A 144,179-nucleotide genomic window follows, 5' to 3' on the forward strand; every position below is an offset into this window, starting at 1 on the left:
AGGTGACAGTGAGAGGACGTTTCTTTTTTTGCTGAGTTTATGTGATGAAAGTTCAAAAGTAACAGAGATTAACATGCACAAATCCTAATCTAGAACCGGAATGGTAGATGGCAGAGTGAACAAAAAAAAACAGGTAGAATTCATTAGCAGATCAATTAAACCCACTCATCTAATTAGTATTCAACCCCTTTGATATTGTAAACATATTAAGTCCATAAACAATCAGTATACTTTAGCTGTCAGATCACAGGGTGTGAGATTATATTATATCCACAGATCTGTTAAGAAATACAGATTTATTTGCTGAAAAAAATAGCTATGTCTATTTTTTTTTTTTTAAATGGATCACGTGTTGATTGTTTTGTATTGCTAGGTATTACTGCACTGTTGCTGCTAGAAACAGAAGCATTTCGCTGCACCTGCGATAACATCTTAAAATCTGTGCATGTGACCAATAAACTTTGCTTTGATTTGAAATACTGATTGATGCACAATCTTATCCAGACCAATTTGTTACAGTATTATCCAAATTACAGTCAATATGTAACATCCTCAGAAAAGTTTGTTTTTTTTAAGAAAGAAAATAATTATGGGGTATTGTGTGTAGATTGAGGAGGGAAAAAATGATTTAATCCATTTTAGAATAAGGCTGTAACGTAACAAAATGTTGAAAAAGTCAAGGGGTCTGAACGCTTTCCGAATGCACCATTTACCGTGTCGGATCATATCCAGCCCATGCTCTTCTGGCACAAACTTCTCTCCCATCTTTCCTGTATAACTCCACCCCTGTCACGACTTCTACCGAAGTCGTTGCCTCTCCTTGTTCGGGCGGTGCTCGGCGGTCGACGTCACCGGTCTTCTAGCCATCATTGATCCATTTTTCATTTTCCATCGGTTTTGTTTTGTCTTCCCACACACCTGGTTTCAATCCCATTCATTACCTGTTGTGTATTTAACCCTCTGTTTCCCCTCATGTCTTTGTCAGAGATTGTTTTATGTCAGTGTTGTTTTATGGCTGTATAGGTGCGCGACAGGTCCTCGTACCAATGTTTATTTATGTATGTACATATTAGTGTTTGGAGCATGTTTTAAGTGGGCATTTATTAAAGGACTCCATTTCCACTCCGTTTGACTCTCCTGCGCCTGACTTCCCTGCCACCTATACACACGACTCTGACAACCCCCAAGAGATGACAGATTATTGCATGCCAGACTCTATCTTCACACTGTGCCCAACAGCCTGAGGGTGAGGTTTGGACCAAAATAGTGGGCTGCACAGCTCTAGGTCTCGTGGCAACCACGCTCCTGCTGATTTTAATTGGATAACTATTTTGATCCTGAGGCTCAGATCAATCCTCTTCTCTAATTGGGTGTTAATAAGAGAGGAAGAAATATTGTGTCACGCAATATTGATACAATGACTATTCATTTCCTCGATTGCTTCATATTACGTCAGAACACATCTAATTAACAACCCAATCCTCATCACCCAGACTTCTCCCGTCGGTCTGCAGGTTACAAAAGGTGTTCCCACCCCATATCATCCTCTCTTTGTCCCCCCTCATTGAATATTTGTCCTGATCCTGATCTCCCATTGCCATTGTGGTTCACCAATAGATCTAGGACTGAATCTTTCAGATACTACAGTGCCTTGCGAAAGTATTCGGCCCCCTTGAACTTTGCGACCTTTTGCCACATTTCAGGCTTCAAACATAAAGATATAAATCTGTATTTTTTTGTGAAGAATCAACAACAAGTGGGACACAATCATGAAGTGGAACGACATTTATTGGATATTTCAAACTTTTTTAACAAATCAAAAACTGAAAAATTGGGCGTGCAAAATTATTCAGCCCCCTTAAGTTAATACTTTGTGGCGCCACCTTTTGCTGCGATTACAGCTGTAAGTCGCTTGGGGTATGTCTCTATCAGTTTTGCACATCGAGAGACTGACATTTTTTCCCATTCCTCCTTGCAAAACAGCTCGAGCTCAGTGAGGTTGGATGGAGAGCATTTGTGAACAGCAGTTTTCAGTTCTTTCCACAGATTCTCGATTGGATTCAGGTCTGGACTTTGACTTGGCCATTCTAACACCTGGATATGTTTATTTTTGAACCATTCCATTGTAGATTTTGCTCTATGTTTTGGATCATTGTCTTGTTGGAAGACAAATCTCCGTCCCAGTCTCAGGTCTTTTGCAGACTCCATCAGGTTTTCTTCCAGAATGGTCCTGTATTTGGCTCCATCCATCTTCCCATCAATTTTAACCATCTTCCCTGTCCCTGCTGAAGAAAAGCAGGCCCAAACCATGATGCTGCCACCACCATGTTTGACAGTGGGGATGGTGTGTTCAGCTGTGTTGCTTTTACGCCAAACATAACGTTTTGCATTGTTGCCAAAAAGTTCAATTTTGGTTTCATCTGACCAGAGCACCTTCTTCCACATGTTTGGTGTGTCTCCCAGGTGGCTTGTGGCAAACTTTAAACGACACTTTTTATGGATATCTTTAAGAAATGGCTTTCTTCTTGCCACTCTTCCATAAAGGCCAGATTTGTGCAATATACGACTGATTGTTGTCCTATGGACAGAGTCTCCCACCTCAGCTGTAGATCTCTGCAGTTCATCCAGAGTGATCATGGGCCTCTTGGCGGCATCTCTGATCAGTCTTCTCCTTGTATGAGCTGAAAGTTTAGAGGGATGGCCAGGTCTTGGTAGATTTGCAGTGGTCTGATACTCCTTCCATTTCAATATGATCACTTGCACAGTGCTCCTTGGGATGTTTAAAGCTTGGGAAGTCTTTTTGTATACAAATCCGGCTTTAAACTTCTTCACAACAGTATCTCGGACCTGCCTGGTGTGTTCCTTGTTCTTCATGATGCTCTCTGCGCTTTTAACGGACCTCTGAGACTATCACAGTGCAGGTGCATTTATACAGAGATTTGATTACACACAGGTGGATTGTATTTATCATCATTAGTAATTTAGGTCAACATTGGATCATTCAGAGATCCTCACTGAACTTCTGGAGAGAGTTTGCTGCACTGAAAGTAAAGGGGCTGAATAATTTTGCACGCCCAATTTTTCAGTTTTTGATTTGTTAAAAAGTTTGAAATATCCAATAAATGTTGTTCCACTTCATGATTGTGTCCCACTTGTTGTTGATTCTTCACAAAAAAATACAGTTTTATATCTTTATGTTTGAAGCCTGAAATGTGGCAAAAGGTCGCAAAGTTCAAGGGGGCCGAATACTTTCGCAAGGCACTGTATATACCGTTCTTCTAGCAGTAGAGATATTACATTCTTGCACCTTTCCTCAGTCTATTGTTAATTATCTGGACTCATACACAAAGAGCTATTTAGGAAAAAGCCACCCATTCATACTCAAGTGAATATATATTGAAAAATATGATGTGACTCTCCGCCAATAATTACATATAGAGGATTGGAGGATTCTAAATGAAAACCAAAAGCCGCCTCATGGGACTCCCGGTGGCTGCTGGCACAGGTATCGAAGCTGCGTCTGTAGCAACGCATTTTGTACTGCGCCACTCGGAGGCCCCATCCACAAAGTATCAAAATAAAGAGAGGTGTTGGTAAAGGTATATTGTCCTGCTAATAAACCATAATGGGCTATTATAATACTGTACATGGTGTCCAGGTCAGGATAACCAAAACATTTCTTTATTAAATATTATCAAAAATAACATTGGTACTTATTTATTTGATCCAAAGCCATGAATGAGTGAATCACTAAGCTTTATGTAGGTGCCGGGCTATATGACTGTGCCATCGGCATGGTTATATAACAATATTTTGGAGGTTATTTTGTTTAATCTGAATAAAGGCCAAAACATGTATTTCTGTTTTTAGAGGGAGAGAAACGCTGGGCCAATTGTGCGCCGCCCTATGGGACTCCCAATCACGGTCGGATGTGATACATAGTAACAATAATTATGATACTTTTTGTCGTATTATTTGTTTTGTATTTTCTGGTGGATTAAACTGAAGTTGCAACCAATCACGGCCGGTTGTGATACAGCCAACCTAACTAAGAAATACATTTGATGATAGAATTATCCCTCTACCCTCCTTCTAGGCAAGTCTATTGTTCAGCTACCTGCTAATAGCCATAATGGCACTGTACAACGTGACCGTGTGTGTTTGAAAGAGTATTTCCAGTAAGCAACAATTTTTTTACCCTTCATTAGACAACTTTGTTACAATATTTCTGTAATTCAGTGATATTTATTCTCATAGTAATTCGTTATGGATCCATAACTAAATAACATCGGAATTTTAAAAGAGTATTTTTATCATTATTGTATTAACGGAAGCATAAAGATGCTGATGAAGAAATACAGTACTGTACAGTATATGTTTATTAGGCTACTGTGCAGTCTGACAAGTAAACATAGCCTACAGTACATACTGTAGTAAACATGATAAAGTGCCTAATTCCTTACATAAGGGAGAGCAGGCCATAGCCAGACTTTCTCAGTGACCTCAAGTACTCATTCACTTGGTCTTTAATACTTTTTTGGGTTGCATCAGTCATGGACAGAGACTTCTGAGACACAGTATTAATGATGAACAACCGGAGGTTCACTGGTAAGCCACATTTGCCTCGAGATCCATCCCAGGTATGATGACTCTGCCTGTCGGAGGTGGTGTTCCAGAGCTCACAGGTGTGCCTGGCATGGATTGTGATTCCATCTCGTTCCTCGCCCTCTTCAATGCATCATTCTCCGCCTGACTCTCCGGCAGTGATATCTGGCTCTGTACCAATGCATCAGCTGTCGCTCATATCTCTGCCCTCAGATAATGTACCTGGTAGGTTCTTAAATAATTTGTATTGAGGGCATCTAGCTTAGTTTGTAGGATGGCCGGGGTGTTAAGCATATCCCAGTTTAGGTCACCTAACAGTACAAACTCTGAAGATAGATGGGGGGCAATCTATTCACACTTGGTGTCCAGTGCATAGCTGGGAGCTAAAGGGGGCCTATAACAAGCGACTTATTTCTGGAAAGGTGGAATTTTAAAAGTAGAAGCTCGAATTGATTGGGCACAGAGCTGAATAGTATGACAGAACTCTGCAGGCTATCTGTGCAGTAAATTGCAACTCTGCCCCCTTTGGCAGTTCTATCTTGTCGGAACATTTTTGGTGGCCTTCCAAAGCCAGGATGAAGAGGCTTCTGATGTTAACATGCGTGAAACCAAGGCTTTTAGGGTTACAGAAGTCAACAAATGAGAGCACCTTGGGAATAGGAGTAGTGCTGGGGGCTACAGGGCCTGGGTAAACCTTTACATCACCAGAGGAACAGAGGAGAAGTAGGATAAGGGTACAGCTAAAGGCTATAAGAACTTGTCGTCTAGTGCATTGGGGACAGAGAATAAAAGGATCAGATTTCTGGGCGTGGTAGAAAAGATTTAGGACATAATGTACAGAAAAGGCTATAGTAGGATGTGAGTACAGTGGAGGTAAACCTAGGCATTGAGTGACGATGAGAGCGGTTGCGTCTCTGGAGGCACCAGTTAAACTAGGTGAGGTCTCCGCATGTGTGGAAGATGTGACAAAAGAGCTATATAAGGCATTTAGGGCAGGGCTGGGGGCTCTATAGTGAAATAAAACAAATATAAATGACCTAAACAGCAGTAGACAAGGCATATTGACATTAGGGAGAGACATGAGTAGCCGAGTGATCATAGGGTCCAATGAGCAGCAATAGGTGAGTCATGGGGCCGTTGGGGAGTCGCTACTACGCTAGGCGAGCTAGAGACACGACAATTCAGAAAGCTAGCGGGCTGTGGCCAGCAGATGGATCTTCGGTGACGTCGCAACAGAAAAGCCTGTTGAAACCACCTCTGACGATTACGTGGGCCTAGCTCGAGGCTAGCTCAAGGCTAACTGGTGCTTGCTTTAGGACAGAGACATTAGCCAGGAGTAGCCACTCAGATTGCAGCTAGCTAGCTGTGATGATCCGGTGTAAAGGTCCAGAGCTTGCGGTAGGAATCCGGAGATGTGGTAGAGAAAAAGCAGTCCGATATGCTCTGGTTTGATATTGCGCTGTGCAGACTGGCAGGTATTGACCGAGCTGAGGCTGGCTGGTGTCCGAGTTAATGATGAATACCGGTAGCAGTGGCTAACTGACTACTAGCTAGTAGCTAGTTAGCTGGCTACTAGCTAACTAGCTAGTGGGGGTTCCGGTTCTAAAGTATAAAAATAGCAGATCCATACCACATTGTGTGAGGCGGGTTGCAGGAGAGTATATTCAGTCCATAGCTGGAAAGTGAGATTAAAATATATCCAAAATATATATTTTAGGAAAAAAGTAGGAAAATTATTATTTACACGGGACAAGACAAAACACACGTCCGACTGCTACGCCATCTTGGATTAGAGTGGCCTATGATAGAAAATGTAGATCAAATAAGAATTAAAAGTGACTCCAACACACAAATGCTGCGTACACATTTTAAGAATCTAGCAAAACTAACCGCTTTCTTGGCCACCATGCGTTTTTTCTGTATGGCCTGTTGTCCAGCCCTTTGTCCACTGATCTCCACAGATGGTTGTCGGCATGGTTTTATTTATTTTATTTTTATTTTACCTTTATTTAACCAGGTAGGCAAGTTGAGAACAAGTTCTCATTTACAATTGCGACCTGGCCAAGATAAAGCAAAGCAGTTCGACACATACAACAACACAGAGTTACACATGGAGTAAAACAAACATACAGTCAATAATACAGTATAAACAAGTCTATATACAATGTGAGCAAATGAGGTGAGAAGGGAGGTAAAGGTAAAAAAGGCCATGGTGGCAAGGTAAATACAATATAGCAAGTAAAACACTGGAATGGTAGTTTTGCAATGGAAGAATGTGCAAAGTAGAAATAAAAATAATGGGGTGCAAAGGAGAAAAATAAATAAATAAATAAAATACAGTTGGGAAAGAGGTAGTTGTTTGGGCTAAATTATAGGTGGGCTATGTACAGGTGTAGTAATCTGTGAGCTGCTCTGACATTTGGTGCTTAAAGCTAGTGAGGGAGATAAGTGTTTCCAGTTTCAGAGATTTTTGTAGCTCGTTCCAGTCATTGGCAGCAGAGAACTGGAAAGAGAGGAAAGAAAGAAAGAATTGGTTTTGGGGGTGACTAGAGAGATATACCTGCTGGAGCGTGTGCTACAGGTGGGAGATGCTATGGTGACCAGCGAGCTGAGATAAGGGGGGACTTTACCTAGCAGGGTCTTGTAGATGACATGGAGCCAGTGGGTTTGGCGACGAGTATGAAGCGAGGGCCAGCCAACGAGAGCGTACAGGTCGCAATGGTGGGTAGTATATGGGGCTTTGGTGACAAAACGGATTGCACTGTGATAGACTGCATCCAATTTGTTGAGTAGGGTATTGGAGGCTATTTTGTAAATGACATCGCCAAAGTCGAGGATTGGTAGGATGGTCAGTTTTACAAGGGTATGGTTGTACTGTATGCTCTGCAAAAACACATTCATGTTTTTAGTACACAATTATTTTTATTTTTATTGAACCTTCATTTAATTAATCGATTTTATTACACAGTATGCCTACACATTGATAGGCTATATCGATTTTATTACACAGTATGCCTACACATTGATAGGCTATATCGATTTTATTACACAGTATGCCTACACATTGATAGGCTATATCGATTTTATTACACAGTATGCCTACACATTGATAGGCTATATCGATTTTATTACACAGTATGCCTACACATTGATAGGCTATATACATTTCTATTGGTGATCCTCTCAGCTCCGGCTTATTTTCAAGTCCTCTCGTGGTTATGGTCCTAACGCTGGAATGGGTAGCACCATAGAAAGAAGCTGGCTTGATAAAAACAATGTCCATTTTGTCTGTTCTCTTTGATCGCAATGTCATTTTTTTTTTTAGATAAACAGCTCGTTTTTGTTTAACTGCGTTAAAGGTGGTGTTTGGGGCAGGTGAGGAGTACTGGAAAGGTGTGACTTTCACACCTATGGTAGCCGGGATATAAAGAGTCTATTGTCCTGTTAATCGGGCTACAAGTGTTTGAAAACCTCTTTTCAAAATGCCCCCAGCTGTCCATCACTACTGTAAATAAAAACACAGCATCTTGTTTACATCTTGTTTACATTCTTTAATGTAACCACAATGTCACAAATAATCAGTATCTACCTTTCTAATTACTTTTAGAGTTTGGCACTTAGAAATGTGTGCTTTTTATGTAATTTTTCATTAAATCTAATTCGGATTTAAGTGTAACTTTTAAGTGACGCCTTTAGTGCGAGGTCTAATGCTTTAATATTTAATCATATCTGCCCTCTGAATTCATATCTAAAGGGCATTTTTAGCGCCATTATTAGTCACATTGTTTTAGTTTGAACGTGCAGACTGGCACTAAGAACTGCGGGAAGTTTCCTTAGTAAGCTCCATTATTTGTGCAACGCCCCTTAAAGTGTTGCTCTGTGCTACCCAGCTGGGCTGGGTGGGGGTCCACCCCCCTCCCCTTCCTCCTCCTCCCTTCCCCAGGGGCTAGGTCCATCTTCTGTGCGAGGCTCTGTGGCCCATCCCATGCCCCCTGCCCTCCTGCCTTGAACCTCACGTGCCCACTGCTATTTCAGTGGATACAGCTGGAGACCTGCAAGGCAATCCCATTGTGAGCCACTCAGGAGCCATGACCAATATGATCATTATATATTGTCCTGCTAATAACAATGTTAATAATATATATGTGTGTATATCCAAGGGGCTTTTATATCATTCTAAATTAATTATAATAATACTTGCTTTGTTTAAAAAGTAACAATATTTTGGAGATTATTTTGTTTTCAAATTAAGTAAAATGATCGAGAAAAATACCATTCTTGAACATGGGGTGAGACGTTGTTACTAATTTGTAAATTAAGCCAGTTTGTTATTTAGAATGATTTATTTCTGTTTTTGGAGGGAGAGAATCCAAAAACCTACAATCATCTCATGGGTTTCCCAGTTGAGGCTTGGCATGGATATTGAACCAGCATACAATACTACAGAGACACAGTAGTGCCTTGGGACACAAAAGGATAATCAGTGCTCTAACACCCCTTGCGCTGGTCTGGAGCAATAAAGTAGTGACTCGGGGTACTGTACTAAACCACAAATGACCTCTAAGTCTCACAGCATAATTGCAGTGGAGCAACCACTGTAGGGACACCCCATCCTCTCCTGGAAGTTTTCACTATGCTAAATCTTAATCAGCAACACAAAAGTTTTAATTACAGACAAAATAAAACATGATACATTCTGTTCACCGGGGGTCCACTGTCCACCCTCCATTCATTAATCATTTGTGTTTTAATCCATCCCGATGTCTACAGCATATTCTATTACCAATCTCCATTGGACATTCCCTATTTGCTTCACAATTCCTTAATGTCTACTATTTTAAGATGAATTTGCACTGAATCAGGACAGATCAACTTTTTTGGCCCATTGTAGTGGAAGCAGTTTTATGCAAACCCATTTATTTAGCCTGTACCACCCTCAGACACGGAGTCATTCCTCTCACCACAGAGTCTAATGATTAACTCCAGTACATGACTGGTCTCTTTTCCCCATGATTTTGTATAACCACTGCACTACAATGCCCTTCTTACTCATGAACAACATTTATTAAGGTCATTTTAGGTTTGGTAACCCCAATGCTGATGCTTGACAGAATTGATTTTTTAAACTCTACAATTACAATTGTTTCTTTAACTCTACAAACAATTCCTCACAATATTATCTCCACTCTAATTTCTCATGATTGTGTATGTGAGTGTGTGTGTGTGTGTGTGATCATGTGTGTGTGTTTTGTGAGTGTGTGTACATCACCTGGTGGACGGCTAGTGATGGCTGTTGGCCTCGTAATAGAAGCTGTTCAACAGTCTGATGGTCTGGTGATAGAAGCTGTTCAGTCTGATGGTAATAGAAGCTGTTCAACAGTCTGATGGTTTGGTAATAGAAGCTGTTCAACAGTCTGATAGTCTGCTAATAGAAGCTGTTCAACAGTCTGATGGTCTGGTGATAGAAGCTGTTCAACAGTCTGATGGTCTGGTAATAGAAGCTGTTCAACAGTCTGATGGTTTGGTAATAGAAGCTGTTCAACAGTCTGATAGTCTGCTAATAGAAGCTGTTCAACAGTCTGATAGTCTGCTAATAGAAGCTGTTCAACAGTTTGATGGTCTTGTAGTAGAAGCTGTTCAACAGCCTGATGGTCTGTTAATAGAGGCTTTTTTTTAGTCTCTCGTCTAAGCTTTGATGCACCTGTACTGTCTCCGTCTGTCGGACCATAGCCGAATGAACAGTCCGTGGCACGGATGACTGAGTTACTTAATGATCTTTTTGGCATTCCCTTGACACTGAGTGAACTATATTTCCTGGAGAGCTGGCAGCGTACCACCGGTGATGCTTTGAGCAGACAGCACCATCTTCTCGAGAGCCAAGTTGAGGGCGCAGCAGGGCACTGCAGTTGCCGTACCAGGCCACGAAGTAACCCGACCGAATGCTCTAGAAGTTTGTGAGGGTCTTAGGTGCCATGATGAATTTCTTCAACAGACTGAGATTGTAGAGCCTTTTTCACCACGTCAGTGTGGTGAGACCATTTCAGTTTCTCAGTGATGTGCAAACCGAGGAACTTAAAGCTTTTGACCCTGTCCACTGCGGCCCCATCGATGAGGATGGAGGCGTGTTCCCTCTTCTGTCTTCTGTTGTCTACGATCAGATCCTGTGTCTTGTTGATGTTGACGGAGTGGTTATTTTCCTGGCACCACTCCGCAGGGCTCTAACCTTCTTCCTGTAGGCTGTCTTGTCATTGTTGGTAATCAGGCCTACCACTGTTGTGTCGTCAGCAAACTTAATGATTGAGTTGGAGCCGTGCTAGGCCTCACAGTCATGGGTGTACAGGGACAGTAGGAGGGGGCTGAGCACACACCCCTGGTGGAACCTTGTGTTGAAGAGGTGTTGTTGCATACCTCATCAGTGCCAGCAGTATGCCGCCCTGCATCCCACTACTGGCTTGCTTCTGAAGCTAGGTAGAGTTGGTCCTGGTCAGTCTGGTCAGATGGGAGACCAGATGCTGCTGGAAGGTGTGTTGGAGGGCCAGTAGGAGGCACCCTTTCCTCTAGTCTAAAAAAATATCTCAATGCCCCAGGGCAGTGATTGGAGACATTGCCCTGTGTAGGGTGCTGTCCATTGGATGGGATCTTAAACAGGTGTTCTGACTCTCTGTGGTCACTAAAGATCCCATGGTACCTATTGTAAAAGTAGGGGTGTTAACCCTGGTGTCCTGACTAAAATCCCAATCTGACCATCATGGCCACCTAATCATCCCCAGTTTACAATTTGCTCATGCGTCTCCTCCTCTCCCCTGTAACTATTCCCCAGGTCATTGCTGTAAAAAATGAGAATGTGTTCTCAGTCAACTTAGCTGATTAAATAAATCACCTGGGGTCAGGCTGTCAGGAAATATAGGTCCCAGTTGCACAGGGAGGAGTTCAGACCCAAGGCCCTGAGCTTAGTGACAAGCTTGGAGGGCACTATGGTGTTGAAAGCTGAGATGTAGTCAATGAACAGCATTCTCACTTAGCTATTCCTCTTGTCCAGGTGGGAAAGGGTAGTGTGTAATGCAATGGCAATTGTGTCATCCATGGATCTGTTGGGGTGGTATGCAAATTGTAGTCACTGGTACATAGAATCTCTGGATAACAGTCACTGTTTGTGGCTGTGTGATTGTTATCCAATAGTCAGCCTTGGGCTCGGTCATCATCCAAGTTCGCCATGGATACAGCAGGTCAGAAGACCTAACTGCAGAGAGGAGACAAAGTGCACTGCCTTTGTGTGTGAGGGAGGGAGAAAGTATCCTCTTCCGCCACCTACTGGTCATAAAGTGTAAATGCAGGGATTAATTTGCCAACCAATAATTATGTCACATTTTAGGTCAGGGTTCCCTAACTGGCGGCTCACAGGCCAGGTGGTTTTATGAGAAAGAAAAAAAAATAACAAAGTAAAAAAATACATTTGTGTAGAATTTTCATTGTTCCAATCCAATCAAATCGCATTTTATTGGTCACATACACATATTTACACATATTTAGCAGATGCGTGTGTTCCTAGCTCCAACAGTACAGTATTATCTAAGAATTCACAAAAATACACACAAATCTCAAAGTAAAAGAATGTTGGGCATAAAAGACTGTAAAAAACTAGGAAATCAGCTCCAAGTGATTTTAATTTAAGAAATCTGATTCCAAGTATGGCCATGCATACACATTTAAGCTAGGTTTGACATTATTGTGTTTTAGTCACACATTATTTCTGTTTGGGCTTCTTGCAGTCAATTTGTAGTCTACAAATGATTTGTAATTATGTTCCGGACCCCCTAACTTCCACTCAAGAAAATATCGTCCCGCAACTGAATCTAGTTGATGATCCCTGCTTTAGGCAGTACTCCGCTGTCTGTGTCTTGCATTGTCTTATGTGTCATAGATAATTGTTTGTTATAAAAGTAAGTAGCCGCATAATGTATTGCCATAATAACTTTTTTAGAGTAACATATTTCTTGTCAAATCCATAATAACCAAGATTTTATTAGCTGATTTGATGTAATATCAGAATGAGACATCAGCTCTGCTAAACCACAGCTGCACACAATGGCGTATTGAAGCCCCCTCGGAGCTGTATTGAAGCCACCTCGGAGCTGTATTGAAGCCCCCTCGGAGCTGTATTAAAGCCCCCTCGGAGCTGTATTGAAGCCACCTCGGAGCTGTATTGAAGCCCCCTCGGAGCTGTATTGAAGCCACCTCGGAGCTGTATTGAAGCCCCCTCGGAGCTGTATTGAAGCCACCTCGGAGCTGTATTGAAGCCACCTCGGAGCTGTATTGAAGCCACCTCGGAGCTGTATTGAAGCCCCCTCGGAGCTGTATTGAAGCCACCTCGGAGCTGTATTGAAGCCCCCTCGGAGCTGTATTAAAGCCACCTCGGAGCTGTATTGAAGCCCCCTCGGAGCTGTATTGAAGCCACCTCGGAGCTGTATTGAAGCCCCCTCGGAGCTGTATTAAAGCCCCCTCGGAGCTGTATTGAAGCCACCTCGGAGCTGTATTGAAGCCCCCTCGGAGCTGTATTGAAGCCCCCTCGGAGCTGTATTGAAGCCCCCTCGGAGCTGTATTGAAGCCACCTCTGAGCTGTATTGAAGCCCCCTCGGAGCTGTATTGAAGCCCCCTCGGAGCTGTATTGAAGCCACCTCGGAGCTGTATTGAAGCCACCTCGGAGCTGTATTGAAGCCCCCTCGGAGCTGTATTGAAGCCCCCTCGGAGCTATATTGAAGCCACCTCGGAGCTGTATTGAAGCCACCTCGGAGCTGTATTGAAGCCCCCTCGGAGCTGTATTAAAGCCCCCTCGGAGCTGTATTAAAGCCACCTCGGAGCTGTATTGAAGCCACCTCGGAGCTGTATTGAAGCCCCCTCGGAGCTGTATTAAAGCCCCCTCGGAGCTGTATTAAAGCCACCTCGGAGCTGTATTGAAGCCACCTCGGAGCTGTATTGAAGCCCCCTCGGAGCTGTATTAAAGCCCCCTCGGAGCTGTATTAAAGCCACCTCGGAGCTGTATTGAAGCCACCTCGGAGCTGTATTGAAGCCCCCTCGGAGCTGTATTAAAGCCACCTCGGAGCTGTATTGAAGCCACCTCGGAGCTGTATTGAAGCCACCTCGGAGCTGTATTGAAGCCATCTCGGAGCTGTATTAAAGCCCCCTCGGAGCTGTATTAAAGCCCCCTCGGAGCTGTATTGAAGCCACCTCTGAGCTGTATTAAAGCCACCTCGGAGCTTTATTGAAGCCACCTGTGAGCTGTATTGAAGCCATCTCGGAGCTATCTTGAAACACCTCCATTGTAAATGCATTTATTAATTTCTATATTTGTACAGACACCGTAATGTATACTTTTAAATTATATTATGTGAGCTAAACATAAAATATATATATATATATATATATATATATATAACCATTTTCCTTAAAGCATTTTTTTTGAGACTCCTAATGTTACTGTCCCCACTACAACAACAAAATACTGAAATACATGTTATTTTGTCCTTGAAACATTTAATGTAAATACTGTAAAATTCCATTCATTCCTATGGAGGACTGCTCCTACGGGGGGGTGCCGATATGATCGACCGGTGGCTTCAAAGCCTCTCAATGACCAATACCAGAGAGGAAGAGGAAGAGAGAGGCCCAACCGGGCGAAAAATCTATCTCCCTCCAGCACCTGGTGTTTTTTAGTTTCGCACACCAAGCAAGGAGTATTGTATGGAGGTCAATGAAATTGTCGATTTTGGGCAACAAAAAAATGTATGGTTTCGTAATGCTTAAGTTGTTACCAGTGTACTGATATAAGTAGGACACGTGACATCCCTGCAATTTTGAGAAAAAACACATTATATCGGAGTTGTCTCGAGATGGCTATGCATATTAATGGCATGAGGCTGTTTGCTAGCATAGATTCTCTCTCCAATGAATACAGGTGGTTGACATCAACAACCCTCATCAAGTATTCAAAAAATAATTACAATAATGTGAAGTGTCCACCAATACAAAGAAAGGACAGGCTGACAACACTACTGCACAGCCAGCTGAGAGAAGGGGAGGGAGGAGATAGGGAGGGAGAGAGAGAGGGGGAGAGAGAGAGAGAGAGAGAGCGAGAGAGAGAGAGAGAGAGAGAGAGAGAGAGAGAGATATTCTCTGTGGACTCAACTCATCACAGCTGTGCCTGTCTGTATTAGATAGGGAGAGAGAGAGAGAGAGAGGCAAGAAGGGCATTCTATGCCATCAAAAGGAACATAAAACTCAACATACCAAATAGGATCAGGCTAAAAATACTTGAATCAGTCATAGAGCCCATTGCCCTTTACGGTTGTGAGGTCTGGGGTCCGCTCACCAACCAAGACTTCACAAAATGGGACAAACACCAAATTGAGACTCTGGATTCTTCAAAACTATCCTCCGTGTACAACGTAGAACACCAAATAATGCATGCAGAGCAGAATTAGGCCGATACCCACTAATTATCAAAATCCAAATAAGAGCTGTTAAATTCTACAACCACCTAAAAGGAAGCGATTCCCAAACCTTCCTTAACAAAGCCATCACCTAATCAAATCAAATGTACTAATATAGCCCTTCGTACATCATCTGATATCTCAAAGTGCTGTACAGAAACCCAGCCTAAAACCCCAAACAGCAAGCAATGCAGGTGTTGAAGCACGTTGGCTAGGAAAAACTCCCTAGAAAGGCCAAAACCTAGGAAGAAATCTAGAGAGGAACCAGGCTATGAGGGGTGGCCAGTCCTCTTCTGGCTGTGCCGGGTGGAGATTATAACAGAACATGGCCAAGATGTTCAAATGTTCATAAATGACCAGCATGGTCAAATAATAGGTCTGGGACAGGTAGCACGTCCGGTGAACAGGTCAGGATTCCATAGCCGCAGGCAGAACAGTTGAAACTGGAGCAGCAGCACGGCCAGGTGGACTGGGGACAGCAAGGAGTCATCATGCCAGGTAGTCCTGAGGCATGGTCCTAGGGCTCAGGTCCTCCGAGAGAGAGAAAGAAAGAGAGAAAGAAAGAGAATTAGAGAGAGCACACTTACATTCACACAGAACATCGGATAAGACAGGAGAAGTACTCCAGATATAATAAACTGACCCTAGCCTCCCGACACATAAACTACTGCAGCATAAATACTGGAGGCTGAGACAGGAGGGGTCAGGAGACACTGTGGCCCCATCCGATGATACCCCCGGACAGGGCCAACAGGAAGGATATAACCCCACCCACTTTGCCAAAGCACAGCCCCCTAGAGGGATATCTTCAACCACCAACTTACCATCCTGAGACAAGGCCGAGTATAGCCCACAAAGATCTCCGCCACGGCACAACCCAAGGGGGGGGGGGGGGGGGGGGGTCGCCAACCCAGACAGGAAGATCACATCAGTGACTCAACCCACTCAAGTGACGCACCCCTCCTAGGGACGGAATGAAAGAGCACCAGCAAGCCAGTGACTCAGCCCCTGTAATAGTGTTAGAGGCAGAGAATCCCAGTGGAAAGAGGGGAACCGGCCAGGCAGAGACAGCAAGGGCGGTTCGTTGCTCCAGAGCCTTTCTGTTCACCTTCACACTCCTGGGCCAGACTACACTCAATCCTATGACCCACTGAAGAGATGAGTCTTCAGTAAAGACTTAAAGGTTGAGACCGAGTTTGCGTCTCTCACATGGGTAGGCAGACCATTCCATAAAAATTGAGCTCTATAGGAGAAAGCCCTGCCTCCAGCTGTTTGCTTAGAAATTCTAGGGACAGAGATGAACCTGGAGAAGAGTCCCCTAAGCAAGCTGGTCCTGGAGCTCTTTTCACAAACACAAACAAACCCAACAGAGTCCCAGGACAGCAGCACAATTAGACCCAACCAAATCAAGAGAAAACTAAAAGATAATTACTTGGCACATTGGAAAGAATTAACAAAAAAACAGAGCAAACTAGAATGCTATTTGGCCCTAAACAGAGAGTACACAGTGGCAGAATACCTGACCACTGTGACTGACCCAAACGTAAGGAAAGCTTTGACTATGTACAGACTCAGTGAGCATAGCCTTGCTATTGAGAAAGGCCACCGTAGGCAGACATGGCTCTCAAGAGAAGACAGGGTATGCGCTCACTACCCACAAAATGAGGTGGAAACTGAGCTGCACTTCCTAATCTCCTGCCAAATGTATGACCATATTAGAGAGACATATTTCCCTCAGATTAAACAGATCCACAAAGAATTTGAAAACAAATCCAATTTTGATAAACTCCCATATCTACTGGGTGAAATTCCACAGTGTGCCATCACAGCAGCAAAATGTGTGACCTGTTCCCACAAGTGTGTTGTTACAACACTGTATATATACATAATATGACATTTGTAATGTCTTCATTGTTTTGAAACTTCTGTATGTGTAATGTTTACTGTTAATTTGTATTGTTTATTTCGCTTTTGTACATTATCTACCTCACTTACTTTGGCAATGTTAACACATGTTTCCCATGCCAATAAAGGCCATTGAAATGAATTGAATTGCGAGAGAGAGGTAGAGATTCCCTGTGGACTCATCTCATCACAGCTGTGCCTGTCTGTATTCGATTTTCATATTTCATGGAATAGTTTTATTTACATGATGCTGTAAATGTGCTCACTACAGAATACATACAATACATACATAAATATATTCAGCTCCTACTGTATAGTGTTCTCTAGTCTCCATTTGAGCACCTACTCATAACAGAGGGTGACTGGGTCATGTCATGCAAACTCCATTTTAATCCTGACTATAATACCAACTTTTTGTCACATTGCATTCAATGGCCTAAGCAACCTATTTACGAATGTTACTTGGAACTGATGAGCACAGCTAAGGCGAGTAAATGGGCTAATGGGTTCTTAAAAATACCTGCTAACTTTTTCTTTCTACGTTTGCTAAGCAACAGTCAGTGTGAATAATTTATGTGTGAGAACACAAGCAAGTCAGGCCAATAGTGTGCAACTGCATGACTGACTCCTTGCTGTCCCCAGTCCACCTGGCCGTGCTGCTGCTCCAGTTTCAACTGTTCTACCTGCGGCTAGGGAACACTGACCTGTTCACCGGACGTGCTACCTGTCCCAGACCTGCTGTTTTCAACTCTCTAGAGACAGCAGGTAGAGATACTCTGAATGTGATCGGCTATGAAAAGCCAACTGACATTTACTCCTGAGGTGCTGACCTGTTGCAGCCTCGACAACCACTGTGATTATTATTATTTGACCCTGAACATTTGAACATCTTGGCCATGCTCTGTTTTAATCTCCACCCGGCACAGCCAGAAGAGGACTGGCCACCCCTTGCTGTTTGAGGTTTTAGGCAGGGTTTCTGTACAGCACTTTGAGATATCAGCTGATCTAAGAAGGGCTTTATAAATACATTTGATTTGATTTGATTTGCAGAACGCAATTCGGGGCGTTCCTGTATGTGGACATTCCTACATCTGCACAAACGGCCCCCCCAAAGCACCCCATTGGTTCCTGCTTGAATGCCCACCCCTCGAGCACGACATCTCCATGCTTGTGACACTTTTGATTGTGGGTCAAAAGGGAAATAAAAGTATTATCTGAGTTTTTGTCGTACCTACCTCCCGTAATCCTTGTTAGCTAGTATCCTTCACTCCCGCCTGCCGAACACCTGCCCTCACCGTCGTTAACAGCCAGGGTGAGGACACTGTCTACCAGTCGACTCCCGCTAGCACAGCATGCGGGAGGCTGGGGTGACACTGTGTGCTAGCTTGCTAGTTAGCGCAAGGTGCCCCTCCCTCCTGCAGTGTACCGGACTAGCTGGCTTCCCATCATTAACAGAACTGCGGGAAAACAATGCCCTACAGGCAGCCCCCCTGTTTTTCAGCATAAGGAATGCCCACACGGGAGATAGGGGAAATGCCATGGCAGATTAGGAGACAGCAGCTGGCGATTAATTATTGGGTCAACCTAAAGGGACATGGGGTGTCTCATCCTGCAAAAGGGATTTTACAGGCATGCTGGGAACATGAGCGAAGACAACACAACCTTTGGGTGGGTTGGTAATATGCAGGCGAAGGAGATGGGACTGTATGGAATGGAGTTTAGTCCAACGGTGGCTATGCCGGTGAATCCACCATGGCTCCTCCCACCTCCACTAGTAGATCTAGAAGTGTTGGAGAGACTACAGAAAGATAGGGAGGGTGTTGATCCATCTGATTGGTTTAAGAGACGTCTGGATACTGTGTATCAGGATGTTGTGGCCATTTACACAGATGGTTCAAAAGATCCAAGGACAGGACGTACTGGGTCAGCATTTGTAGTGCAGGAATGTGACGTAAGAGTCAGGAAACGTATTACAGATCATCTGGCTGTATATACGGCGGAGATGATGGCCATACTGTTGGCCTTGCAGTGGGTGGAGGAAGTTAAACCAGACAGAGTAGTTATTTACTCTGATTCATGTGCTGTGTTAAGAAGTCTCCAGTCCTTTATATCACGTAGCAGACAAGACCTGCTTTATGATGTGCTACAAACCCATGGCAGGAGTAAACAAATGGGTATACAGATAGTATTTACATGGGTCCCAACTCACGTGGGAGTGGAGGGGAATGAGGCAGTTGATGTACTGGCTAAACAAGCACGAAGTAGTGGGGATGTTGATGTGGTAGTTTCAATGAGCAAGGCAGAGGCAAAAAGCATGATTGAACAGTGATGGAGGAGAAATGGCAGGAGCAGTGGAATAGAGATACTAAGGGCAGGAGCAGTGGAATAGAGATACTAAGGGCAGGCATTTATTTCAAGTACTGAGGACAGTTGGGGAGGGGAGAACGTCAGGAAGGTACAGAAGAGAGGAGGCTATATTTACAAGCGTATGGGTGGGACACAGGCAGTTGAATAAGACCTTACATGTGATAGGAAAGTTTCCAACAGGAAAATGTGAGTATTGCCAGGGAACAGAGACAGTGGAGCATGTACTGATACAGTGTGGACATTATTGGAGGGAAAGAGAGAAGATGAGATCTAGTATGAGGGAGAAGGGATACAGGAAATAAGTTTAAAGAGTATATTGAGTAGAACGTCATTAGATATAGTCTCAAATATGTTATATTTTTTAAGAGCAAAGGGGCTGGCAGGTAGTATTTTGTTTTTTCCCCGTCTGGCCCACACTCCAGTACAATAAGTTGCGGTAATGCATCATAACGTTGGATTAACCCCACCGAAGAAGAAGAAGAAGAAGAAGAAGAAGAAGAAGAAGAACGCATCGAATTGCCTCCCGCTATTGCACCCTTCTCAGTCAGGCAAAATAGAAACAAGCAAATAGGTTGTTGTTACATAAACTGTCCGCCAGAGGTCACGTTTCTCCAAGTGATTCTCACTTGCCGCTCCGGCCCCACACACGCGTATGAGAAGGCGATGAGCACCCGATCAGCAAAACAAAAAAAAGGCTAAATAACCGGTTTATAGTGACGAGGGGCTGGCTGGATTATCCAACAATTAGGGACGCGTGTGCGGATTTTCGCCTTTAATCACGTTAATGCGTGATATATCAACAATATCAGACACCGGAAATTGTTGGATACATTTTGGAATCAACAATATTTTTAATCAATATTTGAGCAGCCTGAAAGCAGAATAATTCGGATATTATGGCACCAGCTCGTTGGCGGCCATAAAGCTAAAGCAGGTAAGGGGGGTTTTCACCATGAATTAATAATCAATGTCCAAACATAATTTGCATGTCAGATGGAATATTGTGTTTTGTTGCATTTCAAATGAAGTTGGTGAGCAGTGAAGTTGGTAGCTCGCTCGTGTCTACTTGCAGTAAAATACCGATTGCGCTGTTGCTGGTCGCCTGAACAGAATGACGCTGTTCGGTGGCAGACCGAGGCACAGGCGGATAGCCCACGACTATTTTCTACTTTTCAAATGATCTGATAATACGAAATAAGAAATAGGCCCAGAGTGTGGGCAACAACTCACTCACTATTCAGGATAGGCTATCGCTTTATATGTGTTGTGTTACAATGTATCCTAATCAAACCTCGGTCATGCCATTTCTGACCGTTTAGATAGGCGTTACAGTGTAACCAACCATGTCGTGGTTGCACCAGTAAAGTATTTGCTGTGGCATTGTTTTGAAGTCGAAAGCTGTCAGGTTGGTAGGTTGAATTCAGTCGGCCATGTCATGAAATAGCCAACAAACCGCGACATCAAACAGCCAGGTTGCTGGGCTAATGGAGGAAATGTATAGTAGTAGGGTTTCGACTTTTAAGCAGGTGACATTCTTGCCTAGAAACCCGACGTTGAATTGCATTTAATTCTATGTCGGGCAGAAATCAGCGTTTGAATCATGACCTGTACGAGCCAATGTTGAATAAAATGATATGTTCACGTACTTTACCGGTTGTCAGTGGCCTTTTTGGCGGTAGAAATGTGAGACAATAATGTTATATCCACAGGAATGTAATAATTACATACATTTTTCAAAGCTCTGGTAGTGTTTCAGATTTATATAACCTGAAGCATGATCACAAGAACTTGCTGAGCTCTTGCATATATTTACATGGTTCTGTGCATGCTTCAGGTGATACAAATCCGAACGCACTACCAGCCCTTTGAAAGGTTTATGTAATAAGACTGGATATATTGTCTCACATTCCTACCGCCAACAGGACCAACCTCATGGACAACTGGTAAAGTACATTAAAATATACTTTTATTCAACATTCTGGCATGTACAGCCTGTGACTAAACTTTTCTGATTCAAATGCTAATTTCTGCCTGATGTAGAGCTCAATGCAATTCAATGTCGGGTTTCCAGGCAAGTGACATTTGACATTCTTGAGAAAAGGGCATGGCACATGTGACAGCATTGTGCACATGGTGGGCTTATAGCAAGCAATTAACCAAGTATAAACAATTAAATCTGCCAAGATGTCATCAAGTTGTAAATTAGAGAGACAAAGAGGGAAAGAGATTGACAACCTTCCTTTTGCTATCTCACACACCTTTATAATATTCTCCTGTCTTTAGTATACTCATGAACACATGTCCCTGACAGTCTGGCTGCCTATACTCAGAGCTATATGATCATGAACACATGTCCCTGACAGTCTGGCTGCCTATACTCAGAGCTATATGATCATGAACACATGTCCCTGGCAGTCTGGTTGCCTATACTCAGAGCTATATGATCATGAACACATGTCCCTGACAGTCTGGTTGCCTATACTCAGATCTATATGATCATGAACACATGTCCCTGACAGTCTGGTTGCCTATACTCAGAGCTATATGATCATGAACACATGTCCCTGACAGTCTGGTTGCCTATACTCAGAGCTATATGATCATGAACACATGTCCCTGACAGTCTGGTTGCCTATACTCAGAGCTATATGATCATGAACACATGTCCCTGACAGTCTGGTTGCCTATACTCAGAGCTATATGATCATGCGCTGCAGCTACTTTTGCAATAAACTTTATGTAGGCTGGTGTTTTCCTTCTATCCATACTGTAATCCATTTGTCTTTTGGAATATGGGAACCAGATTCCAGAACACACTCGCACACTCTCTCCCTGTCTCTCAATTTAAGGTGCTTTTTTTGGCATTGGCAACATATGTTAACATTACCAAAGCAAGTGAAATAGATAACATACAAATGTGAAATAAACAACAAATGTTCAGTAAATGTTACATTCACAAAACCTCCAAAAGAATAAAGACATTTCAAATGTCATTGTCTGTATACAGTATTGTAATGATGTGCAAGTGAAAATAAATTAACATAAATATAGGTTGAATTTGCAATGGTGTTTGTTATTCACTGTTTGCCCGTTTCTTGTGGCGACAGGTCACAAATCTTGAGAGTTAATCAAAATTGGATTTGTTTTCGAAGTCTGTGTAATCTGAGGGAAATATGTGTCTAATATAGTAAAACATTTGACAGGAGGTTAGGAAGTGCAGCTCAGTTTCCACCACATTCTGTGGGCAGTGTGCACATAGCCTGCCTTCTCAAGAGAGCCAGGTCTGCCTACAGTGGCCTTTCTCAATAGCAAGGCTATGCTCACTGAGTCTGTACATAGTCAAACCTTTCCTTTCAGTCACAGTGGTCTGTTTTTTGGATAATTCTTTCCAATGTGTCAAGTAATTATCTTTTTGTTTTCTCATGATTTGGTTGGGTCTAATTGTGTTGCTGTCCTGGGGCTCTGTAGGGTGTGTTTGTGAACAGAGCCTCAGGACCGGCTTGCTTAGGGGACTCTTCTCCTGGTTCATCTCTCTGTAGGTGATGGCTTTGTTATAGAAGGTTGGGCATTTCTTCCTTTTAGGTGGTTGTAGAATTTAGTGGCTCTTTTCTGGAATTTGATCATTAGCGGGTATCGGCTTAATTCTGCTCTGCATGCATTATTTGGTGTTTTACGTTGTACACAGAGGATATTTTTGCAGAATTCTGCATGCAGAGTCTCAATTTGGTGTTTGTTCCATTTTGTGAATTCTTGTTTTGTGAGCGGACCCCAGACCTCACAACCATAAAGGGCAATGGGTTCTATAACTGATTCAAGTATTTTTAGCCAGATCCTAATTGGTATGTTGAAATTGATGTTCCTTTTGATGGCATAGAAGGCCTTTATTGCCTTGTCTCTCAGATCGTGCACAGCTTTTTGGCGCTGATGTTTAGGCCGAGATATGTATACTTGTTTTGTGTGCTCTAGGGCAATGGTGTCTAGAAATAATTTGTATTTCTGGTCCTGGACACTGACTTTTTTTGGAACATTATTTTTGTCTTACTGAGATTTACTGTCAGGGCCCAGGTCTGACAAAATCTGTGGATAAGATCATCAGCAAACAGTAGGCATTCAGATTCTAGGAGGGTGAGGCCAGGTGCTGCAGACTGTTCTAGTGCCCTCGCCAATTCGTTGATATATATGTTGAAGAGGGTGGGGCTCAAGCTGCCTCCCTGTCTCACCACACGGCCCTGTGGAAATAAATGTGATTTTTTTCTAATTTTAACTGCACCCTTGTTGTTTGTGTACATGGATTTTATATTGTCGTATGTTTTTCTCCCAACACCACTTTCCATCAATTTGTATAGCAGACCTCATTCCAAATTGAGTCAAAAGCTTTTTTGAAATCCATAAAGCATGAGACTTTGCCTTTGTTTGTTTGTCAATTAGGTTGTGCATGGTGAATACATGGTCTGTCGTATGGTAATTTGGTAAAAAGACAATTTGACATTTGCTCTGTACATTGTTGTTACTGAGGAAATGTATGAGTCTGCTGTTAGTGTTAACGCAGAGGATTTTCCCAAGGTTGCTGTTGACGCATATCCCACAGTTGTTATTGGGGTCAAATTTTTCTTCACTTTTGTGGATTGGGGTGATCAGTCCTTGGTTCCAAGTAAGATGCCAGAGCTAACAATGATGATAGTTTACGCTTAGCCAATTGGAATTTTTGGTCTGTATAATTTCATCAAAATCTCCTATGGAAGAACTTTATGGCTATAAGACGATTGGAATCATTTCCCTGTTTGACCGCTAGGTTTTCCGGGTATTATGAAACCTCTACTGTAGAGAGTTTTTGACGCCCCCATCGTTGTGGTATAGAAATATGTTGTCCCCTCCCCGCCCCCACCCACTTTATTTAACCAGGTAGGCAAGTTGAGAACAAGTTCTCATTTACAACTGCGACCTGGCCAAGATAAAGCAAAGCAGTTAGACACATACAACAACACAGAGTTACACATGGAGTAAAACAAACATACAGTCAATAATACAGAGGAAAAATAAGTCTATATACAATGTGAGCAAATGAGGTGAGATAAATCAAATCAAATCAAATTTATGTATATAGCCCTTCGTACATCAGCTGATATCTCAAAGTGCTGTACAGAAACCCAGCCTAAAACCCCAAACAGCAAGCAATGCAGGTGTAGAAGCATGGTGGCTAGGAAAAACTCCCTAGAAAGGCCAAAACCTAGGAAGAAACCAGGCTATGTGGGGTGGCCAGTCCTCTTCTGGCTGTGCCGGGTGGAGATTATAACAGAACATGGCCAAGATGTTCAAATGTTCATAAATGACCAGCATGGTCGAATAATAATAAAGCAGAACAGTTGAAACTGGAGCAGCAGCACGGCCAGGTGGACTGGGGACAGCAAGGAGTCATCATGTCAGGTAGTCCTGGGGCATGGTCCTAGGGCTCAGGTCCTCCGAGAGAGAGAAAGAAAGAGAGAAGGAGAGAATTAGAGAACGCACACTTAGATTCACACAGGACACCGAATAGGACAGGAGAAGTACTCCAGATATAACAAACTGACCCTAGCCCCCCGACACATAAACTACTGCAGCATAAATACTGGAGGCTGAGACAGATAAGGGAGGTAAAGGCAAAAAAAGGCCATGGTGGTGAAGTAAATACAATATAGCGAGTAAAATGCTGGAATGGTAGATTTGCAGTGTAAGAATGTGCAAGGTAGAGAGATAATGGGGTGCAAAGGAGCTAAATAAATAAATACAGTAGGGGGAGAGGTAGTTGTTTGGGCTAAATTATAGATGGGCTATGTACAGGTGCAGTAATCTGTGAGCTGCTCTGACAGCTGGTGCTTAAAGCTAGTGAGGGAGATAAGTGTTTCCAGTTTCAGGGATTTTTGTAGTTCGTTCCAGTCATTGGCAGCAGAGAACTGGAAGGAGAGGCGGCCAAAGAAAGAATTGGTTTTGGGGGTGACCAGAGAGATATACCTGCTGGAGCGTGTGCTACAGGTGGGAGATGCTATGGTGACCAGCGAGCTGAGATAAGGGGGGACTTTACCTAGCAGGGTCTTGTAGATGACCTGGAGCCAGTGGGTTTGGCGACGAGTATGAAGCGAGGGCCAGCCAACGAGAGCGTACAGGTTGCAGTGGTGGGTAGTATATAGGGCTTTGGTGACAACGGATGGCACTGTGATAGACTGCATCCAATTTATTGAGTAGGGTATTGGAGGCTATTTTGTAAATGACATCGCCGAAGTCGAGGATTGGTAGGATGGTCAGTTTTACAAGGGTATGTTTGGCAGCATGAGTGAAGGATGCTTTGTTGCGAAATAGGAAGCCAATTCTAGATTTAACTTTGGATTGGAGATGTTTGATGTGAGTCTGGAAGGAGAGTTTACAGTCTAACCAGACACCTAGGTATTTGTAGTTGTCCACATATTCTAAGTCAGAACCGTCCAGAGTAGTGATATTGGACGGGTGGGTAGGTGCAGGCAGCGATCGGTTGAAGAGCATGCATTTAGTTTTACTTGCACTTAAGAGCAATTGGAGGCCACGGAAGGAGAGTTGTATGGCGTTGAAGCTCGTCTGGAGTAGAGGTCGACCGATTAATCGGAATGGCCGATTAATTATTGCCGATTTCAAGTTTTCATAATAATCGGAAATTTGTATTTTTGGGCGCCAATTTGCCATTTAATTTTTTTTTATTTATTTAACTAGGCAAGTCAGTTAAAGAACACATTCTTATTTTCAATGACGGCCTAGGAACGGTGGGTTAACTGCCTCGTTCAGGGGCAGAACGACAGATTTTCACCTTGTCAGCTCGGGGGATCTAATCTTGCAACCTTACAGTTAACTAGTCCTACGCAATAACGACCTGCCTCTCTCTCGTTGCACTCCACGAGGAGCCTGCCTGTTACACGAATGCAGTAAGCCAAGGTAAGTTGCTAGCTAGCATTAAACTTATTGTTTTTTATTCAATCAATCATAATCACTAGTTAACTACACATGGTTGATGATATTACTAGATATTATCTAGCGTGTCCTGCGTTGCATATAATCTGACTGAGCATACAAGTTTTGCCAGAAGCTCTTCGTTGTGCGTCAAGCATTGCGCTGTTTATGACTTCAAGCCTATCAACTCCCGAGATGAGGCTGGTGTTAGTGCACGCTAATAGCGTTTTAAACATAACTCGTTCTGAGCCTTCTAGTAGTTGTTCACCTTGCTCTGCATGGGTAACGCTGCTTCAATGGTGGCTGTTGTCGTTGTGTTGCTGGTTCGAGCCCAGGGAGGAGCGAGGAGAGAGACTGAAGCTAAATTGTTACACTGGCAATACTAAAGTGCCTATAAGAACATCCAATAGTCAAAGGTATATGAAATACAAATGGTATAGAGGGAAATAGTCCTATGATTCCTATAATAACTACAACCTAAAACTTCTTACCTGGGAATATTGATAAGACTCATGTTAAAAGGAACCACCAGCTTTCATATGTTCTCATGTTCTGAGCAAGGAACTGAAACGTTAGCTTTCTTACATAGCACATATTGCACTTTTACTTCTCCAACACTTTGTTTTTGCATTATTTAAACCAAATTGAACATGTTTCATTATTTACTTGAGGCTAAATTGATTTTATTGATGTATTATATTAAGTTAAAATAAATGTTTATTCAGTATTGTTGTAATTGTCATTATTACAACAAAAAAATAAAAATAATCGGCCGATTAATCAGTATCGGCTTTTTTGGTCCTCCAATAATCGGTATCGGCGTTGAAAAATCATAATCGGTCGACCTCTAGTCTGGAGTTTGTGTCCTGTTAACAGTGTCCAATGAAGGGCCAGAAGTATACAGAATGGTGTTGTCTGCGTAGAGGTGGATCAGAGACTCACCAGCAGCAAGAGTGGCATCATTGATGTATACAGAGAAGAGAGTCGGTCCAAGAATTGAACCCTGAGGCACCCCCATAGACTGCCAGAGGCCCGGACAACAGGCCCTCCGATTTGACACACTGAACTCTATCAGATAAGTAGTTGTGCTGTGCTTCAAGCATTGCTAAGACCTGCTGGCAAATACAGTAATGTTTGAATGAAAGGTTACGAGCCTGCTGCTGCCTAGCACCGCTCAGTCAGACTGCTCTATCAAATATCAAATCATAGACTTAATTATAATTTAGTAAACACAGAAATACGAGCCTTCGGTCATTAATATGGTAAAATCCGGAAACTATCATTTTGAAAACAAAACATTTATTCTTTCAGTGAAATACAGAATCATTCCGTATTTTATCGAACGGGTGGCAAACCTAAGTCTTAATATTGCTGTTACATTGCACATCCTTCAATGTTATGTCATAAATATGTCAAATTCTGGCAAATTAGTTTGCAAAGAGCCAGGAGGCCGGCCCAAACTGTTGCATATACCCCGAATCTGCATGCAATGAAGGCAAGAGAAGTGACAGTTAGAACCTGTTAGAGCTCTAGGGGCGCTATTTCATTTTTGGATAAAAAACGTTCCCGTTTTAAGCGCGATATTTTGTCACGAAAAGATGCTCGACTATGCATATTCTTGACAGTTTTGGAAAGAAAACACTCTGAAGTTTCAGAATCTGCAAAGATTTTGTCTGTAAGTGCCCCAGAACTCGTTCTACAGGCGAAACCAAGATGATGCATCACCCAGGAATTAGCAGAATTTCTGAAGCTCTGTTTTCCATTCTCTCCTTATATGGCTGTGATTGCGCAACGAATGAGCCTACACTTTCTGTCGTTCGCCCAAGGTCTTAGCAGCATTGTGATGTATTTGTAGGCATATCATTGGAAGATTGACCATAAGAGACTACATTTTCCAAGTGTCCGCCTGGTGTCCTGCGTCGAATTCGGTGCGCAATTGCCAGCTGCTTCTACTTTACCATTTGATTCAGGGGAGAAAGCATGTGTCCAAGAACGATGTATCAATGAAGAGATATGTGAAAAACACCTTGATGATTGATTCTAAACAACGTTTGCCATGTTTTCAGTCGATATTATGGAGTTAATTTGGAAAAAAGTTTGCGTTTTGAGGACTGAATTTATGGATTTTTTTTGGTAGCCAAATGTGATGTATAAAACGGAGCTATTTCTAATACACAAGGAATCTTTTTGGAAAAACTGAGCATCTGCTATCTAACTGAGAGTATCCTCATTGAAAACATCAGAAGTTCTTCAAAGGTAAATTATTTTATTTGAAGGCTTTTATGTTTTTGTTAATGTTGCGTGCTGGATGCTAACGCTAATGCTAACGCTAAATGCTAACGCGAAATGCTAACTCTAGCTAGCTACTTTTACACAAATTATTGTTTTCCTATGGTTGAGAAGCATATTTTGAAAATCTGAGATGACAGTGTTGTTTACAAAAGGCTAAGCTTGAGAGATGGCATATTTATTTCATTTCATTTGCGATTTTCATAAATAGTTAACGTTGTGTTATGCTAATGAGCTTGCTGATAGATTTACACAATCCTGGATACAGGGGTTTTTTCATAGCTAAACGTGACGCAGAAAACGGAGCGATTTGTCCTAAACAAATAATCTTTCAGGAAAAACTGAACATTTGCTATCTGAGAGTCTCCTCATTGAAAACATCTGAAGTTCTTCAAAGGTAAATGATTTTTTTGAATGCTTTTCTGTTTTTTTGTGTAAATGTTGCCAGCTGAATGCTAATGCTAAATGCTACGTTAGCCATCAATACTGTTACACAAATGCTTGTTTTGCAATGGTTGAGAAGCATATTTTGAAAATCTGAGATGACAGTGTTGTTAACAAAAGGCTAAGCTTGAGAGCTAGCATATTTATTTCATTTCATTTGCGATTTTCATGAATAGTTAACGTTGCGTTATGGTAATGAGCTTGAGTCTGTATTCACGAACCCGGATCCGGGATGGGGAGATCAGAAAGGTTAATTAACATTAAAGTTAATTTGTTAATATTACCTGCTAACATTAATTTATTTTAACTAAATATGCAGGTTTAAAAAAATATACTTCTGTGTATTGATTTTAAGAAAGGCATTGATGTTTATGGCTAGGTACATTTGATTGTGCTTTTGTTAAATCATCACCCGTTTGGCGATGTAGGCTGTTATTCGATGATAAATTAACAGGCATCACATTGATAATATGCAATGCAGGACAAGCTAGTTAACCTAGTAATATCATCAACCATGTGTAGTTAACTTGTGATTATGTGAAGATTGATTGTTTTTTTTTATAAGATACGTTTAATGCTAGCTAGCAACTTACTTTGGCTTCTTGCTGCACTCGCGTAACAGGTGGTCAGCCTGCCGCGTAGTTTCCTCGTGGAATGCAATGTAATCGGCCATAATCGATTCATTGGTCGACCTCTAGTTTAAAGCAAATTTCTTGCAATTCTACACATTTTGACATGCACCGAGAGAAAATATTGCAGTTTTAAAGCTAATTTCCTGCAATTCCACATGTTCTGACTTGGCTAATGCTGTGTTCTTTTGCTCAAACATAATAACAAAATCATTACTGCTAAATTCTAGGTCTATGACAATACCAGTATTGCAATATTTTAAAACATGAACCAGACTAAACTCTTTGGTTCTTTATAAACCTGCTATATGTAAAATAGAGTATTGCAACACTGGTCTCGCCCTGGCCCTAGTATACTGATCAAAAATATAAACGCAACATGTAAAGTGTTGGTTTCATGAGTTGAAATAAAAGATCCCAGAAATGATCCATATGCACAAAAAGCTTATTTTTCTCAAATTGTATGCACAAATTTGTTTACGTACCTGTTAGTGAGCATTTATTGTTTGCCAAGAAAATCTATCCACCTGACAGGTGTGGCATATCAAGAAGCTGATTAAACAGCATGATCATTACACAGGTGCACCTTGAACTGGTGACAATAAAAGGCCACTCTAAAATATGCAGTTTTGTCACACAACACCACAGGTCTCTCAAGATTTGGGGGAGCGTGCAAATAGCATGCTGACTGCCATCAGAGCTATTGTCAGAGAATTTAATGTTAATTTCTCTATAATGCATTGATTTTAGAGGGACAATAGAGCCCTAAGTACCAGGCCATTAGCAACCTGATGATCATTAGTGAGTTGGCTACTACTACTAATGCATGTCCACAGTGCATAACAGGAGATTACCGTGACTCAAAGGTCACGTAGGATTTTACTGCGGTAATAACTTGTGTGGCGGTAACACGGTCACCACAATAATCCTAGTCAAGGGTAACTATGCTACTCCTTAGTTTGGTTTTCAAAATATCAAACAAAATGAGAGCCTAAGTGTAGGGATGCACGATATATTGGTGAACATATCGGAAATATCGGTATCGGCCGATGTGTAAAACCGATGTCAAAGCTGACGTGCATACCTATATAACGTACATGACGTAATGACGCCATGTAAAATTTTGCGCTATATGTGCAACACAGCATTCCTAAACTAGCCCACAATGTCTGCTGTGTGGATCAAGTAGTCAACAAGTCAAGCAGTCATTTGAAAGAGTAACAAAATTGCAGCGAGACAACTCAAAGGCGAAATCCATTAAAGCCAAGATAATATAATTCATTGTCCTTGACAATCAACCTTTCTCTGTTGTGGGTGATGTTGGCTTTCGCCAACTTGTCGAGCACCAGTTAACACTACCAAGAGCGCTATTTTCCAATGTTTCCCTATCAGAGTTACACAGTAATAGCGTCACTGCTATTAGCTTCACGACATACATACTATTGAACTCCGTTTGGGTCTTTGCGTGTCATAAAAGAGACAGTAGCACTGTTAAAGCTGTACAAAAAAGTCTATAAACACCGGCCATGAACGATGTGTTTACAATACCACGTTGGTAATAAAGCATCATTTGTTGGACCGCAACTTCTGGGGTAGCTAGCTTTAGCTTGGTACCTAGCTAGCACCAATACAACCAGCCTGAAAACGATGACCTAGAGATACTGCTGTAATTTTCATTATTTTTAGCAATGATTTAAGAATCCTTGTAAGTATTAGCTAGGTTGCCACTTGTTTTTCGCCTATTGAAATTGAACTTCAGTTTGTGAAAATAAATAGCTAGCCAGCTACTTAACCCTGTTGCCCAAAGCTAAAGTTATAAGCAACCAGCTAGCTTCATCTGGCTAGTGAAGCTCGACTGGACCGGGTTATGTGTTGTGAAGCTAGCCACAATAAGGATTAGGCAAATAGTGGAATTTATGCCATACTTTTATTTTGAAGGCTAACCGCAAAGTCCACTATTGTGGCTATTTTCACATAGATGAGTCCGTCCACCATTACTCAAATATGAACTGTCTTATAAATTAGGGTTATTTTAGATGATGACACCTAGCTATATACATAGCTAGCTAACTATAGCTACTGAAACAGATTGTCGTTTTGCTATGTTTTTATGGAAGAACATTGTTTGCATCCATGAGCTAGCTAGCTTTTTTTATGACCAGCACTATAGGTGTGCAAGACAACTTACCAGCATCATAGCATACGTATTGATGAATCGTTGTGACATATGGAATACATGTGATAGTGTAATCAATGTGTAATAACTACATAAAACGATTGAACACATTAAATTATTAAGTGACTTGCAGTCATATTCAGGTCCTGATTGGTCAACAAACTGATTTGACACATCAAATAGTTTTATTTGACACGTCAAATAGTTTTAAATAGTATATTTTTGACATGCAAAGACCCAAACGGCGTTCCATAGAAATCCTGGTTGGTTGAGAATGAAATGACTGAACAAATGAACAACGAAACAGCACAGCAAGTAAGTGAAATAAATAGTTTTTGATTATGTTTTACTGGTAATGGGGACATATATAAATGCCAACAAAGTAATGTGTGTGTGTGTGTCCTTTATTTAACTAGGCAAGTCAGTTAAGGACAAATTCCTATTTATAATGACGGCCAAACCCGGACAAAGCTGGGCCAATTGTGCGCCGCCCTATGGGACTCCCAATCATGGCCGGATGTGATACAGCCTGGATTCGAACCAGGGACTGTAGTGACGCATCTTGTGTTGAGATGCAGTGCCCTAGACCGCTGCGTCCATGTGTGTATGTTAACTATTTAACCTGTTGGTACTAGGGGGCACAATTTTCATTTTTGGAAAAAAAACATTCCCGTTTTAAACAGGATATTTTGTCAGGACAAGATGCTAAAATATGCATATAATTGACAGTTTTGGAAAGAAAACACTCTGAAGTTTCAGAATCTGCAAAGATTTTGTCTGTAAGTGCCCCAGAACTCGTTCTACAGGCGAAACCAAGATGATGCATCACCCAGGAATTAGCAGAATTTCTGAAGCTCTGTTTTCCATTCTCTCCTTATATGGCTGTGATTGCGCAACGAATGAGCCTACACTTTCTGTCGTTCGCCCAAGGTCTTAGCAGCATTGTGATGTATTTGTAGGCATATCATTGGAAGATTGACCATAAGAGACTACATTTTCCAAGTGTCCGCCTGGTGTCCTGCGTCGAATTCGGTGCGCAATTGCCAGCTGCTTCTACTTTACCATTTGATTCAGGGGAGAAAGCATGTGTCCAAGAACGATGTATCAATGAAGAGATATGTGAAAAACACCTTGATGATTGATTCTAAACAACGTTTGCCATGTTTTCAGTCGATATTATGGAGTTAATTTGGAAAAAAGTTTGCGTTTTGAGGACTGAATTTATGGATTTTTTTTGGTAGCCAAATGTGATGTATAAAACGGAGCTATTTCTAATACACAAGGAATCTTTTTGGAAAAACTGAGCATCTGCTATCTAACTGAGAGTATCCTCATTGAAAACATCAGAAGTTCTTCAAAGGTAAATTATTTTATTTGAAGGCTTTTATGTTTTTGTTAATGTTGCGTGCTGGATGCTAACGCTAATGCTAACGCTAAATGCTAACGCGAAATGCTAACTCTAGCGAGCTACTTTTACACAAATTATTGTTTTCCTATGGTTGAGAAGCATATTTTGAAAATCTGAGATGACAGTGTTGTTTACAAAAGGCTAAGCTTGAGAGATGGCATATTTATTTCATTTCATTTGCGATTTTCATAAATAGTTAACGTTGTGTTATGCTAATGAGCTTGCTGATAGATTTACACAATCCTGGATACAGGGGTTTTTTCATAGCTAAACGTGACGCAGAAAACGGAGCGATTTGTCCTAAACAAATAATCTTTCAGGAAAAACTGAACATTTGCTATCTGAGAGTCTCCTCATTGAAAACATCTGAAGTTCTTCAAAGGTAAATGATTTTTTTGAATGCTTTTCTGTTTTTTTGTGTAAATGTTGCCAGCTGAATGCTAATGCTAAATGCTACGTTAGCCATCAATACTGTTACACAAATGCTTGTTTTGCAATGGTTGAGAAGCATATTTTGAAAATCTGAGATGACAGTGTTGTTAACAAAAGGCTAAGCTTGAGAGCTAGCATATTTATTTCATTTCATTTGCGATTTTCATGAATAGTTAACGTTGCGTTATGGTAATGAGCTTGAGTCTGTATTCACGAACCCGGATCCGGGATGGGGAGATCAGAAAGGTTAATTAACATTAAAGTTAATTTGTTAATATTACCTGCTAACATTAATTTATTTTAACTAAATATGCAGGTTTAAAAAAATATACTTCTGTGTATTGATTTTAAGAAAGGCATTGATGTTTATGGCTAGGTACATTTGATTGTGCTTTTGTTAAATCATCACCCGTTTGGCGATGTAGGCTGTTATTCGATGATAAATTAACAGGCATCACATTGATAATATGCAATGCAGGACAAGCTAGTTAACCTAGTAATATCATCAACCATGTGTAGTTAACTTGTGATTATGTGAAGATTGATTGTTTTTTTTTATAAGATACGTTTAATGCTAGCTAGCAACTTACTTTGGCTTCTTGCTGCACTCGCGTAACAGGTGGTCAGCCTGCCGCGTAGTTTCCTCGTGGAATGCAATGTAATCGGCCATAATCGATTCATTGGTCGACCTCTAGTTTAAAGCAAATTTCTTGCAATTCTACACATTTTGACATGCACCGAGAGAAAATATTGCAGTTTTAAAGCTAATTTCCTGCAATTCCACATGTTCTGACTTGGCTAATGCTGTGTTCTTTTGCTCAAACATAATAACAAAATCATTACTGCTAAATTCTAGGTCTATGACAATACCAGTATTGCAATATTTTAAAACATGAACCAGACTAAACTCTTTGGTTCTTTATAAACCTGCTATATGTAAAATAGAGTATTGCAACACTGGTCTCGCCCTGGCCCTAGTATACTGATCAAAAATATAAACGCAACATGTAAAGTGTTGGTTTCATGAGTTGAAATAAAAGATCCCAGAAATGATCCATATGCACAAAAAGCTTATTTTTCTCAAATTGTATGCACAAATTTGTTTACGTACCTGTTAGTGAGCATTTATTGTTTGCCAAGAAAATCTATCCACCTGACAGGTGTGGCATATCAAGAAGCTGATTAAACAGCATGATCATTACACAGGTGCACCTTGAACTGGTGACAATAAAAGGCCACTCTAAAATATGCAGTTTTGTCACACAACACCACAGGTCTCTCAAGATTTGGGGGAGCGTGCAAATAGCATGCTGACTGCCATCAGAGCTATTGTCAGAGAATTTAATGTTAATTTCTCTATAATGCATTGATTTTAGAGGGACAATAGAGCCCTAAGTACCAGGCCATTAGCAACCTGATGATCATTAGTGAGTTGGCTACTACTACTAATGCATGTCCACAGTGCATAACAGGAGATTACCGTGACTCAAAGGTCACGTAGGATTTTACTGCGGTAATAACTTGTGTGGCGGTAACACGGTCACCACAATAATCCTAGTCAAGGGTAACTATGCTACTCCTTAGTTTGGTTTTCAAAATATCAAACAAAATGAGAGCCTAAGTGTAGGGATGCACGATATATTGGTGAACATATCGGAAATATCGGTATCGGCCGATGTGTAAAACCGATGTCAAAGCTGACGTGCATACCTATATAACGTACATGACGTAATGACGCCATGTAAAATTTTGCGCTATATGTGCAACACAGCATTCCTAAACTAGCCCACAATGTCTGCTGTGTGGATCAAGTAGTCAACAAGTCAAGCAGTCATTTGAAAGAGTAACAAAATTGCAGCGAGACAACTCAAAGGCGAAATCCATTAAAGCCAAGATAATATAATTCATTGTCCTTGACAATCAACCTTTCTCTGTTGTGGGTGATGTTGGCTTTCGCCAACTGGTCGAGCACCAGTTAACACTACCAAGAGCGCTATTTTCCAATGTTTCCCTATCAGAGTTACACAGTAATAGCGTCACTGCTATTAGCTTCACGACATACATACTATTGAACTCCGTTTGGGTCTTTGCGTGTCATAAAAGAGACAGTAGCACTGTTAAAGCTGTACAAAAAAGTCTATAAACACCGGCCATGAACGATGTGTTTACAATACCACGTTGGTAATAAAGCATCATTTGTTGGACCGCAACTTCTGGGGTAGCTAGCTTTAGCTTGGTACCTAGCTAGCACCAATACAACCAGCCTGAAAACGATGACCTAGAGATACTGCTGTAATTTTCATTATTTTTAGCAATGATTTAAGAATCCTTGTAAGTATTAGCTAGGTTGCCACTTGTTTTTCGCCTATTGAAATTGAACTTCAGTTTGTGAAAATAAATAGCTAGCCAGCTACTTAACCCTGTTGCCCAAAGCTAAAGTTATAAGCAACCAGCTAGCTTCATCTGGCTAGTGAAGCTCGACTGGACCGGGTTATGTGTTGTGAAGCTAGCCACAATAAGGATTAGGCAAATAGTGGAATTTATGCCATACTTTTATTTTGAAGGCTAACCGCAAAGTCCACTATTGTGGCTATTTTCACATAGATGAGTCCGTCCACCATTACTCAAATATGAACTGTCTTATAAATTAGGGTTATTTTAGATGATGACACCTAGCTATATACATAGCTAGCTAACTATAGCTACTGAAACAGATTGTCGTTTTGCTATGTTTTTATGGAAGAACATTGTTTGCATCCATGAGCTAGCTAGCTTTTTTTATGACCAGCACTATAGGTGTGCAAGACAACTTACCAGCATCATAGCATACGTATTGATGAATCGTTGTGACATATGGAATACATGTGATAGTGTAATCAATGTGTAATAACTACATAAAACGATTGAACACATTAAATTATTAAGTGACTTGCAGTCATATTCAGGTCCTGATTGGTCAACAAACTGATTTGACACATCAAATAGTTTTATTTGACACGTCAAATAGTTTTAAATAGTATATTTTTGACATGCAAAGACCCAAACGGCGTTCCATAGAAATGCTGGTTGGTTGAGAATGAAATGACTGAACAAATGAACAACGAAACAGCACAGCAAGTAAGTGAAATAAATAGTTTTTGATTATGTTTTACTGGTAATGGGGACATATATAAATGCCAACAAAGTAATGTGTGTGTGTGTGTCCTTTATTTAACTAGGCAAGTCAGTTAAGGACAAATTCCTATTTATAATGACGGCCAAACCCGGACAAAGCTGGGCCAATTGTGCGCCGCCCTATGGGACTCCCAATCATGGCCGGATGTGATACAGCCTGGATTCGAACCAGGGACTGTAGTGACGCATCTTGTGTTGAGATGCAGTGCCCTAGACCGCTGCGTCCATGTGTGTATGTTAACTATTTAACCTGTTGGTACTAGGGGGCACAATTTTCATTTTTGGAAAAAAAACATTCCCGTTTTAAACAGGATATTTTGTCAGGACAAGATGCTAAAATATGCATATAATTGACAGCTTTTGATAGAAAACACTCTAACGTTTCCAAAACTGTAAAGATATTGTCTGTGAGTATAACAGAACTGATGTTGCAGGCGAAAGCCTGAGAAAAATCCAATCCGGAAGTGCCCCAGGTTTTGAAAGCGCTGCGTTCCAATGAGTCCCTATTCAGCTGTGAATGTGCCATCAACGAGCTTATTCTACGTTTTCCCCAAGGTGTCTACAGCATTGTGACGTAGTTTTACGCATTAATGTTGAAGAATAGCCGTAGGCGGCCACATTGCGTAAGTGGTCACATGGTGGCTCCGAGAGAGATTCTCGCGTAAAATACAGGTAGCCATTACTCCAATCAGTCCTACTGAAAAACGAATTGTCCCGACGGATATTTTATCGAATAGATATTAGAAAAACACCTTGAGGATTGATTATAAACAACGTTTGCCATGTTTCTGTCGATATTATGGAGCTCATTTGGAATATATTTCGCTGTTTTCGTGACTGCAATTTCCGGTCGATTTCTCAGCCAAACAGCTATTTCACCTAAAAAATAATATTTTGGGAAAAAATGAACTTTGGCTCCCTACCTGGGAGTCTCGTGAGTGAAAACATCTGAAGTTCATCAAAGGTAAACTATTTAATTTGATTGCTTTTCTGATTTGTGACAAGGTTGCCTGCTGCTAGCAAGGCATAATGCGATGCTAGGCTATCAATAAACTTACACAAATGCTTGTCTAGCGTTGGCTGTAAAGCATATTTTGATAATCTTAGATGACAGGGTGATTAACAAAAGGCTAAGCTGTGTCTCAATATATTTCATTTGTGATTTTCATGAATAGGAATATTTTCTAGGGATATTTATGTCCGTTGCGTTAGGCTAATTAGTGTCAGGCGATGATTACGCTCCCGGATCCGGGATCGGGAGTCACGAATTAACTGTACTAGAATACTTAAAAGGCAGCAAAACAATGTAATATTGGTTATTGGTATACTTTTTTGGGGGGGAATATCGGAAATCGGCCAAAAATGTAATATCGGTGCATCATTACCTAAGTGTCAAGTACACCATAATGCAAGTACTTCCTAGTTTGTTACAATGTGTAGCACAGGTTACTTCATTGCTAGATCCTCTATTATAAAGCTTATGTGGTATACCATGTGATTGACAGACATCACTGTCACTGATATTAGATCACTGAGAGCTACCCTTCCAATTAACCAAACAATTAACCAAAGAGGTTAGGACCTAACATTAGCAAACGTTGCTGTAATGTTGTTGACACATCCAGTAGGATTTAGGATCAGCTGTCAGACCAGTTAGTCTGGTTGTGGTCAGGTTGTTGTTTTATCGACTGTGGATATGGGACCATTATTTCTAATATAGGTATGCACTGCAGAGAACCAACAGAGAATAGGAAAGGTATTGTTTATGAATTGGGATGTGTGGATCATTTCAAAATTCTCTGAACAGGCTACCTCACATGACCTCTGCCAAGGATTATGTCCTGTTATGCCATTTTATGTCATGTCATGATCTGGCAGAGATCTTTTGGCCATTAACAGCCTTGGGTGATATAATGTAGGTAGAAAATATAATGGACCTATATAGTTTTTTAATAATATTATCTTTGAAAATGTACAATCACCAAAATAAAAGACAGTCAGGGAGAATTGAAAGTAAAAAAAAAAAGACTCTAAAACTGAACAAAAATGTAAACACGACATGCAACAATTTCAAAGATTTTACTGAGTTTATATAAAACACAAACTGTTTATAAGACTAGGATGTCTGTAGTCTCGTGTCTGTGTGTATTTCCATCTGTGTTAACGTTTGTGTCTATGCAAACAGAAAAGAGTGAGTGGGATGTCATGACGTTCAGTCTGTGGGAGAGGTGGAGGGAGGATGTGAGGGATGATGGGGGATGAGAGAGGGATGTGTGAATGTGTGACATCTCTGTTGTGTCATTACTCTGGAATCAGCTGGCTGTAGCAGTAAGGGGTGCTGCAACTGTTGTTGTATACTTAAGCAGTTTAGTGTGTGTGTGTGGGTTGGGTTGGTGGGGGAGGGGTGTGGGTGTGGTGATGACAGCGGCCCCTTTGTCTCTGGACTGCCAAGCTGTGTGAACAAATCTGAGTCTGACCCTCCTCACGTGACACACACACAGCCCCCCTCCCCATCCTTTGTTCTTTCAGTCTGTGAACCCCACCTCTAATTGAATGGGATTATATGCCTCTGGGGGACAGATTCCAGGGGGTTGGATCTGGCCTTGGTCCCCACATCCCCTAACCACCCCCACTTCATCCCTCTCCAACAATGTGGCCCCTCCATCTCCACTTCTTCCCTCCCCTCTCCTCGGCCCCACTCTGGGTTGCTCCCCCCGGGCTACTGGCCAGGCCCTGCCATCTCTCCTGCACTGGAGCTTCCTCTCCGTAGAAACCAAATGGCTGACACTAAAGGAGATTGACTGTTATTCAATGTATGGATAGTGTTGCCTGGTTACAGAGAGAGCCAATAGATCCGTCTTTTCTTTTGTGTGTGTGTGTGTGTGTGTGCGTGATTCTTCATCTTGTAGGCCGTCATTGTAAATAAGAATTTGTTCTTAACTGACTTGCCTAGTTAAATAAAGGTAAAATAATAATAATCTGTTGGCGTCTGGAGCTGAGCCTGTCTGGGTCTTGGCTGGCTAATTTATTAGAGGAGACACACACACAGTCTCACGTCTTGGCAGTCTTGTTCATTAAAGTTGTGATGTTCTGTCTCTCTAATGTATTCCTGACATCTCATCTCACCACAACCCAGAAGCTTAGAATGGAACAGGGTGTTGAAGTGGAAGCTGTTTGACAAAGGTGCTGATTGATGTGATCAGAATGTTTTTTTTTTTTTACAAACCTCTCTTTTCTCTTAACTTGTCCTTTTCACTCTCTTTCTCTCTCTCGCTCTCACTCACACACACACTTTGTTGAAACAGGAGGGAGGAAACACACTGTATTGTTAATTATCTGCTGGTCAAATGTCCCATAAGTGTTCTACTCTGAGTTGAGTCAGTATATTCTCTCCCTGGGCCTTGGTTTGACTGTTTGGCTGGGAAAGGGTTTGTGTAATAATCTCTTTTCCATTCCTTAGGAAATAAAAGCTGCCTGCTATAGAAGCGCCACAGAGCTACAGTAGGCCTGACATACACGTTTCCCCATCAGTTGTGTCAAGCTGTCAGCCAGGATAAAGGAGGTCAGAGTCAGGAGCACCATAAGGCTCCAACTGAACAGATGATAGAAAGCTGTCTGCTTTCCCTCTATTTTTGGGGCATTCCACCATGCACACGTGCACACACACGTATGCAAACACACACCCTGTGAGAACTTCCTGGAGGAAGGTATTCTGAGCGGGAGGTCACTCCCACTGAGACTCTGGGTCTCAGTGGGAGTGGCAGGCCTGGTCTCCATGGTAACCGGGTCAGGAGAGGTCATAACAGAGGCAGAGGGAACCAGATGTATTGTCTCAGAGACCAGACTGTATTTTATAAAACATTTTAATGGGTAGATCAGCTATAATATTGCAGTTAAATTGTAGTTTCATTCAATGTAATTTCCTATCCCCCATATATATTTTTGTAATATATATATATATATATATATATATATATATATACATATACAGTGGGGCAAAAAAGTATTTAATCAGCCACCAATTGTGCAAGTTCTCCCACTTAAAAAGATGAGAGCCTGTAATTTTCATCATAGGTTCACTTCAACTATGACAGACAAAATGAGAAAAAAAATTCCAGAAAATCACATTGTAGGATTTTTTTTATGAATTTATTTGCAAATTATGGTGGAAAATAAGTATTTGGTCAATAACAAAGTTTCTCAATACTTTGTTATATACCCTTTGTTGGCAATGACAGAGGTCAAATGATTTTCTTTTGATGTCAATCAAAGAGGCACTGAGTTTGAAGGTAGGCCTTGAAATACAACCACAGGTACACCTCCAATTGACTCAAATGATGTCAATTAGCCTATCAGAAGCTTCTAAATCCATGACATCATTTTCTGGAATTAATTTTCCAAGCTGTTTAAAGGCACAGTCAACTTAGTGTATGTAAACTTCTGACCCGCTGGAATTGTGATACAGTGAGTTGTAAGTGAAATAATCCGTCTGTAAACAATTGTTGGAAAAATTACTTGTGTCATGCACGAAGTAGATGTCCTAACCAACTTGACACAACTATAGTTTGTTAACAAGAAATTTGTGGAGTGGTTGAAAAACAAGTTTTAATGACTTCAACCTAAGTGTATGTAAACTTTAAACTGCATACATACATACATGCATACAGTCAGTCAGTCAGTCAGTCAGTCAGTCAGTCAGTCAGTCAGTCAGTACCAGTCAAAGGTTTTAAATTATTTCTACTATTTTCTACATCATACAATAATAGTGAAGACATCAAAACTATGAAATAACACATGGAATCATGTAGTAACCAAAAAAGTGTTAAACAAATCAAAATGTGTTATTTTCAATTTTTCAAAGTAGCCACCCTTTGCGTTGATGACATCTTTGCACACTCTTGGCATTCTCTCAACCCACTACAGCTGGAATGCTTTTCCAACAGTCTTGAAGGAGTTCCCACATGCTGAGGACTTGTTGACTGCTTTTCCATCACTCTGCAGTTCACCTCATCCCAAACCATTTCAATTGGTATCCTTTAGTAGTGGTTTCTTTGCAGCAAATCGACCATGAAGGCCTGATTCACACAGTCTCCAGATTCACGCAGTGATGTTGATGTGTCTGTTACTTCAACTCTGTGAAGCATTTATTTGGGCTGCAATTTCTGAGGCTGGTAATTCTAATGAACTTATCCTCTGCAGCAGAGGTAACTCTGGGTCTTCCTTTCCTGTGGCGGTCATCATGAGAGCCAGTGTCATCATAGCTTGACACACAGTGCTTGGTAGGAATGCTGTGTTGCATGTGTAGGTATGCACATCAGAGATGTTGGCATTTTTAGCTAATATCGGCTGATTCCGATATATCGTGCATCCCTATATACAGTGAGGAAAACAAGTATTTGATACACTGCCAATTTTGCAGGTTTTCCTTAATTTTTATCATAGGTACACTTCAACTGTGAGAGACGGAATCTAAAACAAAAATCCAGAAAATCACATTGTATGATTTTTAAGTAATTAATTAGCATTTTATTGCATGACATAAGTATTTGATACATCAGAAAAGCGAGTTCAAACAGGTGCAGTAAATACAGGTAATGAGTGGAGAACAGGAGGGCTTCTTAAAGAAAAACTAACAGGTCTGTGAGAGCTGGAATTCTTACTGGTTGGTAGGTGATCAAATACTTATGTCATGCAATAAAATACAAATTAATCACTTAAAATTCATACAATGTGATTTTCTGGATTTTTGTTTTAGATTCTGTCTCTCACAGTTGAAGTGTACCTATGATAAATTACAGACCTCTATATGCTTTGTAAGTAGGAAACACTGCCGATTTTGCAGGTTATCAAATACTTGTTCTCCCCACTATATAACATTATATTGGTTGAAAGAATTTTGTGTAATTTAAATTGAAAAATTTGAAGTTTTGAATACCGCTTTGTTTTGCGTATTAATTCGTAAACCATGTGCCATGGAATCAGTACATCGCATCTCATCCAAACTATTTTGCAATCCATATGGCACAGCTGTCCATTTTTTTGGGTCCTTAAATGAAACTGTTATATATTTTTATTAATCCCAATTTTCTTAAACAAATTTTAGTCTTTAATGCAGGGTCGATAGGCAAGTTCCTTACATTTGAGTGTTAGCTTGTCTGATTCAGGACCATGAAGGCTTTCCCATACACAACTCGGGCCTCTCACACAGAGAGAGAATAGTAGGGAAGAGAGCAGTCACATGACAGATAGACAACCTGTAATATACAAGGTCTGAGGTCATCTGCCTTTGGCCTAAAGAGCAGGAACCCAGACTTCATCAAATAAATTTGAAAGACAGACATTGTCATCCTATAAGAAACATGGTATAGAGGAGACGGGCCCACTGGTTGTCCTCTAGGTTACAGAGAGCTGGTAGTCCCATTCACCAAACTACCAGGTGTGAAACAGGGAAGAGACTTGGTATGCTAATTTAGTATAGAGCAGATCTAACCCACTCTATTAAATTAGTCAAAACAGGAACATTTTACAACTGGCTAGAAATTAATTAGGGAATTATCTCAACAGAGAAAAATGTCCTTGTGGGCTACCTATACCCCCCCCCCCCCCCCCCCCCCCCCCATTAGAATCCCCATACTTTAACAATGACAGCTTCTCCATCCTAGAGGGTGAGATCAACCATTTCAACAAGGCCCAGGGACATGAGCCAGTCTGTGGCAACTTACATGCCACAGAGTTTCAGCATGCTTATAGGGAAGGACACTCAACAAGCACAGCACTTACACAAATGAGAAATTGATGATAAAATGATTGTGGGGGATGTCTTGTTAGACTTTAGTGTAGCTGTTGACATTATTGATCATAGTCTGCTGCTGGAAAACATTTGTCTTATGACTTTACACCCCCTGCTATAATGTGGATAAAGAGTTACTTATCTAACAGAACACAGAGGAGAGGGTGTTATGACTTTACACCCCCTGCTATAATGTGGATAAAGAGTTACTTATCTAACAGAACACAGAGGGTGTTATGACTTTACACCCCCTGCTATAATGTGGATAAAGAGTTACTTATCTAACAGAACACAGAGGGTGTTATGACTTTACACCCCCTGCTATAATGTGGATAAAGAGTTACTTATCTAACAGAACACAGAGGGTGTTCTTTTAATTGAAGCCTATCAAATATAATCTAGTTAGAATCAGGAATTCCCCAGGGTAGCTGTTTAGACCCCTTGCTTTAATTTTTTTTTACTAACGATATGCCACTTGACTGAGTAAAGCCAGAGTTTCTATGTATGTGGATGACTCAACACTATACACGTCAGCTACTACAGCGACTGAAATGACTGTAACACTCAACAAAGAGCTGCAGTTAGTTTTAGAGTGGGTAGCAAGGAATAAGTTTGCCCTAAATATTTATAAAACTAAAAGCGTTGTATTTGGAACAAAACACTCACTAAACCCTAAGCCTCCCTCAACTATAATCTTGTAATAAATCATGTGGAAGTTGAGCAACTTGAGATGACTAAACTGCTTGGAGTAACAGTAGTTTGTAAACTGTCATGGTCAAAACATATTGATGCAGTAGTAGTTAAGATGGGGAGAAGTCTGTCAATAATAAAGCGATGCTCTGCCTTAACAACACTATCAACAAGGCAGGTCCTACAGGTCCTAGTTTTGTGGCACCTTGACTACTGTTCAAAATTGCAATTTGGTCAGAACAGGGCAGCGCGGCTGGCCCTTGGATGTACACATAGCTAATATTAATAATATGCATGTCAATCTCTCTTGGCTCAAAGTGGAGGAGAGATTGACTTCATCACCACCTTTATTTATGAGAGGTACCGTAATTTCCGGACTATAAGCCGCTACTTTTTTCCCACGCTTTGAACCTCGCGGTTTATACAATGACGCGGCTAATTTATGGATTTTTCCCGCTTTCACAAGATTCATGCCGCCAAAAAAACGAGAACCGTCACATAATGTGAATCGAGCGCGCTCAAACTTCCCATCATTCTGATTACGGTAGTCATTTTGTGACCCTCATCATGGCAAAGACACGGAGAAATGCATATGATGCAGCTTTCAAGTTGAAGGCGATCGATCTGGCTGTTGGAAAAGGAAATAGAGCTGCTGACAGCATGGAGCATTGTCAAAAAATCCACTCTCATCAACGGGTTTCGAAAAGCTGGACTGCTGCGTGTTGAAGAGGGCAGCGATCCAACATCGGATGAAGCAATTCTGAGGCTATTCAACTCCGACACCGAAGGAGATGACTTCAGTGGTTTCAGTGCACAGGAGGAGGAAGATAGTGACCAATTGTACTGTTTACTGCTATTTTTTACATTTTTGTTACAAGCTGTGTTTCGTTAAAGCCTATTTATTTTTGTTACAAGCCGTGTTTTGTTTAAAAGCCTATTTATTTTTGTTACAAGCCGTGTTTCGTTAAAGCCTATTTATTTTTGTTACAAGCCGTGTTTTGTTTAAAAGCCTGTTTATTTTTGTTATAAGCCGTGTTTCGTTAAAGCCTATTTATTTTTGTTATAAGCCGTGTTTCGTTTTAAAGGCTGTGTAAAGTTCATTTGTTTCAATGTACCGGTAGGCACCTGCGGCTTATTTATGTACAAAATACATATATATAATTTTTTATTCAGCGGGTGCGGTTTATATTCAGGTGCACTAAATAGTCCAGAAATGACGGTATTTACATGTTGAATGCACTGAGCTGTCTGTCTAAACTATTTGCACAAGGCTCAAAAACCCATGCATACCCCACAAGACATACCACGAGGTCTCTTGACAGTCCCCAAGTCCAGAACAGACTATGGGAGGAACACAGTACTACATTGAGCCATGACCACATGGAACTCTATTCCAAATCAATTAACTGACGCAAGCAGTAAAATTAGATTTAAAAAACAGATACAAAAAACACCTTATGGAACAGCGGTGACTGTGAAGCAACACAAACATTGGCACAGACGCATGCATACACACACACATACGATAACATACGCACTATACATACACATGGATTTAGTCATGAAGATATGTGGTGGAGTAGGGGCCTGAGGGCACAGTGTGTTGTGAAATCTGTAAATGTATTGTAATGTTTTAAAATTGTATTAACTGCCTTAATTTAGCTGGACCCCAGGAAGAGTAGCTGCTGCTTTGGCAGCATATACTGTTACATTGGTGCCGTGACCCGGATCACTGGTTGCTGCGGAAAAAGGAGGAGGTCAAAAGGGGTGTGAGTGTAATGGATGTGAAACGGCTAGCTTAGTTAGCGGTGCGTGCTAAATAGCGTTTCAATTGGTGACGTCACTTGCTCTGAGACCTTGAAGTAGTAAGTCCCCTTGCTCTGCAAGGGCCGCGGCTTTTGTGGAGCGATGGGTAACGATGCTTCGTGGGTGACTGTTGTTGATGTGTGCAGAGGGTCCCTGGTTCGCACCCCGGTATGGGGATTGAGGGGCTTTCTTGGATGTGCTTTGGCATATGATTGCTGTAAATAAGTGTGTTAGCTAGCATACACCGATGTAATGGTCACATAAGCCACTGCTAACACAGTTGTCTTCATGCTACAGATTTTGCCATCGACAGCCATCGATACCGCTAAGCCCTGCACAACTAACGTGCTGTTTCCCATTTAACGACAGGTATTGTATTTTTGTTTTTTGTTCGCCCAGTATGAAAATGTGATGCAAGGGATTTTGCCATCGACAGCCATCAATACCGCTAAGCGCGCACCGCTAACTAAGCTAGCGTTTCACATCCGTTACATACACCTACAGCTCATCCCTTGGCAGTAGTACTGTACTTTCACTGACCTCAACCCAGAGTCTCTCAGAGTGTTCAGTCAGCCCACTGACACCCCTATCAGATCACAGCAAAATCATAGTCTACTTGAACAGAGCAATACTCAATCATGAGGCATCAAAGCTAAAGGAACTGCATAATATTCAGAAATGCTATACATGGAAGGAAAGTAGTGTAGAAACCTACCAAAAAGCATTGAACTTCTTCGGGCTAGGGGGCAGTATTTGGAAGTTTGGATGAATGAGGTGCCCAAAGTGAACTGCCTGTTACTCGGGCCCAGAAGCTTGGATATGCATATAATTAGTAGTATTGGATAGAAAACACTCAAGTTTCCAAAACTGTTAAGGGACACATCAACAGAATTAGACTCAGACAAAAAAATTGTGACTTGACAAATTGGAAAGAATTCACACAAAAACAGTAAACTAGAATGCTATTTGGCCCTAAACAGAGAGTACACAGTGGCAGAATACCTGACCACTGTTACTGAAAGGAAATCTTTGACTATGTACAGACTCAGTGATCATAGCCTTGCTATTGAGAAAGGCCTCCGTAGGCAGACCTGGCTCTCAAGAGAAGACAGGCTATGTGCACACTGCTAAAACATGTGGTGGGAACTGAGCTGCACTTCCTAACCTCCTGCCCAATGTATGACCATATTAGAGACAGATATTTCTCTCATATAACACAGACCCACAAAGAATTTGAAAACAAATCACATTTTGATAAACTCCCATATCTATTATGTGAAATACCAGTGTGCCATCGCAAGCAGCAATATTTGTGACCTGTTGCCAGAAGAAAAGGTCAACCAGTGAAGAACATACCCATATTTGTCTATTTTCCCTTTTGTACTTTTTGCACATTGTTATAAAACTGTACATAGCAATAACATGACGTTTGAAATGTCTCGATTCCTTTGGAACTTTTGTCAGTGTAATGTTTACTGTTAATGTATTATTGTTCATTTCGCTTTTGTTTATTATCTATTTCACTTGCTTTGGCAATGTAAACATATATGTTTCCCGTGCCAATAAAGCCCTTTGTATTGAGAGAGAATGCTGACCCAGCCTCTCCCTCAACCATGTTTTCCTCTGCTGTGTTTTTTGTGTGTCATGGCCAGTGTGTCTGTGTGCGTGCATGTGTGTGAGGCCATATTATGGGTTAAACATGCACATGGGGGTGGTTAAAGAAACTAGGCTGTGATTCTACTGAGCTGCAGTTGCCTGTTCGAGGAACAATATGTTCATCTTCTTTACATAAGACTTGTCCTATATAATACATTTTGTTCCTTTAATGATGGTTTATAAACTGTTCCTGCAGCCCTTTAAAGCTGTGATATGTAACTTTTTGGTTACATATCACATGTCTAAGAAGCAGTAGATCTGTTCTATGTACACTATTTCTATGCTTCTCGTACTTAAGTTTGTTTTTGCGTTTTTTACTTTTGGTTTTGGACATCATGTTCAAACAGCTGAAAATGCAATATTTGTACATTTTGAAAATATATTTCACAGCTGTTTAGATGGTACAATGATTCTCTACACTGTTCATTCTTCTTTTGTCACATACACTGAAATTAGGCAAACTGTTTCGAATTTTAGCAACCAGGAAATGTCGGAGCAATATCTGCGTAGTGCATCTTTAATGTTACAGCGAAAATTGAAGATTAAATTAAAGGGGGTGGGTAATAGCTGTGGAATACACATTGAACTGAGAGCATTTGGCGTCTTTGGCAGAAGAGAAACATATCCCTCATTCTCCCTTTGACTTTAATTACTTTTTTTATTACTCTTTCTGATAAACTCTCTCTCCACAGAGCATATTCTGAGCCCAATGTCTCTTCTCTGGAAGCCCTAGCACCGGTGTTTTCCTCTCCTGTCAGTGGTGGCATCCCCTGTAGGAGCATGTCGGCAGCACAAACTCAGAAGGATAGCGAGGGTCCCTGGGGACTGGATTCCCTGGGCTTGAGCCAGAGAGAGCTGGTACTGGCTGAAGCCCTACAGATGGAGTATGATGCCCTGTCCAGACTCAAACAGGACAAGGGGGGGGACAACCAGGGGACCAGCAGCCAGGGTGGTGGGAAGGTACCTACCCTACCACCCTGGGAGGGCCAGAGGCAGGTCGATCGCCCCCTCCCACCCCGCCCCAGCCTTAGTCCTCCTGGAAGGAGTTTGCTAAGAGGATTATCTGGCTCAGACCTCTCCCTCCACCACCTCCAGCCTGGGGGGTCCCACTCCCCACAGCCCTCCCCAGCCAGGGCCAGGGAGCCCATCTACATCCTGGATACTCCAGGGAAGGGAGACTACTTGAGTTCCAGCTATGGGGAGTCAGGGTCTAGCTTTGGTTCTTCTCTGACTCTGCCTAAAGGCTTTCCCCCTCGTCCTGATGACCCTCCTCCTGCTGTACCCCCCAGGACCCCTCTACTCCCTTCCTCTGAGCCCTTCCTGCCCCCCCGACCCACTACGACTCCCCGAGATGTCAACCTGTTCACCCCCGAGGTGGACCAGCCCAAACTGTCGTCAGGGGAGACGCTAAACTACGAGAGCCTCAACGACGCTCTCTCCAAGCTCAATGGGGATTTGCCATCGCCAAGGGGTAGGTGGGCCAACGGGGACCAATCAGGGAAGCCGTTGGCCCGGAGCAAGACGCTCCCCCCTCAGGTGCCACCCCGCACCTACGTACCTATCCAAAAGAGCAACAAGAACCAGCACAGAGTGTCGGCTGACCCGGTAACTACTCACCCTGTGACAGGGTTACAACAGGTTCACGACAGCTTCATTACGTGACTTAGCATGACATAGCATTAATCCCCATCTAACGTTGTTACCTCATACCCTCATTCCATTTTTCCATAAGGAAACCTAGAAACAAATAAAGAGGCCTTGAAATGTCTAGTTTTGTTTTATCCCCAGTTTACTTCAATCCAGTCAAGTCCAGCACAGCTGTTTTTCATTACTTTGAGTTCTGTTACTCTGAATGTTCCATTACCTTCAGTTGTGACTCTGATCGTTCCTGTGTCTCTGTGTGTGATTGACAGGTGTCCCTGGGCACCAGGCGCAATGGTTTTGGCTATGAGCTCTTCCAGGTGTCAGAGGAGAGAGATGAGGAGGTGGCCGCCTTCTGCCACATGCTCGATGTGTAAGTGTCGTGGTTTTGTTGTGATTGTATTGTGGTCAGGTTGTGGTCAGGCTGTCTACATGCAATTATCACCATTTATTTTTTTTTATTTTACCTTTATTTAACTAGGCAAGTCAGTTAAGAACAAATTCTTATTTTCAATGACGGCCTAGGAACAGTGGGTTAACTGCCTGTTCAGGGGCAGAACGACAGATTTGTACCTAGTCAGCTCGGGGATTTGAACTTGCAACCTTCCAGTCCAACGCTCTAACCACTAGGCTACCCTGCCCCATTACTGTGTGTTGTCAGGCTATTTATTACCTGTTAATGATCATGACTGTGTGTTGTGTTCAGATTGCGGTCAGCATATCCGTGCAGTGACCAGTCTAAGAACACAGGGTTTGTGTGGACACCCTCAGTGGGGCCTGAAGAGCTGCAACAGGGGTTAGGGGTCAGCGTCAAGGTTACGGTCATCAGCGACCACTTTAGAGAACCACTCACCTTCACCTGCGATGGTAAGACACACACACACACACACACACACACACACAATGCTGACACCACAGGTTCAACAGCACAGAGATCTCACCCCTATTCTCATACACACCCTTAGTGAATGTAATGTGTGCTGGCCTCAGTCCTGTCCAGACCACTGTGGTTCTCCAAGATCAGGGATCCGGGATAAGGGATTAGGAAAAGCCTGTTGTTGGGATCCCTTGATGTAAATATGCTGACCTCTCAATTAAACATGACTGACTCATTCATCTGTCTGAGAGGGAGAGAGATTTAAGGGATGTTTCTCTCTCTGTTTCTCTCTCCAGCTCACCCTTTCTCCATTAGTGTGTAAGACTATGTGCTGTGGGTACCGTCAGGTCATGACTCATGATGAGGGCAGAGAGTATGTTTTTTTCTCACTCAGAGAGATCATACTGGCCAAATGAACAGTCACTCTATTGCCTCATTCTTCGGTCTCTCTCTCTCTTTCTTTCTCTCTCAGGGTCGTCTACCGTAGACCTGTTGATCTACCAGACGTTGTGTTACGCTAATGAAGACCTCGACCACATTGATGTCGACCACTACCTCCTCAAAATCTGCGGTCAGGCCGAGTTCCTACAGAAGTAAAGACAACCATCTAGACATTGGCTACACCCTCCTAGACATTGGCTACACACTCCTAGACATTGGCTACACACTCCTAGACTTTGGCTACACACTCCTAGACTTTGGCTACACACTCCTAGACTTTGGCTACACACTCCTAGACTTTGGCTACACACTCCTAGACTTTGGCTACACACTCCTAGACTTTGGCTACACACTCCTAGACTTTGGCTACACACTCCTAGACTTTGGCTACACACTCCTAGACTTTGGCTACACACTCCTAGACTTTGGCTACACACTCCTAGACATTGGCTACACACTCCTAGACATTGGCTACACACTCCTAGACATTGGCTACACACTCCTAGACATTGGCTACACACTCCTAGACATTGGCTACACACTCCTAGACATTGGCTACACACTCCTAGACCTCGGCTACACACTCCTAGACCTCGGCTACACACTCCTAGACCTTGGCTACACACTCCTAGACCTTGGCTATACACTCAAATCAAATGTTATTGGTCACATACACATGGTTAGTAGATGTTAATGTGAGTGTAGAGAAATGTTTCACAACAACTACCTAACACACACAAGTGTAAAGGAATGAATAGGAATATGTACATATAAATATATGGATGAGCGAAAGCCGAACGGCATAGGCAAGATGCAGTAGATGGTATAGAGTACAGTATATACATATGAGATGAGTAATGTAGGGTATGTACACATTATGTAAAGTGGCATTGTTTAAAGTGACTAGTGATACATTTATTACATGTAATTTTTCATTATTATAGTGGCTAGAGATTTGTTGGCAGCAGCCACTCAATGTTAGTGATGGCTGTTTAACAGTCTGATGGCCTCTGATACACCTGTACTGACCTCAGCTCATAGTCTCAGCTCTGTGTTTGTGTGTGTGTATGCATGTCTCAACCTTACATTTCTGTGTTTGTGTGTGTGTATGCATGTCTCAACCTTACGTTTTGTGTGTTTGTGGGTGTGTATGCATGTCTCAACCTTACGTTTGTGTGTTTGTGTGTGTGTATGCATGTCTCAACCTTACGTTTGTGTGTTTGTGTGTGTGTATGCATGTCTCAACCTTGTGTTTGTGTGTGTGTATGCATGTCTCAACCTTACGTTTGTGTGTGTGTATGCATGTCTCAACCTTACGTTTGTGTGTTTGTGTGTGTGTATGCATGTCTCAACCTTACATTTGTGTGTTTGTGTGTGTGTATGCATGTCTCAACCTTACGTTTCTGTGTTTGTGTGTGTGTATGCATGTCTCAACCTTACGTTTGTGTGTTTGTGTATGCATGTCTCAACCTTACATTTCTGTGTTTGTGTGTGTGTATGCATGTCTCAACCTTACGTTTTGTGTGTTTGTGTGTGTGTATGCATGTCTCAACCTTACGTTTGTGTGTTTGTGTGTGTATGCATGTCTCAACCTTACGTTTGTGTGTGTGTATGCATGTCTCAACCTTACGTTTGTGTGTGTGTATGCATGTCTCAACCTTACGTTTGTGTGTTTGTGTGTGTGTATGCATGTCTCAACCTTACGTTTCTGTGTTTGTGTGTGTGTATTTCAGAGGCCCAGACTATAGGAATGTGTGTGTTTAGGTTTTGTCATGAATGACAGGGCAGTGAGTTGGGGGTAGACTGTGGGAGGGAGAGAGCTGGAGTGTGTGTGTGTTTGTGGTCCAGATATACACACAAATTTAACTGAAAGACTCAGTTGTGGTAGTTTTTAACAAGCTCTGCTGATGTCTGTGGGCCGACCTAAACCGCCCCTAAAACACAGACTCTTCTAGACCCTTTTCCCACACATACACACAGTCAGAAACTCACAGACAGAAACGGTATGTCTGTGGGCCAGCTTAGCCACAGTGGGTTTCCCCTAAAACATGTCCTTTCCCCCCGCACCTCACACACCCTGACACACACACCCTGACATGCACACACCCTTCCTCTCACTCCCCTATGAAGTCTTCTTTCAGAGGAATGCAGCCAGACAGGGTTGAAATGTATTGGACAGCAAGCTTCATTCCCGTCCAGTGCAGCTGAACGTGTGTGTGTGTGTGTGTGTGTGTGTGTGTGTGTGTGTGTGTGTGTGTGTGTGTGTGTGTGTGTGTGTGTGTGTGTGTGTGTGTGTGTGTGTGTGTGTGTGTGTGTGTGTGTGTGTGTGTGTGTGTGTGTGTGTGTGTGTGTGTGCATGTTTTCTGGCTCTGTGCACCTGTGTGTTTCATTTCTGTCTCAGAGCAGCGGCACATATACAGTCGTGGCCAAAAGTTTTGAGAATGACACAAAGTCTGCTGCCTCTTTTTGTATGATGGCAATTTCCATATACTCCAGAATGTTATGAAGAGTGATCCAATGAATTGCAAAGTCCCTCTTTACCATGCAAATGAACTGAATCCCCAAAAAACATTTCCACTGTATTTCAGCCCTGCCACAAAAGGACCAGCTGACATCATGTCAGTGATTCTCTCATTAACACAGGTGTGAGTGTTGACGTGGACAAGGCTGGAGATCACTCTATCATGCTGATTGAGTTTGAATAACAGACTGTAAGCTTCAAAAGGAGGGTGGTGCTTGGAATCATTGTTCTTCCTCTGTCAACCATGGTTACCTGCAAGGAAACACGTGCCGTCATCATTGCTTTGCACAAAAAAGGGCTTCACAGGCAAGGATATTGCTGCCAGTAAGATTGCACCTAAATCAACCATTTATCGGATCATCAAGAACTTCAAGGAGAGCGGTTCAATGGTTTTGAAGAAGGCTTCAGGGCACCCAAGAAATTCCAGCAAGCGCCAGGACCGTCTCCTAAAATTGATTCAGCTGCAGGATCGGGGCACCGCCAGTACAGAGCTTGCTCAGGAATGGCAGCAGGCAGGTGTGAGTGCATCTGGACGCACAGTGATGCAAAGACTTTTGGACGATGGCCTGGTGTCAAGAAGGGCAGCAAAGAAGCCACTTCTCTCCAGGAAAAACATATAGGGACATACTGATATTCTGCAAAAGGTACAGGGATTGGACTGCTGAGGACTGGGATAAAGTATTGTTCTCTGATGAATCCCCTTTCCGATAGTTTGGGGCACCCGGAAAAAATCTTGTCCGGAGAAGACAAGGTGAGCGCTACCATCAGTCCTGTGTCATGCCAACAGTAAAGCATCCTGAGAACATTCAGGTGTGGGGTTTCTTCTCAGTAAAGGGAGTGGGCTCACTCACAATTTTGCATAAGAACACAGCCATGAATAAAGAATGGTACCTACACATCCTCCGAGAGCAACTTCTCCCAAACATCCAGGAACAGTTTGGTGACAAACAATGCCTTTTCCAGCATGATGGAGCACCTTGCCATAAGGCAAAAGTAATAACTAAGTGGCTCAGGGAACAAAACATCGATATTTTGGGTCCATGACCAGGAAACTCCCCAGACCTTAATCCCATTGAGAACTTGGCAGGTGGACAAACAAAAACCCACAAATTCTGACAAACTCCAAGCATTGATTATGCAAGAATGGGCTGCCATCAGTCAGGATGTGGCCCAGAAGTTAATTGACAACATGCCAGGGTGGATTGCAGAGGTCTTGAAAAAGAAGGGTCAACACTGCAAATATTGACTCTTTGCATCAACTTCATGTAATTGTCAATAAAAGCCTTTGACACTTATGAAATGCTTGTAATTATACTTCAGTGTTCCATAGTAACATCTGACACAAAGGTAGATACTGAGGCAGCAGACTTTGGAGTTAAATATTTGTGTCATTCTCAACTTTTGGCCATGACTGTTCATGTAAGAGTGTGTGTCTCATTCTTTCCGTTTGTTTGTTTTTCAGGCCCAGAGCAGCTGTGTGTTTCTTTCTCTCTCTCTGTGTGTGTGTGTGTGTGTGTGTGTGTGTGTGTGTGTGTGTGTGTGTGTGTCTGTGCGTGACCGGCCTGCAGCAGAAAGTGTGTTTTCCCCTGATAATCTGCGGCTGTTAAAAGTTGGCGGGACTTGCTCTGTGTGTTGAGGTCATTGCTTGTTACCCAGCTGTCAATCACAGGGCTGGACAGTAGTAGGGTTTTAGCTCTCTCTCTCTTTATTTGCCCTCGCTTCTCTCGCTCTTTTTTATGAAGCAAAACAATCACCTCACAATGAACCCCCAGGCCCATATTGTAGTGGGTTTTCCCCTGTGTGTGTATTCACTAAGTACAGCTGCATCACATCATTGTGTAGGGACATGGCTTATCCACTTGAATGGCATACTTCTCTTACAAATGTTTTTATTTTTATGAATAATGTCTTTGTTTTTCAATGCTTTGTTATTTGTATTGTTGGGGGAGGGAAACTTTACAATAACATTTGTCTGTCTGTCTCTGTCTCTCTGTCTGTTTGTTTCTCTGTCTGTTTGTCTCTGTCTGTCTGTCTCTGTCTGTTTGTCTCTCTGTTTGTCTCTGTCTGTCTCTCTGTCTCTCTCTGTCTGTCTCTCTGTCTGTTTGTCTCTGTCTGTTTCTCTGTTTCTCTCTCTGTCTGTCTCTGTCTCTGTCTTTCTCTGTCTCTGTCTTTCTCTGTTTGTCTCTCTCTCTCTGTTCGTCTCTCTCACTGTGTGTGTCTCTCTGTGTCTCTCTGTGTGTCTCTCTGTGTGTCTCTCTGTGTGTCTCTCTGTGTGTCTCTCTGTGTGTCTCTCTGTGTCTCTGTGTGTGTGTGTCTCTCTCTCTGTGTCTCTCTCTCTGTGTCTCTCCCTCTCTCTGTATGTCTCTCGCTCTCTCTCTCTTTCTCTCTCTCTCTCTCCCTCTGTTAGTTCCCAGACATTGACAGGGTTGGAGCATATCCAGCTGTGTGTGAAGTTTGACTGGGACATTCGCCTCTTCCTCACCAAGAGAGGCTCTGTCAACACAGAACTGGGCCGCACGGTGAAAACACACACACACACACACACACACACACACACACGGGCGCGCACACGCACGCATGCAGTAGCAGAGACGCACACACTCTTGTTTGATTATGTGGTTGTGTTGTGCTTGACAGGAGGAGGATGATGAGACGGCCTCTACGATGAACCACAGCATCCTGCTGCAGGAGCGACCAATCAAACAGACAGTTACTAGGTGAGGGTAGGGGCCTATAGCTCTCACGCCACTGAACACATTAGAGATGCAACCTTTATCAAGGTGATTCATAATCTGATTGGATAACTTGGATGATTGGAAGTAAAATAAATGTGATCTGGCTACCAAATTGGATGGATTAGTCAAGTCTTTTTGGAATATGTGAAAACTTCTTTAAAAAGCAATAGAAGGCCTTAGGCTGGGACTTTGATATCAGTGTTGTTGATATTTCCTTGTTTGAACAGGGAGGCTTTGACTCTGCTCCTGGACACCTTTCACAACGAGGCTGAGTCCTTTCTTCTATCAGAGGTAACCTTATACATACGCACACATAAAAACACACAAGAAGGAACACAAACATTTGTATTCTTAAAATTGATGTGTAAGGTTGAATTCTCTATGTTCTTTCCCTCCTGCCCTCTGTAGGTGGAGCTTGTGTTGCACGTGGAACGGCTCGTCCAATCAGTGAAGGCTCTCTGCAGCTCGCTGGCTGCTGTGGAAACGCCTGACATCACTTCCGCCCTCAACCAGCTTCCAGCATGCCCCTGTCGTCTGCAGCCCAGAGTCCAGAAGGTAAACACACACACTCACAATCACATCTACCATGCTTCAGATACACAGATCTAGGAGCAGTTTACCCTCCCCAATCATAGCCATAAACATTATGTTCTAAATACTAAACTGATCTTAGACCGGTACACAAGGATAACGTCATGAATTACTGTACTCCTGTAACTCCAGAACCAAAGGTTGGTTGATTGGATTCTGTAACTGTGTGTGTCTCTTCACAGGATTCATCAGTGCTGGCCATCAGAGAGAACAGAGGTAAGTTCCTTACTGATTGAATGTCCTACAATAGCACTGAATAATCCACGCATAAATACTGGCTGGTAGGGGATGACAGAGATGACAGACAGAAGCGGGGAAGGAGGATAGGAAACAGACGGGGATAGGAGACAGACAGACAGAGGGGAAGGAGGATAGGAGACAGACAGGGGGATAGGAGACAGACAGAGACGGGACAGAAGAGGAACTGAGGATAGAAAAAGAGGAGTGATGAGATACTGTAGATGGAAGAGTACAGATGGAGAGAAGTGAGAGAGGAGGGACACTTGGTTATGGGGTCCAGGTCAGGTCTGTACAGTAGTGTAATGCAATAAAGATCGTACCGTAAGCTCCACAGCTGAGTTGCTAGTACGTTGTAAAGCGGGCGGTCACGTGTGTTTGCGAGGCAGAGGAATCTGGGTTGAGCCATTGTACAGATAGTGTACCCAGAAAGGGAAGAAGCTATACTGCTAAGCAGGCACACTGGTCCGTCACAGTAGCACTACCTCATGTCAGAGCGGAAGTGTCCTTGACTTGTTGTGATGCACATCCGTGATGTATGATATCCCCACTCTCTACCTCCCTGTCACACTCAAACAAACAGGAAGGATGGCTAACTTCGTACAGGATACACCAAGCACCAACTCCATCCATCCGCCAAGCTCTATCTGTCCGTCTGCCCTTGAAAAGAGAGGGATAACATTTCAGAGAGTTGGGATGTTGTTTCCCGTGCAGGGCTGAGCTGCTGCTCCAATGGATGTATAAAGAGACACAATGTTAACAGTGGAGCCCAGTCAGCTGAGCTGTGTTGACATGGAGCAGCCATGTTCTGTGTCCCAAATGGCACCCCTAAGAGCCTTGGCCAAAAGTAGTGCACTATATAGGGAATAGGGTGCCATTTGGGGCACAACCATGGAATGATGACAATAACTGATGTTTGATGTTTGACATTCCTCTGCTTTGAGAGAGAGACATCTCACAAGTCTTCATCTGGCAGCTTCATTAAATAGTGCCCGCAAAACAAAACATCTGGCAGCTTCATTAAATAGTGCCCGCAAAACACCAGTCTCAACTTCAACTGTAAAGCGACGACTCCAGGATGCTGGCCTTCTAGGCAGAGTTCCTCTGTCCAGTGTCTGTGTTCTTTTGCCCATCTTAATATTTTTTTTTTTTGGCTAGTCTGAGATATGGCTTTTTCTTTGCAACTCTGCCTAGAAGGCAAGCACCCCGGAGTCGCCTCTTCACTGTTAACGTTGAGACTGGTGTTTTGTGGGTACTATTTAATGAAGCTGCCAGTTGAGGACTTGTGAGGCGTCTGTTTCTCAAACTAGACACACTAATGTACTTGTCCTCTTGCTCAGTTGTGCACCGGGGCCTCTCACTCCTCTTTATATTCTGGTTAGAGCCAGTTTGCGCTGGTCTGTGAAGGGAGTAGTACACCTCGTTGTACGAGAGCTTCAACTTCTTGAAAATTTATCGCATGGAATAGCCTTTATTTCTCAGAACAAGAATAGACTGACGAGTTTCAGAAAAGTTATTTATTTCTAGCCATTTTGAGCCTGTAATCGAACCCACAAATGCGGATGCTCCAGATACTCAACTAGTTTAAAGAAAGCCAGTTTTATTGCCTCTTTAATCAGCACAACAGGTTTCAGCTGTGCTAACATAATTGCAAAAGGGTTTTCTAATCATAAATTAGCCTTTTAAAATTATAAACTTGGATTAGCTAACACAACGTGCCGTTGGAACACACGAGTGATGGTTGCTGGTAATGGGCCTCTGTACGCCTATGTAAATATTCCATAAAACATCTGCCGTTTCCAGCTACAATAGTCATTTACAACATTAACCATGTCTACACTGTATTTCTGATCAATTTGATGTTATTTTAATGGACCAAAAAATGTGGAAGTTTCTAAGTGACCCCAAGCTTTTGAACGGTAGTGTATGTAAATGGGGCAGCAGCCTCTAAGGGTGCAGGGTTGTGTAACCGGGTGGAAGCCGGCTAGTGATGGCTATTTAAGTCTGATGGCCTGATGGCCTTGCAATACAAAACAATACATACGTAATCCAAAAAATATGTTTTATATAGGATGAACCATGACTAGATTACAGTATATATAATGAGTTGACGTTGAGGGAGAGGTTATTTTCCTGGCACCACTCTGTTGTCATCAGCAAACTTGATGAATGATTTGGAGACGTGCGTGACCACTCTGTCATGGGTGCTCAATTCTGCACCCTGATCATTACTAACATTCAGAAAGTTGAACTTTTAATACTTGTGTTAAGTGGTTGTTTATCCCTCCTTAATTGAATGCACTTAGTGTAAGTCTGTCTGGATAAGAGCGTCTGCTAAATGAAGGTGAATCTAAATGGTTTCTGAAAATGTTGCAGAGAAAGTGGTGGAGAAGCTGACGGTGGCCATTTTAGATCTGGTGGAGCTGTACTGCAGCACATTCAACGCTAACTTCCACACCACGGTGCAGAGCAACCGGCACACGGCGCCCACACAGGAAGCAGGCCTGGTCACCAATGTCCTATCCTTCAGCGTCTACGCTGCTCACCGCATCCCCATCACATGGGCGGCCAGGTAACACACACACACACAGGCAGCTGTTCAGGCTGGATTTCCCTAGTATAATCTATGAGGATGACATTGTGTTATCCCTCTCCCTCCCTCTCCTTCTCCATCCCTCTCCTTCTCCATCCCTCTCCTTCTCCCCAGTGGTCGAAAAAGTACCCAATTTTCATACTTAAGTGAAAGTAAACATACCTTAGAGAAGTAAAAGTAAAAGAAAGAGAAGAGAAGTAAAAGAAAGAGAAGAGAAGTAAAAGAAAGAGAAGTAAAAGAGAAGTATAAGAAAGAGAAGAGAAGTATAAGAAAGAGAAGAGAAGTATAAGAAAGAGAAGAGAAGTAAAAGAAAGAGAAGAGAAGTAAAAGAAAGAGAAGAGAAGTAAAAGAAAGAGAAGAGAAGTAAAAGAAAGAGAAGAGAAGTAAAAGAAAGAGAAGAGAAGTAAAAGAAAGAGAAGAGAAGTAAAAGAAAGAGAAGAGAAGTAAAAGAAAGAGAAGAGAAGTAAAAGAAAGAGAAGAGAAGTAAAAGAAAGAGAAGAGAAGTAAAAGAAAGAGAAGAGAAGTAAAAGAAAGAGAAGAGAAGTAAAAGAAAGAGAAGCGAAGTAAAAGAAAGAGAAGAGAAGTAAAAGAAAGAGAAGAGAAGTAAAAGAAAGAGAAGAGAAGTAAAAGAAAGAGAAGAGAAGTAAAAGAAAGAGAAGAGAAGTAAAAGAAAGAGAAGAGAAGTAAAAGAAAGAGAAGAGAAGTAAAAGAAAGAGAAGAGAAGTAAAAGAAAGAGAAGAGAAGTAAAAGAAAGAGAAGAGAAGTAAAAGAAAGAGAAGAGAAGTAAAAGAAAGAGAAGAGAAGTAAAAGAAAGAGAAGAGAAGTAAAAGAAAGAGAAGAGAAGTAAAAGAAAGAGAAGAGAAGTAAAAGAAAGAGAAGAGAAGTAAAAGAAGTATAAGAAAGAGAAGAGAAGTAAAAGAAGTATAAGAAAGAGAAGAGAAGTAAAAGAAAGAGAAGAGAAGAGAAGTAAAAGAAAGAGATGAGAAGTAAAAGAAAGAGAAGTAAAAGAGAAGTATAAGAAAGAGAAGAGAAGAGAAGTAAAAGAAAGAGATGAGAAGTAAAAGAAAGAGAAGAGAAGTAAAAGAAAGAAGTAAAAGAAAGAAGTAAAAGAGAAGTATAAGAAAGAGAAGAGAAGTATAAGAAAGAGAAGAGAAGTATAAGAAAGAAGAGAAGTAAAAGAAAGAGAAGAGAAGTATAAGAAAGAAGAGAAGTAAAAGAAAGAGAAGAGAAGTATAAGAAAGAAGAGAAGTAAAAGAAAGAAGAGAAGTAAAAGAAAGAAGAGAAGTAAAAGAAAGAGAAGAGAAGTAAAAGAAAGAGAAGAGAAGTAAAAGAAAGAGAAGAGAAGTAAAAGAAAAGTATAAGAAAGAGAAGAGAAGTATAAGAAAGAAGAGAAGTAAAAGAAAGAGAAGAGAAGTAAAAGAAAGAGAAGAGAAGTAAAAGAAAGAGAAGAGAAGTAAAAGAAAGAGAAGTAAAAGAGAAGAGAAGTATAAGAAAGAAGAGAAGTAAAAGAAAGAGAAGAGAAGTAAAAGAAAGAGAAGAGAAGTAAAAGAAAGAGAAGAGAAGTAAAAGAAAGAGAAGTAAAAGAAAGAGAAGAGAAGTAAAAGAAAGAGAAGAGAAGTAAAAGAAAGAGAAGAGAAGTAAAAGAAAGAGAAGTAAAAGAGAAGTATAAGAAAGAGAAGAGAAGTATAAGAAAGAAGAGAAGTAAAAGAAAGAGAAGAGAAGTAAAAGAAAGAAGAGAAGTAAAAGAAAGAGAAGAGAAGTAAAAGAAAGAGGTAAAAGAGAAGTATAAGAAAGAGAAGAGAAGTATAAGAAAGAGAAGAGAAGTAAAAGAAAGAAGAGAAGTAAAAGAAAGAGAAGAGAAGTAAAAGAAAGAGAAGAGAAGTAAAAGAAAGAAGAGAAGTAAAAGAAAGAGAAGAGAAGTAAAAGAAAGAGAAGAGAAGTAAAAGAAAGAAGAGAAGTAAAAGAAAGAAGAGAAGTAAAAGAAAGAGAAGAGAAGTAAAAGAAAGAGAAGAGAAGTAAAAGAAAGAGAAGAGAAGTAAAAGAAAGAGAAGTAAAAGAGAAGTATAAGAAAGAGAAGAGAAGTATAAGAAAGAGAAGTATAAGAAAGAGAAGAGAAGTAAAAGAAAGAGAAGTATAAGAAAGAGAAGAGAAGTAAAAGAAGGAGAAGAAAGAAGAGAAGTAAAAGAAGGAGAAGAAAGAAGAGAAGTAAAAGAAGGAGAAGAAAGAAGAGAAGTAAAAGAAGGAGAAGAAAGAAGAGAAGTAAAAGGAGAAGAAATAAGAGAAGTAAAAGAAGGAGAAGAGAGAAGTAAAAGAAGGAGAAGAGAAGTAAAAGAAGGAGAAGAGAGAAGAGAAATAAAAGAAAGAGAAGAGAAGTAAAAGTGAAAGAGAAGAGAAGTGAAAGAGAAGAGAAGTAAAAGGAGAAGTAAAAGAAGGAGAAGAGAGAAGAGAAATAAAAGAAAGAGAAGAGAAATAAAAGTGAAAGAGAAGATAAATAAAAGTGAAAGAGAAGAGAAGTAAAAGTGAAAGAGAAGAGAAGAGAAGTAAAAGAAGGAGAAGAGAGAAGAGAAATAAAAGAAAGAGAAGAGAAGTAAAAGTGAAAGAGAAGAGAAGTGAAAGAGAAGAGAAGTAAAAGGAGAAGTAAAAGAAGGAGAAGAAAGAAGAGAAGTAAGAAGGAGAAGAGAGAAGAGAAGAAAGAGAAGAGAAGAAAGAAGAGAAGTAAAAGAAGGAGAAGAAAGAAGAGAAGTAAAAGGAGAAGAAAGAAGAGAAGTAAAAGGAGAAGAAAGAAGAGAAGTAAAAGAAGAAAGAAGAGAAGTCAAAGGAGAAGAGAGAAGAGAAGTAAAAGGAGAAGAGAGAAGAGAAATAAAAGAAAGAGAAGAGAAATAAAAGTGAAAGAGGAGAGAAGTAAAAGTGAAAGAGAAGAGAGAAGAGAAGTAAAAGAAGGAGAAGAGAGAAGAGAAGTAAAAGAAGGAGAAGAAAGAAGAGAAGTAAAAGAAGGAGAAGAAAGAAGAGAAGTAAAAGGAGAAGAAAGAAGAGAAGTAAAAGGAGAAGAAAGAAGAGAAGTAAAAGAAGAAGAGAGAAGTAAAAGAAGGAGAAGAAAGAAGAGAAGTAAAAGGAGAAGAGAGAAGAGAAGTAAAAGGAGAAGAGAGAAGAGAAGTAAAAGGAGAAGAGAGAAGAGAAATAAAAGAAAGAGAAGAGAAATAAAAGTGAAAGAGAAGAGAAGTAAAAGTGAAAGAGAAGAGAAGTAAAAGTGAAAGAGAAGAGAGAAGAGAAGTAAAAGAAGGAGAAGAAAGAAGAGAAGTAAAAGGAGAAGAAATAAGAAGTAAAAGAAGAGAGAAGTAAAAGAAGGAGAAGAAAGAAGAGAAGTAAAAGAAGGAGAAGAAAGAAGAGAAGTAAAAGAAGGAGAAGAGAGAAGATAAGTAAAAGGAGAAGAGAGAAGAGAAATAAGAGAAGAGAAGTAAAAGTGAAAGAGAAGAGAAGTAAAAGTGAAAGAGAAGAGAAGTAAAAGTGAAAGAGAAGAGAGAAGAGAAGTAAAAGTGAAAGAGAAGAGAGGAGAAGTAAAAGAAGGAGAAGAGAGAAGAGAAATAAGAGAAGAGAAGTGAAAGAGAAGAGAAGTGAAAGAGAAGAGAAGTAAAAGTGAAAGAGAAGAGAAGTAAAGTGAAAGAGAAGAGAAGTAAAAGGAGAAGAAAGAAGAGAAGTAAAAGAAGGAGAAGAAAGAAGAGAAGTAAAAGAAGGAGAAGAAAGAAGAAAAAGTGAAAGTGAAAGAGAAGAGAAGTAAAAGTGAAAGAGAAGAGAGAAGAGAAGTAAAAGTGAAAGAGAAGAGAGGAGAAGTAAAAGGAGAAGAGAGAAGAGAAATAAGAGAAGAGAAGTGAAAGAGAAGAGAAGTAAAAGTGAAAGAGAAGAGAAGTAAAAGTGAAAGAGAAGAGAAGTAAAAGGAGAAGAAAGACGAGAAGTAAAAGAAGGAGAAGAAAGAAGAGAAGTAAAAGAAGGAGAAGAAAGAAGAGAAGTAAAAGAAGGAGAAGAAAGAAGAGAAGTAAAAGAAGGAGAAGAAAGAAGAGAAGTAAAAGAAGGAGAAGAAAGAAGAAAAAGTGAAAGTGAAAGAGAAGAAGTAAAAGTGAAAGTCACCCAGTAAAATACTACTTGAGTAAAATACTAAAAGTATTTGGTTTTAAATAAATGTAATTGCTAAAATATACTTAAGTGCCAAAAGTAAAAGTATAAATCATTTAAAATTCCTTATATAAAGCAAACCAGATGGCATCATTTTCTTGTTTTTATTTATTTACGGATAGCCAGGGCCATGGTCCAACACTAAGCATGTGTTTAGTGAGTCCACCAGATCAGAGGAAGTAGGGATGACCAGGGATGTTCTATTGATAAATGTGTAAATTAGACCATTTTTCTTTCCTGCTAAGCATCCAAAATGTAACGAGTACTTTTGGGTGTCAGGGAAAATGTATGAAGTAAAAAGTACATAATTTTCTTTCGGAATGTAGTGAAGTAAAAGGTGTCAAAAATATAAATAGTAAAGTACAGATACCCCCCAAAACTACAAGTATTTCTACTTTAGTACTTTACACCACTGCTTCTCCTTCTCCCTCTCTTATTCTCCCTCTCTCATTCTCTGCCCTTCTATTTCTCTTTCCTATTCCCTTCATTCCCTCTCCACTTTCTATCTCATTTTCTCTCCCTTCTCCCTCTTCTCCCTATCCTCTCCCCTTCTCCCTATCCCCCCTCCCCTTCTCCCTCTACGTCTCTCTTTTCATCACCCTCCATTCCATTTTCACTTCTCTTACTTTTCCCATCCTCTCTTCCATCTTCTACCCTTTTTTCTCCCTTTCCCTTCCCATCACATCCCTCCCTCTATATTGACCTGAGTGAATTCAGGTCAGGCCAAACCCTCCCCCTGAATCTCCATGAATCTGTCTTCTCTCAGCACCTGCCCTTTCTTCAACTCTCCTCTGGCACTGCCACATACTGTATGCAGGGGTATATGCACTGCCATCCCACCATTCCCATACATTCTATACTCAACTCCTTACCCTACCCATTCCCCCATACTCACCCTGCAGCCCTATTGCCCTTACAATTGTCTCTGCTCCTAGACTTCCCCCGGTACCCTCCCTATCCCCACCGCCGTGTGTGGCCCTCCTCCACTCCCCCCACCCCCTTCCAGCCACATGAAGGGTCCGCTCTGCTTCACCCCCCCCCCCCCCCCTCCAGCCACATGAAGGGTCCGCTCTGCTTCACCCCCCACCCACCTCCAGCCACATGAAGGGTCCGCTCTGCTTCACCCCCCCCCCCCCTCCTCCAGCCACATGAAGAGTCCGCTCTGCTTCACCCCCCCCCCCCCTCCAGCCACATGAAGGGTCCGCTCTGCTTCACCCCCCCCCCCTTCCAGCCACATGAAGGGTCCGCTCTGCTTCACCCCCCACCCCCGTCCAGCCACATGAAGAGTCCGCTCTGCTTCACCCCCCACCCCCTTCCAGCCACATGAAGGGTCCGCTCTGCTTCACCCCCCCCCCCCCCTCCAGCCACATGAAGGGTCCGCTCTGCTTCACCCCCCCCCCCCCCCCTCCAGCCACATGAAGGGTCCGCTCTGCTTCACCCCCCACCCCCTTCCAGCCACATGAAGAGTCCGCTCTGCTTCACCCCCCACCCCCTTCCAGCCACATGAAGGGTCCGCTCTGCTTCACCCCCCCCCCCCCCCTTCCAGCCACATGAAGGGTCCGCTCTGCTTCACCCCCCCATCCCCCCCCCCCCTCCAGCCACATGAAGGGTCCGCTCTGCTTCACCCCCTTCCAGCCACATGAAGGGTCCGCTCTGCTTCACCCCCCACCCCCTTCCAGCCACATGAAGGGTCCGCTCTGCTTCACCCCCCCCCACCCCCTTCCAGCCACATGAAGGGTCCGCTCTGCTTCACCCCCCCCCCCTTCCAGCCACATGAAGGGTCCGCTCTGCTTCACCCCCCACCCCCCCCCCCCCTCCAGCCACATGAAGGGTCCGCTCTGCTTCACCCCCCACCCCCTTCCAGCCACATGAAGAGTCCGCTCTGCTTCACCCCCCACCCCCTTCCAGCCACATGAAGGGTCCGCTCTGCTTCACCCCCCCCCCCCCCCTTCCAGCCACATGAAGGGTCCGCTCTGCTTCACCCCCCATCCCCCCCCCCCCCTCCAGCCACATGAAGGGTCCGCTCTGCTTCACCCCCTTCCAGCCACATGAAGGATCCGCTCTGCTTCACCCCCCACCCCCCTTCCAGCCACATGAAGAGTCCGCTCTGCTTCACCCCCCCCCTCCAGCCACATGAAGAGTCCGCTCTGCTTCACCCCCCCCCCCCCCCCCCCCTTCCAGCCACATGAAGGGTCCGCTCTGCTTCACCCCCCACCCCCTTCCAGCCACATGAAGGGTCCGCTCTGCTTCACCCCCCACCCCCTTCCAGCCACATGAAGGGTCCGCTCTGCTTCACCCCCCCCCACCCCCTTCCAGCCACATGAAGGATCCGCTCTGCTTCACCCCCCACCCCCCTTCCAGCCACATGAAGAGTCCGCTCTGCTTCACCCCCCCCCCTCCAGCCACATGAAGAGTCCGCTCTGCTTCACCCCCCCCCCCCCCCCCCCTTCCAGCCACATGAAGGGTCCGCTCTGCTTCACCCCCCACCCCCTTCCAGCCACATGAAGGGTCCGCTCTGCTTCACCCCCCACCCCCTTCCAGCCACATGAAGGGTCCGCTCTGCTTCACCCCCCACCCCCTTCCAGCCACATGAAGAGTCCGCTCTGCTTCACCCCCCACCCCCTTCCAGCCACATGAAGGGTCCGCTCTGCTTCACCCCCCCCCCCCCCCTTCCAGCCACATGAAGGGTCCGCTCTGCTTCACCCCCCCATCCCCCCCCCCCCTCCAGCCACATGAAGGGTCCGCTCTGCTTCACCCCCTTCCAGCCACATGAAGGGTCCGCTCTGCTTCACCCCCCACCCTTTTTTCTCCCTTTCCCTTCCCATCACATCCCTCCCTCTATATTGACCTGAGTGAATTCAGGTCAGGCCAAACCCTCCCCCTGAATCTCCATGAATCTGTCTTCTCTCAGCACCTGCCCTTTCTTCAACTCTCCTCTGGCACTGCCACATACTGTATGCAGGGGTATATGCACTGCCATCCCACCATTCCCATACATTCTATACTCAACTCCTTACCCTACCCATTCCCCCATACTCACCCTGCAGCCCTATTGCCCTTACAATTGTCTCTGCTCCTAGACTTCCCCCGGTACCCTCCCTATCCCCACCGCCGTGTGTGGCCCTCCTCCACTCCCCCCACCCCCTTCCAGCCACATGAAGGGTCCGCTCTGCTTCACCCCCCCCCCCCCCCCCTCCAGCCACATGAAGGGTCCGCTCTGCTTCACCCCCCACCCACCTCCAGCCACATGAAGGGTCCGCTCTGCTTCACCCCCCCCCCCCCTCCTCCAGCCACATGAAGAGTCCGCTCTGCTTCACCCCCCCCCCCCCTCCAGCCACATGAAGGGTCCGCTCTGCTTCACCCCCCCCCCCTTCCAGCCACATGAAGGGTCCGCTCTGCTTCACCCCCCACCCCCGTCCAGCCACATGAAGAGTCCGCTCTGCTTCACCCCCCACCCCCTTCCAGCCACATGAAGGGTCCGCTCTGCTTCACCCCCCCCCCCCCCTCCAGCCACATGAAGGGTCCGCTCTGCTTCACCCCCCCCCCCCCCCCTCCAGCCACATGAAGGGTCCGCTCTGCTTCACCCCCCACCCCCTTCCAGCCACATGAAGAGTCCGCTCTGCTTCACCCCCCACCCCCTTCCAGCCACATGAAGGGTCCGCTCTGCTTCACCCCCCCCCCCCCCCTTCCAGCCACATGAAGGGTCCGCTCTGCTTCACCCCCCCATCCCCCCCCCCCCTCCAGCCACATGAAGGGTCCGCTCTGCTTCACCCCCTTCCAGCCACATGAAGGGTCCGCTCTGCTTCACCCCCCACCCCCTTCCAGCCACATGAAGGGTCCGCTCTGCTTCACCCCCCCCCACCCCCTTCCAGCCACATGAAGGGTCCGCTCTGCTTCACCCCCCCCCCCTTCCAGCCACATGAAGGGTCCGCTCTGCTTCACCCCCCACCCCCCCCCCCCCTCCAGCCACATGAAGGGTCCGCTCTGCTTCACCCCCCACCCCCTTCCAGCCACATGAAGAGTCCGCTCTGCTTCACCCCCCACCCCCTTCCAGCCACATGAAGGGTCCGCTCTGCTTCACCCCCCCCCCCCCCCTTCCAGCCACATGAAGGGTCCGCTCTGCTTCACCCCCCATCCCCCCCCCCCCCTCCAGCCACATGAAGGGTCCGCTCTGCTTCACCCCCTTCCAGCCACATGAAGGATCCGCTCTGCTTCACCCCCCACCCCCCTTCCAGCCACATGAAGAGTCCGCTCTGCTTCACCCCCCCCCTCCAGCCACATGAAGAGTCCGCTCTGCTTCACCCCCCCCCCCCCCCCCCCTTCCAGCCACATGAAGGGTCCGCTCTGCTTCACCCCCCACCCCCTTCCAGCCACATGAAGGGTCCGCTCTGCTTCACCCCCCACCCCCTTCCAGCCACATGAAGGGTCCGCTCTGCTTCACCCCCCCCCACCCCCTTCCAGCCACATGAAGGATCCGCTCTGCTTCACCCCCCACCCCCCTTCCAGCCACATGAAGAGTCCGCTCTGCTTCACCCCCCCCCCTCCAGCCACATGAAGAGTCCGCTCTGCTTCACCCCCCCCCCCCCCCCCCTTCCAGCCACATGAAGGGTCCGCTCTGCTTCACCCCCCACCCCCTTCCAGCCACATGAAGGGTCCGCTCTGCTTCACCCCCCACCCCCTTCCAGCCACATGAAGGGTCCGCTCTGCTTCACCCCCCCCCACCCCCTTCCAGCCACATGAAGGGTCCGCTCTGCTTCACCCCCCCCCCCTTCCAGCCACATGAAGGGTCCGCTCTGCTTCACCCCCCACCCCCCCCCCCCCTCCAGCCACATGAAGGGTCCGCTCTGCTTCACCCCCCACCCCCTTCCAGCCACATGAAGAGTCCGCTCTGCTTCACCCCCCACCCCCTTCCAGCCACATGAAGGGTCCGCTCTGCTTCACCCCCCCCCCCCCCTTCCAGCCACATGAAGGGTCCGCTCTGCTTCACCCCCCATCCCCCCCCCCCCCTCCAGCCACATGAAGGGTCCGCTCTGCTTCACCCCCTTCCAGCCACATGAAGGATCCGCTCTGCTTCACCCCCCACCCCCCTTCCAGCCACATGAAGAGTCCGCTCTGCTTCACCCCCCCCCTCCAGCCACATGAAGAGTCCGCTCTGCTTCACCCCCCCCCCCCCCCCCCCCTTCCAGCCACATGAAGGGTCCGCTCTGCTTCACCCCCCACCCCCTTCCAGCCACATGAAGGGTCCGCTCTGCTTCACCCCCCACCCCCCTTCCAGCCACATGAAGGGTCCGCTCTGCTTCACCCCCCCCCCCTTCCAGCCACATGAAGAGTCCGCTCTGCTTCACCCCCCCCCCCCCCTTCCAGCCACATGAAGGGTCCGCTCTGCTTCACCCCCCACCCCCTTCCAGCCACATGAAGAGTCCGCTCTGCTTCACCCCCCCCCCCCCCTCCCCCTTCCAGCCACATGAAGGGTCCGCTCTGCTTCACCCCCCACCCCCTTCCAGCCACGTGAAGGGTCCGCTCTGCTTCACCCCCCACCCCCTTCCAGCCACATGAAGAGTCCGCTCTGCTTCACCCCCCACCCCCTTCCAGCCACGTGAAGGGTCCGCTCTGCTTCACCCCCCACCCCCTTCCAGCCACGTGAAGGGTCCGCTCTGCTTCACCCCCCACCCCCTTCCAGCCACATGAAGAGTCCGCTCTGCTTCACCCCCCACCCCCTTCCAGCCACGTGAAGGGTCCGCTCTGCTTCACCCCCCACCCCCTTCCAGCCACGTGAAGGGTCCGCTCTGCTTCACCCCCCACCCCCTTCCAGCCACGTGAAGGGTCCGCTCTGCTTCACCCCCACCCCCTTCCAGCCACATGAAGGGTCCGCTCTGCTTCACCCCCCACCCCCTTCCAGCCACATGAAGGGTCCGCTCTGCTTCACCCCCCACCCCCTTCCAGCCACATGAAGGGTCCGCTCTGCTTCACCCCCCACCCCCTTCCAGCCACATGAAGGGTCCGCTCTGCTTCACCCCCCACCCCCTTCCAGCCACGTGAAGGGTCCGCTCTGCTTCACCCCCCACCCCCTTCCAGCCACATGAAGAGTCCGCTCTGCTTCACCCCCCACCCCCTTCCAGCCACGTGAAGGGTCCGCTCTGCTTCACCCCCCACCCCCTTCCAGCCACGTGAAGGGTCCGCTCTGCTTCACCCCCCACCCCCTTCCAGCCACGTGAAGGGTCCGCTCTGCTTCACCCCCCACCCCCTTCCAGCCACGTGAAGGGTCCGCTCTGCTTCACCCCCCACCCCCTTCCAGCCACATGAAGGGTCCGCTCTGCTTCACCCCCCACCCCCTTCCAGCCACATGAAGGGTCCGCTCTGCTTCACCCCCCACCCCCTTCCAGCCACATGAAGGCTGGTCACTCGGGACCTGTCCGGCGGTTTCACATGCCATCTGTGTATGTGAAGGTGTGTCTTTGTGTGCAGGAAGACAGATCAATTGATACCAAAATATCAGCTAATCTCCCACACAATGGATATCATCTGTATTGATAAGGTTTTCAGATAGGGATTTAGTTAGCAATTAGGTGCATGTGCATATTCCCCTTTCAAGACGATTGGATATGTATCTAGATACATGGGCTCCGTCACGATACAGGAACGATATGTTTTAGTTGGAATCGATTCGGTGCCATTTGGTTTGATTGCAGAACGAATCAATGCAATGTGGTTCGATGCGATACGATTCGATGCACTAACATTTTTTGCATAAACACATTCATTTTATATAAGTCCTTACCCTAACCATTCCCCCACACTCACAGGCTATAGCCAGATCAGAGTTGTCTCCGGTAGCTTAACTTTTATTCTGGTAAAACACCATGTTCAACATGGTAGAGATAACAATAACCTAATAAGCCATTTTTGCATTTGAATGCTGAAGGTGCAGATGCACAAGATCTGGAGCAGGCCGCCTACCTGCCGTTGGTCAGTGTGCAAAGCTGTGCTCAGTTTGACTAGGCTACTGATATTCCCTAGGGTTATTCGGAATGCAAAATGACTTGTAGATCAATGGCTCAACATAGTTACATGCTTAGTTCCACACTGAAGGAAAGGCCGCATCAGTTGTCAAACTATGAGGTATTTTTGGAAGGTAGAAAAAAAGTAATATGAGCATAAGTTTTATCAGTTTGGGTCCGATGGAGTCCTGTCTTAAACATTTAGAACGGGCGCTGATGGGTATCGGGCGCTGATGGGTATCGGGCGCTGATGGGTATCGGGCGCTGATGGGTATCGGGCGCTGATGGGTATCGGGCGCTGATGGGTATCGGGCGCTGATGGGTATCGGGCGCTGATGGGTATCGGGCGCTGATGGGTATCGGGCGCTGATGGGTATCGGGCGCTGATGGGTATCGGGCGCTGATGGGTATCGTGTAATTGTTACTTCCCTTAGTAGCAATAGCACTCTACTGTAAGACAAATTACATGGTAACATTGTTAACCAATGTTATTACCCTTTAATTACTATTCAGTCTTGGGGATTAATAATACAAAAAATTACAGCTAAATAAGTTATTACCAAGTAGCTAAAATACCAGATTTATAGTCCTGTAAAATAAAATGCTATGAATTTGTGAATATTGCTAATTCTATGTAACATTTAGAGTTTCCCTGCCTGGTCCCAGTCCCTCACTGGTCTACTCTTCCTTTTATACCTCCTCTCTAGAGACCAGCCTCCTCATTCCCCCTTTATATAAGGGAGGGCAAGGTGCTCAGTTACTTGTAATTATAGCAGTTCCAGGCGTAGTCATTATGAAACTCCATCTACACTGAGTGTACAAAACATTAAAACACCTTCATAATATTGAGTTTGCATTTAACCGGTCACCTCCCCTTCGTCTACACTGATTTAAGTAGATTTAACAAGTGACGTCACTAAAATGATCATAGCTTTTACCTGGATTCACCTTGTCATTGAATTGATCTCTGTTATCCCATTGGCTGATTTCCACTTCCTCTTCCTATCAGCTACGAGGGCTTCTTCCTGTCAGGCTCTCTGACCCATGGAGGGGCGGAGCTTTGTGCCCCCCAGCACACCAGCAAACAGCAGGTCAGCAAGTACCTGTTTCACCTGGTAGTCTGGGACCAGAGGTACGTACCCAATCACAGCCTGTCACAACAGACCTTATAGGCACCTCAACCAACCTCACAGAGATGTTCACCAATCAGAGTCTATGTATCCTAATATTACACGATGCTTATCATTTAAAAGCAATATAGATATTTGCAATCCAAACTACCACTTCTAACAACATGTACTCATAACGTACACAAAGTACACATTGGCTTCCTAAAGCATGTTAGGGTTCAAGCCATCCCACTCTAGTACCAGGTGTTCTGTTTGTCCACCTACTGTCCCCTATATGTGTCCACTGGAACGAGCTGTTGGTCGTGCATGTGGGTGTGTTTATGTGTGGGAGGACATGTGGGTGTGTTTATGTGTGGGAGAACATGTGGCTGTGTTTATGTGTGGGAGGACATGTGGCTGTGTTTATGTGTGGGAGGACATGTGGCTGTGTTTATGTGTGGGAGGACATGTGGCTGTGTTTATGTGTGGGAGGACATGTGGCTGTGTTTATGTGTGGGAGGACATGTGGCTGTGTTTATGTGTGGGAGGACATGTGGCTGTGTTTATGTGTGGGAGGACATGTGGCTGTGTTTATGTGTAGGAGGACATGTGGGTGTGTTTATGTGTGGGAGGACATGTGGGTGTGTTTATGTGTGGGAGGACATGTGGGTGTGTTTATGTGTGGGAGGACATGTGGCTGTGTTTATGTGTGGGAGGACATGTGGCTGTGTTTATGTGTGGGAGGACATGTGGCTGTGTTTATGTGTGGGAGGACATGTGGCTGTGTTTATGTGTGGGAGGACATGTGGCTGTGTTTATGTGTGGGAGGACATGTGGCTGTGTTTATGTGTGGGAGGACATGTGGCTGTGTTTATGTGTGGGAGGACATGTGGCTGTGTTTATGTGTGGGAGGACATGTGGCTGTGTTTATGTGTGGGAGGACATGTGGCTGTGTTTATGTGTGGGAGGACATGTGGGTGTGTTTATGTGTGGGAGGACATGTGGCTGTGTTTATGTGTGGGAGGACATGTGGCTGTGTTTATGTGTGGGAGGACATGTGGCTGTGTTTATGTGTGGGAGGACATGTGGCTGTGTTTATGTGTGGGAGGACATGTGGCTGTGTTTATGTGTAGGAGGACATGTGGCTGTGTTTATGTGTAGGAGGACATGTGGCTGTGTTTATGTGTGGGAGGACATGTGGGTGTGTTTATGTGTGGGAGGACATGTGGGTGTGTTTATGTGTGGGAGGACATGTGGCTGTGTTTATGTGTGGGAGGACATGTGGCTGTGTTTATGTGTGGGAGGACATGTGGCTGTGTTTATGTGTGGGAGGACATGTGGCTGTGTTTATGTGTGGGAGGACATGTGGCTGTGTTTATGTGTGGGAGGACATGTGGGTACTTATTGAAGCAGATGGAAAGTGTTTACAGTGGGTTGTTACTTGTGGGTGTAACTAGTCTCCTTGGCTATGTATGCATATCTATTTTCTGATCTCTGTACCTCCTGACCTTGATGCGTGGTCCCTGGGGTTATTTTAAAGATACTATTGTTGCAATATTATTTTTGCCTCTATTGTATGAATATTTTTAGTCCTCCGGTATCCGGGTGGATTTATAAAGTGTTGTAGAGAAACATGTTTTGGCAACCCGTGTAGGCCTGCCTAATGGTTCCTTCAGATGTGACAACAATTTTGCAAAACCTTGACCCTAAAACAACACTTACCGAGAAGACTGCTTGACAGTGTCCAACACAAATAGACCTGGCACAAATACCAAATAGGTCATGTTTCATTATGGCTGGAGTACATTGGAGTTTGGACAGGGAGTGCAGCAGGCTACAGCCTTGTAAGGTAGCCTTCCTCAAACTGTTCATGGTTTGTTGGTTGTGTGTAAGTCTTCAATGTAAATTTTTGTCTTTTTGGCTGGACGACTCATCTTAAAGTCCTGCTCCGTTCTCCTTTTCACCTCATTTATCACCTAATTTCTTTAACAAAAGGCACATCTCAATATGTGTCCTCATGACCTCATGTGTCCTCTGGGCTTCCAAGTGGCACAGCGGTCTAAGGCACTGCATCTCAGTGCTAGACGCGTCACTACAGACCCTGGTTCGATTCCAGGCTGTATCACAACCGGCCGTGATTGGGAGTCCCATACTGTGGCGCACAATTGGCCCAGCGTCGTTAGGGTTTGGCCAGGGTAGCCTGTCATTGTAAATAAGAATTTGTTCTTAACCGACTTGCTTAGTTAAATGAAGTTGGGGGGTGAGCCATTCCTTTTTTGTTCTCTATTGTTCTTCAAGTATCTATTCCGGGACTCCCGCCCATAGTGTACAAACAAGCCCCATAACTGAACATGTTGTCTTAGTTAGCGAAGCATGCTAGCAGGTCCACCAGTGGGGTTTAGCTCAAAACCAATGGTGTTTGTTCATCACACTACTATTTTTAGTTGACTCGATGCTAGCTTCTTTCATGCTAACGAGTCTTTGAAGTTTTAGGATTCCAACAGAGTTCTTAATGTGTTATTCTCTTTCATGTGGGAGACGTGTTGAAAGCACACGGGTCCCATGTGGATGACAGAGGGCTAAATATAAATGGAGGGCTCATTTACTAGCTCTATAACGTTACTCTGCTCTTCAGTTACAGTGAGGGATCATTTACTAGCTCTATATCGTTACTCTGTTCAGTTACAGTGAGGGATCGTTTACTAGCTCTATAACATTACTCTGCTGTTCAGTTACAGTGAGGGATCATTTACTAGCTCTATAACGTTACTCTGCTGTTCAGTTACAGTGAAGGATCGTTTACTAGCTCTATAACGTTACTCTGCTGTTCAGTTACAGTGAGGGATCATTTACTAGCTCTATAACATTACTCTGTTCAGTTACAGTGAGGGATCGTTTACTAGCTCTATAACGTTACTCTGTTGTTCAGTTACAGTGAGGGATCATTTACTAGCTCTATAACGTTACTCTGCTGTTCAGTTACAGTGAGGGATCATTTACTAGCTCTATAACATTACTCTGTTCAGTTACAGTGAGGGATCGTTTACTAGCTCTATAACGTTACTCTGTTGTTCAGTTACAGTGAGGGATCGTTTACTAGCTCTATAACGTTACTCTGCTGTTCAGTTACAGTGAGGGATCATTTACTAGCTCTATAACATTACTCTGTTCAGTTACAGTGAGGGATCGTTTACTAGCTCTATAACGTTACTCTGTTGTTCAGTTACAGTGAGGGATCATTTACTAGCTCTATAACATTACTCTGTTCAGTTACAGTGAGGGATCGTTTACTAGCTCTATAACGTTACTCTGTTGTTCAGTTACAGTGAGGGATCGTTTACTAGCTCTATAACGTTACTCTGCTGTTCAGTTACAGTGAGGGATCGTTTACTAGCTCTATAACGTTACTCTGCTGTTCAGTTACAGTGAGGGATCATTTACTAGCTCTATAACATTACTCTGTTCAGTTACAGTGAGGGATCGTTTACTAGCTCTATAACGTTACTCTGTTGTTCAGTTACAGTGAGGGATCATTTACTAGCTCTATAACATTACTCTGTTCAGTTACAGTGAGGGATCGTTTACTAGCTCTATAACGTTACTCTGTTGTTCAGTTACAGTGAGGGATCGTTTACTAGCTCTATAACGTTACTCTGCTGTTCAGTTACAGTGAGGGATCGTTTACTAGCTCTATAACATTACTCTGTTCAGTTACAGTGAGGGATCATTTACTAGCTCTATAACATTACTCTGTTCAGTTACAGTGAGGGATCGTTTACTAGCTCTATAACGTTACTCTGCTGTTCAGTTACAGTGAGGGATCGTTTACTAGCTCTATAACGTTACTCTGCTGTTCAGTTACAGTGAGGGATCGTTTACTAGCTCTATAACGTTACTCTGCTGTTCAGTTACAGTGAGGGATTGTTTAATAGCTCTATAACATTACTCTGCTCTTCAGTTACAGTGAGGGATCGTTTACTAGCTCTATAACGTTACTCTGCTGTTCAGTTACAGTGAGGGATCGTTTACTAGCACTATAACGTTACTCTGTTCAGTTTCAGTGAGGGATCGTTTACTAGCTCTATAACGTTACTCTGCTGTTCAGTTACAGTGAGGGATTGTTTAATAGCTCTATAACGTTACTCTGCTGTTCAGTTACAGTGAGGGATCGTTTACTAGCACTATAACGTTACTCTGTTCAGTTACAGTGAGGGATCATTTACTAGCTCTATAACGTTACTCTGCTGTTCAGTTACAGTGAGGGATTGTTTAATAGCTCTATAACATTACTCTGCTCTTCAGTTACAGTGAGGGATCATTTACTAGCTCTATAACGTTACTCTGCTGTTCAGTTACAGTGAGGGATCGTTTACTAGCTCTATAACGTTACTCTGCTGTTCAGTTACAGTGAGGGATCGTTTACTAGCACTATAACGTTACTCTGTTCAGTTACAGTGAGGGATCGTTTACTAGCTCTATAACGTTACTCTGCTGTTCAGTTACAGTGAGGGATTGTTTAATAGCTCTATAACGTTACTCTGCTGTTCAGTTACAGTGAGGGATCGTTTACTAGCTCTATAACGTTACTCTGCTGTTCAGTTACAGTGAGGGATTGTTTAATAGCTCTATAACGTTACTCTGCTGTTCAGTTACAGTGAGGGATCGTTTACTAGCTCTATAACGTTACTCTGCTGTTCAGTTACAGTGAGGGATCGTTTAATAGCTCTATATCGTTACTCTACTGTTCAGTTAGTGAGGGATTGTTTACTAGCTCTATAACGTTACTCTGCTGTTCAGTTACGGTGAGGGATCGTTTACTAGCTCTATATCGTTACTCTGTTCAGTTACAGTGAGGGATTGTTTACTAGCTCTATAACGTTACTCTGTTGTTCAGTTACAGTGAGGGATCATTTACTAGCTCTATATCGTTACTCTGTTCAGTTACAGTGAGGGATCGTTTACTAGCACTATAACGTTACTCTGCTGTTCAGTTACAGTGAGGGATCGTTTACTAGCTCTATAACATTACTCTGTTGTTCAGTTACAGTGAGGGATCGTTTACTAGCTCTATAACGTTACTCTGCTGTTCAGTAGCAGTTACAGTGCCACTCCCAGACTACTCTCTTCTCTTCTATTTATATTATAGCTACTGCATTTCACAATTCAACTACAACTGAATCTCTCTCCCACGCTTTCTGTCCTTCTCTATTCCTCTCTTCCCCTTCAATCCTTCTCTATATCCTCCTCTCTCATTGCATTTCCCTCCCTCCCTCCCTCGCTCCCTCCCTCCCTCCACCCCGCAGGGTGTGTTTCCCAGTGCAGATCAACCAGTTGCCAAGGGAGACCCAACTGACAGTGACTCTGTATGCCAGTGCTCTACCACCCCCTGGAGGAGTGGAAGAGAAGGGTAGTAAGCAGCGCCGCAGCATCGAATCCCTGGGCTGGGTCACCATGCCCCTCTTCAACTTCAGACAGTGAGTATTAGTCCACAGGAGGGTGGGTGGGTGTGTGTGTCTGAGATTATGACCATCACCCTCTCCCTCAGCATCCTGACATGTGGGAGGAAGCTACTGGGTCTGTGGCCTTCCACCCCAGGAAGTAACGCTCGCTCCAGCTTCCCCAACTTCAGCCAGCCTGACAGCGTCATCCTGCAGGTAACTGACCTAGTCACACACACACACACACTTTTTTCCTCCTCTTCCTTCCTCTCTTTCTCTTATTTCCCTCTATTTATTTTTCAAGGTGTAGTTCCCTATTACCTAGTGTCCTCCTTTTTCACTCCCTCTCTTTTTCTCTATATCCATCTGTTACAGCTTTCCTTCCTTTCCTCTCCGCCCTCCCTCTTCCTCACTCTCTCCGCCCTCTTTCCTCTCCAGACTGGCCTGTTTCAATAAACATACACCGTTGCTCCTGGTTAAAAGAACAGCCTATAAAAGGCTTATTCACAGGCTACAGGTACAGTAGGTTTCTTGCCTCCGTGTCTAACATGAACGTGGTCTGTCTTTAGACCCGTTTTAGAGCTGTGGCGCAGATGGGGGTTTGGACTTCCAAAGTGCTCGGTCTGTCTCTATGACCAGAATACTCTCCACACATGTTAAAGCATAGGCAGAGGGACTCTCACACACATTGGTAGTCATGCATGTAGTACACACACTACAACTGCTATCTGCAGAAGGGACCTGAAAGTAGGTCAGTTGGATCTGTTCTGTCCAAAAAACTCACCCTGGATATTAGAGTGCCCTGCTGTCTGTCTGCCCTCCCTTCTGACACACACGTCCTCCTCGCTCTCACTCACTCATTCTCTCTCTCACGCACGTAGACACAGGGTTTCTTCTCAGCAGTATTGTATTGTAAACCCAGTCCCTCATGCAGTGCCAGCCCAGTGTGTGGCAGTGCCAGCTGGCCCGTGGCACTGGTTCCCAGTTGCTCTTTGTCTCAGTGCTGTGGGCTGTGTTAAAATGGGATCTGTGTGTGTGTTCTATTGCAGTCGGTCTCCTCGTTAACGTGGCGACATCATTTGAGGCTTCATACTTCATCACTGATGCAGAACAACATATGCTTACACACACACACTCCCCCAGCATCGCATAGGACATATCTGGGGCCTGGCATACATCTGTCACTCATTAATCTGAATCTCTCACTCACTCTCACACACACACACTCCCCCAGCATCGCATAGGACACATCTGGGGCCTGGCATACATGTGTCACTCATTAATCAGAATCTCTCTCTCTCTCACACTCTCACTCACTCTCACACACACACACTGCCCCAACATTGCATAGGACACATCTGGGGTCTGGCATACATGTGTCACTCATTAATCAGAATCTCTCTCTCTCTCACACTCTCACTCACTCTCACACACACACACTGCCCCAACATTGCATAGGACACATCTGGGGCCTGGCACACATGTGTCACTCATTAATCAGAATCTCTCTCTCTCTCACACTCTCACTCACTCTCACACACACACACTGCCCCAACATTGCATAGGACACATCTGGGGCCTGGCATACATCTGTCACTCATTAATCTGAATCTCTCTCTCACTCTCTCACACACACACTGCCCCAACATTGCATAGGACACATCTGGGGCCTGGCATACATCTGTCACTCATTAATCTGAATCTCTCTCACTCACTCACTCACTCACTCACTCACTCACACACACACACACACTGCCCCAACATTGCATAGGACACATCTGGGGCCTGGCATACATCTGTTACTCATTAATTACAAATGTAACCCCCTCTCTTTCTCACACACATTTTCTTCTGCACACCGTCAAACATTTCATTGCCAAAACAAACTGACTGGATGATACATAAGAATTGATTTTCTATCTGACCTAGTTTTGGTTTATATTCCTCTCGACCTTCCTTCTTCCTAAAGGCTTTCCCTCAGTGGCCTGCCATGACTTTACATTTATTCTCTCTTGGCTTTTCATGTTATTTTTCCCCTCCTACTAACCTTGTTAATTCCTCACTTCATTCTGTTCCTCTCCTCTCCCCAAATACCCCCTTCCATTTATCCCATACACCTTGTCCAGCTGCTCTATAACAGTCAGTATTGTTACTCTCCATACACACGTTACCTTGTCCAGCTGCTCTATAACAGTCAGTATTGTTACTCTCCATACACACGTTACCTTGTCCAGCTGCTCTATAACAGTCAGTATTGTTACTCTCCATACACACGTTACCTTGTCCAGCTGATCTATAACAGTCAGTATTGTTACTCTCCATACACACGTTACCTTGTCCAGCTGCTCTATAACAGTCAGTATTGTTACTCTCCATACACACGTTACCTTGTCCAGCTGCTCTATAACAGTCAGTATTGTTACTCTCCATACACACGTTACCTTGTCCAGCTGCTCTATAACAGTCAGTATTGTTACTCTCCATACACACGTTACCTTGTCCAGCTGCTCTATAACAGTCAGTATTGTTACTCTCCATACACACGTTACCTTGTCCAGCTGCTCTATAACAGTCAGTATTGTTACTCTCCATACACACGTTACCTTGTCCAGCTGCTCTATAACAGTCAGTATTGTTACTCTCCATACTCAATGTGTATTGCGTATATACTTATCTGTGAGAGTAACAATGATTATAAATCAAAACATATTTAGTTATTGAAGTACATTTGCCTCATCACAACACTTCATGCAGAATATTGGTGTTGTTGTTAGAGTGACCTCTGACCTCTTTCTCTAGGTGGACTTCCCAATGTCGTCATTTGAGGTGCGCTTCAGTACCCCCCCTCCTGCAGAGTTCAGTCCCCAGTATGACTTCTCCAGACTGGACCAGCACAGCCAGAGACAACTACAGGACGTTCTGCACAAGAAGTCACTTTTCTGGTGAGACAATTATTCTGACTGGCTGGCCGTCTGGCTGGCTGTCTGTCTGTCTGTCTGGCTGGCCGTCTGTCTGGCTGTCTGGCCGTCTGTCTGTTTGGCTGACTTGCCGTCTGTCCATCAGTCTCGCTCTCTATCACGCTACCTTTCTACTCTCTTTCCATGAGATGACAGAACAGTCCTGTCAGACTAACATAGTCATCCACTTCATCACTTCAAGTCACTCTTACACTGCATTAGAACAGTAAGAGTTGTTGTGTACTGTATGTTCCTGTGTGAGTGTGCAAACTTAACATCATAGCATTCAGCTGTATAAGTTCTTTAAGGGTGTTAATGGGTTCGTAGTGGACAGAACAGGAAGAGAGACAGGATATGTGGGCAGTGTGGTGCTCTGGGGATGGTATTGGGAGGGGGGATGGGGAAAGAGGAGTGGGTTTTAGTTGATGTCATAGCAGCAGCTGGTGGTGAATTTGCCCCAGATTATATTATACACCCATCCTTTCTCCTCTCCCCTCTATTCTCCTTTCCCCCTTTCCCCCATCCCCCTTTCTCTCCCCCTTCTCTCCTCTCTTGTCCCCTGTGTGTCTCTCTGTGTGTGTGTGTGGGGGGGGTGTGTTACTTTCCTTGTGGGTATCAGAAGTCCTCAAAAGGATAGTAAAACAAGGGAAAACCAGACAAGTGAGGACATTTCACCAGTCCCCAAAAGGAAAAAAGCTATTTTAGCATTACAATTAGAGTTAGGAGTTATGTTTAAGTTATGGGTTTAAGGTTAAGGGGTGGGTTTAAGGTTAGGAAAACAGGACTTTGAATGTAAATACATTTTTTGGTCCCCACAGTGTAGTGTTTAGTCCATTAGACGTTGTCATAGTTTATGATCTTTCTTGTGTGTTGTAAGAGAGATAAGCGAACCATGTTTATCTTGGACCAGTGTTTTGATGTTTACTTCCAAGCATGATTCTGTAAATGGGCTTTGGAGCGTGCCTTTGAAAGATGGAAGGGAATGTGCTGTTTGTGTTTTGATGTTTGTTCAATGTTTACTTTGTGCCTTTCCCTCCACTCTCTTGACCTCTAAATAACCAAGAATGTCTTAATGTCAACCTATGAGGCTTTTGACTAGAATGTGCACTAGGGCTGGACGATATGGCCAAAATATCATATCACAGTATTTTTCACATTTATGACGGTATTTCATGTTTTTGAATAATACAAGTTTTAAATGTGCTTGTGTGTGACCCAAGGGTGCTAACACATACATTGTAAGTGATATCGATGGGTCTTTCTCCATTCTGGTTGTTTTATACTGTTCAATTAAACTTCAACCAACTTTTTTCTGCATTTTCATCCATTTCTGCATTTCCTGCGCTAATTTAAGGTCATTAATTTAAGGTCATTTCCCCACGTAGGGCTGTGTGATATGGGCAAAAAATCTAGGCCTTATTTTTTACCGAATGTTGCAGTTTAACCAAAACTTGCTTAGGTAAGACAAACAAACTGTTTTCAGATGTAGGAAACACAAACTAATAGTGTTAGTCTGTGGGGCGGGACTAGGTCTGTGGGGCGGGACTAGGTCTGTGGGGCGGGACTAGGTCTGTGGGGCGGGACTAGGTCTGTGGGGCGGGACTAGGTCTGTGTGGAAAGCGGCATGGAGCGAGAGCAGAGAGAGGTGACTCAAGTAGCGGGGTAAACTATAAAAATGGACATTCAAATTTAACAAGTGAAACATTCAAATACCGTTATAGGAGGCAAACTAAAAACCAAAACTGGTCCGTGCATCAATACCGGTATAAAGGAAAATACGGTATACCTCCCAGCCCCAATGTGCACACATTCAAAAACTTCAACAAATGATGATTAATGGTCAGGATCAGTTTAATATTATATTGAAAAACACTAGATTTATCATTGTTGATGAATAATTTATTAAAGAAAAGTATTTCCATCCAATATCAGGCTCCAAGCAGGAAGTTGATCAGATGAGCTCATTCAATAGCAGCAACTGTTGTCCAGCTGGATCAACCAATCCCAACAATGACACAGTATATTCAGCCAATGGAAACAACCGTACCAAGGATAACCCATCCAATAGTAACAAAGACAAGTATTTTTCCAGCCCTTTGCTCTGTGTTTCTGCTAGAGCTTTTGGAGAACAAAAACCTGTGTCTGTTGATTGAGACAGGGATATAAACATACACATATGAACCTGTGTCTGTTGATTGAGACAGGGATACAAACATACACATATAAACCTGTGTCTGTTGATTGAGACAGGGATACAAATATACACATATGAACCTGTGTCTGTTGATTGAGACAGGGATACAAACATACACATATGAACCTGTGTCTATTGATTGAGACAGGGATACAAACATACACATATGAACCTGTGTCTGTTGATTGAGACAGGGATACAAACATACACATATGAACCTGTGTCTGTTGATTGAGACAGGGATACAAACATACACATATGAACCTGTGTCTGTTGATTGAGACAGGGATACAAATATACACATATGAACCTGTGTCTGTTGATTGAGACAGGGATACAAATATACACATATTCCACTAGATTCCACAGCCACAAAGTCAAAATAGGCTGAAATTCCTGAAAACATAATCTTTGGCCATGATAAACATGGGTGAAATTAGCGGAACAGAGAGGTTTGTCCGATTAGTTTCCATTTCCTTTCTTCACACAAAGGTAATCACAATTGTTAACGGCATTCCCCCAGAAGTAAAACAGGAAATTACAAACTTTATTTTACTTTATTTCATATTTTACTTCTGAGTAACCAAGATTATCTATCTCTTTATTACAGTGGAGAGAGGCCATCTAATGCTGCTGAGAGCAACACCAAAATATACAGTATTTCCCCCTTTTATTTCCAACCTTTCACTCTTTTTACCCCTCCCTTCTCTCTATATCCCCCTCTCTTTCCTCCACTCTCAAGCTCAATATTAATGTCAGCTTAAATTTATTCTCTCTCTCTCTCTCTCTGTCTGTGTCTCTCTCTCTGTCTCTCTCTCTGTCTCTCTCTCTGTGTCTCTCTCTCTGTGTCTCTCTCTCTGTGTCTCTCTGTCTGTCCAGGTTGACTCCAGAGGACAAGCGTCTGTTGTGGGAGAAGCGTTCGTTCTGCCAGTCAGAGAGTGGTGCCCTGCCCCTGGTGCTGGCTAGTGCCCCCCGCTGGGAGTGGGCATGTCTTTCAGATATTTATGCCCTGCTCCGTCAGTGGGCATGTCTCAACCACCACCACGCACTGGGCCTGCTGCATGCCACGTAAGGGGGCTGTGCGTTTGCATGTGTGTATTTGTGGTTGCCAGGCAATGGTTTCTGGGGCAACACTTGTCAGTGAAACGGTCACTGGGCAATTGTTGCCAGAAGACCTGTGGTCACAATTCAACCTTGTCATGATATGTTCAGGCTGGAGGTGTTCGTGTGGACCACAGACATGCTGGCAGTTTGGGGTCATGGTCAGAGATGGGAGTGGACCTGACAGGCTTAGAATCCTGTTCTGGAACATAAATACCATGAGTTCACAACCAGCGTGGCAACATACATGACATCACATGCATCATCCTCTTTTAAAAATGACAGTTCAGTGATTAATGAGGTCCAAGCATTTGTTTGATCTCTCAAATATGTATTTCTTTTGGATTGAAACAATGTAATAATATAATGTATTGAATGTGTATTAGGTTTCCTGATCAGGAGCTGAGGCATACTGCAGTACAGTGGATGGACTCTATCTCTGACCCTGAGCTGCTGGACTTCCTACCACAGCTGGTGCAGGTAACACTGTACCAATGCCTTATGATTACCATACAAACACCTCATTAGAGGGCTATGTGGAGCATCTAACCAACTCTCTCAATCGGTCTCTCTCACCCTCACGCTTTCTCGCAGGCTCTGAAATATGAGTGTTACCTGGACAGCCCGTTGGTACGTTTCCTGCTACGGAGAGCCATAGGGGACATGCGCATCGCACACTATCTCTTCTGGTGAGACTTACACACATATCAGCTCATGCATCAAGACACACTCAGCCTTCCTTTTGTCTTCACACACAACCTGATGTAGGCTCACAGACACACACAACCTGATGTAGGCTCACAGACACACACAAACCTGATGTAGGCTCACAGACACACACAACCTGATGTAGGCTCACAGACACACACAAACCTGATGTAGGCTCACAGACACACACAAACCTGATGTAGGCTCACAGACACACACAAACCTGATGTAGGCTCACAGACACACACAAACCTGATGTAGGCTCACAGACACACACAAACCTGATGTAGGCTCACAGACACACACAAACCTGATGTAGGCTCACAGACACACACAAACCTGATGTAGGCTCACAGACACACACAACCTGATGTAGGCTCACAGACACACACAAACCTGATGTAGGCTCACAGACACACACAAACCTGATGTAGGCTCACAGACACACACAAACCTGATGTAGGCTCACTGACACACACAACCTGATGTAGGCTCACAGACACACACAACCTGATGTAGGCTCACAGACACACAACCTGATGTAGGCTCACAGACACACACAACCTGATGTAGGCTCACAGACACACACAACCTGATGTAGGCTCACAGACACACACAATCTGATGTAGGCTCACAGACACACACAACCTGATGTAGGCTCACAGACACACACAACCTGATGTAGGCTCACAGACACACACAACCTGATGTAGGCTCACAGACACACACAACCTGATGTAGGCTCACAGACACACACAACCTGATGTAGGCTCACAGACACACACAACCTGATGTAGGCTCACAGACACACACAACCTGATGTAGGCTCACAGACACACACAACCTGATGTAGGCTCACAGACACACACAACCTGATGTAGGCTCACAGACACACACAAACCTGATGTAGGCTCACAGACACACACAAACCTGATGTAGGCTCACAGACACACACAAACCTGATGTAGGCTCACTGACACACACAACCTGATGTAGGCTCACAGACACACACAACCTGATGTAGGCTCACAGACACACTACCTGATGTAGGCTCACAGACACACACAACCTGATGTAGGCTCACAGACACACACAACCTGATGTAGGCTCACAGACACACACAATCTGATGTAGGCTCACAGACACACACAACCTGATGTAGGCTCACAGACACACACAACCTGATGTAGGCTCACAGACACACACAACCTGATGTAGGCTCACAGACACACACAACCTGATGTAGGCTCACAGACACACACAACCTGATGTAGGCTCACAGACACACACAACCTGATGTAGGCTCACAGACACACACAACCTGATGTAGGCTCACAGACACACACAACCTGATGTAGGCTCACAGACACACACAACCTGATGTAGGCTCACAGACACACACAACCTGATGTAGGCTCACAGACACACACAACCTGATGTAGGCTCACAGACACACACAACTAAAAAGTAAAGTACAGCATTCCATACATGACACTGCTGTAATGTAGGACAATGTCATTGATGCTTTGTCTTCAGTAGGGCAAACATGTTTCCACCTGCTGGACAGATTGGGAAATGCTTCAACAAACTCACTGGATGATGAATAAAACATATTCTTAAAAATGAGTTAACACGATTACATCAGGGCCCATATTCATAAGAAGTAGGATTGCTGATCTAGGATCAGGTCCACCCTGTTAACCATTATGATTTAAAGGCTAAACTGATGCTAGAGGAGCACTCAGAGATGCTTTATGAATACTGGGCCTGAACACAAAGTACACATTTGTTAAATACTCACGTGAATAAATGTACACAGTACTGCACAGTGGACCACATGAACAATAGTCAGATACATTTCCTCTCTCTCCCAGGTTGTTGAAGGACACTCTGCAGGACAGTCAGTTCAGTGGGAGGTACCAGCACCTGTTAGCAGGCCTGCTGTGCTGTGTGGGTCGGGGTCTCAGGGAGGAGTTTGACAGGCAGTGCTGGCTGGTCACCATCCTGGCTAAAGTAGCCCAACGTGTCCGGGACACCTCTCCCTCCAGCAGACAGGCCATCCTTCGAGAGGGACTGGAGGAGGTCAGGCAGTTCTTCTCAGTCAGTAGCAGCTGCCGTCTCCCCCTTAACCCTGGCATGCTGGTCAAAGCCATCAACATACAGGTACTTGATTGTGTTAGTGTACGTGCGTGTGTGTGTGTGTGTGTGTTTTACTCCCGTCTGTATGTGAGCTCGTGTCTGTGTGTGTTCTCTGTCTCCAGTTGTGTTCCTACTTCAACTCCAACGCCGTGCCCCTCAAACTGTCCTTCCAGAACCTGGATCCTCTGGGAGACAACATCAATGTCATCTTCAAGGTAAACATTTCAAACACCACAGAATCAGAGAGCCACTTAAGACTAATGAGATGCAGCCACTGTTGTGCACCTTTAACTCTACTGAATCAACAAACCACTTAAATGTGCCTTTCTGAACCCTTGTTGACCTTCGACCTCTGTGACCGCTGTATCTTCTGACCTCTGCTCTCAAGTCAGGTGACGACCTGCGCCAGGACATGCTGACCCTGCAGATCATCCGCATCATGAACAAAATCTGGATCCAGGAGGGGCTGGACATGAGGATGGTCATCTTCAGATGTTTTTCTACCGGACGAGGCAGAGGTAAGGAGGGAGGGGGAGAGAGCGAGGTTCCTGTTTTGATTGATTTAATAAAGTCAGTTAGGTCTGCTCTATACCAAATTAGCATACCCCCTGAGTCTCTTCCCTGTTTTACTTCTGGTAGTTGGGTGGATGGGACTACCAGCTCTCTGTAACTTAGAAGGCAACCAGTGGGTTCATCTCCTCTTTACCATGTTTCTTGTAGGTTGACAATGTCTATAGGATGACAATGTGTGTATTACTGATTTCTTTGGGGAAAGCTTTTTCAGGCACTCCATTGAGTGCTGTGGCCTGCCTTTCCTGCTGTGCTCTCATGTCATTTTTGCCTGTGTGTATTATTATCAAATTTTATTTGTCACGTGTCGAATACAACAAGTGTAGACTTCACCGTGAAATGTTTACTTACAAGCCCTTAACCAACAGTGCAGTTCAAGAAGAAAATATTTACAATTTAGACTAAAATTAAAAAGTAGCACAATAAGAATAACGAGGCTAAATACAGGGGGCACCGGTACCAAGTCAGTGTGTGGGGTACAGGCTAGTTGAGGTAATCTGTATGTAGGTGAGGGCGAATTGACTATGCATAGGTAACAAACAAATAGCGAGTGTGCAAAAGGGAGGGGAGGGTCAATGTAAATTTTCCAGTGGCAATTGTATTAATTGTTCAGCAGTCTTATGGTGGTAGAAGTTGGTGAGGAGCCTTTTGGTCCTAGGCGCTCCGGTGCAGCTTGCCGTGCGGTAGCAGAGAAAACAGTCGATAACTTGGGTGACTGGAGTCTCTGATCATTTTATGGGCTTTCCTCTGACACCGCCTATTCTATACAGTTGAAGTCGGAAGTTTACATACACCTTAGCCAAATACATTTATACATTTATATTAACACATTTATTCACAATTCCTGAAATTTTAATCCTAGTAAAAATTCCCTGTCTTAGGTCAGTTAGGATCACCACTTTATTTTAAGAATGTGAAATGTCAGAATAATTGTAGAGAAAATGATTTATTTCAGCTTTAATTTCTTTCATCACATCCCCAGTGGATCAGAAGTTTACATACACTCAAATAGTATTTGGTAGAATTGACTTTACATTGTTTAATTTGGGTCAAACGTTTCGGGTAGCCTTCCACAAGCTTCCCACAATAAGTTGGGTGAATTTTGGCCCATTCCTCCTGACAGAGCTGGTGTAACTGAGTCAGGTTTATAGGCCTCCTTGCTCGCACACACTTTTTCAGTTCTGCCCACACATTTTCTATAGGATTGAGGTCAGGGCTTTGTGATTGCCACTCCAATACCTTGACTTTGTTGTCCTTAAGCCACTTTGCCACAACTTTGGAAGTATGCTTGGCGTCATTGTCCATGTGGAAGACCCATTTGCGACTAAGCTTTTACTTCCTGACTGATGTCTTCAGATGTTGCTTCAATATATCCACATAATTCTCATGAAGCCATCTATTTTGTGAAGTGCAACAGTCCCTCCTGCAGCAAAGCACCCCCACAACATGATGCTGCCACCCCTGTGCTTCACGGTTGGGATGGTGTTCTTCGACTTGCAAGCCTCCCCCTTTTCCTCCTAACATAACGATGGTCATTATGGCCAAACAGTTCTGTTTTTGTTTCATCAAACCAGAGGAAATTTCTCCAAAAAGTACAATCTTTGTCTCCATGTGCAGTAGTCTGGCTTTTTTATGGTGTTTTGGAGTAGTGGCTTCTTCCTTGCTGAGGGGCCTTTCAGGTTATGTCGATATAGGACTAATTTTACTGTGGATATAGATACTTTTGTATCTGTTTCCTCCAGCATCTTCACAAGGTCCTTTGCTGTTGTTCTGGGATTGATTTCCACTTTTCGCACCAAGGTACGTCCATCTCTAGGAGACAGAACGCGTCTCCTTCCTGAGGGGTATGACGGTTGCGTGGTCCCATGGTGTTTATATTTGCGTACTATTGTTTGTACAGATGAACGTGGTACCGTCAGGCATTTGGAAATTGCTCCCAAGGATGTACCAGACTTGTGGAGGTCAACAATTTTTTTCTGAGGTCTTGGCTGATTTCTTTTGATTTTCCCATTATGTCAAGAAAAGAGGCACTGAGTTTGAAGGTAGGCCTTGAAATACATCCACAGGTACACCTCCAATTGACTCAAATGATGTCAATTAGCCTCAGCAGAAGCTTCTAAAGCCATGACATAATTTTCTGGAATTTTCCAAGCTGTTTAAATGCACAGTCAACTTAGTCTATGTAAACTTCTGACCCACTGGAATTGTGATATAGGGAATTATAAGTGAAATAATCTTTCTGTAAACAATTGTTGAAAAAATGACTTGTGTCATGCACAAAGTAGATGTCCTAACTGACATGCCAAAACTATAGTTTGTTAACAAGACATTTGTGGAGTGGTTGAAAAACACGTTTTAATGACTCCAACCTAAGTGTATGTAAACTTCCGACTTCAACTGTAGGTACTGGATGACAGGAAGCTTGGCCCCAGTAGCGCCTTACTGCCAGATGCCAAGCAGTTGCCATTGTTGGGGTTCGTTTCCTTGTTCCTTGTCAATCATTGGTGAAATTAGCATTATGACAATATCTTTAATTAAATTATTCAAAAACCTTTATTAACGCATGTTTCCGAGTAAGTTCTGCATCAAAGAAAGATCCCATGATATTTTATCAAACCCGGAATCCGGCACTCGTGATGTCACTGCCTACGTCATTATCTTTTACTCATGAGACCAAAACCATACCTACAAAGCTATATAAACACGGCTTTTAGTGTGTTATCTAAAAGCTTAGCAGTAAATGTCCAAGTTGATTTATAGTGGAATGTCTGAGTAGTCTTGTCTCCTACACTCCCCTGCAGAGTTCTGTCTCAGTCACACATTTCTCAGAGGGGTCTCTTTATAAGAGAGAGAGAACTGGAAAACAACTGGAACAATATTAAAACCTCATAATGTATATATAAATATATTGTTAATCTGTAGTCTAGGTCTTATAACCCCTCCCCTTCTATTAATACAACATAAGCATAATCATTTATTCTAATACATCAATCATTTGGTACAGCCCCAATCATGACCCCTAGGTCCACTTCTAACACCATACCAGGCAGTGATGCAACCGGTCAGGATGCTCTTAATGGTGCAGCTGTAGAACCTTTTGACGTTCTGGGGGCCCATGCCAAATCTTTTCAGTCTCCTGAGGGGGGAAAAGGTTTTGTCGTGCCATCTTCACGACTGTCTTGGTATGTTTTGACCATGATAGTTTGTTGGTGATGTGGACACCAAGGAACTTGAAACTCTCGACCTGCTCCACTACAGCCCCGTCAACGTTAATGGGGGCCTGTTTGGCCCACCTTTGTCTTGCTCACATTGAGGGAGACGTTGTTGTCCTGCCACCACACTGCCAGGTCTCTGACCTCCTCCCTATAGGCCATCTCATCGTTGTCGGTGATCAGGCCTACCACTGTTGTGTCGTCAGCAAACTTAATGATGGTGCTGGAGTCGTGTTTGGCCACACAGTCGTGGGTGAAAAGGGATTACAAGAGGGGACTAAGTACACACCCCTGAGGGGCCCCAGTGTTAAGGATCAGCGTGGCAGACGTGTTGTTGCCTACTCTTACCACCTGGGGGCGGCCCATCAGGAAGTCCAGGATCCAGTTGCAGAGGGAGGTGTTTAGTCTCAGAGTCCTTAGCTTAGTGATGAGCTTTGTGGTCAATATGGTGTTGAACACTGAGTTGTAGTCAATGAACAGCATTCTCACATAGGTGTTCCTTTTGTCCAGGTGAGAAAGGGCAGTGTGGAGTGCGATTTGAGATTATGTGGCTGGTTGACCAGAGTTGGTGCTCAGATTTATTTTAGTATAATTTATTTATAATTTATTTTTCTTCTTGGCTTTAAAAGTATTTTCAGACTAAATATTATTTTCAGGTTTCTGTTTTTCTTCTTTTGCTGGTCATTAGTTTGCCAGAGCATTTGCTGTATAGTCCTTGGGATAAGAATCTTTGGTTGTAATTTTGTCCAAAATCAGATTGTAGGTTTGGAGTTTTGATTTGGAGTGAAGGTTATGTTGTGGAGGGTAGTATCCTGTTTATGTCCTTGTGGAAAAAATCCAAGTTTATCCAACTCTCTAAATCTATCTTTTTGTTAAAAAAAACATGCAGAAAAATTCAGGAGCTCATCTGCTCATGACCGATCTCTCTCTCTCTCAATTCAAAGGGCTTTATTGGCATGGGAAACATATGTTTACATTTCCAAAGCAAATGAAATAGACAATAAACAAAGGGAAACATTACACTCTCAAAGGTTTTTTGACATTTCAAATGTTGTGTTATTGTCTATGTACAGTGTTGTAATGTGCAAGTAGTTGAAGTATGAAAGGGAAAATAAATCAACAGATAAATATAGGTTGTATTTACCATGTTGTTTGTGCTCCTCTGGTTGCCCTGTTTTCATGGCAACGGGCCACAAATCTAGCTGATGTGACTGCACACTGCGGTAGTTTATCAATGTTTGATTTGTTTTCAAATTCTTTGTGGGTATGTATGATCTGTGGGGAAATACACTATATATAAAAAGGTATGTGGACACCCCTTCAAATGAGTGGACTCGGCTATTTCAGGTACACCCGTTGCTGACACGTGTATAAAATTGAGCACACAGCCATGCAATCTCAATAGACAAACATTGGCAGTAGAATGGCCTTACTGAAGAACTCAGTGACTTTCAACGTGGCACCGTCATAGGATGTCAACTTTCCAACAAGTCAGTTCGTCAAATTTCTACCTGGCTATAGCTGCTCCGTTCAACTGTAAGTGCTGTTATTGGGAAGTGGAAACGCCTACGAGCAACAATGGCTCAGCCATGAAGTGGTAGGCCACACAAGCTCACAGAATGGGAGCCCCGAGTGCTGAAGCGCATAGCGTTTAAAAATCGTCTGTCCTCGGTTGCAACACTCACTACCAAGTTCCAAACTGCCTCTGGAGCAACGTCAGCACAATAACTGTTCGTTGGGAGCTTCATAAAATGTGTTTTCATGGCCAAACAGCCGCACACAAGCCTAAGATCACCTTGCGCAATGCCAAGCGTTGGCTGGGGTGGTGTAAAGCTCGCCCCCATTCGACTCTGTAGCAGTGGAAACACGTCCTCTGGAGTGATGAATGACCATTTGGCAGTCAGACGGACGAATCTGGGTTTGGCGGATGCCAGGAGAACGTTATCTGCACCAATGCATGGGGCCAACGGTAAAGTTTGGTGGAGGAGGAATAACAATTTGTTCCAGTTAAGGGAAATCCTAACGTTATAGCATACAATGACATTTTAGACGATTCTGTGCTGTCAACTTTGTGTCAAAAGTTTGGGGAAGGCCCTTTCTTGCTTCAGCATGACAATGCCCCTTTTGCACAAAGCGAGGTCCCATGGAGAAATGGTTTGTCGGTGTGCAAGAACTTGATTGGCCTGCACTGAGCTCTGACCTCAACCCCATCGATCACTTTTGGGATGAATTGGATCAACGACTGAGAGCCAGGATTACTCGGCCAATATCAGTCCCCGACATCACTAGTGGCTGAATGGAAGTAAGTCCCCGCAGCAATGTTCCAACATCTAGTGGAAAGCCTTCCCAGAAGAGTGGAGGCTGTTATAGCAGCAAAGGGGGGACCAACTCCATATCAATGCCCATGATTTTGGAATGAGATGTTCGACGAGCAGGTGTCCACATACACCACACCACATAACCAAAAAGTATGTGTCTCTCTCTCCTCTCTTTCTCGTCTCTCTCACTCACTCTCAGGTATGGTGGAGATGATTCCCCAGGCTGAGACTCTGAGGAAGATCCAGGGGGAACACGGAGTGACTGGTTCCTTTAAGGACCGCCCCCTGGCTGACTGGCTACAGAAACACAACCCCACAGAGGACGAGTATGAGAAGGTACAGTCAGACACATGTGCATGCAAACTATCATTCACTCAAGCACACACACCCACTCGCCCACTCTCTCAACCTCACACCAACACTCTCTCGTTGTACACACGTTGACCTGTAACCTCTGACCCTGTGCTGTGTCCTGCTAGGCTGTGGAGAACTTTATCTACTCTTGCGCAGGCTGCTGCGTGGCCACCTACATCCTGGGTATCTGTGACCGTCACAACGACAATATCATGCTAAAGACCAGCGGTCACATGTTCCACATCGACTTTGGCAAGTTTTTAGGACACGCCCAGATGTTTGGCAACATCAAACGGTGAGCCCGGGAGGACGCTGTGAAATGTATACCCAAAATCTCTATGTAATCCCTATTGCAAGGACAGAGGAACGCAACTTTTACCACTGTCTTTGTTTTTGGTTTAGTCTTTTTCTGATTGGCAGGCAGACCGATGGTTCTGTTCCTGTTGGTAGAGACCAATGGCCCTGTGTTCTGATTGGTATTTATCTGTGTGTATATATGATTGGCAGGGACCGTGCTCCGTTTGTGTTCACCTCTGACATGGCCTATGTCATCAACGGAGGAGACAAACCTTCCAGTCGTTTCCATGACTTTGTGGACCTGTGCTGTGAGGCCTACAACCTCATCCGCAAACACACACATCTCTTCCTCAACCTACTGGGACTGGTACGTATACATACACACGTGTGTGTGTGTGTGTGTGTGTGTGTGTGGACGAACGCACACACACTGATGTCTTCCTTTGTGTCCTGTATAGATGTTGTCGTGTGGCATTCCTGAGCTGTCAGACCTGGATGATCTGAAGTATGTCTACGACGCCTTGAGACCTCACGAGTCTGAGGCTGACGCTACAATGTACTTCACCAGGTACACGCACACAGTATATTCTATATATTTTTTATTTAACTAGGCAAGTCAGTTAAGAACAAATTCTTATTTATAATGACGGCCTAGGAACAGTGGGTTAACTGCCCTGTTCAGCTGCAAAACGACAGATTTTTACCTTGTCAGCTCTGGGATTCGATCTAGCAACCTTTTGGTTACTAGCCCAACGCTCTAACCACTAGGCTACCCGCTGCCCCTAAATAGACTTACAGTATAAACCATACAGGCATAGACTGTCTGGTCTCTTGTCTGACTCCTCTCACTTTCTCTCTCTTTGTCCCTCCTCTCGCTGTCCCTCTCTAGGTTGATAGAGTCCAGTCTGGGCAGTGTTGCAACTAAGTTGAACTTCTTCATCCATAACTTGGCCCAGATGAAGTTTGCCTCATCCGAGGAGCATCCTGTCCTCTCCTTTGCCCCTCGGGTTTACACCCTCAAGACTGATGGACTCATCCGCAACCTCTTTGTCTGCCGACACATACGAACGTACAGCTCCAGCAAAGGATACGTACGTCTACATATACACCTACAGGCCTCGTAAATTAAACCTATGTGTAAATCTACAGTTGCATGTTCATATAGGCCCAGCAAGGGATATGTCCACTATACTACATACGCACATACAGCCCCAGCAAATGATTCACGAATACGTAAGGCCACAGTCACACAATATACTACGTATACACACACAGCCCCAGAAAATGAATGCTATGTAAGTCTACAGTTAGCTACACACACATGCACCTACACTTTAGTATAAGCCCAGCAACAAATACAAAAGACAAACTGTCTCTCCCTAACCCTAACCCACAGCCTTCGTAAAGGATGTATCACGTAAGGCTGGAGTCATGTAAGATCAACTGTATGGTGTGTGTGTGTCTGTCTCTCCCCACAGGCATTTGTGGTGAAGGTGGAGCGAGAGGGCCAGCAGGGGTCAGTGTTGGTCCAGAGGAGCTTTGAGGAGTTCTATGAACTACACAGTAAACTACGCCTCATCTTCCCCTCATCCAAACTACCCAGGTAATACACACACACACACACACACACACTGATCATTTACAGAACATCACCCTTCTCTTGAAACAACAACAGTAACTACAACTAGTAATAGAGGAATAGTAATATTAGTGATAATCATTGGAGACTAAATAACTGTAGGAAAATGTGTCTGGACCTTGTAAACTGCAGTGAATAAACCCATAACTGATCCAAATGGTTTTTCCAATCAGGCAGGCTAGATGGAGTTATTTCTAAATGAACATACATTCTAAGGTAGAAAATGGCAAGATTATGTTTTAATACTGTTTATGCATCGAATAAGATTTCTCAGTACTGTCTCATCTGTGTCTGTGGGACTGAGTTGGGCCTCTGGGGGCTTGGCGCTAGCAATTGATTTATGATTGCTTGGTGATAGAGCCTGCAGTCCATTGAATGATTAGTGTCTGTGTAATGCTGGCCTGTGTGCCAGGGCCAGGTGAACCAGTTTCTCTCTCACATGCAGATGAACACTGGACTTGTTGCATTAGTATCTGTGTGTTAAGGAGTGTGAAACTGAGAAAATAATCCAGTATAAACAAGCAGTAAATGACCTAGAGACAGAAACCTGGCGCAATGTAAATCTTGCTGTCTGTTGCTTGTTAGCACAATGTACCTTTGTATAATTCTACACATCTGTTGTTTGTCATGAACATTCAGGAGGATGTACTTTGCTATAAAGAGCTGTAACCCAAATCTGCTCGTTGGGCTCTCAACAATTATCGATGGCGTTGACCAGCTCAATTATTGTAATTCTTAATCGATAATAAAGGTGGATTGTTTGAAGAAATAACAAAGTCTCTCTCACTTGGTTAGAATTTCCACCACAATAAAAACAGGCTTTTGAGCAGTTATTCAAATGACAGGCTATTCACTGCAGTTTACAGCCTAGACTAGAGTTTTGTTACTCACTTGAAAACAATAATAACATTCTTCATTACATTGTGTTGTAGTTTAGGTAGAATACATTTCTTGTCCCTAAAAAAACTGAAACAATGGAGTGCGTTTTCTAGCTGTTAGCTGGGGACTGGGAAGGAGTGCTCAGCACAGCCTCAGGAGCACACATAGTGTAGGCAGCTACCTAGGATTTCTTTATCTGAGAAACCTTTTTAACTTTCACTGTGTAAGTTGACTGGATATATTCACTTGTAGTGTGAAGCCTAACATTCAGCTAATTAATTATTAGCTAATATGCATCCACGTCTAAGTTAGTCTACACCCTGTCTGTCTTCACTGTTCTGTTGCGCAATTATGCACCAGCTATTCCTTTTAATTATTGTAGAGTCCCAGGAAAGCCAGGCTACAAAAGCTTGTTGGACACATTTCAACGTATTTTCTTAAGCCTACTAATAGTCTATTGGAGGGGAGATGCACGCTTGTTCTTGCTGGCTGAATAAAAAATAGGCTACAGCATTCACGGGCAGGGAGTTGGAGAGGAGAAGCCAATATTTTACTACAGTAGGCCTGTCTTAACACCAGGCTACATCCTGACAAAATACACCGTATGAGTCACCTGCTAATGTACCTGTCTAGACCTTCTAAACTGTCAAGAATAGACCCAAATAGTTGCATACTCAGGCCTAGGCTGTTGGCCTATGCAGTTATTTCGGCATGAGCAGTTATTCGAATTAGCCTACATCACATCAGTTTACAGCCTATGGGCGATAGTGGTGTATTAATTTGATAACAATAATACGTTCCTCATTGCACTGTGTTGTTGTAGCCCAGGTATAATAATTGTCTTGTCTAAAAACGTAGGCCACAGAGCACAGCCTGGAGGAACCCACTACAGATCTGCCATTTCCTAATCTGTCAAATGATTTGTCTTGCACTTTGACAGGTAAATATTTAGCCTATAGCCCTAATATTTAGCTAATTATTAGCCTAATATCGAGCTAATATTTAGCTTCTTAGTTTGGCTACACATCACTAGACTCTATTACAGCTGTTTCCTTGTGCAACAGGCTAAGCAAGCCTCTCCACAACAGGCCATTTCTCTTCTCGTAAAATCTCAGGAAAAGCTACAAAAGATAGTAGGACATTTATTTTCATTTTTATACTAGGCCTAATAGTTTATTCAGGGAAAGAACCTAATTTCTGAATGTAGAACAAGCCTACAGCATAGAAAATGCATGTCGGGGAAAGTTGAGGATAGAGTGATTATGTGATCACTTTTGGCCGGTTATGATTACATTGTTGCACTGATACATTGCAAATAATTGCACAGGACATACAGAGATGAGCACAGTGAAAAGGAAGAACCAAAGGAATTGACAACTATTAGAAAAATGGAAATCACTTCAAACCACTTGAGCAACAAGGCCTGCTGTAAAAGATGCACAGGCTAAACAGTTTGTTGAATTGCTACATTTCAATACAAGTTAGTATATTATTTTTCATTAGACCTCCATGTACATTGAAGTATTGTTTGCAGTTTTCACTATGACAATGAACACACCCTGAAAGCACTGAATTGTCTGAACCCGTATGTATCTGTGTTAGAGACCCCATGTATGGTCTTGTTACCACCTTATTATAAGCAGTGGAATGTGTTGATCAGTTGATTGACAGGTGCAGGACTGTGGAATGATCAACTATAAAATGTCCTCTTGTGTGGATGCTCACCAGTGTTTTATAGTTATGTAGCCTATAGTTTCTCATTACAATTATGATTATAGTTATTGGCTTGGTGTATGGCCCGGGCCTTAACTCTGACAACAAACATTATTATCACAACAGAACTAGCCTACCAGTAGGACTAGTGAACGATAGCGAACTTAAATTAAATCAAATTACACTTTAGTTTTATACTCTCTGGGCTCGGCAGGCAAAGGTTGAGTCATGGGTCTTCCTGAAACATGACCCACCAAACCGCGCTTGCTTAACCTGGAAACAGGAAACACTGTTCACCTGACAAACAAGGTCAGGCGCCTGGCCCGCCACAAGGAGTCGCTAGAGCACGATGAGCCAAGTAAAGCGCCTCCAGCCAAGCCCTCCCCTAACCTGGACGATGCCGGGCCAGTTGCACTCCGCCCTATGGGATTCCTGATCACGGCCGGTTGTGATACAGCCCGAGATGGAACCAGGATCTGTAGTGCCTTAGACCGCTGCGCCACCTGGGAGCCCCTCTTGTATTTTTTTTTTACATTTACTGATAGCCAGGGCACACTCCAACACTCAGAAATCATTTACAAATGAAGCATGTGTGTTTAATAAATCCGCTTCCTCAGAGGAAGTAGGGATGACCAGGGATGTTTTCTTGATAAGTGTGTAACTTTGACCATTTTCCTGTCCTGGTAAGCATTTTTTTTAAAAAGCATTCAAAAACGAGTACTTTTGGGTGTTAGGGAAAATTTATGGAGTAAAAAGTACATTATTATTTTCTTTAGCAATGCAGTGAAGTAAAAGTTTGAAAAATATAAATAGTTGAGTAAAGAACAGAGACCCCAAAAAATGACTTAAGTAATACTTTAAAGTGTTTTCCTTACTTTACACCACTGCCTTTGATGCCCCTCCCAGTTTCCCCAGCCGGTTTTTGATTGGGCGGTCTCGAGGAGAGGCGATGGCTGATAGGAGGAAAGACGAGCTCAACGGATACGTCTGGCATCTGGTGCACGCTGCGCCCGAGGTCGCCCAGGTAACCAGTCACCTCCGACCTTTGGTTCAGGCACTCAGTGACCCCTGTTGTGTATCTGCCATTCTATTTAAAGGTTTATTTAAAGCACTGTGCTATCACTATATTCACTAGACCAGTGGTTCTCAAACCTCTTGGTTCAGGTGTTGACTCTGTTCAATCAAGTGTGCTAACTCTGGAATAGATCAAATCCATGGAATGACTGAGTGTCCCAGAGTACAGGTTTGAAAACCACTAGACTGACCATGAATCTCATCCTAATTCTATATTAACAGTTAATTTTTAATGCAAATTACTATAGTTGTAATCTGAAGTTTACATACACTCTGGTTGGAGTCATTAAAACTTGTTTTTCAACCACTCTACAAACTTCTTGTTAACTATAGTTTTGGCAAGTCAGTTAGGACATCTACTTTGTGCATGACGCAAGTAATTTTTCCAACAATTGTTTACAGACAGATTATTTCACTTATAACTGTATCACACTGTGTCACAATTTCAGTGGGTCAGAAGTTTACATACGCTAAGTTGACTGGGCCTTTAAACAGCTTGTAAAATTCCAGAAAATGATGTCATGGCTTTAGAAGCTTCTGATAGGCTAATTGACATAATTTGAGTCAATTGGAGGTGTACCTGTGGATGTATTTCAAGGCCTACCTTCAAACTCAGTGCCTCTTTGCTTGACATCATGGGAAAATCAAAGGAAACCATCCAAGACCTCGGGAAATAAAATGGTAGACCTCCACAAGTCTGGTTCATCCTTGGGAGCAATTTCCAAACGCCTGAAGGTACCACGTTCATCTGTACAAACAATATTGTGCAAGTATAAACACAATGGGACCACGCAGCCGTCATACCGCTCAGGAAGGAGACGCGTTCTGTCTCCTAGAGATGAATGTACCTTGGTGTGAGAAGTACAAATCAATCCCAGAACAACAGCAAAGGACATTGTGAGCATGCTGGAGGAAACAGGTACAAAAGTATCTATATCCACAGTAAAACGAGTCCAATATCAACATAACCTGAAAGGCCGCTCAACAAGGAAGAAGCCACTGCTCCAAAACCTCCATTAAAAAGCCAGACTACGGTTTGCAACTGCAAATGGGGACAAAGATCATACATTTTGGAGAAATGTCCTCTGGTCTGATGAAACAAAAATAGAACTGTTTGACCATAATGACCATCATTATGTTTGGGGGACACGGAGGCTTGCAAGCCGAAGAACACCATCCCAACCTTAAAGCACGGGGGTGGTAGCATCCTGTTGTAGGGGTGCTTGCTGCAGGAGGGACTGGTGCACTTCACAAATAGATGGCATCATGAGGCAGAAAAAATATGTGGATATATTGAAGCAACATCTCGAGACATCAGTTGAAGTTGAAGCTTGGTCGCAAATGGGTCTTCCAAATGGACAATGACCCCAAGCATGCTTCCAAAGTTGTGGCAAAATGGCTTAAGGACAACAAAGTCAAGGTATTGGAGTGGCCATTACAAAGCCCTGACCTCAATCCTATAGAAAATGTGTGGGCAGAACTGAAAAAGTGTGTGCGAGCAAGGAGACCTACAAACCTGACTCAATTACCCCAGCTCTGTCATGAGGAATGGGCCAAAATTCACCCAACTTGTTGTTTGACCCAAGTTAAACAATTTAAAGGCAATGCTACCAAATACTAACTGAGTGTACGTAAACTTCTGACCCACTGGGAATGTGATGAAATAAATAAAAGCTGAAATAAATAATTATCTTTACTATTATTCTGACATTTCACATTCTTTAAATAAAGTGGTGATCCTAACTGGCCTAAAACAGGGAACTTTTCCTAGGATTAAATGTCAGGAATTGTGAAACTGTGCTTAAATATATTTTGCTAAGGTAAACTTTTAAACTGAATTGTTACTGTATTATTTATTTAACTGCCAGTTTTTTATGTGCACGGACACAGGCTCATTAAAGTGGAGGCAGAATGATGTATGTGGAGTCAAGTCTGTACGTGGTTGTGGTTTCACTATGACTGGAGAGTTTCTTACAATTCAGCCCTTCCTTTTCCGAAGAAGCCGCATATCAGTGTTACAGCCTTAGACATACACACACAATCTGTCAGGGCGGGTACTGTAGTCACTTACCAGAACTTCCCTCTACTGTCTCTCTAATAGAACAGTTTGACATCACACATACAGCTCAACTTCCATGTCAAATGTAAACACAAGCTAGAACTGCTAGCACTCCCATTTCTTTTTTTTCAGTTTGAAAATAGCGCCCACAGTATTGTTGTGAGTTGATGTTCCACCTAGGAATGAATTAGGTCTCGTGGAGGTGTCATGTTGTTTTCTGTCATTAACTGAATGTACCTCCTCTCTTCCCCTTTCTTTCTGTCTCTTTTTCTCTGTCTCTCTCTGTCTCTCTCTTTCTGTTTCTGTGTCTATTTTTGTCTGTCTTTCTGTCTTTCTGTTTCTCTTTATCTCAGTGTGACCTCATCTACACTTTCTTCCATCCTTTGCAAAGAGACGAGAAACCTGGAACAGTGGTGAACACACTGCAGAGCAAACCTGCAGGTACACCCGCCCGCCCACCCACCTACCCACCCACCCACCCACCCACCCGCCCACAGTGTGTGATGCATCAGGTGACTCGCAGAGAAGAGATGGTTATCTATTGGAAGCCTGATTTTAACAAGATGTAATGCACAGCATATAGCTACAGGGTTAACTTTATCACTTTCTAAAACAAACAGCCACACCAAGCAGAGTCCAGTGTATCGAGCCCGTGACACACTCTGTGTCCTTGGCCACCGGAATAGTAGCCTATGTGATAACCAATCATAGACATTTGACATTTTAGTCATTTAGCAACTTTCATGAGTTAGGGGTTAGAGGTTAAATGGAACTCCAGCTTTCAATCTGGCTGACTGGCGTTCTAATGAAGATGTATCTACAGCACATGGGCATACAGTCACCTATCTCTGTAGATCCAGCCCTCCTTGCTCCCTGGGCCGTCACACACATAAACACAGTACATGTACACACACCTCCTGCCACTATAAACACACACACACATACACTCATACTGTATAACCGTATTAAAATCCTACATTGAGACAATAATTATGCTATAATCAGATGCTCCGTCTCTGTTTGTCTTTCTCCCCCACCTGCAGAGATCTGTTGGGCTCCGGTCTCAGGCAAAGTGGTAGGAGAGGTCAAGCTCTCCATCTCCTACAAGAGTGACAAGCTCTTCATCATGGTCATGCACATACGAGGCCTGGTGAGTGTGTGTGCGTGGGTACTTTCAGCATACTGATGCTAATTGAGAATGTAATGGTGTTGAAGACTTCTACTGTAGACTGTTATTTTAGATATATACTGACTATCATTCCTCCTGTGTATTTCCCAGCAACCCTTGCAGGAAGGGACAGACCCTGACCCCTATGTCAAGCTGTACCTCCTCCCAGACCCCCAGAAAACCAGCAAGAGGAAGACCAAGGCCGCGCGCCGCACTTGCAACCCCACCTACAATGAGATGGTGAGACCTAGTTGATGTGTGACTGTGTATGTAAATTTGTGTATCTCGACTGTTGTATAAACTCTGTTGTACAACTCTGTGTGTCTTTTCTCTCTCGCGCTCTCTCTCTCTCTCTCTCTCTCTCTCTCTCTCTCTCTGTAGCTGGTGTATAATTCTGTGTGTCTTCTCTCTCTCTCTCTCTCTCTCTCTCCCTCTCTCTCTGTGTACATGGTGTATAACTCTGTGTGTCCTCTCTCCTCTCTCTCTCTGTTTCTCTCTGTCTCTGTGTGGCTGGTGTATAACTCTGTGTGTGTCTTCTCTCTCCCTGTAGTTGGTATATGACCGTATCCCTCGTGGAGACCTGCAGCAGAGGGTTATCCATCTACGGGTACTCGGGGATGGTGCATTCTGGGAAAACACCCTGCTGGGCGAGGCCTTCATCCCCCTGAAGACTCTGACACCCGGACAGTGCTGGGCAGACTGGCACCAACTGGGCACGCCCAGCACAGACTCCACACACTGAGTGAGAGAGAGGGCGAGAAATTACTAATCAGGTTGGCGTGTGTGTGCACGCGCATAGGTCTGCTCAGTTGTGAGAGTTGGTCTGGTTTATTCCCCCAATGGGGGTGTGTGTTGACTCCTATCATGTCCAGTGGGGGTGTGTGTTGACTCCTATCATGTCCAGTGGGGGTGTGCGTTGACTCCTATCATGTCCAGTGGGGGTGTGTGTTGACTCCTATCATGTCCAGTGGGGGTGTGTGTTGACTCCTATCATGCCCAGTGGGGGTGTGTGTTGACCCCTATCATGCCCAGTGGGGGTGTGCGTTGACTCCTATCATGTCCAGTGGGGGTGTGTGTTGACTCCTATCATGCCCAGTGGGGGTGTGCGTTGACTCCTATCATGTCCAGTGGGGGTGTGTGTTGACTCCTATCATGCCCAGTGGGGGTTTGTGTGTGTGTGTCTGTAGACTCACCGACGTTCAATCGTCACTGGACACTGTATCCATGGGACTGTACTATGTGGACCTATTGTTAGCCAGGCTGGCCTCTGACCACCATAAAAAGGGATAACTACGGACCATGTGACCAGGAGGGAAGATTACCAATCTGTATCTCTGGTGACTCTGACTACCAGAATACCTTTCTCTGGTAACAACATGGCCTCCCAAGACCAGATCATGAGGACCTATTGAAGGAAGCAGAAGGCATTGCTACTCATTGATAACAACCAACAGGTTTTGAGAAGGAGGTGAGGAAAGAGGACGAGGAGTATGCAATGGATATTCTCCCATGGACCACATCTTTATTTAGGGCCAACAGATAACCGTCCGTCTTATCGCCTGATGTAAAAGACTTTGAAACAGTTTTAGTCCCCTTGAAAGTAATTTCTTTAAAAAGAAAACCCTAAGTTATTTATTTTTCAAATGGGACCCTTCTGTTAATGCAGCTCCATGTTGAGCTCTGTTTGGTTGTGTGGTATATGTATATTTTAATTTCTGTGTACCACAGATTTATGTAAATTTTGATATGTGAATTATATTGGGTCAGTTTTTCTGATTTGAGAGAGGGAATGAATGCTTTTGTACCCTAACACATTATGGTGTGGGTCTACCCTAACACATTATGGTGTGGGTCTACCCTAACACATTATGGTGTGGGTCTACCCTAACACATTATGGTGTGGGTCTACCCTAACACATTATGGTGTGGGTCTACCCTAACACATTATGGTGTGGGTCTACCCTAACATATTATGATGTGGGTCTACCCTAACACATTATGGTGTGGGTCTACCCTAACACATTATGGTGTGGGTCTACCCTAACACATTATGGTGTGGGTCTACCCTAACACATTATGGTGTGGGTCTACCCTAACACATTATGGTGTGGGTCTACCCTAACACATTATGGTGTGGGTCTACCCTAACACATTATGGTGTGGGTCTACCCTAACACATTATGGTGTGGGTCTACCCTAACACATTATGGTGTGGGTCTACCCTAACATATTATGATGTGGGTCTACCCTAACATATTATGGTGTGAGTCTACCCTAACATATTATGGTGTGGGTCTACCCTAACACATGATGGTATGGGTCTACCCTAACACATTATGGTATGGGTCTACCCTAACACATGCTAACATGCTTTTGTACCCTAACACATTATGGTATGGGTCTACCCTAACATATTATGGTATGGGTCTACCCTAACACATTATGGTATGGGTCTACCCTAACACATTATGGGATGGGTCTACCCTAACACATTATGGTGTGGGTCTACCCTAACATATTATGGTGTGGGTCTACCCTAACACATTATGGTGTGGGTCTACCCTAACACATTATGGTGTGGGTCTACCCTAACACATTATGGTGTGGGTCTACCCTAACACATTATGGTGTGGGTCTACCCTAACACATTATGGTGTGGGTCTACCCTAACACATTATGGTATGGGTCTACCCTAACACATGATGGTATGGGTCTACCCTAACATATTATGATGTGGGTCTACCCTAACATATTATGGTGTGGGTCTACCCTAACACATTATGGTGTGGGTCTACCCTAACATATTATGGTGTGGGTCTACCCTAACACATTATGGGATGGGTCTACCCTAACACATTATGGTGTGGGTCTACCCTAACATATTATGGTGTGGGTCTACCCTAACACATTATGGTGTGGGTCTACCCTAACACATTATGGTGTGGGTCTACCCTAACACATTATGGTGTGGGTCTACCCTAACACATTATGGTGTGGGTCTACCCTAACACATGATGGTATGGGTCTACCCTAACACATTATGGTATGGGTCTACCCTAACACATGATGGTATGGGTCTACCCTAACATATTATGGTATGGGTCTACCCTAACACATTATGGTATGGGTCTACCCTAACACATTATGGTGTGGGTCTACCCTAACATATTATGGTGTGGGTCTACCCTAACACATTATGGTGTGGGTCTACCCTAACATATTATGGTGTGGGTCTACCCTAACACATTATGGTGTGGGTCTACCCTAACACATTATGGTGTGGGTCTATCCTAACACATGATGGTATGGGTCTACCCTAACATATTATGGTGTGGGTCTACCCTAACACATTATGGTGTGGGTCTACCCTAACACATTATGGTGTGGGTCTACCCTAACACATTATGGTGTGGGTCTACCCTAACACATTATGGTGTGGGTCTACCCTAACACATTATGGTGTGGGTCTACCCTAACACATTATGGTGTGGGTCTACCCTAACACATTATGGTGTGGGTCTACCCTAACACATGATGGTATGGGTCTACCCTAACATATTATGGTGTGGGTCTACCCTAACACATTATGGGATGGGTCTACCCTAACACATGATGGTATGGGTCTACCCTAACACATTATGGTGTGGGTCTACCCTAACACATTATGGTATGGGTCTACCCTAACACATTAAAGACTCTTTTTAGTCCACTCAGTCAGTGACTGTAGCTACTCTACTGTAGAACTTGTAGGACTGTGCGCTGTGTGTTTGTGTCTTCCATTGTTTAGTAGCTGTTGTTATCCAAGCTGTACCTAAGCTTAATTTGCCTATTTGATAATCACTATTTGCATTTCAAATTGCTTTCAAATGTCTATTTTTTGCTTTTATCAATGCCTTCACAAATATTTTTTGAATTAGTGCTTCTACACAACACATACGTGGATGTTGGGAAAATCTAACTGTTTGATGGTGCCAGAGATGTACTGTATATCACAAAGAAAATGCTCTTTCAAACACAAACTGAAACACCATTTAACTGCACCATTCAACTGAATCCAGTGGACATATTGCACTTGGATTTATTTCTCATGCATTTTTCACTTACATTGGACTTTCATGTTGTTTCAAACTACAAAGGGATCCTGCCTATGTATTATCCAGTACTGTAGCTATAATAGAAAACACAACAGCACACTGACAGGATAAGTGCAAAACAAGGATTGTGTGTGTGATTTCATACATACCAGGAAAACTAACCTCAACTACATGTACCTACTACATGTACCAACTACATGTACCTACTACATGTACCAACTACATGTACCTACAGCAGCATTGCTCTACTCATTTGTATCTTGTCTTTGGGAAGTTCTGGGGTGTTGCACTGCAGTCTTTTTTTTGGAAGTGATTTCTCATTTTCTTCTGTAAGAGGCTTACACACTGGCCCTGTTTCACTCTGGCAGACAGACACTGTGACCTCTATGAATGTAAAAAGTCAATTTTCATTGGAGTAAAATGCTTGTGGGCAGTGTACTATATCCACACAGAATCAATGTCTTAATTCACAGGTGAGAGGGAAAGGTCAAGATTAACTCATGAATTAGGCCTAGGAGTTTTGACCTGACCAAGAAATGACCTGATCATGAACAATTGCCAATACCTAGGACCAGATTTATTCCTGGTCAAAGTCACTTGGTCTGGGAAAAAAACAACTTCTGGTCATATGTGGCTGTGAAGGAAGTTTCTCAAATGGAGCAGTTATTGGTAAGATATCATAACATCTTGGTGTCTGATGTTTTCAGGACACAATACAATTACAGACAGGCTAATACAGGTTAAGGCTGGCTTTCACAGGTGCTGAAATGTAACATGTAAAATGTTATATTTAGATACTATTTGGTTTGGTTTCCTTTGACATCACATACTGTTCAGCATACTCTGCCTAGGAGTTACTGACCAGTTCACCAGCCCTGTACAGGTATTTATTAATTTATGTCTGATTTAGCACATGAAGAATTGATATCTCTGAAGATGTTTATTTGCCAGTTCATTCATGATTCATAAAGAGCACAGTTTTAGAAACAGGGATAGGTAGTCTGAACAGGTGTGTGTTGAATGACTAGAGGTTAGCCTCCCTTGGGCTAAAGAGCAGTAATCAAACAGCACTGGTATGCCTAACCCGGAACAACCAGTTTAACCACTGAACTCATTCAAAAACAACACTTTATTTGACTGCCTTTTGAATGTGTCTGGTGGATATCTGCTTCTTTCTGTTTGATTTCTAGAACATGAACAACATTTCCTCTGAGTTTCACAGCAGTCTGGATGGCTGCACTGTAGCTTTAGGCTCTGCAGTGTGAAGTTACAAGGAAAACTATATGATTGAAAGATTACTTTCTCCATGTTGAGAGTGTAGGTGTTTGTTGTGTGCTATAAAGCTGATGACAGACATTGAAGTGAAAGTGTCTGATTTATTTTGTGTGTGTCAGTTGTACCACTTTGGGGGAAAGGAGGCTTCCTCCTTGTCTCCTTTCCTTTCTGGTCTTGATACTGTAGCTAAGAGGAGAGTCATATAGCTCTGGATCTCTATACAGTATATTACTCTGGGTAAAAGGGATATGATCAAAATATTGCTCTTGCCTCATGTTTAAATACAGACCTGTGATTATGAATGGAAGGAGACTGGGACAGGGGTTCATTTGAAGGCATTGGGACTCCCAAACCTAGCCCCGAGCCCTTAGCACCTAGCTGATATGTACTAAGTGTAGACCTGAAAGGATATGAAGCAATATGGTGATAATTTCACCTAGTTTACCAGGAGGTACCTGTCTAAATATTTTAGATCTATGTGAAGTGCCTATCTGGTAGAGGCTAGGAGTAGGGGTCTATTTGGGACTGGGTACGGGTTTTACCTGGTCAAGGGACTGAACTCTGACCTCTGTCATCCTGGGAAAATGGGACAGAATGTACATTTTTAAAATGAACTGGATCTTGTGTACTGTAAATACAGAGAATATCATTAATGTGACCTATTTCTTTAATTCAGTATATAGTTCTAGTTGTTGTTTTCTTAATTTTTGACCATGTTATGTAATATAATTTGCACTAAATAACAAAATAAACTTGAATTGAAAAGACGTTTGTGTATTTTTGTGAGCGTAGCCGATGCGTGTTTCATTTGATGAAAGCACCATGTAAGATTAAACAGCCACTTACTTTTGTCAGTAACATTCCAAATCATTGCACCATCTTGTTTGTATTGACATAGCATTGAAATATGTCTAATTACAATGGAAACCTAGCTATTTGTTTTATCTGTTCATCTCAGTGTAGCTCAATGGCCGAACCCTGATAATTATGTTTACTTTGAGGCAGGGAGGATTTGTCTCAGTCAGTCTGCATACCTCTGTGTCCCATCACACCCATCCACCCAGGCCTCTATGCTGTCCCCACACTGAGGTAACAATTACATTAGATCAGGCTAAGTGTGAATCACCCTGGGTTAACCTCTATGTGGGGAAACAAGGCTCATCATTGCAGGAGTGTTGCTCAGACAAGATCTGCTGGCTAAAGTGGAGAGACCACAGATGACCACATAGAAACATAAATACAGGATGATGAGTAGAATTTGAACTACAGCAGGAAAGCATGAATTATGTGGATTATAATTAATGGACATTTTTGTATGGGTTGATATATTTTCGTAATGGAAAATCAAACTTCAGAAGCCTTTTTATTATAAACCTCAAATACACTACAAGTTAAAATGTCCTGCATTGCAGGAAAGTTCTCCTGCAGCAGGGTGGTCAAATTAAGATCCTACATCTGTATGGAATTCGAGCACTAGGAGTCAATGCCCCATACCAGTGTTATACTACTTATGGGAAAGATTCAAATTACAGTCTGGTATCTAGGCACGCTTACAACAAACTAGGGCCCCCCAACTGAACCAACCAACCAACTGTCGTGTCTTTGGCATCATTAAAAGTAAAGACTGTTATTTTATGAAATCAATTCTCTGTAATTATTATTACGTGATTAAACTAATCATGTAAATGTAATTAACTAGGAAGTCGGCACCACGGAAAATCTTCAGGTTACAAAGTTATAATTTTCAGAATATAACTCTTCAGATATTTTAATATCTGATCAATTAGGCTTCTATTATTGAATTATTATTTACCTCACGTCAGTCTCATTCCAATCCTCGTAAATTGTTGGTTATCTGCTTGAACCCAGCCTTTACAATAAATCGTCCATACACCAATTGGCTTAATCATTTATTTACTGACTAACTAAATAATCACAGAAATGCATAAACAAACAAAAATATATGTTACTAACAAATGATAGGTAAGATTCCCTAGTGGGCTAAGCCGATATGACGGCTTGGTGGACAAGGGGAAGAGGGTGTGGACAGAGAGAGCGGGAAAGACAAAAGGGATCACTACTCACACAGTTGATAATTATATTAGTTGAAATGCTAATGCTTTGCACATGAACGCTCACTCATTCGGGAATAATTGCAATCAATATATATTTACGCCCATGTGTCTTAATCTTTCCTATTGGAATCCGGTCCGTCTGCTGAAGAGTCAGTTCATCTGAGTCTCTCTTTTTCTGTTTCCCCGAAGAGCAAAGTTTTTCGTGGTTAGAATGGATACTTCAGAGTACCATTCAGAAATGTTCTCATAGAATAGATGTTTCAGCAGTTGTCGGTATTCTCGTCTCAGGTTTACATCATTTCTAGCTGCAGACTATTAATTAGTATCTAAGATTTGCTCTTATTCTGTAGGGATCGATAGTCTCAGAGTTTAACCATTTCCAGCCGTGTAGCCAATGCTCCACGTAGTATGGTTAGGAATTCAATAACTATTTGCAATCACAGCTCACGCTGTGGGTTTGCTTAGTCTAAACTAAAACCTGTGCTACCTTAGTTTTACGCCGAAGTATGCGTGGTCTGAAGAGGATTTCCTCAGGAGGGGCTTTTATTCGTAACAGTAGAAAAGGTGGGTCTATGACACCTGATCATGTGCTGCGGGCCAATGACTTAGTTATACTTTAAAGGGAATACATTTCTCTCACATTAAAGGTTTAACATCACATAACACCATTTCACAAATAGTTTGATCTTTACTCATCCCTTTTATACAAGAATTAGAAACAAACCCCATAATTGAGAAATGTACCCATTCAGAGATATAGTTATGTGTGTTTCCTGTCCTCTTTGAGGTCACCAAATGAAACACACTCGTTATACCCATCTCTTAAGTGTCCACGGACCATTCCCACCTTCTTACAAGTGAACATTTTGTTTCATTTTCCCATTTTGGAGATTTAGGAGTTCGGCCACGTGAAATCCTATGTTCACTCTGTGGTCTCTCTGCATGAAAAGGGGGAGAGAGTCTCCTCCAGGAATTTACGACCTGAGATAACAGAACCTGGGTGTAGGAGAGAGTGAGGGGGGGAGCCATTATTTATACTCAGAAAGGACCACATCATGACACAACCTAGCATGAGACACTCTCATAAGTTTTAAAAGCTCAATCCAGGCACGAGGCACACACAAAAGCATTGACAATCAAGTTGGTCCAATCTTCTATTCTTAAGACATTACCATGAGTTGTGCATTTGAACCAGTGGGGGCTGCTGAGGGGAAGATGGCTCATAATGGCATCAAACACATGGAAACCATGTGTGTGATGTATTCCATACCATTCCACTGATTTCACTCCAGCCATTACCACAAGCCTGTCCTCCCCAATTAAGGTGCCACCAACCTCCTTTGATTTGAACCATGCATTATATGATATACAATGCCTTGCAAAAGTATTCATCCCCCTTGGCTTTTTTTCCTATTTTGTTGCATTACAACCTGTAATTTAAATAGATTTTTAGTTGGATTTCATGTAATGGACATACACAAAATAGTCCAAATTGGTGAAGTGAAATGGAAAAAAAAAAAAATAATTTTTTTTTTTAAATAATTAAACGGAAAAGTGGAACATGCATGTGTTTTTACTCCCTTTGCTATGAAGCTCCTAATAAGATCTGCAACCAATTACCTTCAGAAGTCACATAATTAGTTAAATAAAGTCCACCTGTGTGCAATCTAATTGTCACATGATCTGTCACATGATTTCAGTATATATATACCTGTTCTGAAAGGCACCAGTCTGCAACATCACTAAGTAAGTGGCACCAAAAAAATATCAAAAACTTTGAACATTCCACGGAAAACCATTAAATCCATTATTAAAAATGGAAAGAATATGGCACCGCAACAAACCTGCCAAGAGAGGGCCGCCTACCAAAACTCACGGACCAGGCAAGGAGGGCATTAATCAGAGAGGCAACAAAGAGACCAAAAATTACCCTGAAGGAGCTGCAAAGCTGCCACAGGGGAGATTGGAGTATCTGTCCATAGGACCACTTTAAGCCGTACACTCCACAGAACTGGGCTTTATGGAAGAGTGGCCAAAAAAAAGCCATTGCTTAAATTTAAAAAATTAGCAAACACGTTTGGTGTTCGCCAAAAGGCATGTGGGAGACTCCCCAAATATATGGAAAAAGGTACTCTGGTCAGATGAGACTAAAATTGAGCTTTTTGGCCATGAAGGACAATGCTATGTCTGGCGCAAACCCAACATCTCTCATCACCCCAAGAACACCATCTCCACAGTGAAGCATGGTGGTGGCAGCGTCATGCTGTTGGGTTGTTTTTCATCAGCATGCACTGGGAAACTGGTCAGAATTGAAGGAATGATGGATGGTGCTAAATACAGGCAAATTCTTAGGGGAAACCTGTTTCAGTCTTCCAGAGATTTGAGACTGGGATGGAAGTTCACCTTCCAGCAGGACAATGACCCTAAGCATACTGCTAAAGCAACACTCGAGTGGTTTATGGGGAAACATTTAAATGTCTTGGAATGCCCTAGTCAAAGCCCAGACCTCAATCCAATTGAGAATCTGTGGTATGACTTAAAGATTGCTGTACACCAGCGGAACCCATCCAACTTGAAGGAGCTGGAGCAGTTTTGCCTTGAAGAATGGGCAAAAATCCCAGTGGCTAGATGTGCCAAGCTTATAGAGACACACCCCAAGCTGTAATTGCTGTAAAAGTATTGACTTTGGGGGAGTGAATAGTTATGCACCCTCAAGTTCTGTTTTTTTGTCTTATTTCTTGTTTGTTTCACAAAAAAATATGTTGCATCTTCAAAGTGGTAGGCATGTTGTGTAAATCAAATGATACAAACCCCCCAAAAATCTATTTTAATTCCAGGTTGTAAGGCAACAAAATAGGAAAAATGCCAAGGGGGTGAGTACTTCGCAAGCCACTGTAGATAGGCTATTACTATTAGCTATGTTTGGAGACAGTGTGTCTGTGTTATCATATGGACAATATTGCACAGTGAAATTAAAGGATGTCCATACAGTACCTGCTGCATTGTATGTTATACATCATGACTAACAACATAAGTATTTGGGGAATCAGGAGCAAAAGGGACAGTCTCTCACAACAATTTTGCTGTATACAGTGCATTCGGAAAGTATTCAGACCCCTTGACTTTTTCCACATTTTGTTACGTTACAGCCTTTTTCTAATATGGATTAAATAAAAAATGTTCCTCATCAATCATCAAACAATACCCCATAATGACAATGCGAAAAACAGGTTTTTAGACAATTTTGCAAGTGTATTAAAATAAAAAAGCAAACACCTTATTTACATAAGTATTCAGATCCTTTGCTATGAGACTCGTAATGAAGCTGAAATGCATCCTTTTTCCATTAATGAAATTTGTCACATGCGCCGAATACAACAGGTACAAAAATGCTTACTTACAAGCCCTTAACCAACAATGCAGTTTTAAGAAAATACAAAAAAAAAAAATAAGAGATGAAAATAACAAATAGTTCAAGAGCAGCAGTAAAATAACAATAGCGGGGCTATATACAGGGGGTACCGGTGTCGAGGTAATTGAGGTCATATGTACATGTAGGTAGAGTTATTAAAGTGACTATGCATAAATAATAACAGAGTAGCAGCAGTGTTCCAGAGGAGGAGGGGGGGCAATGCAAATACTGGGTAGCCATTTCATTAGCTGTTCATGAGTCTTATGGCTTGGGGGTAGAAGCTATTTAGGAACCTCTTAGACCTAGACTTGGTGCTCCAGTACCGCTTGCCGTGCGGTAGCAGAGAGAACAGTCTATGACTAGGGTGACTGGAGTCTTTGACAATTTTTAGGGCTTTCCTCTGACACCGCCTGGTATAGAGGTGGCAGGAAGCTTGTCCACGGTGGTGTACTGGGCCGTACGCACAACCCTAAGTAGTGCCTTGCGGTCGGAGGCCGAGCAGTTGCCATACCAGGCAGTGATGCAACCAGGATGCTCTCGATGGTGCAGTTGTAGAACCTTTTGAGGATCTGAGGACCCATGCCAAATCCTTAGGGGGAATAGGTTTTGTCGTGCCCTCTTCACAACTGTCTTGGTATGCTTGGACCATGTTAGTTTGTTGGTGATGTGGACGCCAAGGAACTTGAAGCTCTCAACCTGCTCCACTGCAGCCCCATCGATGAGAATGGGGGCGTGCTCGGTCCTCCTTTTCCTGTAGTCCACAATCATCTCCTTTGTCTTGATCACCTTGAGGGAGAGGTTTTTGTCCTTGCACCACACGGTCAGGTCTCTGACGACCTCCCTATAGGCTGTCTCATTGTTGTCGGTGATCAGGCCTACCACTATTGTGTCATCAGCAAACGTAATGATGGTGTTGGAGTCGTGCCTGGACATGCTGTCATGAGTGAACAGGGAGTACAGGAGGGCACTGAGCACGCATCTTTACTTTAACTCAAGTATGACAATTGGGTACTTTTTCCACCACTGGTAGCCATGCAAAAACCTGTAACTGGAGAGCAACACAGAGTGGAACATGAACTTGATTCTCAACACACTAGTAGGCCTATATTATCCCAAGGGTTAATAATGTATATATATTTAGAAAGACTGCCAAATGCATTCATGCAATATTTCTAACTATTGAGAGTTTATCTTGAAACCCAGTATTGTGACATTATTTTGCATGAACGATCACCATCTCAAAACCTGTCACACTGAGCTTTTTCCATACACTGCAGTATGCTACAGGAGTCAGGATATTCACTTTCATTATGACAGGGACATTTCGTGTCGTGTCATGTCATGCATAATCGCCATGTGGATTACTGACGACGGTAACTCTGCGACGGTCCCTAAACATTTCCACAAGACCTCTTTCACGACGCCCCCTACATTTTCTGATGAAATCCTCTTCTGAAAAGTGGGCAGAGGAGTCGACCGACCGTACAAGGAAACGCAACCATGATTGTAAAAAACCAGAAGTATCGCATTGAAGTATTATAACGAGCCTGTCTATTTAGTTGATATCTATTGAATACTAAATTTCTCATGCGGATGCATTCCATGATTGTATTGTAATGAATTGTTGAGCTTTGTTGAAGTCTCGGATCAAGGTTTGCATCTGCACTGTCGCCGGGTGCTACGTGCGAGACTCTAACCAGCTTTTTCTCCAACCAAGACTAAAATGGATTGTATATTTTCGTTTATCCTGAATTTCTCAACATGCTATGACTCGCCAAGGCTTTGCTCACTTTCTACATTCACTACCCCTGTTTGTACGATGCTTACCGCGCGAAATAAGTCTAACCACCACTCGCAGGAAAATGTCTCCCATACCGCGGACAACATGGACGATGGTATTCACTTGAACAGGAGAGCTAACCGGTATGCTATTGCTAGCCTTTCGGTGTAAGAAGATGGATAAGGGACAACAGTAATGGATGTTTCACCTGCAATTATGGACAGTGCTCTGGAGTGCACACCAAGTTATTCTCAAATGTGTCGCTAGCAACTTCCAGCGAAACGAACAGCTCTCAAAATCAAGATTACGTTAGCTAGCCCGGTAACAGCTGCTCAAACTAGCATTATTAGCACTAGTTACCTAGATAACTAACGTTGGTTCTTGTTATCCTTTATTGCCAGACTAAAGTTTGTTTGGCATGTTTATTTTGGCAGTCTAGTTAATACACGAGTTATTAATATATTGTGAACTAGCTACTATATGTCAGCGTGTTAAATTGTCCTACACGTGTACGTTAGCTAGCTAACTAACCAAAAAGCTTTAACAAACTTCCCAGCAGCAAGCTGTCAAGCGGTATTCTTGATCGAAACTTTACTAATGTATCTTACATAGTGACCATTTGTTAGCCACAAGCCAGTATTGAGAATGTTTAGAAACATGAATCGCGAGGAACACTTTTCTGGTGTGAAGACGCCTCCATCCACTCCCGCCGGGCATGGAGTGGCCTCTCCCCGACAACCAAACCAGGAGCGCTCGTGGATGGGCATGTTCTCCGCGGTTTCTAGGCCTGCCCTGTCATTTCTGCAAAAGTATATACCATGGCGCCCTAGTACTCCTGCCATGCCTCACAATGTGACAGGGTGGGTCAGTGGGAATTTCAAAGATAACTTTGTAGAGGCAGAAAGCACATTTTTAGGACAACTGGACGACGTCTTGCCTGGAACTCAACACCATGCACATCATCTATCGTACCTGCAATACCAGCATGGTAGCCCTGGGCTAGCAGCGTCAGGTAATAGTACTCCGAGTTGGTTGACAGCAGATTCTCTTTACGAGTTAGGGATTCAAAATGCTGCTGAAATGGACTTAAATATAAGGCAACAAACTTCGGTAGGATACCTCGCAATCGCGAGAGGTTTTCTCAGTAATGTTTTGTTGAACGCAGCGTCGGCTCAGGAAATGAAACACCCAGACCAAGGGCATGTACCTGGTGGGAACGGTTGGTCATCTGACGCAGTGTCAGCCAGAGAAGATAGTACCGCTGGTAACTGGTGGGGTGGGCTTTGGGGAACCAATAGTGCCCAAGGGTGGCTGTCAAATGTGTCTTGGAGAAAAGAGTGCACTGGGGAAAACAACAGTAATGGTCATTGTTTTCAACCAGAGTGTGGTACAAAGGCTATGGTTACCAAGCCAACAGGGCTGTTTGTACAGTTCGATGATAACGAATCAATGGATGGCAAAAGCACTCGCGCCTCCTGCAACAAAGAGGAGCCAAAGGACAATGGAAGCCTTCAAACATCCACCTGGCCAGAATCTCTCCCTTTCCCTGACAGTTTCTCATTAGATCACTGGGAAACAGTCGGTATCAGTGATCATCTTGTCAGAGTTGGAGCTGTCACTGCCTGCAGTGAGGTGGCAGTTTTTACCCCTGACCAGGATAATGGTTATTCCAGTCTGGAAGAAGAACACTCCACCTCCAGACTGTACATGTTAAGGCCTCCCATTGAAGAGCTACAGGGGATCACAGAGATGAAGGAAGAGACCATCACATCTGACACACCAACACAGGGGAGCTCTGGAGAGAGTGGGCCAGAGAGGGATGCATCCAATCATAGAGAAGTGGGTGAGACTGCTGCCACTGGAGGGATGGAATTAGAGGAGGAGGAAGAGATTGAGGACTCTGACTTCTCAGACTCTGAGGAAGAGGAAACGGCGGCTGAGGGTCCATCAGTGTCTACCACCGCACTGCCCCCCTCCACCCCCCAGTGCAGTAACAAGGCCATCGCCTACATCATGGGCAGCCCCTGCAGCGACGACAGCCAATCAGACGACTCACTCAGCGAGGAGGATGACGATGGTTTCGACAGCGAGGGCTCGTCAGAATTCTCCAATTCCGAGTTGTTGGATGACGATGAAGAGGAGGATGACTCTGAGACTGAGAGACTGTGGAACTCACTGTGCCAAAGCAGGGACCCCTACAACCCCCAAAACTTCACCGCCCTCCTTACCAACCCCAGGACCATCCCCTCCACCTCTACAGCCACCACAGCCTGCTCCCCTCACACTTCACCCCCAGAGCAACCTCCCTCTCCACTCTCCTCTTCTTCCCCCTCTCCTGCGGAGGAGTTTGGCTCGGAGTCCAGCAGCAGTGAGGTGGATGAGGCTGAGAGCCTGAGGCTGTGGGACTCCTTCAGCACCTCCTCAGACCCCTACAGCCCATTCAACTTCCAGGCCCTGCTCAGGACTAGAGAGCCAGTCTGGACAAGGGCAAAAGCCGGGACAGGGGCGCGCTGTAAGAAGAGCAGCAAGACAACCCCCCGTCATGGACAGGGCCAGGGACAGAGCCACTCACCCCCCCAGTACAGGAAGGAGGAGGCAGAGGAGAGACTGGACAGTGGCTTCTCAGAGATCCCTCCCACCCCAGAGATCACCACCACGGGCTGCGTCACAGTCAAAAAGGTCAGTATTGGCGACTTTCTGGTAGGCCTAAAGAAAGCGCCACACACCTTGTTATTCATATGTTCCTCATTCTGTTTTTAGAAAATGGTAGGTCTGTTCTTAAATAGTATCAGTCACATTGTATTGTCATCCATGGGCATTGGTCACTCACATGACTGAAGTAAAATGTAATGAACCTGGCAATGACTCCTAAAATGACTGATCTTCCCACTCAGCAGGTAACTGCTGGAGGCTGTTTGTTAATAAGTAGCTGAAGAGGAAGCATTGTTTTATCTCCTGTGGTGTACTTACATACTGCATCGACATAAGCCGCTGGCCCCGCCAGACTTTCCTGACCCCGTGACTGACGTGATGTGACCAGAGTTTTTCTACATCACTTCGGCTCATGTGGTCTGGAAAGACGTTCATTAAAAAATAACAAATTATTGGATCTCATTCTTCAAACTTCTTATCCGACGTGGTTATCACACCGTTTTTGGGCTGGGTTGTTGTGGGAAAATTCTAACTTTACCACATTCTCTAACGGATGGATTTAGAATTTTGGAGTGGATTACTCACACAGCATACAGAAAGGGGAAGAGGGACTGACTGTGTATTAGCTGTTCTGTTTTTATCTGTTAGTATTCCTGTCTGACTGTGCAAGTGATGGAAACCTATGCAACAACCCTTTCCAACGCTCTCCTGTGATCAGCTTCCCATATTTGTACCATGGAGACCAGAGTCGGAGAGGCTGAGTGCACTTAGTGAACCTCTACAGCTCTGTATAATGTAATAAAACATTTTTCATTATAGCCATTCCCATTGAAATGTGCTGAAATCCTATGACTGATCAGTCACTCATAGGGCTGTAGCTAAAGCAGCACATTGACTGCTGTTAGACAGATGTGAATGAAGGCTGTAGCTAAAGCAGCACATTGACTGCTGTTAGACAGATGTGAATGAAGGCTGTTAGACAGATGTGAATGAAGGCTGTAGCTAAAGCAGTAGTAAAACTGTATCAGTACATTGCTGTGAAACGTCTCTCCTAGTCAGTGGAATGGAAGATAATCACCATGAGAGTAGACCTAGTCATCCATGAGCCCAATCCAACGGCTGTCTTTGATATAGTCCGGCTGTATTTTCCATGCCCTTTGTATTACATTATCCACCTATATTATTATCCACCCATTATTGATGTGAATGAAGGCTGTTAGACAGATGTGAATGAAGGCTGTAGCTAAAGCAGTAGTAAAACTGTATCAGTACATTGCTGTGAAACGTCTCTCCTAGTCAGTGGAATGGAAGATAATCACCATGAGAGTAGACCTAGTCATCCATGAGCCCAATCCAACGGCTGTCTTTGATATAGTCCGGCTGTATTTTCCATGCCCTTTGTATTACATTATCCACCTATTAGGAGCACACAACTGCCATGTTACTTAGCAACGGTGATAACTGAGCGAGACGGAAATCAAATTTCTCTGAAGCCCTTGTATTTTTATTTCTCTGGCTCGGCGCGCTGGCTCATAACGTTCTTGCAATGCTTCCACAACGTTCTCCCAACCCTTCAGCCCATGCCGAGCAGATTTCAGTGTCTTCCGTCTAATAACCTCCGCTCTGATGGTACTGGTGACCTCAGTAGGCTGCTGCTTATGGAGATGTATTGTCTCTGTGATGAGCTATCATCACACAGCCGATCACAGACCATCACACAGCCGATTTTCTCCCCTCTTTTTTTTCTTCGCCTCTCCTTGTCTCTGCCCAAACGGTTGCAGCTCCAGACGTGTAGTGTTGCCTCCCAGTGATGAGCAATGGGTATAAATCTCAATTTCATAGTCACATGAAGAATGCTGCTTAGAGGGCCTAGTTGAGTTTCTTAAATGGATTGAGTGAAATTTGAAAAAATGCAGAGAGCTCTGGATCAAGTGTGTTTTTCATTATGTGTATGAATGTCAGGGTTAGGACTACCGTTTTAAAATGGAAGTGTCTTTTGTTGTTGACATAATTGTAGGTTTCCGTTTTGGATGCTTTATGCACTGCAGTTTTTCCTTTCAGAATATTGAGGTAATATTGAGTTGACCTAGTTTTGTCAAGCTGAAATGTAGTCTAGTGAGTTTGAATGTATGCAGAAGTAAACTTGGCCTGCAGGTGTTTCAGTGAGAAGGTTCCAGTCTGTGGTGATGTATGTAGTTCTGTCTCTCTCCAGGTGGGTTTCTGTGATGAGGTGGATGAGTTCTACGCCAGCGAGGACGATGAGGACAGGCGTGGGCCGTGGGAGGAGCTAGCCAGAGACCGCTGTCGCTTCCTCCGCCGTGTTCAGGAGGTGGAGGAGAGCATCGGCTACGTGTTCAGCTCCACCTTCCGCCTCACCGTCTGCCAGAGACGACACCACAGCTGACCCCTAACCTCTGACCCCTACAACACAACTGATCGTAAATCATGTTTCTCTGTGACCCTCTAACATCCCTCCCTGTCCCTAAATCCTATTTTCAACAGACTGCATCAGAACTTCTTAGTCATCCCCCCTACCCAGTGATCCTCCCCCAACTCCCAAACCTTCAGACTGGATTTGCAGAAAAGACCACTTCAGAGCTGTTTACTAGACCAGTGGTTTCCAGACTGTTGACTAGACCAGTGGTTTCCAGACTGTTGACTAGACCAGTGGTTTCCAGACTGTTGACTAGACCAGTGGTTTCCAGACTGTTGACTAGACCAGTGGTTTCCAGACTGTTGACTAGACCAGTGGTTTCCAGACTGTTGACTAGACCAGTGGTTTCCAGACTGTTGACTAGACCAGTGGTTTCCAGACTGTGGGTCCGGACCAGTGGTTTCCAGACTGTGGGTCCGGACCAGTGGTTTCCAGACTGTGGGTCCGGACCAGTGGTTTCCAGACTGTGGGTCCGGACCAGTGGTTTCCAGACTGTGGGTCCGGACCAGTGGTTTCCAGACTGTGGGTCGGGACCAGTGGTTTCCAGACTGTGGGTCCGGACCAGTGGACTGTGGGTCCGGACCAGTGGTTTCCAGACTGTTGACTAGACCAGTGGTTTCCAGACTGTGGGTGGGGACCAGTGGTTTCCAGACTGTGGGTGGGGACCAGTGGTTTCCAGACTGTGGGTGGGGACCAGTGGTTTCCAGACTGTGGGTGGGGATCAGTGGTTTCCAGACTGTGGGTGGGGACCAGTAGTTTCCAGACTGTGGGTGGGGACCAGTGGTTTCCAGACTGTGGGTGGGGACCAGTGGTTTCCAGACTGTGGGTGGGGACCAGTGGTTTCCAGACTGTGGGTGGGGATCAGTGGTTTCCAGACTGTGGGTGGGGATCAGTGGTTTCCAGACTGTGGGTGGGGATCAGTGGTTTCCAGACTGTGGGTGGGGATCAGTGGTTTCCAGACTGTGGGTGGGGATCAGTGGTTTCCAGACTGTGGGTCGGGACCAGTGGTTTCCAGACTGTGGGTCGGGACCAGTGGTTTCCAGACTGTGGGTCGGGACCAGTGGTTTCCAGACTGTGGGTCGGGACCAGTGGTTTCCAGACTGTGGGTCGGGACCAGTGGTTTCCAGACTGTGGGTCGGGACCAGTGGTTTCCAGACTGTGTGTCGGGACCAGTGGTTTCCAGACTGTGGGTCGGGACCAGTGGTTTCCAGACTGTGGGTCGGGACCAGTGGTTTCCAGACTGTGGGTCGGGACCAGTGGTTTCCAGACTGTGGGTCCGGACCAGTGGTTTCCAGACTGTGTGTCGGGACCAGTGGTTTCCAGACTGTGTGTCGGGACCAGTGGTTTCCAGACTGTGTGTCGGGACCAGTGGTTTCCAGACTGTGGGTCGGGACCAGTGGTTTCCAGACTGTGGGTCCGGACCAGTGGTTTCCAGACTGTGTGTCGGGACCAGTGGTTTCCAGACTGTGTGTCGGGACCAGTGGTTTCCAGACTGTGGGTCCAGACCAGTGGTTTCCAGACTGTGTGTCGGGACCAGTGGTTTCCAGACTGTGTGTCGGGACCAGTGGTTTCCAGACTGTGGGTCGGGACCAGTGGTTTCCAGACTGTGTGTCGGGACCAGTGGTTTCCAGACTGTGGGTCGGGACCAGTGGTTTCCAGACTGTGTGTCGGGACCAGTGGTTTCCAGACTGTGGGTCGGGACCAGTGGTTTCCAGACTGTGGGTCCAGACCAGTGGTTTCCAGACTGTGGGTCCAGACCAGTGGTTTCCAGACTGTGGGTGGGGACCAGTGGTTTCCAGACTGTGTGTCGGGACCAGTGGTTTCCAGACTGTGTGTCGGGACCAGTGGTTTCCAGACTGTGGGTCGGGACCAGTGGTTTCCAGACTGTGGGTCCGGACCAGTGGTTTCCAGACTGTGTGTCGGGACCAGTGGTTTCCAGACTGTGGGTCGGGACCAGTGGTTTCCAGACTGTGGGTGGGGACCAGTGGTTTCCAGACTGTGGGTCCAGACCAGTGGTTTCCAGACTGTGTGTCGGGACCAGTGGTTTCCAGACTGTGGGTCGGGACCAGTGGTTTCCAGACTGTGGGTCCGGACCAGTGGTTTCCAGACTGTGTGTCGGGACCAGTGGTTTCCAGACTGTGGGTGGGGACCAGTGGTTTCCAGACTGTGGGTCGGGACCAGTGGTTTCCAGACTGTGGGTCGGGACCAGTGGTTTCCAGACTGTGGGTCCGGACCAGTGGTTTCCAGACTGTGTGTCGGGACCAGGGGTTCAGGTGGGTTGCTTGTGCGTTACAAAACATAGATATACTTTTTTAATGCGTTTTTGTGATGGAAAAAAGCGTTCTTCGTAAACTTAATCATCTAAATAGAAAGTGTGTACAAAAGACAATGGACCTGTATATTTTTCCTCATAAAAATGGCTTAAAATATCATTTTTAATTTCAGCTTCAGTAAAAAATGTGTAGACTTACGGGAAATAAGCTTTACATCTGCAACATTTTTACTTTGTTCTGTGCATGTTTTTGTTCCACCTCAATTTATGGGAGTAAAACGTTTGGGAACCCCTGGACTAGAAGACATACCCTCACACCTCTCTCTCCTGACCCCTTACTGTCAGTCTTGGGTGTTGAAGACTTGATAATACAGATTTTCTTCCTGCCTGCTTCCTGATCGTTTGCTGTTTTGTTTGAATCTCAGTGGAGTGATTACCTAATATAGGATATGATTAAGGGCGACTGCATATTGCTAACTAGGAGGTATACAGGTAATGTAAAGGTAGAAGGGCTTACTGGTTCCAGTGGGACAAACACAGAGCAGGTATTCTGCTGAGCCGTGTGCTCAGTAACCTGACTGGAAAACAGAACTCTACACAAGACACTTCAGCCAAAAGTGTCTTTTATATTTAGTTTTAAAATTGGTTTTATTAATTTGTCCCGTTGATTTAAACTGCGCTTTTGGCGTTGCTCCGTCCTTCTCTCTGACACATCCATTTGGGTTTCTGCTCTCAGTAGTGTTCTCAGTTTCATGTCATTGTGATCTGAACCCAGGTCAGTATTTAAGGGGTTCGGTATAATCCTACTCTGCACCCACAGCCAAATGTCACACTGCTCTCCGGAGCTGGATTGGGGTTTAAGAGCTTTTGGAAAGCAAACTTGGTTTTGAATTAATTTATTATTTCCTTTTTATAAATGTTATCTTCCTGTAAACCATGCCATGCAGAGTACACACTAACATTGACAGTGTTGTATTTGATTTGATCCTAAGCAGGGGTTGTAAACCTACAGTATGAAGTGTAAAACACTCCTCAACTGTATTGGTGGTTAGTGTTAAAACCAAGCCTGTGTTGTAGTAGTGTCTTCCTGGTTTCAATCATTTCTCAGGACCAAGTTTGGGAAAGCCTGATTGAGCAGTCGCTCTTATTGAGAGTGACTTACAGGTATTTATTGCCAAACAAGCAGGTATTTCTAGTGAACAGTCAGTAGAGCTCCTCTGACTATTTCTGGGCTGAAGTGAAGGCTATAAGGGTTAAGTGGAAGTATGTGCATGATCCTTGTCTTAAATGGCCTCCTTTCCTCTATCTACTTCCCTCACGGTGGTTCCTAGAATAAACAATTGCTTTAATCTATCTACAATTTGCACCAATAGACCTTCAATAATGCTTTCTCAAATGTAAAGCTTGCATCCATCAATGGTCATCTTGGAAAGGAGATGTGTTAAGGAAGCCCTTCTCTAGCTATAGCACATCTTAAGTGCTTTTCATGAGACCCAAAGTCACTGAACTTAAACCTCTTACCCTTACTATTTAACCCTGTGACGCTTCTACGGACCCAGCGTTGTGTATCTATTGTTGAGGGGTTAGTGTCCCTACTGTGGATAAAGGATTAACCTCTGTTGTGACCAGGTGGGGGAAAAGCAGGGATGTGAAACGCACGTTATTCTGAAGTGATTCTCAGAATGAAAAAAATACAATATGAAAGCTGTGCTCGGATCTGAAGAATATAACTCTTTAACTTGGTGTTATTTTAGTCAGTACAATTAACATGAAATTGTTTTATTTTTGTAAAATTTAGAATAAGTTAGTTGCGCTGCATAACTTATACATTTTGAATCCATATTCATTGAAAATAAATCAATATTGAATTATGAATGAGGTTTGTCTTGTTTCTTGCCCCATATTTCCTAGCAAATAATTTACTGGTCTAAATTTGTTTGACGTTCATGGTTTTTAAATCTGCTTCGGGTGCAACACCGGACTGGAGAGAGGGTTGTGATGATCATCATAAAAGAGCACTTGACCCCAAACTGGTACTGCACCTTTAAACAGTGTACAAAACATTAACAACACCTGTCTTTTGCCCTCAGCAGCCTCAATTCATGACGGCATGGACTCCACAAGTTGTTAAAAGGATTCTACAAGGATGCTGGCCCATGTTGGCTCCAATGCGTCCCACAGTTGTGTCAAGGGTGGTTGGATGTACTTTGGGTGGTAGACCATTCTCGCTCGATACACACAGGAAACTGTCGAGCGTAAAAATACAAAATAAAAACAGGGGAGTTACAGTTCTTGACACAAACCGGTGCGCCTGACACCTACTACAATACCCCGTTCAAAGACACTGTAAATCTTTTGTCTTGTCATGTTGTGTTGATACAATGCTATGCTGTTGTCTTAGGTCTCTTTACGTAGTGTTACGGTGTCTCTTGTGATGTCTGTTTTGTCCTTTATTTATTTAAATCCCAGCCCCCGTCCTCGCAGGAGGCCGTTTGGTAGTCCATCATTGTGAATAATAATTTATTCTTAACTGACTTGCCTTGTTAAATAAAAACACATTCACCCTCTGAATGACACACATAATCCATGTCTCAAGGCTTAGAAATCCTTCTTTAACCTGTCTCATCCCCCTTCATCTACACTGACTGAAATGGATTTAACAAGTGACATCAATAAGGGATCATAGCTTTCACCTGGATTCACCTGGTCAGTCTGTCATGGAAAGAGCATGTGTTCTTAATATTTTGTACACTCAGTGTAGATGGGTTTGTCACTAGCTACCACAGACACAAAGTTATAAAACAATTTCTACAATTTATCTTCCTACATTCAGATTTGAACCTTAACGCTAACAACACTGTTAACCTTATGCCTGACCTTAAATGAAGACCAAAAAGCACTTTTATTTGTTGATTTTTACAATATAGGCAATATTTACTTTGTGGCTGTGCTATCTAGTGGAAACCTGAATATAGTAATCCACTTTTCTACTGTCCACACAGTAAAAACAATTCTGAATGTACTTTAACATTGTATGCACCTGGGCTGTACTAGGCCCCAGTATTTAGCATGGGAGTCAGTGGATGTGTGGTTCTTAGCAACTGGAGCCAGTCAGCAATGTGAATGTGCAGTATGAGGTGAAAACATGCACAGATGCAAACAGCTGTCAGAGACCAACAGACCCACCTCCCCAGAACACCACAGGCATACTCAGCCTAGAAAGGATTATAGAAAGATTTCAGCCTCAATCCTAGAGGCACTCAAAATCGGATAAGAGATGGGTGGCTAAATATATAGAGAAAAACAAATCCTTCTACAGATCATTATGGAAAGTGGATACATGGCAATCATTTTAATACATTAAAACCAATGATGTACGTATACAAACACTTGGATTTGTCCGTGGTATTTGTTGAAGATACTTAAAAGTTATATATTTTTTGTAAAAAAAAAAAATTTTTAATTGAATATTGAAACACAATCTACAGTGAAGCTGCTCAACATTGACATTACATTCAGTCGTCTGATTCCCATAGTTTTTTTGTTATGTTCCATTATCAACCAATAGAGGTCGCTCTTGCTTGTTATAGCAGGAGCGGACCAGTCGATCGACTGAGATGGTGGAGATCTCAATTGCATACTGCTCACGCCCTCGTCTCCTTAAAACCTATTGGATGAGAAAGTCAGAGCTCCGTCCACTCTGACCTTCTCCTGTAATGAGTTTTGAGAAGGAGACGAGCAGAGGACGCGAGGAGATCTTCCCGAGGACTATGCAACTGCTTTCTGTTCAAAACGATCATCATAATTGTGATTTGCTGCGTTACAACATGAGACATTTGCTTATTAATGAATTGACATGCATTGCAGTAACCTTTTTGCAAACTAAGTAGCATTCAGTATGTGGTTACATTTATTATTTGTAGAAAACTGAAAAGGTGTCGGATAGGACCAAATTTTGATTGTTGGATGCAGATTTAATCCATTTAATCAGTGTGTGGCTTTCAGAGTTTTTGTGGTTGCATTGTAAAAATATGAAGAACCAATCAAATCTGAAACAGTTCAGTTGAGATTAATCTATATTTTCTCATTTATGTGACCTGTGCGGCAAAGTCTGATCAAAGTCTGAGAACTCTATTCCTCCTCTGATATTCGGTGCTCCGCCTGCAGGTCCATCCTGGCCAAGGAAAAGTTAATCTGGGACTGGCCAATGCTGTCATCTCATTGGCTGAATGGAATGCCTGGAGGTGGTGCCTAGGAGGAGATTAAAGGCATGTCTCTCTCTAATGAAAGGGGAATTGAACAGCTGTGACGTTGCCACCCACCACCAATCCAAAGAGAACTCTCTCGCCCTTCCTCTCTCTCCCCCTCCCTTGCTCTCTCTTCATCTCCCTCTCTCTCCATCTCCCCATCATCACTGCATATATAATTACTGCCAGCCTGGATGGGGTCATGTGACATTTAAATACCTTGGGATTTTCAACTGGGCATGCTCCATTGTATCACTTGGCCACTTCCCCTCCTCCTCTTCAACTCCTCCCTCTATCCGTCCCTCCTTTATTCATCCTTTCCTGAGGAGAGGATGCCTATTATTGTCCTGTATCCCTGCTCAGTCACGCTAGAGCCTGTAGTTACTGGGGCTACTGTCTCTAGCTGTATCTCTGTTTCTTTCTCTCTATGGTTCTCTGGCTGACAGAGCTGTCTTTACCCTGTACTGTGAGGGTGTGGAGGGATAGATAGTGTGTTATTCCTCGTTCCTCTCCCATCTCCTGATGTCTAACTGGACTGACTGACCGTCTGCTGCTCAATGCTCTCTCCTAGATGGATGAATGGATAGATGTACACGGTTCTAGCCTGTCTGTCTAACACCTTCATTGACTGGCTGACTACAGAGGAGGAAGGAGGAGGGACACCGCAAAAATAAATTCAGCAGGTGGCTGGTAAGGGACACGCAGATTCATAGTGTCTGTGTGCAGGCACCACCAGTGCATTTCTAACATGTCTTGACTTTATGTAAATAAGCAAGTTAGAGGTAGCACTAGTGTCTGTATTACTGTGTCTGTGTTTCTGTGTTCCTGTGGCTGTGTTAGTATGACTGTGTCTGTGTGTATTTCCTTTTAAGTATACAGTGCAATTACTGTGTGTTAATGTTGATGGTCATTGACTGTGTTTTTATTCATGCACACAGACCGATGCTCTCTCATATTGCTGAGAGGGTTGGGTCAGAGAGGGCAGAGGTTGGCTGGTGGTTGAAGTAGTGGTTGGGTGGAGCTTGAGTTATGGTTGTGGCTAGGTTTGGGGGCTCAGATGTTTTGGGGTGGCGCCAGTTGCCAGGTTGTTGGTCCCAGTTTTGGAGCCCCACTTCAGATGGGCATAGTCTGTCAGTCAGGGACGCTAGCTCACACACACAAACACACACACACACACACACACACACACACACACACAAGAAACACTCACTCTCACACACACACACACACACAAGAAACACTCACTCACACATACACACACACTGCACATGATTCCCACCAGTCTCCAGCATGTTGATATGTTAATGGTTGGCATTTAGCAGTGCTATGCTGTATGTTAAATGCCTCATGGCAGGACTTAGCCCATCCAATCCAAACCAAGCCAGGCACGGCCAATCTGAGCCAAAGCAGGGGGGATGAGGTGGACGTTGATTTAGAGGATAAGCGTGATTGACTTCAACAAGCTGTTTAACGTCCCTCCTGTGTGTGTGTGTGTGTGTGTGTGTGTGTGTGTGTGTGTGTGTTTGCGCGTGTGAGTGAGGCTCCAGGTGTCTGATTAACATTGGCATTAATACACCCTGACAGTGACTGAGGAATTAGACTGACCCTTTAATGCCTGTCTTGGCGTTAGGGTATTGTAGTGTGTGTGTTTTGTCTATGAGACCCTGGCAGTTGCTGGCAATTGAGGTGCTTCCGATTAAAGCATTAAACTGGATTTGCTTTTCTATGAATGCATGTGGATGGAAACACACACACATATGCTCACGCACACAGACTGTACACACACAGTCTTGTACAGCTAACCGTGAGGGGATGCACAATTCAGTCCCATTCAAAATCCTATTTTACGTAACCCTAAACCTAACCCGTACTTTTACCCTAGCCTGAACCCCAACCCCAAAACATTGTGGGGACTAACAAAATGTCCCCAATTGGTCAAATTTGTATTTGTTTACTATTCTGGTGGGGAATTCTGGTCCCCACAAGAATAGTTAAACACGTCATCACACACACGTCTTCCTGTCTCTTGGCAGGTCACACTATGTTCTGAGGGTGATTCCTAGCCCTCTGCCAGTGTTTGGCCTGAAATGATGCCCAGAATAGAGCCATGATTTTGATTGACGTCCCTCTCCTCTGTTTGGCTCTGCCTTCACTCTCATCTATCTATCTATCTATCTATCTATCTATCTATCTATCTATCTATCTATCTATCTATCTATCTATCTATCTATCTATCTATCTATCTATCTATCTAAAATTGAAGTCGTAAGTTTACATACACTCTGGTTGGAGTCATTAAAAATTGTTTTTCAACCACTCCACAAATTTCTTGTTAACAAACTATAGTTTTGGCAAGTCGGTCAGGACATCGACTTTGTGCATGACACAAGTAATTTTTCCAACAATTGTTTGCAGACAGATTATTTAACTTATAATTCATTGTATCACAATTCTAGTGGGTCAGAAGTTTACATACACTAAGTTGACTGTGCGTTTAAACAGCTTGGAAAATTCCAGAATTTAAAATAAAAACAATTATTTTTATTTCACCTTTATTTAACCAGGTAGGCTAGTTGAGAACAAGTTCTCATTTGCAACTGCGACCTGGCCAAGATAAAGCATAGCAGTGTGAACAGACAACAACACAGAGTTACACATAGAGTAAACAATAAACAAGTCAATAACAATAGAAAAAAAAGAATCTATATACATTGTGTGCAAAAGGCATGAAGAGGTAGGCAATAAATAGGCCATAGGAGTGAATAATTACAATTTAGCAGATTAACACTGGAGTGATAATTGATCAGATGAACATGTGCAGGTAGAGATACTGGTGTGCAAAAGAGCAGAAAAGTAAATAAAATAAAAACAGTATGGGGATGAGGTAGGTAAATTGGGTGGGCTATATACCGATAGACTATGTACAGCTGCAGCGATCGGTTAGCTGCTCAGATAGCAGATGTTTAAAGTTGGTGAGGGAGATAAAAGTCTCCAACATCAGAGATTTTTGCAATTCGTTCCAGTTGCAGGCAGCAGAGAACTGGAAGGAAAGGTGGCCAAATTAGGTTTTGGCTTTAGGGATGATCAGTGAGATACACCTGCTGGAGCGCGTGCTACAGGTGGGTGTTGCCATCGTGACCAGTGAACTGAGATAAGGCAGCGCTTTACCTAGCATGGACTTGTAGATGACCTGGAGCCAGAGGGTCTGGCGACGAACATGTAGCGAGGGCCAGCCGACTAGAGCATACAGGTCGCAGTGGTGGGTGGTATAAGGTGCTTTAGTAAGAAAACGGATGGCACTGTGATAAACTGCTGAGTAGAGTATTGGAAGCTATAGTCAGTTTTACTAGGGTAAGTTTTGCGGCGTGAGTGAAGGAGGCTTTGTTGCGAAATAGAAAGCCGACTCTAGATTTGATTTTTGATTGGATATGTTTGATATGAATCTGGAAGGAGAGTTTGCAGTCTAGCCAGACACCTAGGTACTATAGATGTCCACATATTCTAGGTAGGATCTATCCAGGGTGGTGATGCTAGTCGGGCGTGCGGGTACAGGCAGCGAACGGTTGAAAAGCATGCATTTGGTTGTACTAGCGTTTAAGAGCAGTTGGAGGCCACGGAAGGAGTGTTGTATGGCATTGAAGCTTGTTTGGAGTTTAGATAGCACAGTGTCCAAGGAAGGGCCAGAAGTATACAGAATGGTGTCGTCTGCGTAGAGGTGGATCAGGGAATCGGCCGCAGCAAGAGCAACATCATTGATATATACAGAGAAAAGAGTCGGCCCGAGAATTGAACCCTGTGGTACTCCCATAGAGACTGCCAGAGGACCGGACAACATGCCCTCCGATTTGACACACTGAACTCTCTGTCTGCAAAGTAGTTGGTGATATCGTTTAGTACCTTGAGCGTGGCTGAGGTGCACCCGTGACCGGCTCGGAAACCGGATTGCACAGCGGTACGGTGGGATTCGAGATGGTCAGTGATCTGTTTGTTGACTTGGCTTTCGAAGACCTTAGATAGGCAGGGCAGGATGGATATACTGTAGGTCTGTAACAGTTTGGGTCCAGGGTGTCTCCCCATTTGAAGAGGGGGATGACCGCGGCAGCTTTCCAATCCTTGGGGATCTCAGATGATACGAAGGAGAGGTTGAATAGGCTGGTAATAGGGGTTGTGATAATGGTGGCGGACAGTTTCAGAAATAGAGGGTCCAGATTGTCAAGCCCAGCTGATTTGTATGTGTCCAGGTTTTGCAGCTCTTTCAGAACATCTGCTATCTGGATTTGGGTAAAGGAGAAGCTGGGGAGGCGTGGGCGAGTACCTGCGGTTGGGGGGGAGAGCTGTTGGCCGAGGTTGGAATAGTCAGGAGGAAGGCATGGCCAGCCGTTGAGAAATGCTTGTTGAAGTTTTCGATTATCACGTATTTATCGGTGGTGACCGTGTTACCTAGCCTCAGTGCAGTGGGCTGCTGGGATGACGTGCTCTTGTTCTCTATGGACTTTACAGTGTCCCAGAACTTTTGGGAGTTAGAGCTACAGGATGCAAATTTCTGCTTGAAAAAGCTGGCCTTTGCTTTCCTGACTGACTGCGTGTATTGGTTCCTGACTTCCCTTAACAGTTGCATATCGTGGGGACTATTTGATGCTATTGCAGTCCGCCACAGGATGTTTTTGTGCTGATCGAGGGCAGTCAGGTCTGGAGTGAACCAAGGGCTATATCTGTTCTTAGTTCTGCATTTTTTGAATGGAGCATGCTTGTCTAAGATGGTGAGGAAGTTACTTTTAAAGAATGACCAGGCATCCTCAACTGACGGGATGAGGTCAATATCCTTCCAGGATACCCGTGCCGGGTCGATTAGAAAGGCCTGCTCGCAGAAGTGTTTTAGGGAGCGTTTGACAGTGATGAGGGGTGGTCGTTTGACCGCGGACCCGTAGCGGATACAGACAATGAGACAGTGATCGCTGAGATCCTGATTGAAGACAGCAGAGGTGTATTTGGAGGGCAAGTTGGTCAGGATAATGTCAATTAGTGTGCCCATGTTTACGGATTTAGGGTTGTACCTGGTGGGTTCCTTGATGATTTGTGTGAGATTGAGGGCATCTATCTTAGATTGTAGGACTGCCGAGGTGTTAAGCATATCCCAGTTTAGGTCACCTAACATAACAAACTCTGACGCTAGATGGGGGGGGCGATCAATTCACAGATGGTGTCCAGGGCACAGCTGGGAGCTGAGGGGGATCGGTAGCAGGCGGCAACAGTGAGAGACTTATTTCTGGAGAGATTAATTTTTAAAATTAGAAGTTCGAACTGTTTGGGCATGGAAAGCATGACAGAACTTTGCAGGCTATCTCTGTAGTTGATTGCAACTCTTCCCCCTTTGGCAGTTGTATCTTGACGGAAAGTGTTATAGTTGGGTATGGAAATCTCAGAATTTTTGGTAGCCTTCCTAAGCCAGAATTCAGACGCGACAAGGACATCAGGGTTGGCAGAGTGTGCTAAAGCAGTGAGTAAAACAAACTTAGGGAGGAGGCTTCTGATTTTGACATGCATGAAACCAAGGCTTTTTCGATCACAGAAGTCAACAAAGGAGGGTGCCTGGGGACATGCAGGGCCTGGGTTTACCTCCACATCACCCGAGGAACAGAGGAGGAGTAGGATGAGGGTGCGGCTAAAGGCGTTGGGGACAAGGAATAAAAGGAGCAGATTTATGGGCGTGGTAGAATATATTCAGGGCATAATGTGCAGACAGGGGTATGGTGTTGTGCGGGTACAGCGGAGGTAAGCCCAGGCACTGGGTGATGATAAGAGAGGTTGTATCTCTGGACATGCTGGTTATAATGGGTGAGGTCACCGCATGTGTGGGAGGTGGGACAAAGGAGGTATCAGAGGTGTGAGGAGTGGAACTAGGGGCTCCATTGTAAACTAAAACAATGATAACTAACCTGAACAACAGTATACAAGGCATATTGATATTTGAGAGAGACATACAGCAAGGCATAAAGTAATCGCAGGTCTTGATTGGGAGAGCTTGCTAAAACAACAGGTGAGACAACAACAGCTAGTCAGCTAACACAACAACAGCAGGTAAAATGGCGATGACTAGGCAGAGAGGGTCAGATTAACTACACACAGAGCCTGAGTTTGCGGCTGGGGCCGACAGATAAAACATAAATAAACCGAATGGAGTACCGTGATTAATGGACAGTCCACCAGGTATCAGCTATGTAGCCAAGTGATCATAGTGTCCAGGGGGCAGCAGTAGATGGAACAGTGAAGCCACCACTACTATAGCACGCGGGCGACACAGCGTTTAAAGTTAGTAGCTCGGGGGTTGTAGGGGGGGTCTGCTCAGACGGAGGCCGGTTGAAGGCACAGCGGATGGAGTATTCGTCGGCAGACCAGTCGTGGTGGTGCGGCGGGGGGCCGTGTCGACAGAGAATCCAAGCCAGATGGTGAAAGAGGTATTGTAGAATTTAGTTTGCTAGCAGGGAGATGTGCCTGGCTCACGGTTAACTGGTGCTAGCTTCGTGGCAGTGGCGTTAACCAAGGTCCAGAGTTTACAGCAAGGATCCGGTTGCAGTAGTTTTGGAATTGTTAGTTAGATTACTTGTTATTACTGCATTGTTGGAACTAGAAGCACAAGCATTTCGCTACACTCGCATTAACATCTGCTAACCATGTGTATGTGACAAATAAAATTTGATTGGATTTGATTTGATTTGTATTGGGATCTAGCCGTGTATGAGTGGGGTTCGGGTGAACAGCTGAGTAGGCCGGGAGGTGGGCCTCAGGGATAGCTTCGGTACTGGGTGCAAGCTAGCTGTGAAGATCAGAAGTAGTGGTCCAGGGATTACGGCAGGAATCCGGCGTTGTTGTGGAGAGACAGTTCGATACTGGTAGACATGCGAGTATTATCCAGGCTAAAAACAGGGTTGGCTGTGCAGAAGGTAAAAGCCGCTAGCAGTGGCTAACAATGACTAAACAGCGTGTAGCTAATTAGCTGGTTAGCTTCTGGAGGTTCTTGAATGTATTCTAAAATTAAAAATAATAGTGATTCTGTATCACATTGGGTGAGGCAGGTTACCGGAAGGTATAATCAAATTAAAAATCGAAAAGAGATTGAAAATAAATATGGGTTGGTTGGGCTGGCTGGGGACACGGCGATTCAGACAGTTAGCAGGCCTGTGCTAACAAGCTAACAGTTAGCAGACTAGGGCTAAACAAGCTAGCAGTTAGTAGACCGGGGCAGGCTAGCAGTTAGCAGGCCGGGTTAGCAAGAAAGCAGATAGCAGGGGCTAGAAAGTTAGCCTTTGGGGGACGTCGCGATGGTGTTAAGTCTGTTTTTGCCTCTTCATGCGGTGACGTTGATAGACCGGTCGTGGAATTAGTAGGGTTCCAAGTAGCTCTAGGTAGCTAGCAGGCCTAGCTGGTTATCATAATGGGCTTTCAGCGGGCGTTGCGCCTGAGGGGCCTGTTGGAGTCCTCAGGCCGATTATGTTGGTATTCCAGTCGTAGGGGATCTGCGGGGTTCCATGCCCCGTACCGGCTGTAGAAGGGGTCTGGATATTGTATCCCAGGAGTATGCTTCGGTGGTAGCGCACGAGCCCTGGTCGGGCTGGCTTCAAGCTAAGTGGATGGAAACGCTAGCCAGGAGTAGTCATCCGGGGTTGCGGTTAGCTAGTTGTGAAGATCCAGATGAAAATGTTCAGTTAGCGGTGGGAATCCGGGGATAAAAATCATAGGTCCGTTATGCTCTGGTTAGAGTCATGTTGTTCGAACTGGCGAGAGCTATTCGAGCTGAAGGTTAGCTGATGACCGCTGGCAATGGTTTGCTGACTGATAGCTGGTAGTTAGCTGGCTAGCTTCAGTTGAGGGATTCCAGATCCGAAGTAAATATAGATACTTTAGGGAAAAAAAGCAGATCCACGCTACATTGGGTGAGGCGGGTTGCAGGAGAGTATTTAGATGTTGAGGTTTAGCTAAATATTTTAAAAGATATGCGAAGAAAAATATGTAAAAAACGATATATACAAGGGACACGACAGGACAAAGACGTCTGACTGCTACACCATCTTGGATTATACTTATAAAAATGAAGTAATGGCGTTAGAAGCTTCTGCTGAGGCTAATTGACATCATTTGAGTCAATTGGAGGTCTACCTGTGGATGTAGTTCAAGGCCTACCTTCCAACTTTGCTTGAAATCATGGGAAAATCAAAAGAAATCAGCATAAACCTCAGAAAATAATTGTAGACAATTTCCAAAAGTCTGAAGATACCACGTTCATCTGTACAAAAACAAGTACCCAAGTATAAACATCATGGGACCACGGAGCATCATACCGCTCAGGAATGAGAAGCGTTCTGTCTCTTAGAGATGAAGGTACGTTGGTGCGAAAAGTGCAAATCAATCCCAGAACAACAGCAAAGGACCTTGTGAAGATGCTGGAGGAAACAGGTACAAAGTATCTATATCCACAGTAAAACGAGTACTATATCGATATAACCTGAAAGGCCGCTCAGCACGGAAGAAGCTACTGCTCCAAAACCGCCATAAAAAAGCCAGACTATGGTTTGCAACTGCACATGGGGACAAAGATCATACTTTTTGGAGAAATGTCCTCTGGTCTGATGAAACAAAAATACAACTGTTTGGCCATAATGACCATCATTATGTTTGGATGAAACAGGGGGACGCTTGCAAGCCAAAGAACACCATCCCAACCGTAAAGCACAGGGGTGGCAGCATCATGTTGTTGGGTGCTTTGCTGCAGGAGGGACTAGTGCACTTCACAAAATAGATGGCATCATGAGGCGGACAATTATGTGGATATATTGAAGCAACATCTCAAGACAAGAGTCAGGAAATTAAAGCTTGTTCGCAAATGGGTCTTCCAAATGGACAATGACCCCAAGCATACTTCCAAAATGGCTTAAGGACAACAAAGTTTAAACGTATCTGACTAAGGTGTATGTAAACTTCTGACTTCAACTGTATCTATCTTTCTCTCTTGCTCTTGCTCTCTCTCTCTCTCGCTCTCTCTCTCTCTTCTCACTGTTTCTTTCCCTTCTCTCCTACTGTGTGCTGTTTGCTGTGTGTTGATTGGTTTGTAGATAAATATAACTGTTATCCTGCATCCCTATTGGTTGACCGAGTGTTGTTTCCATATGATGACTGCAAGATGTTGTTTGTTATGGTTGTTCTGAACTGTGAGTATGAGTGGGTGTGTGTGTGTGTTTAAGCAGGGAGTGGTGTTATTGCCGCAGTGCTTGCTTTCTGCACCCGATTTGGAGAGTGAGCTAAGGAGACTGGCAGAGGGTGTGATCAGAAATTTAAGCACGTATCAGTGCACATACACACACGCACACACGCACACATACTGTGTGCTTGTAGTGTTTCTGTAGAATACTGAGCAGGGTGGAGTGAATACTGTGTTTCTCTGCAGAGCACTGCTGCAGAACTACAATGCCAGCTACCTCACCCTCTCTCCCCCTCTCTCTCTTTCTTTCTCTCTCTCTCTGTGTTTGAGCAATGTGGTATATGTTTTTGAGAGGTTGTAGTACAGTGCCTTGCAAAAGTATTCGGCCCCCTTGAACTTTGCGACCTTTTGCCACATTTCAGGCTTCAAACATAAAGATATAAAACTGTATTTTTTTGTGAAGAATCAACAACAAGTGGGACACCATCATGAAGTGGAACGACATTTATTGGATATTTCAAACTTTTTTAACAAATCAAAAACTGAAAAATTGGGCATGCAAATTATTCAGCCCCTTTACTTTCAGTGCAGCAAACTCTTTCCAGAAGTTCAGTGAGGATCTCTGAATGATCCAATGTTGACCTAAATGACTAATGATGATAAATACAATCCACCTGTGTGTAATCAAGTCTCCGTATAAATGCACCTGCACTGTGATAGTCTCAGAGGTCCGTTAAAAGCGCAGAGAGCATCATGAAGAACAAGGAACACACCAGGTAGGTCCGAGATACTGTTGTGAAGAAGTTTAAAGCCGGATTTGGATACAAAAATATTTCCCAAGCTTTAAACATCCCAAGGAGCACTGTGCAAGCGATAATATTGAAATGGAAGGAGTATCAGACCACTGCATATCTACCAAGACCTGGCCGTCCCTCTAAACTTTCAGCTCATACAAGGAGAAGACTGATCAGAGATGCAGCCAAGAGGCCCATGATCACTCTGGATGAACTGCAGAGATCTACAGCTGAGGTGGGAGACTCTGTCCATAGGACAACAATCAGTCGTATATTGCACAAATCTGGCCTTTATGAAAGAGTGGCAAGAAGAAAGCCATTTCTTAAAGATATCCATAAAAAGTGTCGTTTAAAGTTTGCCACAAGCCACCTGGGAGACACACCAAACATGTGGAAGAAGGTGCTCTGGTCAGATGAAACCAAAATTGAACTTTTTGGCAACAATGCAAAACGTTATGTTTGGCGTAAAAGCAACACAGCTGAACACACCATCCCCACTGTCAAACATGGTGGTGGCAGCATCATGGTTTGGGCCTGCTTTTCTTCAGCAGGGACAGGGAAGATGGTTAAAATTGATGGGAAGATGGATGGAGCCAAATACAGGACCATTCTGGAAGAAAACCTGATGGAGTCTGCAAAAGACCTGAGACTGGGATGGAGATTTGTCTTCCATCAAGACAATGATCCAAAACATAAAGCAAAATCTACAATGGAATGGTTCAAAAATAAACATATCCAGGTGTTAGAATGGCCAAGTCAAAGTCCAGACCTGAATCCAATCGAGAATCTGTGGAAAGAACTGAAAACTGCTGTTCACAAATGCTCTCCATCCAACCTCACTGAGCTCGAGCTGTTTTGCAAGGAGGAATGGGAAAAAATGTCAGTCTCTCGATGTGCAAAACTGATAGAGACATACCCCAAGCGACTTACAGCTGTAATCGCAGCAAAAGGTGGCGCTACAAAGTATTAACTTAAGGGGGCTGAATAATTTTGCAGGCCCAATTTTTCAGTTTTTGATTTGTTAAAAACGTTTGAAATATCCAATAAATGTCGTTCCACTTCATGATTGTGTCCCACTTGTTGTTGATTCTTCACAAAAAAATACAGTTTTATATCTTTATGTTTGAAGCCTGAAATGTGGCAAAAGGTTGCAAAGTTCAAGGGGGCCGAATACTTTCGCAAGGCACTGTATATGTGTTTGAGAGGTTGTGGTATATTTGTTTAAGAGGGATGTGGTGTATCTGTTTGGGAGGTTGCGGTATATGTGTTTGGGAGGTTGCGGTATATGTGTTTGAGAGGTTGCGGTATATGTGTTTGAGAGGTTGCGGTATATGTGTTTGAGTGGTTGCGGTATATGTGTTTGAGAGGTTGTGGTATATGTGTTTGAGAGGTTGTGGTATATGTGTTTGAGAGGTTGTGGTATATGTGTTTGAGAGGTTGTGATATATATGCTTGAGAGGTTGTGGTATATGTGTTTGAGAGGTTGTGCTATATGTGTTTGAGAGGTTGTGCTATATGTGTTTGAGAGGTTGTGCTATATGTGTTTGAGAGGTTGTGGTATATGTGTTTGAGAGGTTGTGGTATATGTGTTTGATTGGGATGTGGGATATGTGTTTGAGAGGGATGTGGTATACAGTTGAAGTCGGAAATTCACATACACCTTAGCCAAATACAAGTCTGTTTTTCACAATTCCTGACATATAATCCTGGTAAATATTCCCTGTTTTAGGTCAGTTAGTTTCACCACTGTATTTTAAGAATGTGAAATGTCAGAATAATAGTAGAGAGAATGATTTATTTCAGCTTTTTATTTCTTTCATCACATTCCCAGTGGGTCAGAAGTTCATAAACACTCAATTTGTATTTGGTAGCATTGCCTTTAAATTGTTTAACGTGGGTCAAACTCTTTGGGTAGCTTTCCACAAGCTTCCCACAATAAGAATTTTGGCCCATTCCTCCTGACAGAGCTGGTGTAACTGAGTCAGGTTTGTAGGCCTCCTTGCTCGCACATGCTTTTTCAGTTCTGCCCACAAATTCTCTATGGGATTGAGGTCAGGGCTTTGTGATAGCCACTCCAATACCTTGACTTTGTTGTCCTTAAGCCATTTTGCCACAACATTGGAAGTATGCTTGGGGTCGTTGTCCATGTGGAAGACCCATTTGCGAACAAGCTTTAACTTCCTGACTGATGTCTTGAGATGTTGCTTCCATATATCCACATAATTGTCCGCCTCATGATGCCATCTATTTTGTGAAGTGCACTAGTACCTCATGCAGCAAGCACCCCCACAACATGATGCTGCCACCCCTTTGCTTCACTGTTGGGATGGTGTTCTTCGGCTTGCAAGCCTCCCCCGTTTTCCTCCAAACATAACGATAGTCTTTATGGCCAAACAGTTCTATTTTTGTTTCATCAGACCAGAGGACATTTCTCCAAAAATACGATCCTTGTCCCCATGTGCAGTTGCAAACCATAGTCTGGCTTTTTTATGGCGGTTTTGGAGCAGTGGCTTCTTCCGTGCTGAGTGGCCTTTCAGGTTATGTCGATATAGTTCTCGTTTTACTGTGGATATAGATACTTTGTACCTGTTTCCTCCAGCATCTTCACAGGGTCCTTTGCTGTTGTTCTGGGATTGATTTGCACTTTTCGCACCAAAGTACGTTCATCTCTAGGAGACAGAACGCGTCTCCTTCCTGAGCGTTATGACGGCTGCCTGGTCCCATGGTGTTTATACTTGCATACTATTGTTTGTACAGATGAACGTTGTACCTTCAGGCATTTGGAAATTGCTCCCAAGGATGAACCAGACCTGTGGAGGTCTACAATTTATTTTCTGAGGTCTTTTTTGATTTTCCCATGAGTTTTACGGTCGGCCTTGAAGTTCATCCACAGGTACACCTCCAATTGACTCAAATTATGTCAATTAGCCTCAGCAGAAGCTTCTAAAGCCATGACATCATTTTCTGGAATTTTCCAAGCTGTTTAAAGGCACAGTCAACTTAGTGTATGTAAACTTCTGACCCACTGGAATTGTGATACAGTGAATTATAAGTTAAATAATCTGTCTGTAAACAATTGTTGGAAATATTACTTGTGTCATGCACAAAGTCGATGTCCTAACCGACTTGCCAAAACTATAGTTTGTTAACAAGACATTTGTGGAGTGGTTGAAAAACAAGTTTTAATGACTCCAACCTAAGTGTTTGTGAACTTCTGACTTCAACTGTATGTGTTTGAGAGGTTGTGGTATATGTGTTTGAGAGGTTGTGGTATGTTTGTTTGAGAGGTTGTGGTATATGTGTTTGAGAGGATGTGGTATATGTGTTTGGAGGGATGTGGGATGTACATTATGGTATATACAAAAGTATGTGGACACCCCCTCAAATTAGTAGATACGGCTGTTTCAGCCACACCCATTGCTTACAGGTGTATAAAATTGACCACACAACCAGGCAATCTCCATAGACAAACATTGGCAGTAGAATGTCCCGTACTGAAGAGCTCAGTGACTTTCAATGTGGCACCAACATAGGATGCCATCTTTCCAACAAGTCAGTTCATCACATTTCTGCCCTTCTAGAGCTGCCCCGGTCAACTGTAAGTGCTGTTATTGTGATGTGGAAACGTCTAGGAGCAATAACGGTTCAGTCACGAAGTGGTAGTCCACACAAACTCACAGAATGGGTCTGCCGAGTGCTGAAGCACATAGCAACACTCAATTCCGAGACTGCCTCTGGAAGCAACGTCAGCACAATAACTGTTCGTCAGGACCTTCATGAAATGGGTTTCCATGGCCGAGCAGCCGGACACAAGCCTAAGATCACCATGCACAATGCCAAGCGTTGAATGGAGTGGTGTAAAGCTCCCCGTCATTGGACTCTGGAGGAGTGGAAACACTTTCTCTGAAGTGATGAATCACGATTCACAATTTGGCAGTCTGACGGACTAATCTGGGTTTGGCGGATGCCAAAATAACTTTAAATGTCCGAATGCATAGTGCCAACTGTAAAGTTTAGTGGAGGAGGAATAATGGTCTGGGGCCGTTTTTCATGTTTCGGGCTAGGTGCCTTAGTTCCAGTGAAGGGAAATCTTAATGCTACAGAATACAATGACATTCTAGACAATTCTGTGCTTCCAACTTTGTGTCAACAGTTTGGGGAAGGCCCGTCCCTATTTCACCCCTGTGCTCAAAGCGAGGTCCATACAGAAATTGTTTGTCGAGATCGGTGTGGAAGAATTTGAATGCCCTGCACAGAGCCCTGACCTCAACCCCATCCAACACCTTGGCACTCCGACTGTAAACCAGCCCTAATCGCCCAACATCAGTGCCCGACCTCACTAATTATCTTGTGGCTGAATGGAAGCAAATCCCCACAGCAGTGTTCAAACTACATATATATATACAATATATATACACACACACAGTGGGGCAAAAAAGTATTTAGTCAGCCACCAATTGTTTAAGTTCTCCCACTTAAAAAGATGAGAGGCCTGTAATTTTCATCATAGGTACACTTCAACTATGACAGACAAAATGAGAAAAATAAATCCAGAAAATCACATTGTAGGATTTTTTATGAATTTATTTGCAAATTATGGTGGAAAATAAGTATTTGGTCAATAACAAAAGTTTATCTCAATACTTTGTTATATACCCTTTGTTGACAATGACAGACGTTAAACGTTTTCTGTAAGTCTTCATAAGGTTTTCACACAATGTTGCTGGTATTTTGGCCTATTCCTCCATGCAGATCTCCTCTAGAGCAGTGATGTTTTGGGGCTGTTGCTGGTCAACCCGGACTTTCAACTCCCTCCAAAGATTTTCTATGGGGTTGAGATATGAGAAATGTTTGTTTGCAACTGTTGGACTAATGATTACATCCTAGATCAGCTTGATGCAGGCAAGAGTGTGCTAGGAGGTATTGAACGTGTCACTGTCTGTCCATGTGTAACGGTCTGTCTTCTCACCTACGTTGTAGCAACCTCATGATGTTTATAGGGAACATTTGAGTATCATGTAGTAGCCTAAACCTATCACTGTTACATTGAACTGAGTGAATGGAATATAAATGACATTCTTCTAATATTGTAATAGAAATAAGGTCCTCCCTAATCTTAAATGGCACCAACCGCCACTGTTGTGCATGTGTTATCCACACCAGCAGGCGTCTGTCTGAGTGGAGCTGTCCGGTGAACTTCACATTTACTGTCCTTATCAGTCAGCACCCCTCCTATCTAATGTCATTAGAGTGTGTGTGTCTGAGTCAAGGTATATCTCTTAATGTAATGTAATTAATTAATCTGCATTCTACTTATGTCTTGCTAGATCTGTACATCTTTGTGTGTGTGTGTGTGTATTAAGTGTGAATCTAATTTCTTTGATGAATTCCGAGCAGGCGGTAGGGATTAAAGGGTTGGTTAAGCCTCATCCTTCACCTGAAGCCCCCCCCAGGTGTTACCATAGCAACCCTTTAAGTAAGTGACGCCGGGCAAACCCTCCATCTTGGGAGAGGAAGGAAGGACAAAAGAGACAGGGAAGAGAGAGAGAGGGAAAGAGAAGGAGAGGTGAAGAGAGAGGGAAGGTGTCTGGACAGTGGGGATGGGGGAGGGTGTGTGAGGAGCAAAGAGAAAAATGAGAGATGGGGACGATATCCCCTGAGGGGGAAGAGAGATAAAGAGGTACATGAAGAAAGAATAAGGATAGAAGGAAGGTTTCCCCACGGGAGGGATAAAGGAAGCGAGATAGAGGGAGGGATGAAGGGCGTGATCATCCAAACCAATGAAATTATGTTTGTCACATGCTTGGTAAACAACAGGTGTAGATTAACAGTAACATTCTTACTTACAGGCCCTTCCCAACAATGCAGAGAAATAATAGAAAAATAATAACAGGAGTATTAAATACACAGAGTAATGATAACTTTGCTATATACGTGGGGTAGCAGTACCAAGTCGATGTGCAGGGGTACGAGGTAATTGACGTAGATACAGCGTCTTCACTAAGTATTTACACCACTTGACCTTTTCCCTACATTTTGTTGTTACAGGCTGAATTTAAAATATAATACATTTAGATTTTTTTTGTCACTGGCCTACCCAGAATACCCCATAATGTGTCAAAGTGGAATTATGTTTTTCTAAGTTTTTACAAATTAATTAAAAATGAAAAGCTGAAAAATCTTGATTCAATAAATATTAAACCTATTTGTTATGGCAAAGTTCAATCATAGCGCTGGATGGTTTTTGCGACTGCACTTGAAGAAACGTTCAAAGTTCTTGTCAATTTCCGGATTGACTGACCTTCATGTCTTCAAGTAATGATAGACTGTTGTTTCTCTTTGCTTATTGGAGCTGTTCTTACCATCATATGGACTTGGTCTTTTACCAAATAGGGATATCTTCTGTATATCCCCCTACCTTGTCACAACACAACTGATTGGCTCAAACGCATTAAAAAGGAAAGAAATTCCCAAAATGCACTTTTAACAAGGCACACCTGTTAATTGAAATGCATTCCAGGTGATTACCTCATGAAGCTGGTTGAGAGAATGCCAAGAGTGTGCAAAGCTGTTTTCAAGGCAAAGGGTGGCTATTTTGAAGAATCTCAAATATAAAATATATTTTGATTTGTTTAACACTTGTTTGGTTAGTACATGATTCAATGTGTGTTATTTCATAGTTTTGATGTCTTCACTATTATTCTACAATGTAGAAAATAGTAAAAATAAAGAAAAACCCTGGAATGGGTAGGTGTGTTCAAACTTTGAACTGGTACTGTATATGGAGAAAGTTTCAGGCCTAAATACATGTAGAAAATAAATACAATTGTTTCCTGATCTTTCTTATATCTCTCAGATATAGGACAGACACTTCAGAACAAACCTCCTTAAGATAACTTGTTCCATGTAGTAAATCTGTTATTCAATGTGATTCTATGGGCTAATAGCAGTAAGGCAAAATACAATGTTTCATCAAATGTTTTAATTATTAAGGGGTCTTAAAATTAGAAATAAAATAGCTAAATTACCTCCATAAAACAATTCCATATGTTAGCTTAGTAACCCCCCCCCCCCCCCCCCCCCCACCCACCCACCCCCGCCTTAGACAGGGCTTAGACTCTAGAGGGTTAAGCCCCACTCCCCCATACATCCTACTGAGAGAAATTAGACCCTCTCAATGCACTCTGTTTGTGTGTGTCTTTGTTTACTGTATGTCTATATCCATGTCTTTTGTCTGCTCCTCCTCCCATGTGCTGTGTGTGTGTGTTATTCATTCTGGAACAGACTGCAGGCTCTCTCTCTCTGTGTGTGTGGGTGTGTGTATGTGTGTTATTCATTCTGGAACAGACTGCAGGCTCTCTCTCTCTCTGTGTGTGTGTGTGTGTGTGTGTGTGTGTGTGTGTTATTCATTCTGGAACAGACTGCAGGCTCTCTCTCTCTGTGTGTGTGGGTGTTATTCATTCTGGAACAGACTGCAGGCTCTCTCTCTCTGTGTGTGTGTGTGTGTGTGTGTGTGTGTGTGTGTGTGTGTGAGAAATAAAGAGATGTGGTGTGCGGCAACAGAGCAGGTGGTGTATCAGGGGACCTGCCAAGTGCGAAGCAGGCTGCACACAGAAAGTGTGTGTTCTTGTGTATGTTCATCTCTCACCTTCCTCTCATTCTTACACAACAGTCTAGTCTCAGTATATCCACCTCTAAAATAGAGTAAGATACTACCTAGGATGCATTTCAAGTGTATCCTTGTCTCCCCTCCTTCATCTGCACTGGTATGAAACTAATATTATATTATTTAATTTCAACGATCATTAGATTGATAAGCATTTACATGCAGCTTTCATATATTTTCAGACAGTGCAGAGGAAGGAGATGAGTCGAGGAGAGGAGAGTAGTGTGTGTGTGTGTGTGTGTGTGTGTGTGTGTGTGTGTGTGTGTGTGTGTGTGTGTGTGTGTGTGTGTGTGGGTGGGTAGGTAAGTAAGTAGGTAAATGAAGGGGTGTGTAGAAGACAGTCTGCTGCAGTCTTCACTGAGAACAGTCTTTCTATCTCTTTCATCTGTTTGTCTGTTGGCTGTGTAGCTGATTCTGCTCTGGGGAGGGGAGTTGGTTAGGAAATAGGGAGGCGTTGACAAGCCTGCTCCCTCTGATTTTCTGGGTGGCGAGGGCTCGTACAAACACTCTTTGATTTCCCCAGCCTTCTTAACCCTAAGCTTATTTGCATAGTGAATAAGTACACAGTAAATAAGCCCACAGTGAATAGTCACATTGTGGTAGAAAGGAGGCAGGTTGATGTTGCCCCCCTCTGGCTGTTGCAGTTTATTAATGACTGTAGCAGTTTAATGACTGTAGCAGTTTAATGACTGTAACAGTTTAATGAGTGTAGCAGTTTAATGAGTGTAACAGTTTAATGACTGTAG

At 43.7% G+C, this 144,179-nt stretch overlaps 3 protein-coding genes across 9 annotated transcripts in view; all 3 read left to right on the forward strand.

The window, feature by feature from the left end:
- Nucleotides 1–19,552: 19,552 nt before the first annotated feature.
- Nucleotides 19,553–103,766, forward strand: LOC110528363 (phosphatidylinositol 4-phosphate 3-kinase C2 domain-containing subunit beta). 2 transcript variants are annotated; one of them, XM_036983959.2, is made up of 32 exons: nt 19,553–20,298; nt 48,502–49,414; nt 49,723–49,823; nt 50,157–50,317; nt 50,800–50,920; nt 55,697–55,808; nt 55,927–56,006; nt 56,252–56,315; nt 56,433–56,579; nt 56,798–56,831; nt 59,229–59,424; nt 71,620–71,742; nt 77,023–77,193; nt 77,265–77,373; nt 79,957–80,099; nt 83,188–83,376; nt 83,796–83,889; nt 84,004–84,098; nt 85,992–86,280; nt 86,379–86,471; nt 86,645–86,774; nt 92,556–92,692; nt 92,836–93,005; nt 93,218–93,374; nt 93,466–93,575; nt 93,897–94,098; nt 94,486–94,610; nt 98,145–98,262; nt 100,725–100,812; nt 101,415–101,521; nt 101,651–101,779; nt 102,090–103,766. In XM_036983959.2, exons 2-32 carry the CDS (start codon nt 48,590–48,592, stop codon nt 102,279–102,281), a joined length of 4,812 nt encoding a protein of 1,603 aa, XP_036839854.2. In that variant the 5' UTR covers nt 19,553–20,298; nt 48,502–48,589; the 3' UTR covers nt 102,282–103,766. The 2 variants fall into 2 exon arrangements, with proteins under 2 accessions (XP_036839854.2, XP_090097851.1); XM_090241725.1 differs by having other exon boundaries at nt 100,725–100,806; nt 101,409–101,521; nt 102,090–102,677.
- An 8,903-nt stretch (nt 103,767–112,669) lies between these two features.
- Nucleotides 112,670–123,408, forward strand: ppp1r15b (protein phosphatase 1, regulatory subunit 15B). The gene is made up of 2 exons (XM_021610381.3): nt 112,670–116,854; nt 119,040–123,408. Exons 1-2 carry the CDS (start codon nt 114,821–114,823, stop codon nt 119,229–119,231), a joined length of 2,226 nt encoding a protein of 741 aa, XP_021466056.3. The 5' UTR covers nt 112,670–114,820; the 3' UTR covers nt 119,232–123,408.
- Nucleotides 123,409–125,993: 2,585 nt separating this feature from the next.
- LOC110529011 (pleckstrin homology domain-containing family A member 6) overlaps nt 125,994–144,179 on the forward strand; it is a 237,392-nt gene continuing 219,206 nt past the window's right edge. For 5 of the 6 annotated variants that reach the window (XR_016497389.1, XM_090241730.1, XM_036983963.2 and 2 more), the window contains exon 1: nt 126,094–126,470. The gene's annotated coding sequence lies outside the window, so the exon portion shown is untranslated. Of the gene's footprint in view, nt 126,471–144,179 lie in introns of all 6 variants that reach the window. The other variant, XM_090241734.1, reaches the window with a different exon arrangement.

The sequence above is a fragment of the Oncorhynchus mykiss genome, chromosome 7, assembly GCF_057628025.1.
Source record: "Oncorhynchus mykiss isolate SJ-2025 chromosome 7, ASM5762802v1, whole genome shotgun sequence".
In the NCBI taxonomy this organism is placed as follows: Eukaryota; Metazoa; Chordata; class Actinopteri; order Salmoniformes; family Salmonidae; genus Oncorhynchus; species Oncorhynchus mykiss.

Bases quoted from the DNA above. Each gene is read 5' to 3' on its own strand.
- ppp1r15b (XM_021610381.3), top strand. From the start codon at position 114,821: ATGTTTAGAAACATGAATCGCGAGGAACACTTTTCTGGTGTGAAGACG. The intron at 116,855-119,039 runs GTCAGTATTGGC...GTCTCTCTCCAG, and splicing joins GCTGCGTCACAGTCAAAAAG to GTGGGTTTCTGTGATGAGGT.
- LOC110528363 (XM_036983959.2), top strand. From the start codon at position 48,590: ATGTCGGCAGCACAAACTCAGAAGGATAGCGAGGGTCCCTGGGGACTG. The intron at 49,415-49,722 runs GTAACTACTCAC...TGTGATTGACAG, and splicing joins ACAGAGTGTCGGCTGACCCG to GTGTCCCTGGGCACCAGGCG. The intron at 56,007-56,251 runs GTGAGGGTAGGG...TTGTTTGAACAG, and splicing joins ATCAAACAGACAGTTACTAG to GGAGGCTTTGACTCTGCTCC.